Source organism: Argiope bruennichi, chromosome 7, assembly GCF_947563725.1.
Source record: "Argiope bruennichi chromosome 7, qqArgBrue1.1, whole genome shotgun sequence".
NCBI classification, from domain to species: domain Eukaryota; kingdom Metazoa; phylum Arthropoda; class Arachnida; order Araneae; family Araneidae; genus Argiope; species Argiope bruennichi.
In genome coordinates, this window is record NC_079157.1 from 73,459,876 (window position 1) to 73,604,054 (window position 144,179).

The 144,179-nt window shown below is 28.9% G+C and overlaps 1 protein-coding gene, 1 long non-coding RNA gene and 4 other non-coding genes across 7 annotated transcripts in view; 3 read left to right on the top strand and 3 right to left on the bottom strand.

Annotated features, from left to right (window-relative positions):
• The first annotated feature begins 19,918 nt into the window (after positions 1-19,918).
• Positions 19,919-19,990, top strand: Trnae-uuc (transfer RNA glutamic acid (anticodon UUC)). Its single transcript has one exon. It is a non-coding gene; the product is annotated as a tRNA-Glu (tRNA).
• Positions 19,991-19,996: 6 nt separating this feature from the next.
• Positions 19,997-20,068, top strand: Trnaq-uug (transfer RNA glutamine (anticodon UUG)). Its single transcript has one exon. It is a non-coding gene; the product is annotated as a tRNA-Gln (tRNA).
• A 25,748-nt stretch (positions 20,069-45,816) lies between these two features.
• On the top strand, positions 45,817-96,912 carry LOC129976296 (uncharacterized). 2 transcript variants are annotated; one of them, XM_056089789.1, is made up of 16 exons: positions 45,817-46,021; positions 49,950-50,083; positions 52,494-52,606; positions 58,097-58,196; positions 64,474-64,537; positions 68,123-68,152; positions 68,778-68,856; positions 73,043-73,099; positions 79,224-79,295; positions 80,618-80,689; positions 85,400-85,477; positions 88,590-88,643; positions 90,597-90,656; positions 91,442-91,489; positions 95,168-95,225; positions 96,388-96,912. In XM_056089789.1, exons 1-15 carry the CDS (start codon positions 45,971-45,973, stop codon positions 95,215-95,217), a joined length of 1,062 nt encoding a protein of 353 aa, XP_055945764.1. In that variant the 5' UTR covers positions 45,817-45,970; the 3' UTR covers positions 95,218-95,225; positions 96,388-96,912. The 2 variants fall into 2 exon arrangements, with proteins under 2 accessions (XP_055945764.1, XP_055945765.1); XM_056089790.1 differs by lacking the exon at positions 68,123-68,152 and having other exon boundaries at positions 45,819-46,021.
• Positions 96,913-107,078: 10,166 nt separating this feature from the next.
• Positions 107,079-107,150, bottom strand: Trnaq-cug (transfer RNA glutamine (anticodon CUG)). Its single transcript has one exon. It is a non-coding gene; the product is annotated as a tRNA-Gln (tRNA).
• A 4-nt stretch (positions 107,151-107,154) lies between these two features.
• On the bottom strand, positions 107,155-107,226 carry Trnae-uuc (transfer RNA glutamic acid (anticodon UUC)). The gene has a single exon. It is a non-coding gene; the product is annotated as a tRNA-Glu (tRNA).
• A 32,799-nt stretch (positions 107,227-140,025) lies between these two features.
• The window catches only part of LOC129975024 (uncharacterized), an 8,886-nt gene continuing 4,732 nt past the window's right edge, over positions 140,026-144,179 (bottom strand). The window contains exon 3 of the long non-coding RNA XR_008785004.1: positions 140,026-140,139. This is a non-coding gene — a long non-coding RNA (uncharacterized LOC129975024). The remainder of the gene's footprint in view (positions 140,140-144,179) is intronic.

The following is a 144,179-nucleotide window of genomic DNA, read 5'->3' on the forward strand; positions in this document are numbered from 1 at the left end:
TATACGATAAAATTGAAATGAGAGCCTCTTCTGTCTGTATAAATTTTATGCTTGGTAGAAAAATTCTAATATTAGAAGCCATATCAACGTAGTAAGTCGATTTCATCAATTTATCACTGCATCAAGCGAAACCATATTCCGTTTCATTGTTCCGTAGCAATACAGCAAACCTTCACCCTAATAAAAAGCACCTGTTCTTCCAAAGTTGTGGGTGGTTCCATGATGAGGAAAGGGGGGAGGGGAGTGAAAGGAGTGGCTGTTTTGCAGCGTTAAAGGTGAGATGGATATTTGCCTTTGACTTATCCGTAGCGAATTTCGTAGGCAGGAAGCGATGCAGGTGTTGATATTCAAGGAAAATTAGTCCTGCCTTTGAATAGGTTTCTGGCCCTATGCCGCACATTATTAAAAATGATTTCTAATTCTGATTTGATTTGTAAGCTGTTTTTCGGGTGTTGTCAGATCTGGTTGTTGTTGTTATTATTATTTTTTTTTTCCCTTCCCAATGAAATGTTCCATTATTAAAAGATGTAGCTTCAGGCCTTGTATCTGAAGATATTTTACCTCACAAGAATGTCCTAGAAATGGAAATGAAAGAAAATCTAGTAATCGTCAAAATATTAAATTCCCATAGAACATATATATATATATATATATATATATATATATATATATATATATATATATATATATATATATATATATATATATATATATATATATATATATATATATATATATATATATATATATATATATATACAGGGTGTTTATAAAGTCCCGGACCCATTTTGATGTTTAATAACTCATAAAATAATAAAGATAGATTTAAATTAATAACATAAATGGTTAAATAGACTCAAAAAGTTTCATGACACTTGTCAATGAACTTCCACGTGTGCCCCCTTCGTCGCACGGAGAATATCAAGTCGATAGTCAATTTCACGCCAGGTAGCGACAAGCATGTCGGCATCCACAGAGCCATTTGCGCACTTTATGGCGATTAACAATGCCAGAAACATGAAAGGATGCTTCATCGGAGAACATTATGCTCTTCAGAAAATCAGCAGCATCTTCTATCCTCCTTAGCGTATCTGTTGCAAAGGCCATCCTCCTAGGTCTATCGTTCGGTTCCAAAACTTGAACAATTTGAACTTTGTGTGCATGCAGTCTTAATTTTTTCTTAATAACCTTGTACACCGTCGAAATTGGCATATCCAATTCTGTTGCCGCTGATCTCACAGATATTCTAGGATTGTGTAAAAATGTCTCTCTGACACGCTCAACATCAAAATCACTTGTGCAAGGACGTCTGGAATGTTTCTTATCTTCGACAATATTTAGAAAAGTACAGATATTTAGACTGGAAAATGAAATTATCTGAAATTAACCACACGCGCAGACGATATTTACAAAAGTAAAAATATTCAAACCTGAAAAGGAAAATATATGAGTTATTCCATCAATAAATGTCATAAGTGTGTTTATATCTTTATTATTTTATGAGTTATTAAACATCAAAATGGGTCCGGGACTTTATAAACACCCTGTATATTAAAATTATTAATTAAAGTTATTATTAACTATCAATTAAATATTTTTCAAAATATGTAATATTATTCAGTGTATAAAACATTACTTGTAAAAGAACGTTTTCAAATTTTTATATTCTCTCATACAAAATAAAAATATGCCAACCTTCAAAATATTGAATTCTAAAAGGAACTTCTGAAAACATGAATTTATGAATTGAAAGGACATAATCATTCTTTAAATACTTTTCAGAATAAGTGGCAGTTTTCTATATAAAAATATTACACCGAAAAAATGTTTCAAGATTTTTATTTTCTCACATACAAAAAGAAAGTATGGTGATCATCATCCCAATATTAAATTCCAAAAGATCATTCTGCAGTTGAAAATATTAATTGAAGAAATTAATTATTTCTAAATTACTTTTCAGAATACTTAATGTGTATTACTCAAAACTGGTTTTCTGATGTACTTTTTAAAAATGTTTTCAATTCGAAAGCGAGTTTATTGATAAAATAGCGGCATTTAGGATTCGAGATTTAATTCTTCCAGAGCGTATGTAGGCTATACATCTTAAAGAAGATGCCTTTTCTAATATATTCAAATATTGATAGGTAGGGGAAGTCTAAAGAGTAGGATGCTGATTCATATGTTGTTTGTGATCAAAGTTCACAATATCGGGATTATTTCCAACATAGTTTTATGTAGATTCAAAACGAGACATTTGTCTATCAAATCAAATCTTTTATTGGACCCTGTTCTCAAATCAGGAAGTCCTGCTATTCCTGAAATGCTCTTCCGTTAATGCTTTTCGATTTCTTCTTCTTCTTCGACCCAAAGAAATTCTCGTAGCGACGTTTTAAACTTCATATCCTCCAAAGAAATCTTCATATAGGTAAATAATAAATAAATGCATTAATAAAGATAAAAATAATTAATTTTCTGTTATGATTTTTTTTTTGAAGAATTCCGATGAAGCGTTTCAAATAAAGAAAAACCTGTTTATTTCTACTTATTAACATTTCAAACAGGAACATGCTGCGAAAACTTCATGTATCCAGAAGTTTTTTTAAACGATATGAAATGAGATCGCGATTTACGGTGAAAATTCTCTAACCTCCAAAACATTCAAAGGAAAATAATAAATTAAAATCATTCATTTCTGAAATTCGTAAATTAATATTGAGTGATGTTTAAAGTCACAGTAGGGAAATACTTTTATCCCCTCCAGTATCTATCAAAATCATATGAATTTTCCAAATGCACTGTTGACAATGATAATAATAACCTGCAGGAGTGGTCTTTTCAAAACGTTCTAGCATACACTCTAATAAACTGATCATGAGAGAGAATGCTTTACATGGCATTGGCGTACAATAGTTACAAAATATTAACTTTTGGCGAGAAATTAGCATTTTTACTGAATCTATTGTATCATCCCTGGCGGTTAATTCCTGGCATACGGTTAATAGTATCCAAAAATCGAATTAGTGTTTTAGACACTTTTTTCTGAACCGATTGAAACAAAAATTTGATACAAAACAGCACTTGTGGTTGCAAATTTCCATACCAGATTTGATATAATTGTCATTGCGTTTTTGATTTATCGCACTTACATGTCTCTGAATGTGAAGACCGACAGATTATCACACCGTACTTGGATTTGGTTCTAGATTTGGCAGATGTCTACACTATAGATGTCTACACTATATCTAGCTCTTTTAACCCTTTCTAGGGCCGTGGGAAGTATGCTTCCCACCAAATTTATCAATTTTTGTATGAAATTATGCAGGTTGGCATAAGTTCTGACACATTTTTTTTAGTAAGTCAGAAACTCAGATGCTTCAGTTCTTTATCTCAGACAAAATGATGTGTCTTGATTTGTTACTTAATTATTAATGAATCAAATTAAATTTATCTAATAAGCTAAATGAATCCCTTTTCTTATTCTAATTTCAAGCCTAAAAATATTTTAACATATTATGACTAGAAAAAAATGGCCCTTTAAAGGGTTAATTCTGTAATCGCGGAGCTATATTTGAACAGCCGGGCTTACTATGAACAGATTTTATACAACATTTTATAGAAATCTGCGAATTTTGTGTGAAGATCGTATACCGCATTTCAACCGTCTAACTCAAAGTGTTTTTTAGTTACTTTTGTCACAGACAGACAGACGGACATTTTCCAAAAATGTGTTTTTCGAATTCCGGGAGGTTTGAAGCGCGGAGATTCATCAAAATCTTGAGTTCGAATTTTTGGACAATTTCTATACTTTCTTTATACAACGCATACGAGAAAACAAAAGTTGATATTTAAAATAATGGTTAATGGCAATGATAAAAAATATATATATAAATTGCAATTAATAATACAATAATTAATACTATATAATCAACATAATTTTTTAAAAATTGTATTATGTGGAAATAAAAGATGAAAAGGCCGGCGTCCTGGCGTAGGGGTAGCGCATCTTCCCTGTGATCTGGGCGTCCTGGGTTCGAATCCTGGTTCGGGCATGGCTGTTCTTCATCTATGTTCTATCTGTGAGGTATGTGAATGTGCCCCCCTGTAAAAAGGAGTTGTGCAAGCGAATGTGTGTGTTTCATCTTCATATGAGCTAGATGTCAGACTTCTGCCCTCGGGTGTTCAGGGGTCTTTACCTTCAGAAGCTACTGCCCCCCCCCCCCCTTTCCGCGGTAACGCGGACACGTCATCATCATCGTCAAAAGATGGAAAGGTGAATTCTGAATTTTTTTCTTTTAGAAATAATATGTATACTATTTTTTTATACGTATGGATGAATAACTGAATCATCATTGAGTAACAACGACAATTATAAATTTAAAAATTCATAAAAGAAAATTTGAATTCTCAAGAAAAACTAATAACTTTAAAAGATAGGTCATTCTGAAGTTTGCTTAAATAAAATGTATTCAAAGTTTAATGCTATCAAAATCTGCGTATACATTTTTTTAATATAAAGGCTATCATTATTTGGAAACTTGTGGCTATTGAAAATGACATTAACTGTTAACAGACCATCTCCGCAATTAAGAATTTAAGCTTGTAAAAGTAAAGAAATCTATGATATCTCTTATCCAGAATGCTAGTAAATGTTTTCTTGTTTAATACGACGGTACCAGGGAGACCAAGCTTAACTCTTCAGTTGTTTTTTTCTGGAAAATCGTGTTTTTTTGGAAAGAATATATAGACTCGCATCACATACTGATTACATATGAATATTGTGCAATCTTACCTACGCATGAACTAGCCATTTAAATAAAAAGTCACAAATGCACTACTTAGTTTAACTTGTTATTCGAAACAATCTGCTATATGACAGTATTCATTTTACAATTTATCTGTCGTTACTTATGTTTTTGAACTTACACTCTGTTTTACAATGATGAAATCAAGTTCGAGAGGACTCTATATGACATTGTCAATCTACGAGTACATAGAAAAAAGGCACTAATAGTTAGTTATAATAAAATGGTTTTTTTATTCGTGTACATGTAAAATCCCGTTTTTTCAGAAAAGATACCTAGATATACAACTTAACTTAAAAAGAAAAAAATATTAAATATAAATACATAAGTAAAAAATAAAGAAAAAGAAAAAAACGTGACTCGAGCAGAGGACCTGCAATGCACGACTACTATATTGCACTACTTACACTTCAAAGTGGTTGAACAAACTTATTCTAATAGTTAGTAATAAAAAAACTTTTTTTTGAGTAAAATCTTGTATTTTCAGGAAAGGCATCTATATAGATAAACTTTAAAAGCAAAACCTCATCTAAATATAAAATTTGATCGAAATTGTTAGAACCATTTGCGAGATACACGAAATAAATATATTTACAATAACTGCTCGTTTAAAGGAAAGGAAAATGTTAAGTAAAAATATTATATTTTTCAACAACTGCAAAAAAAATATCGATAAAAATATCTTGTTCTTTCAACGCACGGAAAGAAAAATTTGTTGGAAACTACCATCTTCGAGAAACTTCCTTTCACCAATAAATAACAGACTTAAGAAAACAGCAATCAGAAAATGCGTTATTCTCTGTTCTCTGAAATGCTGTTCCAAGGCTTTAACCCTGACAGCAACAGATACCAAACCAGAGTTGAGGAAAAAATAAGTCTGGAGGAATGGGTGGTCTGAAACATCGACCAACCTCCGCACAGACGCCAGATAAGGCTGGCTCAAGATAAAACTAAAACCTTGAGCCTGAACCATCAGGCCAAGTATTCAAATACTTGTACATCGATAAACCCAGCAGATATTAAGACCAAGATCCTGAAAGGATGGGTGGTCTACGTGGATAGTCAGAGCACCCATCGAATGTCTGATGGAGGCTTATGAACCTGCATATGGATGGCGATGTTTGACTCTAAAGATCGTGGCATAACAGGCGACATGAAGTATGAATTTATTAACCGAAGGTTACCACACTATAAAAGTGAGGAATAATATGTTGTGCAAGGGGATTCGATAGTAAGGTGGGCCTTATGCTTTTTAACACGACCTACAGGTCGACCACCTGCATAGTGTCAGCCCATAAAAAACGTTCATCAAAATATCGAGGACTTCCTTTTATCGACGTGTTTTGGCCAATGGGCCTCCACTTTACTTATATTGAACTAAACGAGAAACGTTTTTCCCTTTAATCGCTAAACAGATTTGCGGGGGTGGATGTCGAGATGAAACGTTGACTTCTTGACGAAGTTTGAACCGAAGTTTTTTCTCTTTTTCTTGAAAAATTTTATCTCAAAAGATTTTATATTTTGGAATTCATTTAGAGAAGCTAGAAAAAGTAGAAGAAACATTAATTTTGGGAGTTTTATAGATATCATAAAAACACGAATACAATATCTTGTTGGTCATTATTTTCAATTTAGAATGTAGTTTTAAACTTTAAAACGAGTCTTTAGAATAAGATTGTTTATAATAATTATTGAGAAAAACTTTTGTGAGATAAGATTACTAATTATAACTTTGATTCTAATAGCATCATCGTAGCTTTACGTTGTAATAATATAAACCAAGAATTCCGTAAATTGTGATAGTATTTGAACTCAAAAGTTTTTTTTTTAACAGTGTGATTATACTTATATCGAGGGACCAAATGCTCTGGATTATTTACTCGTGGTGGCTTCTAAAAGTCCCTGACTTACCCCGATTTTGTATAAAATGTTTTTACCATTTATGAATAAACTGTCTGCATTAAAAAAATTAAAAATCTGATTAAGATTTTAAGATTAACTTTTTAAGACGAGGCTTCGTAAAAATCTCCTACTCAATTTTTATTAAATGCAAATATAAACATAATAAAATAAACATTGTGAAGGATTCAACCTGATGAGAAAGTAATAAAAGTAATAGTAAAATGCATTTTTGATATTTCTCTATTAAATATTGATATTTACTTATTTTTCTTTGGATTGATTTTTTATTTTTTTGTTTTGGAAGAAGTAAAGTTGATTAGTGATGACAATAGATGGCATATTTGGCATGTTCTGTTGGAAGGAGGCAGAGCATAATGTTTTAGATCACGATTATCGTACGTGTCTAAATAAATGCAAACGCTTCCTAAATCATGGATTGATTATTTTCATAGATCATGGATTGATTGTTTTCATAGATCATGGATCGCTTCCTAGAACATGGATTGATTTTGTTTTTCGCTTCAACATATTTCGCTTTAAAAAGTGAATCTAACGCACTCCGTGGTATATCACCTAAGACTGGCATCTGGTGTTCTATACCTTGATTCCCATCGGTATCTAAAATTCTGGATTAAAATACAGAAAATCTACTCCCTCTATCATTATTATGTATATTTATATTTATTACCATGAGTATCACCCCGTGTTATTTGTGAATCTGTTTAACTTGCTTCAGGATTGCGGAGATAGAATTTTTATAATCGATTTTTGACACTTCTAAATGAACAAGAATTTCTGAATTTTTGCACATTTTTGTTTTTCAGTGAAAAATATAATATTTTTAATATTTTCAGAATTTTATTATCCATGAATCGTTTCATTTGAATTAAATTTTGATATTATATGGTTGGTGCCATCTGGTAGAGAATTTGAGAAATATTTTCATAAAAATCTATAAAAATAAATCATAATACCTATAAATATATACAAAAACTAAAAAAAAATCATAAAATATAAAAATTTAATCACGATTTTATTTGAGAAACTAAAAAGCAGAATCTTAAAAAAAAAAAAAAAAAAAAAAAAAAAAAAAATCAAAAGTATGGATATTAGTGGAAATTTGCGAAATCGTGAGTCTATGTAAATTGTCTCCTAAAACAATTAAGTCGTAATGAAAATTGTGTAAAAAAATTTTAGACATTTATTCAAATTACGCTAGCAGCCTCTTAATATGCATAGCTTGGGACCACAAAATACCCAAATCCACCACTATTTGTAGGTCACATGCTTAGATAAATAGACTAAAAAAAATTCCAATGAAAATGGCACAATGATATCATTTTATCGGTCTGGAGGAATAATCAATAGGTCAGCATTTTATCGCGATATGATTCATCTTCAGAAAATTCACACTCACGAAAGCTGTAGTCGAAGGTACCTTGACTCCTTAATAAATATCGTTTGTGATATTCTTCTCGTGAGTTCGCTCACAAAAGCAGCTTGGATAACACGAATAGTTAGCTGTTGGTTTTTATTGACGGCAGGTCAAGAAGAATACAAACCCTGGTTAATTACTATGCAAATTTCGAATGTTGAGTTTTAAACTTTGGAACGGGTTCTTGGGTTCGGTTGGGTTTTCGAAGACAATTACGACAAGAAAGCAACATACAGACCGTGAAAAATCGTACGGTTGCAAGAGTTAATGCTTCTTTTATAATTGAAATCGTAACCTTTTGTGTTCTTTGAAAGATAAAAGTATTAAAACTATTTCTTTTCTTTGGTCATGCATTATTCATTATTAAGGAACAATGACTTTGACTATTTATAATTAAACATTGCGGTTTAGAATTTCGTTTGAAACAACGTAGAATTATATATTCCCACCTGGATGCGTGATTTTAATGTGCAACGAATTAGTACACAAGAATTTAGTAATTCGTTATGCATTAAAATATTTTCTACTTAAAAACTTTTTAGATTTGAAAAAATGTAAACCAGAGTGAATTGTGTCTCTGAAAATTTTCACGTACTTTCTAACAAAAGTATTACTGCTTAACTCATAAACATGTGAATCTTAAGCAAGGCCCTAAACATAACGTGTGCTCAGATTTTTATTTTCAGAGTCCTTCAAATAGAGTTTTGTGTTTAGTAATATCTTGAAAAAAAGAAATTGCGCGATTCAATTATTATGTAGTTGAATGTATGTATTGCCTCTCATCGGAGATAAATTTTAGTAGCATAATAATGTTTTCAAGATGGATATTATTCATAAATTGTGATAGAAAATTTTTGGACGCAAAAGCACTCTAATCTATTTGATAGTTGTACTTACAACAACCGAATAAGACTTTTAGACTTATACGACTTATAAACTTATTAGACGATACAACTTAGTTACTTTTAGATAGTAGAAGATCAATAAGAGAGTGTTTTTCAACAAAATTTTCAAATAATTAAAATTGCATGCTACTTTAACGTTTTCTCTCAATAATTTCAGACCATATTATCTCTCAAAAATATTTTCATTTTAATTTTTATTCAATTTAATTTTTTTTAATTAAAATTTTAGCGATACTAATTTTATTTTTGAGTAATTTTTCTTTAATTTCATAATTTTTTAAAAATCAGTTTTAAACACAATTTTTATGTGTAGTGATCTACTACTAGTTAATTGTAAATGCATTGATCTATTAGTTTACTCAATAAGATGAACTTCCTGGTTAAAAGACACATGAGGGCTATTTTTGGAAGAACTTCACAAGTTTGAACCATGGTCATATGACAGTAACGATAAGTTAGGAAACCTCATCGGACCCTTCAAAATTTTTACTTTCTTTTCAGAAATATGCCTTACTGAAGGACAAGAATTTACCTACCATTGGCTTAAGCTCGGATTAAACCCTGGCAACGAAGGGCCTTTAAGGCAATGAATGTTTTAGGAGCTCCATAAGTTTCGAAATAGAGCTATTTTTGAATCGGTTTTAATTTAATATCTATATAAATATTTTTAAATAAATACCCAAAATAGTAAAGCATATAATAGTAGGTCGCATCAAGAGAATTGATTTCCCATATCTCTCTCCCTTACGAAAATTTCAGTTTATAAGAATTTTTAAACTTTTTAACTAAATGGGGAAAATTTCAGAACTTTTTTTCAAATCAACCTAAATATCCTAATACAAAATTTGACATGCTATTGGCTAGCAAATCAAACGACAAAATACAAATTTTGGCCACATTGCTTTATTAGAGAAAAAGAAAACACTCTTAATGCCGCTCTGATATTAAATCGCTGATTATAATCTGAATATATTCGAGTAAATTTTTCTAAATAACAATAATAATAATAAAAATCATGAAGTTAATGCAAAAAAAAAAAAAAAAAAAAAAAGGTTGTTCAGAACTCTTAATATTTTAAGCCTCCTAGGCAGTTATCAGCTTAATAAGCCATCCCTGCATAGAATTAACAGTAAGTTTCACCAAAAATCCACTTTAAGACAATAATTTTGCTCTTCACGATTCATCAAGAACATGTTTCTCTAAATTTTGCACTCCAGGGACGGATAAGTAGAATGGAGGGAGGGTGAAGAAAACCGCACTGCTAAAAATGGTTACATTTGCATTTTCAAATATCTTCAAGTCTAACTTCCATAGCAATTTAAATCGCTCGAGCCATGCGCTTCTTCCTGATTGGCAGGGGAGCCCTTTGGGTCAAATTCTTCCGAGGCAGGTGATGGGGGGAGGGCTGCAAGAAAATCAGGAATTCCATAAAACAGCCACGCGCTGCGATCACGCGCTCGGCTATAAATCATCGGAGAAATTGCGAGAATTGAATGGGTATAGAGATGAGCAACGACTGGCGAGAGAGTGAGAAAAAATAAAAGAACAAAAGATTCTTTCAGGGAAAGAAGAAAGAAAAAAAATGCTGCTAAAAGGCGAGGCACCACAATTAGGTGCTAAACCGTCAGGTGCAGGGGTCAACAAGCACCCTTCGTCCCACTCCTCCCCTGCCCGCACGTGCTTACACCCCCGCCGATGTGGCATGCCTCACGGGAAGTGGATTCTGTTTGCACGTTTTAGTGAAGGGGCGAGCTCGAGCAATGAGGAAAAATTAAAGAACATACTCATTTTGAGATAATGTAATGTAGAATATGGTTTTTTTAATATTGTTATTGTAATCAACTTAACTGTTGGTTACTGTGTCCTTTGTTTTTTGGAAGTGTTTTTTACCCAAATCTTATTTCAAAATGATCTGATGTTATATCTGGTTTCATCAATGATAATTCAGGTTAAAAATGCAGGATAAATCTAATTCCTTTTTAAGTTAAACCAGATGTATCGGGTTTGGTTTGGTGTGGTTATATTAACGTCCCGTTTGAAGCAACACTAGGGCTATTTTGGGACGGACCTCGTCATTTTGAACCGCTGTCAGATGACGAGGACGACACCTGAGCTGGCACCCCCCTCTCCACACCACACCACACCAGCGGGAGGACGTTTGGTCATGACGGATTTAACGTGCAACAGACCCCCTTACACGACGTTTTTTTGGTGGAATCGGGTCACGAACCTGAAAGATGTATCCGGATAATTTATTTAATTGCCACAAAAGTGTTATTGAGAGGCGGGAGGAAATAAAATTTGCACAGTTGATGCATTACATTATTGAAAGTTTGTTAAATGTTAATAATAATTGAGAATGAAAATTTAAATCCTGATATGGCAGTAGATCTTTTTTAATTCGATGATTAAAACAAATTGCACTAAACCTCATATAATTAAATGAAGGATTTACTTTAGCACAAACGAATATTGATTCATCATAATGGTGGTTTCTATATGAACTGACTATTTGGATTAAATCTGATCTATTTTGAATTAAATTAATAACTATACGGGAACTGTTCTCTTCCCGATCTCTGAAGGACCATAAAAAAGACAAAAGGAGATAATGAAAACAAAGTGTGTTTACTACCAAAAATCTTGTACAATCATGATTACTTTTCGACGAATTAGGCGTCAAAATTCAGGGGTTTGCTATTTCGATGGACAGTTTTCTGAAGAATGTAGTAGTCAGTGATATGAAGTGGGTCTTCACATTCCTTTGAAATTCTTAATTAGTCTAGGAGCTCTGGCTTCTTGATCAGTTCTTCTATTTGGAGAAGTGATGAAAATCATTCAGCTCTAAGCCACATTCTAGATTAAGAAGGGTGACAAGGATTTAGGTTTGTCACAAAATAAGATCTTGCTCAATGAGATAATCAAGTCATTCGAGGCAAACGGAAGGTGTTATAACAATGAGCTGGCAAAAACTTCTGACTTTGGATGGTGAAGTATTTAGATATTCCTACTCTATATTGTTACGAAATTTCCGGGTTCGTTTGGATAGTGAGGGTTATATGGTGTGAAGAACGCTCAATCACCAGGCGCCAGTAGAAAATGAAACAACGACGTTTATTTACACGAAGACACACAGGACAGCACAAAGACGACAACTATATACAGCACAAAAGACGATTATCTTCAGCCGAGACGTGCAGCATATAACAGCATACACATCAGCTCTACTCCGTCGCTGCTCCGCTATTCCCTGGAAGACGAGTTCTTCACCGTCGCTTCCGACTACTCTTCGACTCCACTGGCTCGCGACTCAATTCACTGTCAGCTGCAGCTCCTTTTATAGGTCTTAGGAGGCGGGGATAGAAGCCCCTCAACCAATCGGGAACGTTCGAGGCGTATCTCCGTTCCTACTGGACGGGTCGGGAAAAATCTCGATGTTTCGGGTATAGTCTATTTTGGCGCCAAAGTCGCCAAATTCGTCGCCAAGTCGTCAAAGGGTCGCCAAGTTTATCGCCAAGCTCTGGGACCTCCTATGGAACCAACTATGCTGGGAAGCAGCATCACAGGTTCGTAACAATATTTTTCTTTTAAAGGGAAATTCAAAGAATTTCCAGACTTATGCGAAGCTTCAAAGGAACCTTAAAGTTCATCTCACATGGTTGTATGACTTTTCCTTACAGGACATTTCCGTAATGGTCATAAAACTATCAATCAATGGTCTTTTTTACAAGCCGGTTGTGTTATTAAATAAGAATCAGTTCTAGAAGAGGTTGCAGCATTTTAAATGTTATCTAAAAGTTTCAGATTTGGCGAAATTTAATATGATGTTTAATATAATTTTGGATACATAATGGTATGTTTTTAATACATTTTAATGCGTTTTAATGTAATTTAAATACTTTCCACTTTGTCTTCTATGAAAAATGAATTGCTTTTCAACGAATTTATTCAAAAATGTATGATAAAAATCAAGGATGAATGATATTTCTGCTCATATGAATGTATCTGATTCGAAACAGTAACCATTTCTTCTATATTTTAGATAGTGAATGTATTACTTGATATAAATATTAATATTATTGGTCAATTTTCAGGTAAAAAAAACATATAAATTAAAGAAAGTTTCCAACATAATTGAAAAGGAAGAAAGGCTGGCTGAGAAATCAGGAAACTTTGATTGGGTCAATGAGATTTTTAGATAAGTATAATATACATTAAAGTCAGCTTCAAAAATTATTGGAAAAGAGGAAAGGCTTGTTGAGAAATAATTTTAGTTGATGCAGTGATGTATTCTGATACATAAAATTGATACACTGTAAATAATTGAAAAGGAAGAAAGGCTGGCTGAGAAATCAGGAAACTTTGATTGGGTCAATGAGATTTTTAGATAAGTATAATATACATTAAAGTCAGCTTCAAAAATCATTGGAAAAGAGGAAAGGCTTGTTGAGAAATAATTTTAATTGATGCAGTGATGTATTCTGATACATAAAATTGATACACTGTAAATAATTGAAAAGGAAGAAAGGCTTGCTGAGAAATCAGGAAACTTTGATTGAGTCAATGAGATTTTTAAATACGTAAAATACACTTTATTGAAAATAATTATTGATACAATTATTGAAAAAGAAAGAGGAGGGTCTTGTTTAGAAACAGTTTTAACTAACGCAGCGAGATTTTTCGGGTAGGTAAAACTAAATAATGGAAAAGGAAGAAAGACTAGTTGAGAAATCAGGGGACTTTTATTGAGGCAATGAGATATTTAAGTAAGTAAAATAAACTTTAAAGATAGCTTCAGAAATTATTGAAAAGGAGAAAGGGCTTGTTGGGAAATAATTTTAACTGAGACAGTAAGATTTTCATGTAAGTAAAACTAGTACACGGTAAAGAGAGCTTCAAATGTAATTAAAAAGAAAGAAAGGTTTTCCGAGTAATTGAAACAATGAGATTTTTTGGCAAGTAAAGCTAGTAGTACAAATTAAAGAGCCTCAAAAATAATTTAAAAGTAAAAAAAGCTTATTGATATAAGTTGTGTAATGGATCTCAACTTTGTCCTTTTTAGTCTCTAAATTTTGTCACCCCACGTGCAAACACTGTAAGCTAATTTTAACAACAACTAATGGTACCGGCAAATAGCTTCAAGAATGTTCGGCTAACTTTCCCGAGAACACATATGTCACCTCCATGATCTCCACCATCGCCAAACATACTTCTTACACTGTAACCGCCCTAACATACAGAGAAAGAGAGAGAGAGAGCAGACAAAAAAATTCTCAGCAATTGAACTGCCCGTAAGAACACTGCCTTAGCCAAACAAAGCCAAGACAAATAGCCTTATAACAAGAACAGCAACGACAACAGAAAGAAGAAAGCACAGAAATGAACAAGGCAATTGGATTGTAAATATCCCTCTTTTTTTTTTCTTTTTTTTTTTTTTTGCCCTGGCAGTTCTTTACGGCTAATAGAAGGCAAAGAAGGCCCATTAGAAGGCTCTTTGAAGACAATGACTGGGTATTAACCTATTATTAGGATTCATTTTTAAAAAATTTCAGGGATGCCCTGTTGAATGAAGAAATTATAAAGCGTCGGTGTGTGTGTGTTTAAAGAGGTGGGGCCCCATAGAGGGCAGTTCTGATGCTCACTTGATGAATGAGGTTGCCATTTGGAACAGAGCATGCATGTAATAGGTTGGTTTTGCATGGCCATGCATTAAACATTGGTATGCAGAATTTTCCTGTTAAAATTGACTCACTATATCATTAATTTATGCTTGTTAGATTTTCATTGTTGTTTTTTTATATCAAGAATTAGCATATTTTAAATCAAACTGATTTTAAATAAATAAGGATTGGTTTCATGCAGAATGCAAGAAAAACAAAATTTTTTATTATTTTTTTTTATTTTAGATTTTCAATTTAAATAAATGCACTTCTTTTTAGTTAAATTTTTATTTCTATTTACTTATTCTGACAAGGATTTTAATATTTTCATGCAAAGATTTCAGAGAAATGATGACAAATTGTTATTTACTCCAATAGAAGGTCACAGAAATAACCTTAAACTAAAAAGTGAGATATGAATACCAATATTTTTTGGATAATAGCTTTGCTATAATAACTGTGATTAAAAATGCTAAACTCGAGAAAAAGTTCGTTCAGATTTAATGGATTTGTGAAAAGAAAATTATCCATATCTTCATCACTCAGTGTCTTTTCCAGTTCCACACATTTTTATTTAAATTGATTTGCATCATATTGTTAAAGACGGAATTTTGTAATCCAGTTCCACTCACTTTTTAACGTGCTGGAATTACGAAGTTCTGGATAATTTAACACCATACTATTAAACCTTTGCATTCCTAGACTGATTTAGTTCAGATACCTCAGAATACTGGAAAACCCGAGTTTTCCTTTCCGAGATAAGAAAAATTTCCCACCTCTTGAAAATCGCAGTGACATCCCGTGTTCTATTCCAAGTAGCACAGCTTTGAAACGCCTTCTGCCCTCGGGTGCTCAGGGGTCTTACCCTCAGAAGCTACCGCACCCCCTTTCCGTGGTAACGCTGACACGACATCATCATCATCACAGCTTTGAAACGATATTGTGGGATATTATATTATATGTTTGAATATTTAACAATATTATACGATATTGTGAATATTTTTCAATATTATACTATACTGTACAACATACGTGTTTACTAAAATAAAGGAGTTGTTATATAAAAGAAGTGTCCGCTTAGCCGCTAAACAAATGTATGTGTGGCGGATTGCGATGAGCGAGGATAGAACCTGGGACCTTGTGGTTCGCAGCCCAGTAACATGCCCGCGATACAAAAGCAATTGCTCGTGCAGCGTAGCTGTTAACTGGCTTATAAGCTTTCACCACATATACTTGGACATATTTGAGTGATCTTAAGAATCTTCCTTGCCATTTAAATCGGGCCGCGGTAGCCTGTTGGTAAGGTCTCGGCTTCGGAACCGGAGGGTTTCATGTTCGAGACCAGATTCCACCGAAGAACCGTCGTGTAAGGGGGTCTGTTGCACGTTAAATCCGTCCTGACCAAACGTCCTCCCGCTGGTGTGGAGAGAGGGGTGCCAGCTCAGGTGTCGTCCTCGTCATCTGACCGAGGTTTAAAATGACGAGGTCCGTCCCAAAATAGCCCTAGTGTTGCTTCAAACGGGACGTTAATATAACTAAACTTGTCATTTAAATCCATTTGGGACGGATGCAAGTTTTCCAAAATAAACATCTGATGAAGATTGTTAATGCATCCCTGGTATATCAGAAGGAAAATCACGATAACCTTCAAATGAACCTGTTTTGAAATTTGTTAAAAAACATCAGTTAAATTCTACGAAAAATTATCTCAGAATCGTAACGAATTACTTCAAATGTCAGGATATAATCTGGCTGTGATCGGATCTAGCAAAAAAAAAAAAAAACTTAGAGTTTCAATTGACAAATTTTACGTTAATTTTCCATCTGTAACAAGACTGAGAAAAACTCTTAACTCTTAAAAAAACTCTTAAAATTATTCCTGTTTCGACCTTAGATAGCTACGATGAGCTACACGCACAAAATTTCTGGATTTTTTCAAAATTAACTAATTAAAATAGTTAATTCAGTCCCCATAGTAAAAGGCACGTGCATCGTAAGTTCATTAAAGCTCTCTTTCTTTCATAAATAATCAAAACATTACTTTATATTAATAATTATATAACAAAAATTTAATTAAAAAATTTTACCAAATTTCGTGACGTTAGAGCTTTATGCGCTTATCTAAACTAATCTCTATTAATTTTAATCTTCGTCTAAACTTACAATTATAATTTACTATTCCAAATTATGATGTTGAGATGCTCGTGACCACTTTGTCTCATCACGGAACTCCGAAACCTCACACCGCTATCGAACAAAGCAAGCGCCACGAGTTTTCAATCAATCACAACGAAAGGGAGAGGAATGTGGCAATGATATTCAGCACGACTCGTGTCAACACTTCCTAAAAGAGGTGTTGTTCAAGCAGACTCCATAACTTTGTAGAACGGATGTTTGCGATCTTTTCATATTGATAGAGTTAATATAGTTTCCATTTTCTCATTTTCACTCTCGTTATGCCTCACAAGGGACGGACAGTGTAAATAACATAAGAGATATGCAGCTATTGAATATCAAAAATCTGAATGAAAGTCACTGGAAGAAGAAGAGAGCGCAATCAATTCGGATATGAAAAGTTGGCTCTTAAATAGTGAGAGGTTATAGACCGTTGAGTTAATCGCTTTCTTAAACATGATCCTTTTTCGAGAGATAAGAAACTGCCCACACTTTTGTGTACTCAAGAAACATCAAGAAATGGCAGGGGGGCGAATCGGAGGGTGAGGAGGCCTGTCGTAGGTAGAAAAGACAAACCAGGCCGTCACTATTTGTTAGCCCTTAAAACTTTCCAAATAATTCCCCACCTTTCCTTACTTTAGCGGCGGCGGCTTTGATCTTACAGGACTTACCTTCGCTTTCTATTGACAAGAGCGAAGGTGTGTAAATCCACATTCGAAGTCTTGGAATTGAGTGAAATTATTTTCGTGTTTGATTGGCATCGACGTTATTTACAATTCGACGTCTGGGTTGATAAGTTCTGGAATTAACAGCAAGAAATGAAAATTACAAATATTTATATGTACTTTTTTTTTCTCCTTATAATCATTATGTATGTATTGCAGATTTTTATTATTATTATTATTATTTTGCGGTTAAGCGATCACAAAATTCAGTGAAATAATCTTCTTGCATGAAGACGATATTATTTCAATCCGCCGTTTCGATTGATATAATCCTAGAAGTAATCACAAGAAGTGAAGAGTCCAGACATTGATTGGTTTCGTTCTTATTCTTCTATAAAAAATATGCAATTCAGATCAGTATCAGTATGTCAGGTAATTGAACATACCACTAATTCTCAAAATCTGAGATTGATATCTTTTTTCTTTCTTTTTTTCCCCCATCTTCTTATTTATACGCAATTAAATTTGAATATTAACAATATATTAGTCCCAACAGGATACACACATACACAATCAAACAAACAAACATTTGTTATATTTACTATCACCAATGGAATTCGCCTACCTTGGAGACAAGATATTTTTATAAAACATTAATTTTTTGATACGCTTTTCAAATTTATCTTTCCTACTTTTTGATAAAATTATTATTTAAGAAATTAAATTCAAAATTTGTGTAATAATTATACTGTATCAACTTGAAATTCTTTATTTAAAAATTAGATGGATATAATTACACTCTTCTAAAAAGTTATGTAACAAAAATTTATTTTTGTATTCTAAATAGTATTCCAACTTCTGTTCATTTTTGTATAAAATGATTTCCTTTCATTACAACCTTTGCCTGAATTGTTCGATTGATTTGGAGGCGTATTATGGAAATTCGAATTTCCGTTGATGAAAGGAAAACTGTTACTTCATTTTTTTTTAAAAAACGAAAATTTGATAAAGTATTATTGATAGTGTTTAGTAATAAAATTATAAATAAAAGAAATAAAATAATTTTATACTCTTTTAATCAGTCAAAATTTACATAATTTCCGGAATTTACCACCTTTTATGAAATGAAGCACTGATCGTTACCATAAAGAAATCAACTAACGATCACGTGATACATAGCAAATGTATCAGTTCAATTTAATTTTAAAATCTTTTATTTATTGTTTATGTCACTGCGTCACAGCATAGTTATTTAGTGGTGGATTTAGTTATTTTGTGGGCTTAAGTGTTGCTTATCAAGAGACCCTTCATTTGATAAAATGATCAATTTAGTTTCCCATTTTTAGTATATTAATCACTTATTTTAGATTCATATATATTTTTTTATTAATATTATGGTTAGGTATTTTATTTTATTTATTTATTATGACTTCAGATTGCCTTGCATACACGTCAGTGCATAATATTCTTGACGCAGAAGCTTCGAGCTAATAAATATTCTAATAACTAAGTGAATGCAATGAAAATTAATGAACCCAATATTATCATAATATTTTACCATTTACAGAATTCATGTTTTTTACAAATTATTTATTTGGCAACTAAAAAAGGGTTTTTGATCAAATTGTTTGTGGCCTTAGTAATCTGCCTACTTGAAAATTCGCCACTGCAACTTACAACAAAGATAAGTGATATTTTCATTCATTTTTGTCACTTTTGACGACTCGTAAGTCTATCTTATTAAATCATATGGTTAAACAAACGGGTAACATAATGCAAAAATAAACATAACAATGTTATTCTTATGTTTTTTTAAACAATAATAAACGTGCAGTGCTGGAGTAAAACAAGTCACCGAAATATTATAAACGCCGAAAAAAAAAAGGTTTGCTTTCTTGAGGAATTTATCTCTTTCAACAATTTTAAAATACGCTACGCTTAAAATACAATTTTAATATACTAATTTAAATTAAAGAATTTCAGGAGTAAAACAAGACACTTTTTTTCATCATGGTATGCTCAGTCATTGACAATTAATTCTATTTTTATCCTCATATCAGTGACATTTTTAATAATTTGTCGTAATTTTTATTTGTTATTACACGTACATTGTCACATCCCACTTTGCAATGACTGTAAACCAATCGTTTATGTATTTCCTTTCCTTTTCTTTTTTTTTTATCTGCATTTCAAAAAAGAAAGAGAGGAACTGAGATACAAGATATGATTAGGGGAAAAAAAAAAAAAGATCACCTTTCTGATAAGTGGATTTAGGTTTAAATGACAACGTGTGAATGCAAGGAAAACAACAAAATAGGTCAACAGAAAGAAGAGCGATCTTTGTTTCATCCTTACGATTGCCAGCTCTTTCGACTCCCATGTGGTCTAGTGGTTAGGATTCCTGGCTTTCACCCAGGCGGCCCGGGTTCGATTCCCGGCATGGGAAGTGTGAGGTTCCATGGTGTAATGGTTAGCACTCTGGACTTTGAATCCAGCGATCCGAGTTCAAATCTCGGTGGAACCTTGTTTTTAATTTGAAAATATTTTATGAGAAATTTTTAAATATAGTTTTATATTCAAATTCTCTGGGAGTGTAATCTGAAGTCTCTTTATAAATGAATAATAATAATAAATATAATCGGAAGGGAGTTATAATATTTTTTTTTACTAATGCAAATGCAAAAAGAATCATAAACTCAATTAAGGAAAAATTTTGATATATCATTTTTAGGATGAAAGTAACTAATGCATTTGTTACATATAACAACGTTTAGGATGAAAATAATAATATTGTTCTTTTCTTTTATTTTATTTGAGGAGGAATATATAGCATTACAAAATTTTGTGTGATTCAGCAATGATTTCTTCCTGATTTCATTTGTAAAATTGTATATGTGTATATATATTTTTTCTGAACTACAACACAAGATCTCAAGGTCATGGAAGTGGCTTGAGTGGGCAATAAGCTGGAAAGTGGGGAGTGACCTTATTAATTAATAGCGTCTACTCACTTTGTCTTTAGCATTACGGCCTCCTGGGGCTTACTCATGGAATTTAAGAACATTCGCTTAAATTATAGAATTATAAAAAGATCAAATTAATTAAATTTTGATCATTTTTATTGTTTATTTATTTATTTTGTGAACCACAATACAGATAAAAGCGTGTTTTTAGACATTAAATTTAACATTTATACTTATATTTCCAATAAAATTATCTGTCTTTCGAAGAAAATTTATTTTTTTCCCAAAATCAACAACAACAAAAAATCTAAAGATTTAACCACTGCCAAACGATTCAAAGCTTTCAAATTGCTTTTCGCCTCACACAGCGTGAAATTCTTCCAAAAATACGCACCTAAAAACGAAAAAAAAAAAATAAATAAATAAAATGAACTGAGGAAATGTCTCTTACAATGACCACCTGCGGTACAAGAACAGCAAATAACAAAACCAGACAATAGGAAAAACAAACTATTTTCCGAGTAAATAGCACGGCGTTGATAGTGAAAGGGGGGGGGGAGAAGGATAAGATGAGTGTTTTGTGGATAGAGGGGAAAGAAAGTTTCTTGCCTTTAATTTCGGAGAAGAAAGTTTCCGCCAGAAGTGGTTATTTTCAGCCCAGGCGAATGAGTTAACTTTAAAAATCAACCCCATAAAAAACAATTCGTTTTGCAAGGAGCGGCTTTGGAGTGCACGAAGATAGAAGTGGATGGAAGTGGTTATGACTTCCGGTCGCCAAATGTTGGCGGAATTTCAGATGTTTTCAAAAATAATTGATTTTAAGAGGAGGTTTAATATAGCCAAGAGATACAGCATTTTTTTTAAAGCAACTTAAAATTTATGCTTAATTATGCTAATTTTCCAATTAATTATGCTTTAAATTTTTTCCAATTATAATCCAACAACAATATAATTATTTGTTATTTATTTTGAAATTCATCTAGGATTAAAAAATAGGAATTAACTTTCACATGAAGAAAAGAAAATAAATTTTAAATTTAATTACATACAACGAAATAAACTATATAGTAATTTAAAAGAATACGCACTAAAAAATTCACTTTATTTAAAAATCTATAAAGAAAAATTAGATTAAAAACTGAATAAAGCAAGCGAAAATAACAATTTTCAAGCTAAAAATGGTAGTAAACATTTCTTTTTTAATTAATAAGGTAATTTTAATAAGAATTACACATACTGAAAATTTTAAAATGACTAATTTAAATAAATAAGAATGCAATTTTAATAAACTAATAGTGGCAACAAAACTTAAAAATAAATAGTTCTATTCACATCTAACTTTTTCAATTTTTTTTTTTTTTTTTTTTTAAACAGGAGAAACTTTTCACTACTTTTTTGTTTATACATATGTATTGTACAACAGTTAAATGTTATAGTTTCCCACTAATTGCACAGTTAAAAAACAAACTGTGCAAATAGTGAGAAAATCTAAATATGGAAGTATTTGACTAGTGAAAAATATCCAGGTGTAGAAACAACTTTTAATGTGACTTCGAATGTTGCCAAAATAAAATAAAATTTCCCAAAATATTTTAGCATGACGCAAATAGGAAATTCAAGGAACCAGAGAAAATAATTCGATTATTGACGAATTGAAATTAAAACTATTAGGAGTGGTCTGTACGAAACTTTCTGGCATACTCCTTAATAAAGATGTTATCCTTTTCGCCCCACATAAAATTGTGCACCTTGAGTAAGATGCTTTTCATAACATTAGCGAATAATAATTACGAAATATAGATCTTTGGCGTATTACTGAATCTAACGAGCGGATATTATTTTGGACGCCTTTTTCCCAACCTATTGAAACCAAAATGTGACATGGAAATATAGACTTATATTTTCAAAATGAATTTATTTTTAACCTAAGAATGTGCTTCTATAAACTGTGTTCCGGCATATAATCTTAGTCGATGGTTCGTTACATCATTTTTACTTCTGTGGCAATTGCCTGCTGAAATGTACAGAACATCGTTGGCGCTTCTGTGAATAAAATCATCTCGATGTGCTTGGCACGTCTTTCCACTATAAACATTTACGTTATTTCGTTTTCACGCGGACGAAAGAACAGATCGTTGGACGATCAATCCTTTGACAAATGCTGTTGAAAATTTGATAAACATCTATATTTTAGATGCTAAACTGGTGTTCTAAATTTGCTCTTTATATTTTATAATTACCGAGTTCCCTTGTATTCGAATAACCAGACAGACCTCCTGTGAATGGATTTCATTCAAAATTTGATAAATATTTACAAATTTGGTATAGTGTCCATATACCAAATCAAAGTGTTTTTTCAAACTCATGGAGATCTGAAATGTGAAGATTCTACACAATGTTGAGTTCGAATTTTTTTACCATTACCAATACCTTTTTTATACTTTGCATACTTCTTCTTGCGTACAACCGACCACCCCGCCACCACTGAAAGTAGCAGTATCGACAGGATTATATTTTGCAAACTAGAAAATAAAAAACTCCCAATTAGTTAAATCCCATTCTATAAAAAATAATGTTCACTGAAAATTATATTTCAAAAATGGAATTGTTTTCACAGATCTTATTGAACTGTGAAGAGCTTCCCATTCATTTGAAACAAGACGGTTTTAGCACTTGGATTTATGCTGCTTTGCGCCAATATTAAATATATTTTGTGTGCGTATGATTTATTGCTGCTATATAATTAAGGGTAAAATTTAAGAATACAATAAAGACCAACTAATCCAGCCTCAAACATTTCCCCGCTATAATAGATCATACTGGAGATCCGATTTTTTTTCCTTTCTTTTTTCTTTTCTTTCTTTTTTTTTTTTTTTTCTTTTTCACATTTTTTTATTCTATCCAGTAATAAATTTCTGACTTGACAGCTGCCTAGAATGGTTAGGCAGGGAGAGGGCCATAAGTGGACCGATTTAAAAGCTTTATTTTCCTAGTTGCCAAATAAATAAATTTGTAAAATATACAAAAATTATTCAATTATGAAATATTGAAATAATATTGACATTTTATCAAATATAGTTGGTCAAGTTCCCTATTGGTTTTATTATGTTCACTTTGGTATTAAAATACTTATATACCCCAATTATCGACTTCAATAATTGCCTGCAAATGTGAATGTCGAGCAATCTGGAATCCTAATAGATAAATAAAAACAAATAAATTTTCAGAAAATTAATAAAATATGAAAAGATTAATCTAAAATAAACCATTAACATATTAAAAATGAGTTGAAATTAAAAATGAGGAAATTAAATTGATCATCTTATTGAAAAATGGGGCTTCAACCTTCTGACAGCTCTTGGATCAGATCTAACGTTCTTGCAATGTTTCTGTTTAAGTTCTATGAAATGATTGACCATTCTATTATCAAAGTCCTGACTATCTAAATGAGTATCACCAGTAATAGATCTTACATCAAACAAAGAAATAATGTGTACTGCCTAAGACCACAAAGTACCTAAATCCGCCACTGATTCCACCCTAGCATCTAATAACTTGCCAAACATTTCAACTCCAGCTGCTGTAACTCAGTCCTTGCCCTCAAACAATTTTTGACCCCTACATTTCTCTATAGTCTTCGAGAATTTCCCAAAACAAGCATCCTTGGGTTAATCTCCAGAGGCATTTCGGAAATCCCGCAAATCCCTCTTCTTGGCATTTCCTGCAACCGTTTCCTGTTTGGGAAGAAACAAATGCCACAACATGAGATACAGGAAATACTTCAGAGAGAGAGTTTAAACCACAAAACACCGGGCGTTTAATGACATTTCCGCGTATAGCTGAGAGTTTCATTAAAAAGTCTGAAACCAAAGATGGTTGTAGTTCATAAATTATTTATATACAAAAATAAACTATTTAGTACGTCCTTCAAGAGACAATTGAAATCAATGTTGCTCCAAAATGCTTTCTTGTGCTTTAGACTTCAATATAACCTTATTTGGACTACTTCTTAATATGATTTCACAATCAATTTAAAGCTTATTGTGTTAGATAATATTAATACATTTTTTAATTCTGAAACAACCCCTACGTTTAAATGTTTGAATAACATTTAACGAAATATTTTTTTCTTTCGATGGTTTTTTTACATAATGACAAATGACTTCAAGTTTATAAGATATGAAAATTTAGAGAGTGGAATACCAGTTCATAAAATTGCGGCTCAATGACTGGTAAGTTTGTGAATCAGGTATCCATTATCAAGCTTTATTGAGTGCTAATTAATATATCGATATTGCTGGTATTAAAACGCTCCCTTGTGTAATATTTTTAAAATATAAAAAACATTTTGTATAAATATTATAACACACAAAATTCTTTTATTATATCACATATCTTGAGGAACTGCCTTGGTCACTCGCTTGAAAATGAAGGATATATCAATTCTTTCTTTCAGCTCTTTTAATAAGAACTCTTAGCCATTAATTTTTTTTTCCTTAGGTTCTTTTTTTCCCCTTCTTTTTCTCTCTCTCTCTCTCTCCTAGTTGAATAATTAATTTAAAGCCATAAAAAATACCAAAAGATATAAAACACAAATTTCAATAATAATAATAAATAAATTAATAAAATAGATCAATGTTACTATTACTATATTTCAAAATCGTTTGAGTTTTTTTTTAATGAATTAATAAAAATTCACCAATAAAAAAAAAGCATAGAAATGTATATATTGTTAGTATCGCTGAAAATATAAAATTTTGAATTGTATAATGGCATTAAAATATTTTTTTGTTAAAATAATTTGCTCCAAAGTTATTGCAGAAAAACGGTAAAATTTCAGTTAATTTCTAATTAATTCATTATGTAACTAATTTTTTATAAAAATCGACAATATTCTTTTTCTTGCCCTAAACAATAAATGTGCAAAGTCTGGTTGAAACCGGGCCAATCATTTAGAAGATGTGAAACAAATATACAAGCATACATATAGTATACACGTAGTAACAATGATTTTTAATTACATTAAATCATCTTGATATACCCTATTTAAAATAATTTCATTTTTAACTATTTTACTATAAAAATTATTATTATATACAAAATCTTTCAATCATCTAAACGTTTTTTAGTTAAAATGAGAATATCATTGAAAGCAGACGATTTTTAAAAACCGCCGCATCTACAGATTTCTTTATTTCAAACTTCTCAATCATCAATTCAATTATTTATTAAATTTTGGAAAAAAAATAAAATTTTAGGGAGAAATAAATTTTAAAATGATTTTTACATGGAAATGAAATTGAAAAGTTGCAGTTTTGAATTTTAAAATGGTACAAAAGTATTTTTGTGGAATAATTGGCGTAGAAGTTATCGTGAAAAGAGGCACCTTTTCGGTTGAGTTTAATTAATTGAATATTTAATTAACTTTTATATTTTGAAAAGTTGACAAATGTCAATTTCTCTTTCTTAAATAATACGTGCGCAAATTTCGGTTGATTTAGGTTTAATTGTTAAGGAAGAATTTCTGGAGCATGCATATATATAAACTAAACTACAATCACTTTTCTTAATATTAAAATTGATTGGCTTCGAGTGATTTCAAAGCAAGACACTTTTTTTACGAAATCTGATTAATGAATTTCATATTCAAGCTTGGAGTAAATAAAAATCTTTTCTCGAATAATGTAACACATTAAAGCGTATAATGACTCACAATATGTTATTAAAATGCAATTATTTCTCTAGTTTTTAAATCTAGATATATAGGCATTACTGAATGGTCATTCAAAAATAATATTTGTGAATTAAAAAAAATAAGAACATAGTTTTTATTTTAATTGAATTAATATAGCTTTCATGCAAATTTTAGGTTTGAAAGAATGATAATAATTTTTTTTATAAAGAATACATACTGAAATTATATTGATGCAAAAATTATATCAAATCTTGTGTGATGATTTTCAGATATTTTTCGATGAAATAAAAGAACCTTATATAGAAAGCATCTCATACATGGACCGACAAACTCAGAAAGTAGTTACCAGGCAGGAAGAAAAAAAAAATTACAATGAAACGTGGTTAGCAAATCATGTTGAGAACGCGAAAATTGCATGCAGGCTCCAAGTTCAGAAGGCATGGTCAACATGCTTAATGCATACATGTGGGCAATGGATTATCTTCATGCCAGTGTACTGTGCAAATCTTTACAAATGTCTAGAGTCAACATGTGGGCTAGAATATTTGGTGATTATCTCTTAAGTCGTCCTTGCTGCCCTAAAGCCGGCATAAAGTCACGCATCTTGTGTTTTTGCAATATATCTTCCAAAAATTTCGCTAATGTATTGGCCGCAGTACATGAGGCATGGGGTTCATTCATTACGATGCCCGTGAAAATTCATGAATGGTTGGTACACACAATTTTATGGGTGTAAACATAATATGCGTGCTCAGTCCTGCAATCAATGCTTATTTGTCTCGTTTTTCTATGTCTAATGTAATTTCCGATGTTATAACGATATGTTTGTGTAATGCATAGTGTATAATGTATAACTGTAAAGAATAAATCTTGTTTAATAATAGTTTTTATGATGAAATAAAAATAATTAAGATTTGTACCAAAAATCTCAATTTACTTTTCTTGTCAAAATGTCTGGTTTCAATAACAGGGTCAGTATACAACCAATCCCCGAAAATCTAATGTTAAAAATCATGCAGTTCAATTGATGTCCTAATTTTTATGTAAAGCAGTCGATAAAAGTATTTTGTATCTTAAAATATTTTACACAAAAGTTGTTTTCATATTAAAACTATTATGCATCAAAGAAATTTAATCGCGAACAAAGAAGGGAATATCAATAATTAGTCTATAAAGTTGGCAGAGAGTGAGAAGATTTTCGGAAATACCTGCAAGAAAAGTACTAAATCGCCAAAGCTAACACACCTTCTATAACCAGAACATAAGCCTCAATCAGCGCCCCGTTGTTGGTCAAGCAAAACACAAATTGAAGCTGTCCGTTTCTAGAAATGATGGACGCTAACAAGCTGGCCCTAGTGGAGAAACTCATAAAAAACCCTTCCTGCACACCCCCGAGATAAAGGGGGAGTGAGAGTGAAAATAACAGGTGGTGTGTTGAGACAACCTGAGGTGGTAAAGTTCAGTCTGCGTCAATGCATTCATCGCCTGTAACGAACATAGGCGCCTGGAGTACTTCTCAAGGCCCCCTCCCTAAGGTCTGGAACCTTAAAAATCCAGCCCCCTTCCTTTTTTTCATGGGGTTGAGTGCTAACGAGGTTGGAGATTGATGGACGGTTACTCTTGTCCATTTCTCAACTAGCCTGTCAACGGATTTGCCATCCAAAGTGGTGGTTCCGAGGTGTCTTTTCTTGGGAATGTTGGCAGTTTTGCTGCGAAAACCATCTGCCGAGGATTTGTGGGCAGTTAAAGATAATAGTTCATACTCTGACTCTCCCTGTTTCTCTTCCAGGGGTTGTTAAGTGTCATCTTCAAATCACGACTCCTCCTCACCTCAATATGTACACAACGGGAGTGGGAACTGCAGGTTTGGAATTATATATAACGTAACGCCATCCATGGTTTGACAGAGAAAATGTTCAAGCCTAAAAGTAACCAAACAACGTTAAGATTACTCAGACGAGAATTAAATCTGAATTATGATAGAGCAAAAATGTAGTCAAACGAACAAGTGAATAAGGTACAAAACAGAGAAATGGCGAATAAACAGTGGTGTAGCTACTGGGGGAGATGCAAGGGGGGGGGGGAGGAGTACACTTATTCCAAGTACCAGTTTCAAAGGGCGCCATGTATATAAACCATTAATACGATTTTGCCAGTTGTGGAAATTAAATACGTTGAGGGAACGAAAAAATGATATTATGTTTCAGTCGCCATTTACATTTACTAAAAAAGGGAAAAAATCATATTTTGGCCCGATGACGATTTACTTTCACCAAGTCACTGCATGTAAAGATGATTCAGACATCCACATTTTGATACTTTAAATTAACGTGCTGGTTGTTTATAAAAATAATCCAGAAAATTGCAATATTACTTTATATAAAAGATAAAAGAAAATTGCTAGGGATATAAATATGTGAATAACTTAAAATTTGAGATTAGAATGTTCTAATTTGAATATCATTATAATGAAATAAGTTACTGGAATTATATTGGTTTTCTTTCGTTTGTGAATAAAGGGATTGTTTTTTTTTTTCCCCTTTCCTTATTATTATTTTTAAAAACAGCATTCCACTTTCTGTAAGTTTCAATAATTATGAAATTATCCAAGTTAAGAATAATATATATGAGAAAAAGAAGACGGAATATGACTTTTTTTATGCAACGAATTATTTCATGCCTTAATCAAAAGCACTCCTAACAAGGACCAATTACATAACCTTAAACTTGTGTCTTTTATGACGAGTGGTAAAGACACAGGAAATTAAATAAATCTAAAAGATGAAATAGATTAGAGTTGATGCTCCTTCAAAGTTCATTTAAAAAAAGACTATTGACAAAGGTGATCATCAAAGTCAACCAGTTAAAATTTATTTAAAAGCTATTCTAGTTTTGATTAGAATTAAAAATTAACATAAAGACTACTTTGGTTCTGATGCTCCGATTTGAAATATGTGAATGGACATCTTCAAATATGTTTGATTAAATTGCCTATAATCACAAAAATGACTTCCAAAATTAAATGAATAAACGGTTTGGAAATTTATGGCTGTTCATTAAATTATCAGATGAAATATGCTTGCGCATGATGATTTCTTTATAAAATTATTAGAAATTCACAATTGTCCATTAAAATGCCAGATTAAATATTTTTATATAATTTATTTTTATTATCATATTTAAAACTTATTCAAAGAATAAATATCAACTTATTCAAAGAATAAATTTTTTTTGTAATTCTATGGTGCTTATGTATCTGCAATGCCATGCTATTCCATGGCCGAATGATACCTCATTTCAAATAACATTCAAGTCTCTGTTTAACGAAGTTTCGTCGTTCCACTTATAAATTTCATTTAAAGAAAATTCGTTTTACGGAAAGTTTAAATCGAGTTACAAAAACGACAATAAAGGAAAGATTGAAACTTACTTATCCTAAGCTGTAAATAATCTTTAATCGTGCTTTGAACAAGTAATGAAACATACACACACACACACACACACACACACACACACACACACACACACACACACACACACACACACACACATTTGCAAAAACTTTTCCCAATTTTTGAAAATATTGAAACACACCTTAATATGTACAATTTTCTTGAAACTTCAACTTCTTTCACACTGTATCAAATACTGTTAAAATTTTTTATTGTAAAGGTTTTTCAATCTTTCTTCGTTATCATCTTCATCGCTCACTTTAGTATTTTCTTTGACATTTTGTAACACTTTGCAATATGTCATGCTTTGTAGGTTATTCAGCAGGCAAAGTATCTACATTAACGTTAATGTTTATAACACTTTACAAATGCTACGCTTCTTAGGATATTCAGCTGTCAGAATATCTTCATTAACGTGGAGAAAATTAGACAGTTTCAATCCTTTTTTTCACAGATCTCATGTATTTTTAAGACTGTTCTTTCCCCATAGCAGCAGATTTTATGGATTCCTATGTATTTTGTGTATGTAAGGAGAGGGGGGCGAGACTTAAACAGGTGAGAATTCGTGAAACGTTGAAAAAAAAAAAAAAAAGGCTGAAAAACATTGTTACATAGAAACTATTTATCTCTTGTAATGTGAAGATTAAATGGCACGTTCGAAGTTAAAATATTGCAGGAAATTTCGTTAGAAGATTTTTGAATAAAGATTCTGCTGTATATATACAATTTATAATGATTAAGACAGTTATTATCTTTAAAAATGGATAAACAAAAAAATAAGTATGAGATTTTCCCTTGTCACATAGCTTTACAGAAGAAAAAAAAAATGTATATTTTATGACCTAAATAACTTGAAAAATGATCCACTGATACATGACTATCCATTACATACACTAAGCAAATGATTTATTAAATCTCACTTCCTTCTTCAAACAAACTCGAAACTAATACTTATTTATAAGAACTAAAATGACATTCTGTAATTGGAGAAAATATTATCGACCAGTGGAAGAATATAAATATATGCTTTATATTCAGTAAACACATATCTCATTTCAACAACAATTTAGAAAACCCTAGGAAAAAACCATTCATTGACATCACTTAAGATATTTCGGCAAACATCGTAAAAATATATTCAAGAAAACTATTTTTTTCCCCTCCAAAACAAATCCAGTAATTGGAATCCTAATATAATGATCTCTTAAGTGGAGGGAGATAAAATTCTGTCAAAAGTGATAAAACAGACACTTTTGGTGAACTGTCTTATGTAAATAATGGTCCATTTATTAGAGGATCTATTTACCGAAGATGGAAAAAGTATCTTAATCTGCTTTTTTACCTGGAGGCCACAAAAACCTGATGATTTCCAATTTTCGGTCATAAAAATATCTGGAGCTCAATTCGGTTCCATTTTATCTCTCAAGTGTTTTTACCTAACGACTTTTTTTCTTCCTCAGTATCGTTTGAGAATTAAAGGCAGAAAAAGATACTAAATATCTAAATGGCTGTGGGAATTAGAAAAGTAAGTAGATTTGGTTTTACAGAGCGTAAGATAAAACACCTGCCGTGATTTAGAGCAAACGATATTTGAAGAGAGATCGGTTTTGCCGTAAGGCGAAAACTGCATTAATGCTTTTCCATTTAAAGTATCTGCATCATTATTACTTATCAGATACGGACAAATTATTACATGAATTGAACTTTTGAGAATTGTCACGTGTAATATAGCGTATGTCGAGTTGCATCGAATCACCGTATTTCTGAACTTGATGCTTTTTCATTTAAAGTAATACGATTGCATCATCATATTCAGATATCAGATATGTATGAATTATTACATTAATTGAACAACTTTTGTGAATTGTCACGTGAAACATAATGCAAGTTGCGTTGTATCGAATCACCGTATTTCTGAACTAAAATAAAGCAATTCGCAAGTATTATATCATATTTCGGTCCAAAAATGAAGCGATATCCATAAACATTGAGTCATCAAAAAAATGCCAAAGATAATTAAAAGAGAGTTACTAACTTCTAGTCTGAAATATCGTAGCACGATAATATTTTAGGCTTGATTCTTAAGTCTAACTTAGTTTTGAAAGCTTATTCTTAATCTTAAAAATGATGATAATATTTTAGGCTTGATTCTTAGGTCTATACTATTTTTGAAAGCTTATTCTTAATCTTAAAAATGATGATGAATGCACAAAAATGCAAAGTAATAGCCACAGAGAAAGAGATCTCCTTCTCTGTGGTTAATAGCTTTGAAACGCAAGAGCTATATAATATGTAACAATGAAAGTTACTGAAGTAAATTATTTCTAAACTTTTATGATAAACTTTTAAAACTTTTATGATAATAATGTAATAATTTTGATGATAAATTATAAATTTTGATGATAATTATAAATTTCGCCGGTCGCATTTCATTAAAATTTTACATAAAATACATAAAAGAAAATGTTGTATATAAATAATTTCGTCTTAATCGCCTTGTGATTGGTGGATAGCATGTCACCTGGTCTATGATACTTGAGATTTGGTTTTTCCAATATTGTTTGAAATCATTAATGAAAATTTGTATTATGACGTAGCAAGTATTTATATTGAACTCGACGTTGTAATGGTGGCAAAAAAGGAAAAATAAAACTTTAATTAACATAAACAACAGCAAATAAGTTTAAAACAATATTATTTATTAATTTTACTTTTAGACGCACCTTTTGTGGCAACACTAATGAATAGCTGTCCCGTTCGTTAATTTTTTCGAATAACTGAAATTTTTCGTCTCTCGGTTGGCAATCTTCTGAATACCTAAGCAATACACTTATTAACGTGCATTGTCTTTATTAAAAGTAATAGTGGGGCTTCCAGCAATATCAAATTTAAAAAATACAGAAAGTTTTTATTTAATTCGTTTATTTATTTAATTAATTAATTTTTTTTACATTTCTTGTCTTTTTTTACATTTTTTTTACATCTTCTTCATTCCAGCCCAAAAAGTGAAAAATTATGATGCGATTTCTTCTAAATTTTAACTGACACCATTTTTTTTTTAAATTTGGAATTGACATTTTTTTGTTCATGATATTTAAAAAAAAACATTTGCTTCCATTTACTTTTGTTATCTGCAGTGCGGGAACCGGTTCTTCAGGGAAACTGAGGATATGAATGATTTCAGAACAACACTGGGGTTGGCGAGCGAAAGCGAGCAGGGAACGTAGCCCCTTAGTTTTAAATAAAAATATTTGCAAAGTTTGTTAAAATTAGTTATTAAGTTATTAACTATTAAGCAATTATGTTTCTAGGAATTAAAGTTATTAAAAAAACACTGAAAAAGTTATTTTTTTAAGCTTTAAATTAGAGCAAAAATGGTTTTATTTTATTTAATGCATTTATTTGTATATTCTATAATATGGTCCGAGAATATAAAGGAAAACATTTAAGATTTCGATTAATTTTTGATTAATAATCTGTGAAAATCTTTTCTTGGTGAGCATTAAGGAAAAGGTAAGTACTTGCTCAATTCACTAGCTCTGAAAGTGGGTTTATATTAAGCCAGTAATAAAATTCCACTCAGATAGCGGATGCACATATAGGAGATTCCGCATATGCTGAATGAGTGGACAATAGCTAGTACTCGTTTGATGAGGCTGATTTGGGGTTGCTACACAGTTTCTGCGCATGTATAATCTTATTAAAATTTTATAACAGACTTAATATAAACCCACCTTAAGACCAAGAAGAATTTTTACTCATGCTTTACTGTCGCATAATTTAATATGCGGATATTATACCAGCCTGTGAACATTATGATGTTAACAGAATATGTCATTGATTAAATAGTAGAGTCATTAGACATTTCGTTTTATTGTTACCTCATTTTTATAATTTAAGAATTCAATTAATTAATTAATAATTCGTGAATGATTTATTATAATTTGGGCATCTGGGATTTTTTATTCGTTTTATACTTGGGAATCCTTTTCATAGCAGGAAAAAGTTTCACGAGCCGCATTTCATTAAAAAAAATGTTTTGTCACAGTTTAAGAATTAATGAAACTTAAAATAATAAACTAAAAGTATCAATTTAATATGTTTTTCGGTGAATTTTATTCAAATAACTGAAAACAAGAATATTTTCAGGCTTATTTTTGCTTACAAATATTAAAGTTAAAACAAAATATTTCGAAAATTTCCGAGTCTTAGAATTATTTTTTGAAACTCCACTAGTAGTCGAGACCCATTATTTAAAAAGCCATTTCATTAAAAAAATATATTGATTAAATCGAATTTCAAGATGTCAATTTCAATCATAATTTGATTATAAAATTCGTTGTTACCAGAAGAAATCGATACGTTTTCATTAATAAGGAACCAGTAATAGCGCAACAACATTTTAGTAACATTTAGTAACACCAATATTCGGCGTAAATGGTAGCAATATTTTAGCTTGGCGACGACAGAAAAGTGTGAATAAAGCCATGACGTAGCAATGAGAAAGAGGAGTGTGTAAAAGCACAGATTTATTTTACATTTTTAAATCAAACTTGACGAAAAGAAAATAATGTACCTTACTAAACCACAATAATATTGCCACTCTTCTCTTTTGCTAATTGTAATAATTAATTTTGTGTATCCATTGAAGTTACATTTTATGCGCATATGAAAAAAGTGAAATGACCCTATATTTTTCAAATTCTGAGTCTACATGCATCCAGTGATTTCTGCTAATAACGGTAATTTCATACAGGGATTAAACTAAATTTTTTTTCACTTTCTCGTATAAAAATTATTACAATCGTTAAAAAATTAAACCTACATATTTTGATCGAATTGACTGATTCTTTTCTGTGAAATAAAATAAATTATCTAATTTAAATCAAATGAATAATCATTTTAGGGAAAAGTAGGAAGTAGTCAAGAAAAAAATGAATGCGCTTCAAATAATTGCGATACGAATGTACTCATTGATTTTTACTCACGCAATTCCATGAACATCGGTTAAGACACATTGCGCCATCTATGGGAGATTTCGTAAACTACTATAAGAAATATTGTAATTAAAATTGAAAAAGTAACGAATCTTTATTTTTGATACAAATTAATTGAAAATTGCAAGTGTGAATTCTTTTAATGATATTTGAAGTAAAAAACAAATCATTTTAATTTAAAAAATATATTTATATTTTTAACTCTTAATCTAAACATTAAAATAATTATTAAATAATAAACAAGTATTTATTTAAGTTGATGCTCAAGTAAAAGAACATAAAAAATGTAAAAGTTTTTAGATTTATTTAAATTTTTAAGCTATGTTAATTATGCTGATTAAGAATTAAGAATTGAATCCTAATTTAGTATGCCGTGTCCGTCGCAAATATGGTAACCTGAAAAATTAAGCAGAATAGTTCTACTAGTAACCTAGTACTGATTTGTTTAAAATTTTTATTCACTTGTTGAGTTGTAGATTTACAACGCCAATTTTGTAAGAAATAAAAATTAAAAATAATCGGTAAATAAAATCAGTAATTTCGTTTTATAATTGAAAATATTTTACTGCTAAAAAACATTCTAGTGTTATTTTTAAAGTGAATTACAAACAGATAATATTAATATATTGCAATTCTTATTGAATTAACTTATTCTAATAAAAATCATCCAATCACGAATTTTGATAGAACAGAAAATAAAAAAAAACTAGAAACATCTGCTGGAACTTTTTAAAATCGTTTGCCTTTATTTCAGTTTTTCATTTTAATATTACCTTGTCATTTTAACGGAATTCTTTGCGATTTATTGTTCTTTTCGTGGATTTCCTGTGATAATTCGATAAATCTGTGATTGTTCAAGAATCTAATGTTTGATAATTGAGATAGTCAGAAAAAATATTATGATCACAAATATTATCGGAGATATTGTACTGGAGAATTCAATGTCTACATTTCAGATTGTATATGGCACAGCAAAATAACATTGCATCACTGAAAAGTTCGACTCTTTTTTTATACAAATTCCTAAACTGTTCACTGCTCAAATGAAGAATTAATTGAACCAAGTAAGGAATTCCTTAACATTTTTTCTAAGAAAAGCATCAGCCTCTGAAAGTGAAGGAACAGATGCTTTCTCTTTTTCCTTGTACTGTTTCTGTTATCCTCAGATTCTTTAAATTCAATGTGCTACCGAAGTTACTAGGCTCCCGCTCCTGCCGCCGCGTGCTCAAGTTTTATTATCTAAAGTACACACCATATTGCAAAAGTTCTTTATTTTACTATTCAAAGGAGATTCAGCAATATTCCCATTAAAGTCAAAAAAGAATTCTTGTATAAAACAATCGTAATCAATAAAGCTCATTTTTACTTATAATTAAGAAGAATGTGTGTGTGTGTGTGTGTGTGTGTGTGTGTGTGTGTGTGTGTGTGTGTGTGTGTGTGTGTGTGTGTGTTTGGCGCTCCACATGTCAGACCTTTTGACCTAGAGCTATCAGACTTAGCTCATATATACTTTGGAGAATGAACATGTGCACCTCGAATTTTAAATTAGCGATTTTTAAAAATTTTAATTTAAAATTAAGACTTTTTTTTGGCATTTGTCCAACATAACTTCTGAAAATAACCCAATGCAGAAATACTTCTCTATATTTAGTCAATTTTTAAAAATTATTTTAATCATATTTTACAATAAAAATAAGACAATACATGGAATTTTGAAAGAATATTAACATATTAGCTGTCACGATCTCATTTGGAAATTTTCTAATTTTACGTACACCACTCAGCGCCAGACAGTCTAGTTTCATTCTATTTATATCAGTCATTATTGTGTAAAAAATGAAAGTGTGTATTCTGTGCTTCGTTTCTTTACAATAAACGAACAAATTTGAAATTCATTTGTAAGTTGAAAGGAACATAACTTTTATAATTGAAGCATAATATTATGGGTTAGTTATTATATTATAATGAAATACCGTACATAAATATGTAATTTAAAAGTTATAGTAACGATCTGTTACTTACCTAATCTTTTATTTTGATTTATTACTTAATCTAAATTTTTTTTAATTTATTTTTTTTAAAACCATTTTATAAAGATACCTTTTTTTAAAAAAATATATATTTCAAATATTTCAGATATTTTCAAAGCGAAACATATTTTGAATGTAATTATACTGCAACTTTTTCAGCATCTATATATAAATTCTCCGGTAAAAATTTAAAGCAATAGAATTGGCCGCTAGTGGGTTAATTATGGGCATTCTATAAACGTATCATGAATGATAATGCAAAAAAAGAAATTTGAAAATATATCAAAATTATTGACAAAAATGGCTATTTCAGTTGCTAAGATTTTTCTTTTTTTTTTTAATCCGAATTTCTATTGGTATTAATACAAAAAAATATGAAACATGCAAAATGGTAAAATTCAGCCTCTGTCCTTAACACAAATCATTATACGCAAGGCTGATTTTAGAAAAGCAAGCTATATATTTATTTAATTCTGAGAAAAACCGGCACACGATTTAAATTTATATTTAAAATACAATTAAGCATGAAGAAAAATGCGAAATTTTATGGTTTGGTTTAGGTTTAGAAATAAGTTATATAGGTAAAAGACTAGAAATAACAGAATGTATCCATTTTTTATTAATTTTAAGGAAATTGAAAGAAAATAAAGGAAAAATGCATAATAAAATGAATATATTAGTGTGAAGCTTCTAAAAAGTATGAATTTTATATCAATTAAAATTTGAAGACTAAAAATATTTTGCTGAAGGAGATATTGAGACCAACTTACATAAAATGCATAGTTGAAAATTTTAGCATCATTAATCCAGCTACCCCTATAGTTATGCCTCTAGCCAAAAGCATCATTTTTTCTTTGCCTCCGGTCATCACACTACCATTACATTTTTTTAATCATAATATAAAAGTATAAATTAGAACTTGACACATTTTTTGTTAGCTATATAAGGTCAACAAGACATAAACTTATTTTGTGTAATACTTTGAAAAATTGTTGGTCATGTTTAAACTATCCATATAAAGATATACAATATGGGAAATGCGTTCACACCCGATGATCACGAAATGTGTCAGGAGCTAATCCTTTGCTCTCGATGAAAATTGGTTTGGACTGTATACAATTTTCCCAAACCGTAGGTTGATTCCAACAAAAGATGGAATTCCTCAGAAAATGAAATATTACCTAGTCTGACCTATCCCGATCTCTCTTCCTTTTCAAATACGTAACAAAGTAATCTCGAATTCCATTTCTGGCCCTTACAAATATATCGCCTGACATTACAAAAAAATAAATCAACAAATAAATAAATCACAGATACAAAGACACCAAAAAGATGGGAGTATTTCTAAAAACTTATCTGTCGGCGCGTGGCATGATATGGTGTGGGACGAGAGGGACAGGAATTTGTTATTAAGTGTAATTTCAAGACGGCTCTGTTCGAACTACTTTTCGATGTATAATGCAAAATCCTCCCACTCAAGGTCAAAGGGGTTCTCTTTGGGGTGCCTTGACTCCACCAAACAGCTGTCGCGTGGAACAGCGGGTGCCTCAGGGCTTGAAGAATGACCACGATTTAGAAGATGAATTAGATGCTTTTTTTTTTTTTTTAACAGAAAAGAATTAATCTCCAGGTGGGGTTGTTTAGATGCTTTATACAAAAGCAACACTTTTTTTGATTCTGTAAGTTTGTAAAAACGACTAAATGTTTCAGCGCAGACATCATAAGTTATGTGATGTAAGGGCGTATGCGTTTTGAAGTACCTCATATTTACACAATAAAGGAATTTAAACGTTCTGTTATATTAACAGGAAAATAAATCTGTTTTATTTGTTATTAATTATAAAAGAGAGTACACTTCGGAATTTCTAAATTAACTTGCCGCTTTTAACGTTTTTTTGTTCTTCCAAAATATAAAATTACCTGACTGTTTAATTATTAATATGGAAAATATTTGTTTAATATTTCACCTAATTATTCGATAAAACTAAACAATTTGAAGCTATAACTATAGATGCTATAATTCAAAAAGGCATTGAATTAAATTAATTAAATATTTAATGGGATTTTGCAATTAGAAGTTTAGCTTTTTAACAAATGTTTGTTTCAAATGATTAGGAAAAACACATCTAAAGTACAGATTCGATTTATGGATGTTATTAACCTCATGCCAGGGCTTAATCGCCTAGGACAACACGACAGAAACAGCAAAAATACTAAATTCAAGCCAAAGATTAATATTTCTTACCATTGTACGTGTACTATTGTATATTATATACGTTGTATACTATTGTACAATTGTATACGTTGTATACTATTGTACGCCAATGCTATGCAAGACGTTCTCTCGCCTTTATTAGAGAGTATGCATGAAAGTTTTGGTGAAATCACTCCAGCAGGTTCAATTCCCGTGAGTTGCGAATTATTGATTTTTAAAGTTGATTCAGAAACTTAGCAATTATTAAGATCCAGTTTACGAATTACTTTTTTTTCCCTGTAAAATTTTTGGATCTTTTTTATCTAGAATATTCCCAAATCATGCTTATAAAATATTTCTAAGTTCTAGTGCGTTATTTATTCAACAAAGGCAAAACTGAAAGAAATTTAGCATTCATTTTTACAGAGAAAACAAGTAAGTTAACTGTTCGCTCGAAGTAATTACATAACACTGAAACCTCTTTCAAATATTGAAGGACTGTATTTACGATTCTGCCTGGTTTCGCTAGTCTAATTTTATTTCATTTCCTTTTTCCATGTGTTTTAATCTTTTACTTATTAATTCTGAATTCATTTCCTGACAATAAAAAAAAAAACGCAAAAATTGTCTGTAACTTATTCTGAAAATGAGTAGGAAGAGTTTTTTAAAAGTATGTTAGAATACCCACAAGAGAAATGGAAATATGATTAAAAAAAAAAAAAAAAACTCTCAAGAGACTGCTTCAGTCAGGTGTGCGCGATATTTTGGGAAAAATATTTGAAGAAACGAAAAGGATGATAGAGGAAAAAAGAAATAAAAATAAAGGAAAACATGGCGGAGAGGGTGACAGAAACCAATTGTACAAAGATTCGATTCTAATACAAGGTAAATTATCAATAATTCATTTCATGTAATATAATTTATATATTGACATTAACCACTATACTATCTGGAATTCAAAAATTACTTATTATATTGTTGATATTTTTAAATATTTTTTTTTAAATTTGTATTCCAGTTGCAGGCGCAGTTTTACATTTGGATCGAGTGCAAAGTGAACTTAACGAAATAAAATTCGAATACTTTTATAAAGTTGTTTTTATTGTAAATTTTGTGATTGTGATCTCCACTAACTCGGAAAAGATAAGATTATAAGGAATTGTAGGCATTTTTAACTAAATTTTAAAGATTTTAAAAGAAAACGTGAACAATTTCTACGTATTTTAAAACTTAAAGTATGGTGAAAATGCGCTAAATTAAAATGTTGGAGAATTTAGTAGAAATTGTGATGCGGGCTAATCTGAAATGGACGATAAGTATTATTTTAACTTTAAAAAAAAATGTCCCATCCTACTACTTCGCTTGTCTAATGAGAAGGATTCTAGTAATTTCGTTACAGCAATAGAAAGGGGCATTATTCGTTTTTGAATTAAACTAAAGAAGCATAATAGTATACGCAATACGTGCAACGATTATAACAAAACGAATTCAACAATGGTAAATATGAGTGACGAGGCTATGATAATTGGCGCCCGAGCCGTATTTCTTTTCGCTTCTTAATTCTATTTGGCCTGAAAAAGACAAAGAAAATTATATTTGATCTTCGATATGTCCCTAGGAAATTGCATTTGATATCTTTTACTTGTCCCTCTCTATGTCAACAATCAAACCAAAAAGTTGTAACTGTACTTTGTTTATCTGAAATAACCATTCATATTGCCAGACAATGACTTGAGAAGGTAACTATTAAGGACAGTGGAACTATTTAGTCTCAGAATCGCTTTGATTTTCATAATGAGATTCCATTATGAAAATTATAATGAACGATTCCATTATGAGATTCATTAGGATTTTCCTAATTATTCATAATGAGCTGGAAGCATGAAAGGGTAACAGTTAATAAAACAAATGTTTATACTATGAAACAGATGAGTAAACAATCAAATGCAGAATCGACATTTTCTTGCAAGACTTATTACTTCGAAGTTATAATTGCGAATTTGGAATTTTTACTGCTTTATGTGGCAAAGTACATAAGATATTGAAACCATAAGGGGGGGGGGAATGACCCTGAAATTTCGAAAACACTTATGTTTTAGATTTCCTCCAGTTCAAAATGTTTTTAGAAATATGTCTGTGAATGAGATATTTTAACGGATCGAGGTAGACGAATGAAATTTAGTTGTTTTTACACCAGAATTGTAAGAAATTTCTGGTGAAATTCTCTCCCCACATAGAGGTGAACATAAAATATTGACTGCCCTGTGACTCGCAAGGATTCGCACTAAATGTATCGAACAATCAATCTTATTAGATGACCACTTCTTTATTAAAGATAGCAAAGAAAAAACATCTAATTAGATGATGCTCTGAATATCAGGCGTGAGATATGACAACAAGCTTTTAAATTGAATGAGAGAAGTCTGACTTTTTTAATTTATTGTTAAGACTATAAATGAGTATCAAGATTTATTCTAAAATCATTATCAAACTAGAAGCGTATATTCGATTGTAAAAGAGTGCGCAGTTCAGAAATGGGTCATGTTAGGTGCTTGAATTTTACTACATAAACTTTGCATCAAATTGTAAATCAGTGTCTTATAGTTCGGACATTTGTCTTGTGAACACAGGTTTGACTCCCATTTTTCCAAACATAAATAATTTCCTTACAGCCTAAATCTCATTCATGTAATCTTAAATCAATATTCAAAGCAGTTTTAATGAGGATTGAAGTTACGAGTTTATCAGGTTTCAGAGTTTAAATACCAGTGTCTTTGCACTTTGCTTAATTCCAAGGCTGTTTGAGAGTTAATTCTTTCATGCTGCCTTGTGTAATCTACATAATATTTTAATTAAATAGATTTACAAGAATAAATACTTCTACAAATTGCACACTCGATTCTTTCTTATTTAATACGAAGCCAAACACAAAACACTTTTTATTGTTGAATAAATAAGAAAAATAAAGAGAAAATATTGCTGTCGGATACTAAAAATCCTCTTACCAAGCTTGAAGGCAAAGGTAGATTCCTTCTCATATAAGTTAATATTTTCAAATTCCTTCCAACTGTAGGCAAAAACAATGAACTATTGCGTATTGAAGCAAACGCAGGTAATGATTTTATTAAGATAAAATTATCCGATTTAGATGCAAGCGGCTTTATGCTTCTGGTTTGATCTGTATAGCCTTAATAAAAAGTAGAAATAGTCATCGCATCGATTTAAATATTTTGTCTGCAATATCAAAGATGAAGTACAAATATTAAATTTATGATGATCCCTTAAGCTATATGATAAGATGATAGATATAGATGATATTTTAAGATGTTTGTAGCTGAAAGATTTCAAAATAGCAGAAAAATTTGCGATTCATTTGCATAAAGTGAAGTAATTCAAGTAATATGATGAGATTAAGAATCACATAATGGTGAAAAATTATCCAACTTGCAGTGCTAGAGTAAGAGAACTCCTTTCAGTTTTTTCTTTCACAAAATTGGTGTAATTTTTGGTAAATCAGTGTCATAACTTAAAGCAGAATTGTACAGATTCTGTTTCTGTCTGATTTGTTCGTATGCGAATATATCAGATAATCATAATCATTAGTACTTCTTTTGCAATATTTTAATTATAATCAATAGTATTTTGTTGAAAAGACGTGCCACGCACATCGAGATGCTTTAGCCACAGAATCGTCAAAGACGTGCTACACAGTCACAGAAGTGAAAATGATGTTCACCACCTCTCGAGTGGGATTGTTTGCCAGAACACAATTTACAAGAGTACAGTCTTAAGTCGAAAATTAATTATTCTTGAAGACATAAATCTTTTTCCAATCTCTATAAGCTATCGGATACTTTGTATGTCTTCGCTGCGATTTACTGTGGACTGTTTTGGCACGCGCACTTGTGAATTTCTTGCCTCTGCAAATGGTTAATTCAGTAAATAATCTAAATTATATGGGATTTCAGTCCGTAAAGTACCACCAAAGCATTTGATAGCGCTAAAGGGTAACTAGGATTGAAAATGTTAAGTTAAATTGTTTTTTAGTAATAAAAAAAGTGAAACTGAAAGGAAAGTTTACTGGTAGCATGAAGAATGGAATTTCAACTGGGTTGACAAGAGACAAAAATGAGATATTTCTCTTTCGCATAATATTTATGGCCTAATTTAGACGAAGATATATTTAATTTCTGATACGAACTCCACTTTTCATTTTTAGCTAAGACCAATAATATTTGATGAAGACTGTAAACTAAAATTCACTTCGTTATTAACTATTAGTACAAGTTATTGTACAATATCATTTCATATTCCAAATGTTGCACAATATCTTGAAGATGTTAGATATGATAATTAATTTTATGCAGATAGAATTGAATATTCCGCGACTAATCATCCATAAATCGTCAGCGTAAATAACACCAATGAAATAGTTTCATGCAAATACCATAAATTAAAAACATAATGGGGAAGGTAAAATTTCTTTGTGGGAGACCTGTTCACTGTCTATATAATTGGTTTAAGAAAGCTGTCAAAGTTGATCCATTGTATGAAAATATTCGTTTCGTTTATTAATGAAATGATTTTTTTTGTGTGTTGGAGCAGTATGGCCAAAATTGGCTTTTGTGCCATAAAATACAATATAACACAACCAGCCAAACCAATCAATTAATTGAAATGATTTTGTAGATAAAGGTTTCAGAATCATGTAAGATTTTCTAGATAAAACCATTATACAGAATCTTATGTAAAAACGTCCAAAAATACAGAAAAAATGTGGTCTTTTAATCTTTAATACTCCTTTGCCATCCAAACAACTGATCAGATGCTTATAATGATTTGATGGTTGCATTCGCTGATATTAACTTTTTCTACTCAGTTATTTCTTATAACTAACGTAATTACTCTGTTTAGAAATCGAGATTAGTAATGATAATCTCAGTAAAAGCCTGTTTATATTGTTTGAATAAAAAACATGTATCATACGTATTAAACATGTAAATGAATGTTCCAGTAGAATGCTAAAGATAATTTGTAGTAAAACTTCCAAGAGAAAAAATGCAAGAGTAGTGACGTGACTATGTCATGTTTAATCGACGCTGCCAAGCAAATGTTTAATGAAAATGATATTAGAAGAAAATGACAAGTAAATGGCATATCGTTAAAATTTGAAATGAAGTTTTATTAACATTAAAATGTGAAAAATGTACTTTTGACTCGGCACCTTGCATGTATTGATGTCGCAGGCCTGATCACTGTTATCGTCTTTAAAAGGGAAGAGTTCCAAATGATAGCTATTTAAATGAAATCAATGGTAAATTAACTCGATAATGGACTAAAAAATTCACATGCACCAGATACTGACAAAAGGGGTGATAAGAGGAAATTTCATTATAAGTTTTGCCATTTTTCGTGATGAGGTTTCTTTTGGTAGTTGACAAATATTAGAATATTTTTTTCAAAATATGCAAATTTTTTACTATGCTGAGTCCCAAGAAATTACTTAGAAGGCACACAAAAATTTCTTTTGCACCAGAAGTACAAATTTCAGAATTATAAATAGCGGAAGTTAATCACTTGGTGATAAAAAATCTTTGGAAAGAAAATCAATTTTTAACGAGAAACAAGTCAAAGCAACTGGGTTTGAGAGGTTCTTTATTGGTATAAAAATCAGTAACAGCGTGATTAAAAATTGCTGAAAATTAAGTGATACTTGTGATTAAGGAAAAAATGAGAAGAAAGCTCGTGAATAAATTTAGATAATATTAACTTAAATATCTAAAAAATATTTCCAGCAGATTCATTCCATTCACAGGTTAAATTCCATTAATTGTTGAGAATTGAAAGCTCTCAAACACAGCAGAAAAGGAGAAGTCTGTGAATGGGTTGAAAAGTGAACGAACCGGTTATTCTTAGAATTATTGTATCATTGAATTGCATATCACTGAAATTTGTCGGAGCGGTGACTTCACTGGAAAGTGTGAAGTCGCCATTCCACTTCGTGAGAGTGACCTTGACTTTCCGATATTCGCGTTTGATGATGCACTATACCATACAAATCATTTTTAATTGCTTGTGACATGGCATTGCATATAGTCTGTTTACTACTGGCGCCATCTATCGGTAAAATATAGAAACAAAGTAAACATTTTAAAGAAATTACATATATATTTAATTCAAATTTTTCAGAAAATGGTTTACTCCGATAAAGAAATTAAATAGTTTTGAAAAAAAATCAAATTTAAGAAGTTAGATAAAACAAATAAATTAATTCAATCACACGTTACTTGGTAGAACGTTGGATTCGCGTCCCTTAGATTGCGAGTTCGAACCCCGCCGGCCGAAGATTCCCCGCGTATTTGGTGGCTGACGCACGTATAAATCTGTCGTGGTCACAAAGTCCTCCATGTCGAGAGTAATACCACTGGGGGTACTGGATCAGGGGTGATCGTTTTCTGATTCAGGTCTAAATTACGATCTGTGGATGAGTGAATGAAATGCGTGAATGAAGTCCACCCCGTAAAAACAGGTTGTGACGTGTGTGTAGCTAAAGTTCTCTTGGCCCTAGATGGCGCTACCATAGAAAGAAGAGGCGCTCCCCCTCAGGCTTAAACAGGCTGTCTTCGAACAGCGGGCTTGTCCATGGCAAGTGCCATAAGAAACAACAACAACAAATTAGTAAATTAAGTATTAATTACAATGAATACATTTTATTTTTAATACTAAGTAATAATTTTTAATTAATATTATTATTGAAATAACAGATATTTGGAACAAATATTTAAAAATAACAATAGCAAAATTATTTGTTATTCAAGAAAGTGTGGATTATGCATCTCTACATTTTTTCTATTAAAATCACGAACCTATGAACGAACGACATTTTCAGAAAATAGCGGCCTCATTCAGTTCGGTCACTTCGATGATTCGTTCTTTTCGACCCGTACCAGCTACTGGTGTTCACTCCGGTTAACGAGTCTCGTACTTGTAATTAAAAGGCCCCTGTGAGACAAATTTTAAATGATTTGTTTCAAAAAAATTTTCTGTCATTTAATTGTAAAATAGCCGTGCTGTTTATAAATTCCTCTTGGCATAATGCTTGAAAGCATGGATACTTCAAATACCAAAGACGAATCATCTTGTAAAGTAAATATCTCTTTCCTACTTGCTAATGGAGTAGAATAGTAATATATTTATCGGACCATGATGCGCAATTTAATGCTTATTTAATTTTTGCTTTCTCGTATACATAGTATAGAGAGCCTCCCTACATAATACGGACGTTTTAGACTTCCCTGAATTCAATAAACACATTTGTGAAAATGTTTATCTCTGATAAAGATAATTTAAAAATGGTTTGAGCTAGACGGTTGACATTTGGTGTACGGTCTTTACACTTAATTTGATGATTTTTATCAAATTCTGAGTAAAGTCCCTATGTCCTGCTGTTTGAATATAAGTTAACACGGTAACTACAAAATTATAAATAAGATCCGGTAAACAGATGTAACATCTATAGTATAAATACATGTCAAATTTTGAGCCAGATCCTCCTACGAGTTGACAGTCTAATGGTCTGAACGGAACATTCTCAGAAACAAGTAAATGCGATAATTTAAAAATATATCAAATTTGGTATGAGACTATGCGACTACAAGTGCAGTTTTGCGTCAAATTTTTATTTCCAAAAAACATGTCTAAAACGCCAATTTGATTGTTGGACATTATTAATGTATGCCAAGGATTAATCATTAAACAGCTTGCTAAGGATAGCACGATAGTTTCGGTAGAAATGATATATTCATGCCAAAAGTTAATATTTCATAACTATTGTACGCCAGTTCCATGTAAGGTATTCTTTGGCATAACAAATTTATTAGAGAGATGTAAGAAAGTTTTGGGGAGACCACTGCCATTGGTTTATTGATGTTCCTGTTTAATTTTACCAAGTTTTTTGTAATTAAAAGTCTGTTACTTTGTGAAGTGATAAATTATTTCAAACTTAATTTTTTTTTTTTTTTTGTCACCTGGATTTCTATAACATTGTTATCTCTAGAGAATACTAAAACCAGAAAATTATTTTTGCACTGAAATGAGAAAATATCAAAAAAGTTTAATAAAATGTAAATTAAAAAGTATTTTTTTTAGTTTGAAGTTATTTGAAAAACTTAATAATGATTTTTTTAATTCAAGTTGAAAATCTACAGAAATTACAAAACCTATTATTTTTACATTTCTAAGAATATTAAAATATTCTATATTTTAAAATTATGAATTTTTTTTTCAAGGCTGTCTCACTATTTGTTCTTTTTAAAACATTTCATCTTTTTGCAACTATAGATACTTCACAATTACTGTTGGGATATTCTATAGTCAGTGCTAATCTTTGATTTAATAATACAAGAGGGTTTTATGATAATACATTTACAAAGAGTTCATTGTCTTTCTAATACAAGACAGTTGCAAAGCTTGAGTTGTAAAGTATAAATGTAGGTTATATATCAGTCCTAGTCTTGATAAATACTTTTGATAATTTTCTATTAGTTCAATACTATTCAATAGTTCAATTCTATTAGTTCAATTTTCAATTAGTTCCTACCATATATTAAGTACACATTAATAGCATCATAAAATGTATAATTTCTCATCAATTTCTTGGTCTAATGATGCAGTTGAGCATGTTGATCAACTTAGTTAACAGAAAATATTCTTTGCCGAAATTATGCTTGGTGTTAACTTCTAATTAACTTATGTGAAAGTCTTTTTTTTGCAGGTAATGTCTTGAATTTTTATTTAACAAAAGAAAAAATCTTATTAATCTTTGTAGAACCTAGAGTAAAATTATACTTTCCTATTTTTTTTTTCTGCATTTTCTTGACTGTCATACCTTGAAATCAAGATCTAGGACTATATGGGATTTTGTCCATTGTTTTTACTTGAAAAAGCTTTAACTTCCTGTTTGCAAATTTAATTGCTATAATATGTCTATTTTCAAAACATTGTAATGTTCTACATTTCTTAGAAAACCATTATAAAATTTTTAAGACTTTTTAATTTAAATTATTACATTCAGAAATATTACAGAAAATTTTATGTTCTTTGAATTTATTAAGTTTCATTCAAAAAATAAAAATACAGGTATTTAAAGAAAAGGATACTTATTATCATTTTCAAGTTGTATAATAGTTTGCTAAAGAAAAAGAAAAAAAAATGAAATACTGCTAATTTGGAGATTGGCAATCAAAGGCTGGTGATCTTTCCATAATTTGGCTGCATCCTATGTAAACTGCAGTTTGGATTTTTTTGCATAATCTAGAAATTGCCAAATAAACCTGGGACAGTTTAAATAAACAAATTGAAGAAAATATTTGAAAACTTTATCCTTTTATTTCTGAAATTTGAGTTCTTATTATTTCATACTAGAATTAATTTGATTTTTGGTTTTAAAGATTAGAAAATGTGGTACAATTCAGTTTTAATGGTGACTAAAAAACTCCAAGAAAATTTTTTGCCGAATTATAAAAATATACTTAGGTGCATAAATATTTATCAAGTGCATAAATCGTGTGCTATATGGTTTGATGATTGAAATCACCAGATTGTCAAAAAATTTTCTTGGCTTTTTTTGGTCGCTGTTACAACCATCAAGTACTGAAAATGTTAATTTATGATCTAGTTATTTTTATTTACATATATATTTTTTATACTCAAGCCTCATTGGGATATCCCATTATATATGAAAGAACAACCTTAAAATTTTATAATTGATCGTTATATTCTTAATGGCCGAAATAATGCATGAGGATATACTGAAACGAAAACATTTTATATTAATATTAACATTACTAATGTATTTTCATTTCATTATAATAGTTATTTTTTAAACTTTTTGAATGTTTAAAAATATTTTTGTTATTTTTGAATATTTAAATGTTTTTTTTTAAATCTCATTTGTGCTAAATATATGAAAAGTAATTTATTTGTAAGCAAAGCATAACTTGACTGTGCATAGACATTTTTTTATATTTGTTTTAAGTTTGTTAAGGTGGCATTTTTCTGATATTTCTCTTCCTTCTTTATTTTCTAGAACTTTAATACTTTGTATAATTGTATGTTCTCAATGACAACAAAATATTTTCAAAATTTAAATATGTTGATCAATCAATTATAATTCTATATAGGAAACCACCCTTGGAAGTGAATTTGAGAAATAATTGATTGTAAGATTCTTAATAGTTAAAGTAAAAATTATAAAATTTATCTAAGTTTAGAATGTCAAAAATGTCTATTTATTTTTACAGCCCTTAGGTTTACTTCACAGTTTTCAGATTACATTTCCAAGGTTTTATAGGTTACATAGGTTACTTTGGCAATTTTCAGATGAAATCAAAATTGCTGGATCCATTATATGTTTATAGGCTATCGAAATGTTGGAATTTTCCAGGTTTACATGGCAATTTTCAGAATGTGATATCAAGATAATGGTTTTACTAAAGAATTTTCATATTGCACTTAAATGTCAATTCCATGTTGGTGCCAGTTTACATTTTATCTGAATATTTACCTAGGGTTGTAAAAATAAAAAAAAAGTGCAGAAAATAATGAAAACAAGAGTTTTAAAAATACACTACTGTTTACTGTACAGAAATAAAAATGTAGGTATTTAAAAATAAAAAATTTAGACTTTAAAACAAAATTATAATAATCATAAAGTCATGAAGGCATTAAATAAATTAATCTACACTGTTTATAACACACACACACACACAAATCCAATATTGTTTAAAATTAATATAACATGACTGTGATGAAAATTCAAAATTTGCTTGGCTCCCTTATAATTTTGTGATTTTTATTTTAATATATATGTTAATAAACAAAAATATTTAATTCTTTTAGATTAGTCAAAGCATTTTTTAATTTTTTTTAAATTTAAAAGTAAATATTTAGATTGAGAATTAAAGAGTTGGATATTTGGTGTATTGGTTCCAAGATTAAAAAATGAATTTGTTCAACTTTTAAAATAATTGTATATATATATATTCTTTTTTTTTAACAAATATATACTTTTCAGGTTACAGATATTTCTATAGAAGAATTTTGGAGAACTGAGATTCTAGGCTCTAATAAATCGGTGAATGATGCAGACTTAATTGCAAATTCAAATCAAAATCTTTGTTACTTAACAGTTCATAGAGAATTCACGAGGTATGTTTTTATTATCCCCTTTTATATTTTAACATAAATTTTATTGTAAATAGTAGCTTTGTTTTTTATTATTATTATTCTGTTTGATTTTAATTTTTAAAAAAAATTTGATTATCCAGTTCTGTTAGTCTTGTATTGATATTGATTTTTTTTTCTTCTTTTTTTTGTATAATATAAATATAAATTAAGTTAGCCTATTCAGAGTATTCTATGTATGGAACTAATAGCATGACATCAAAATTAGTGCATTTATTCAAATTATACGTTAAAGGATTTCTCATTCAAGAAGATTTTCTAAAATCATACAACAGCAAGTCTTTTTTGCTTGGAAGATTAAATTAATTTCGTAAAAATAACTCAAAATGATAAATTTTCTATATTTTTTTTAATTTTAAGGTGACCTATTACTATCTAAATAATTTTTTAAAAATTTAATGTTTGGAATTATATGTCTACAATTTTTTCCCCTGGTAGCTATTAATATATTACATAGAGTAAGTAATATATTAATAGGTTGACTAGTATATATTAATAGGTTAATAAATATGGGTTTTCTCCTGCTGATAATATTTATAATTTTTACTTTTTTTTTATTGTGAAAACATAAGAAAATTTTGGAAAATTATTAATTTTGACTTTGAACCCTTGAAAAAATATTACTGCTGATCTGAGAGCTAATTGCATAGCAAGTTCCATAAAGCATATATTTTAGGACATTGCAAAAAATTTCGCACCTCTCCCTCATTAAATTTTTTTTTTTTTTAAAACCCTTCAGTTTTGTTTTTTTTAAATTTTATATAACAAAAAATACAAAGAGAAAAATGAATTAAAAGTTTTTGTTCATCAATACCATAATATAAAATCCATCCAATTTACCTGTAACTTTTATAAATGTTGATTAACCAACTCTAAATTATTTAAAATAAAAAAAATTGCTAAAATTTATTGGAATAAAACATTATGCTTATATAATAAATAATATATAATATTAAAAACTAATGTACATGGTACGGAAATCAGTATTATTGCATATTGTTGAATGGCAACAGATAAGTGTAAACAAATTACCATATAAAAATTTCAGATTGCTTCATTGTACATTTTTACAGTTGCATTTAATTCAATGTGTCACTAAATAATGAAACTGTGAAATAAGGTAAAACCCTATAGTCTGTGTAATTTCTGTAGGCATTTCAAGGATACTCGTTTTCCCTACTCTTCACTCTTTCCCCTCCGTTACTATGGCTTCAACAAAGCTTTTTTTTTTTTTTTTTTTTTTCTCCACGCCAGTATGTTTTGGGAATACCTTAACAGCTCTGTAAAAAAAAAAAAAAAAAAAAGACACTGTTATCTGTCTCAGCGTTGCGAGGCAGATAACCAGTAACAAGGTAAAAAATATGACCTTGAACTGCCTACGGAAAATGCACAGACTATAATATAAAGAAAACCTATGAATGATCAGTATTTCACAAATCGAATTATAGCAGCTTAATACATATCTTAGAGTCAATTAAATACATATTTTTGCTACAAATATAGATTAACATATATAAAACAAGAAACATATTTATTTTAATTATATTAAAAGCTTTAGTGTGCCAAAAATTGTAATTGAATAAAAAAAAAAATTTAAAAATTAACTGTCATTTTTATAAAAAAAATCACTTGTAAACATAACTGACTTATTTCATTTCAATTTAGCTATGTATTTGGGAGAGGTGAAAAAAAAAATCATAATTCATTTTTTATCAGCTCTGTTCTGGCAGACTATCTGAAAACTGAGCATGATAACATTGCTTACTTGCCTGTCATGCCTCAAAATTTTTTCAGTCACTTAATCAGTACAGATACCGTACAAATTAATACAAATTTTATATGCGCAGTTAGATAGAATGGTAACATTGTTTGTCATAACATTTGTCTACCTAAAAAATATATGTATACATTATAGCACAGATTGATGCTGCCACAGGCTATGAGAAAACAGTGAAAAAATTGAATCTTTAAGTGTTCAGTGTGACAAATGTGAAAAATGTATTAATAATCACATTGTCTCTAGAATCATTTTCAAGTTTTAAAAATGTTTAATTTATATCATTATAACTTGATTTATTCTTCAGCAGAAATGGAAAATTTTTGAAAAAATAATTGATTTCTCTCCTTGTCAGCTCATTTGCAGGAATGCTAAATATTAATCTAAATGCAACATTTTTTATTGATATAAAAATAATTAATTATATTTTATGGATGTATTCTGTATGTCGAATGCTATGGATATCAAATGCTGAATGCTAGAAACAATTTTTGTTTTAAAATTATTTTAATTTTAACAATCTTTGAAACTGGCATACAATATCTTATATGAAAAAAAAAGTATAATTATTCTGTGTTACAAGGATATATTTTATAGATTTTCAGATTATATTAATCGACCATTATATAGCCTTGATTTTGGAGATCTTTTAACACCAACGTTTCGGACCTTATACTTGCTCTTGCTAAGTAATAAGGGAAAGTCGGAAGGTAAGGTTTTTGTGATAAATCTTAACATGTATATACAGAATGTTCCATGTTTTATTTTAAATAATTACTTTCTTAAGTTTTAAAAAGAAAATTTTCATAATGGCATGATTTTAATTAAGGAGATACTTGTTAAATTAATGGGTAATTTTTTTCATTAATTATGCTAAACATTTTAATATACAGAATTCCCATTGTGTTTGTGAACCAGTAACTAATTTCTAAAATAGATTCATACTTCCTGTCAGAAAAAGGCTCTAAATCATCTAAAGAATTATATTTTATCTTTTTGAGTCAATAAATGTACTTCTGCAAAAACTGTTAAATTTGACTTTTTAAACTATCCTCTGGTCCTATTAGCTGTAATTAGTAAAATATTTTTTTGCATACTGAAATTTTAAAAAAAAGAGAGAGAGAAAGAAATTTTCTTGACAAGCGTGAAGGCATAGGTAGATTTCTTATCATCCAAGTTAATATTTTCAAATTCCTTCTAGTTGTAGGCAAAAACGGTGAAATATTGTATATTGAAGCAATTGCAGATAATGATTTTATTGATATAGCATAATATTTTTATTGCAAAATATATTATGAAAATATGCTTTGTCTCATTTAAATGAATAATTGTGCTCAAAATATCCAAAAAGCACATGGAGGTTCTAAAATTTTCTAAAGCTGACCATTTTTACATAATGTTGCCAATAAATATTTTTTTTATTTAGTTTTCTTCAAACTATTAAATTATAGTCCACATGCATTTAAACAATTGCAAATTAAAGGAAGGAAAGTAAGCATTTTTTAAAAATTTAAATGTGGCAATACAGGTTATGTTAAAAATAGTTACAGAATGAAAGGCATTTTCAACTCTAACTTGTAAGCAATTACAGCCACTGGAAAAACTTTTGTACTAAAAGTTGCTCATCTTAATGAGAATTAATGTGCCTAATTTGATTTATTTTTATATCTTCAGTTGTAAAAAATTGTGGAAAAATGTAAATCTCCGCCCTTTTCTTTGAGCTAAATGTTCCATTTACAAATTTATCCAAGATTTTTAGTTTCTTTAAAACATATCCTAGGAAGTTTAAAATCTAATCAAAATTATTGTAGTTATCATGTTTACCAGAGAACATGAGTTAAATGTTTATATATATATATATACACTGTCTTCCTATATATTATATGTGGCATAATTTTGATAGATTCGGACCAAAGGGAAACATTTTTTTTTTTTTTTTAATTTCATTTTATGTTACTATAAGAGGTATAATTTTTACACAAAGACTTAGATGGGATGTATATATTTGCACCAAAAGACAAGAGTGAAAGTGTTGGAATTTTTCTCTTTAGTTCTTTTACTATGAGATTCCAATATGTTTTTGTTTTTTTACACATGTTGACTTAGGAAAGGGAATCTTGGGTATCTTTTAAACAGTTGTGTAGGCACCAGGGATTTTTACCTCTTCACTTATGCCATAGGAAACAAAGAGTGTGTGTTGGCAATAATTAAATTAAAATGTGGGATTTCAATCAGGAAATAAGGGAATTTTAGAATAAAGTTACTTGGACTAATTTAAGATTAAAAAGAAAATTATTTAGGATTTAAATAAAGCGATATCATTTCATATATATATAATAAACTTTTGAAAAGAGGGTGGTTTTGGGTTCCTGGGGCCATTATTGGTAAAGATCTGCTGGAATTTTCCTTAAATCATGTCATTCTAAATACCGCTACAACTGAAACTGATTAAAAAACAAAACTTGAATATTACTGTTAAGTGAATGCCTGAAGGAAGATCTACTAATCAATATGTGGCATTAATCTATGTTTAAATGTGAGTATTTTCAAAATTCTCTTTAAACTTGGCTAATTGAATTGGAGGATTGCTTAAAAATTTAAACTTAACTCTTAATTTAATTTAAAATTAATTTAAACTTAAAAAATTAAAAAAATTAAATTGGTAGTATTTTTTATTGACTAATAACAAATAAATGATTCTTTATATCATTCAGAAGATTGTATCTTTTTCTACCTGTAATTATCTCTAAGTGCTTATAAATTAAATATTTGGACATAATCTAAGAGCAGTTAACTTGAGACTATGTTAAAAGTTACAAAGTAAATCAATCCATCCTGTAAAATAATCTTTAAAAAATGATCCTATCATATTTTGAAAATAAGTGATGTATTTAAACTAGATTTAAAATGTATTTAAAATTAGATTAAAATACTGATACTCAATTTTCTCTGTAATAATTTTTTAAAAAAATTATTTCAAAGTGAAAATATTTTAATTTTATAAAGATCTTCCTTCCCCTTATGCCATTCAGTGTTTGGAAATGATTCATTACTTTGAAACATAAGATTTGGATGATTCATCTCACACTGCTAATGTTTACAGTTTATTTCAAACATGTAGTCTTGACTTCTCATTTTAATTTTTCTTTATTATTTTTTTTACTAACTGCCTGAATATCACTACTTTTGAAATTATTTATTGATCTGTTTTTTTCTTTTCCTGTTTTGGTATGGACTGCACAGCAAAGTAAAGCTAAAGTAAATGATATGAAAAGTGTTGTATGAAATGTTTGCAAGAATGTGAAAGTAATCAAATCAAAATAGTGTGAAATAAATAAAATTCCAGTAGTTGCATTACTAGCATTTCACCAATTTTAGATAAATTTTTTAAACTAAAAAAAATGCCAAAATCGTGTTAATGCATTAAATTTGAGACATAGGATTTATTTTGCTTAAGATTTGGTTGCTTTTAAATGCATGATTTTTTTTAACTCTTCAAAACAAAACAAAAAAATTTACTCATTTGCAAAATTTAAAATGATATTTTAATTTCCTCAATTTAATAATCCTGAAAATTTTTGTTATATTTTGACAAGTTTAAAAAAAACTTTTTTGCATGATTTTCTACAAGATATAATATTGTTGCCCTGAAGTTCAAACTGTTTTCACTGCTTTGACAACTCTCTAATCATATATTTTTCTTCTATTTTTGAAGTTAAAAAATAAAGATTTTGTTTAAGATCTGTATAGTTTATGAGATAGGTAAATAAAAGTGAATATACAATATCACAAAATTTAAAATATACATGAGCTACATTTGCATTTTTAATAGTGTCATGATGGCATGGGACAAGTCTCCATGAGAAAACTTCATGTACACAACGAGCAGAGCATATGTAAGACAAAGTAGCACATCTTAAATGTCTAGCAATTTCACAGTATCATGGGTATGAAGTTAAATTTAAATTATATGATTGAAATTAAAGATAATCCTTATCCATGACAAACCAACTAATTGCCAGAGATGACTAATTATATAATATAAATGTAAAGTATTTTATGTACGCTTGAGTTTACTTTAAAAAAAAATCCTAACTATGCTTCCAGAAATAAAATTTACTGTATGCTTAGTTTGGGTTTGTCTTGATATTTATTTTAATTAAAATATGTAATATACACAGTTTAAACTTTACAATTATTCAAAGTTATTTTAATTGAAATATTTTATCTATCTATTAACTCAGAAAAACGGTAGAAAAAAAAAAGGCTGATGAGATCAATTTACAATTGATATTGTGCAAATACAGATATATTAAAATTTAAAGAATACACACACTTTAAATGAATTTTTTTCAATAAAAATTATGCATATTATAAAGCAAAACATTCTTTACTTTGAAAATATACTGGTCTACATATGTTTGCATGTACAAAGGTAATTATTTACATTTTTGGCTAAGATTCTTAAAAGTACTGAACTTTTGCAGCAATTTCTTGCTAATGCACCCTAATGAACCTTGATTAGACCTTATAAAATCATGATGCAATTAAAAATATAAATTTGCTGTAAAATTTAAATATTTTTCAAGCTTCCATATTTTTAATTGATAGTTAAGCTAAATATGCACTTAAATGCAATGCAAGGGGGGGGAAGTAATATAGCCAGCTACTGTCCATTATGCTTTGAAAGCAGAGATCAGGTAATATAATTAGTATATTTACATTTAAAATAATAATAATAAATTTGCTGCTTATCATTGAAAAACATATAGCAGAGTAAAATTCCATCAGTCATAGAAAAATAAACTAGATTGTTCTTTGGTGAAATATTCCATTATAGCGTTTTCGATTTTATCAAATTACCTGTCTTAATTAGCCTGATTATTAAGTAGATGTCCTGTGTAATTATGTTTTAATTGCAATAATTTTGATCTTGATTTTTTAAATTTAATTTTATACATTGCTGATAATTCTAAGTAATTTTGAAGTTTTGATAACTCTTTAGTTTGAAATATTTGGAATAAAATTTTAAATACTTTTCTTGTTTGTTGGTTGCTATTGTACTCAGCACAGCTTAAGATAAAAGTATTTCCTTGATTTTTTTACTAATGGAATGCTAACTGTTTAACTGTGACAAAATTTCATTTAAGTTTTGCTTATATGTCAGCATTTGTGAATAAAATTTAAAGTACTTATAAATTAACAAATATTTATTGTAAAGTTTCAAATTCTCGCATATCAAATCGGTTGTTGAAAATTATTTGATATAAACATGGTGCACAAGAGTTAAACATACATTTAATATTAGCATTTGCTAAGATCTCGATGTATCTGTAAAAAAATATTTTTAACTATAAATAGCATATATGTATAGTATTTTTAATATAAAAAATTCTACTTACATAAAATATAATGTGCAACTTTTTTCTTAATAAAATTTTTTTTAAAAAAAAAGAGCAATCAAAGAAATTTAATAGTTTGTGATTTCTTAAATTCTCCATCTGAAATTTTTAAAAATTGCAGAAGATTTTTATGATAGGTTATTAAAAAAAAAATTTACACAAATATTCTATAATTTTTTTTAAGCTGTGTGCATCAATTTAAATATGTGTTTATAAAATTGAATACAAAGGGTATCATTTTCAACAATTAATAACTAAAACTTGATCAACAACTGAAAGCAAGTTATCAGGTTTGAATCAATTTTCTAATAACAGAAAATTTTCAAACACTTCATGTTAAAGAAATATTTTTCAATATTAGTAAGTTACAATAAATTTTATTTAAATAAATATTTCTTTCAAATGTTTTGGCTATTTAAATTCTCTTTAATAAACAGCTTTTGGTTGTTTCTGTGTTTGCTTCATGTAAGAAATCAGTTTTTAAGTAATAAATATTTAATTGCCATGTAGTCTTCACTAACATCTTTGATATACTTCATAATATTTGTTTGTGAGCAAAATTTGGGGGAAAATTCTGTAAAGGGGGGTAAATTAGTGCTTTAATTTTATTTCTGTTGATTTACTGTTTAAATGTTTAAGCATTGTAATTTTTTAAGCATTTTCCAAACATTTGGAATATATATATATATATACTTGTAAAGCACAAGTATTAACTAATTTGTTTGAAATTTAATGTTTTTAACTTTTTAAAATTTTACTTATATTGCATGGTTTATACAACTTTTCTTTCACCTGTAGCTCTGAAATTTTATGCAAGATTCTATTATCTGTTCCCTACCATCTTTGAAGATTTATTACAGTGTGAAACATGTGAAGATGCACAGAATCTTTTACAAAGGTATTTATATATATGCACATATATATGATATGAGAAAAAACAAAATCTTTATTCTACAAAAAGAAAAAAATTGGAGCAAAGCAAGCCTTAAGTTATAGGACTGGGCTTCATGTGTGGTTTTTGTTTAGGATTATTTTTGATTGAGAAAATATATATAGTCTATCAGATTCTTCTATATCAGCTAATAAAATTAAAGGGATGTTGATTCATAATATTCTATTTAAAGTTTATAATTAGAATTTTAACTAAATTATGTTTTATCTTTAATACTTTTCCTATTTTATGCACATATGTGGGAGTGTATAATATTTTCTCATCTGGAATGGAATCATGAACAGAATTTTAAGAAACTTAAATAAAGAGAATTAAGAATGAAGTATTATTCATTCAATAATTATTTATGTCATGAAGGTTTTTGTATTTGAAGTACCTATTTGCTGATTAGAATTATAATGTTGAAAGATAAATTATTTAGAATAAATTAATTGTTTGAAAGGTAACTTTGATATGATTTCGTAGATTTCAACCTATTTTTAATAATTCATATGATAAATATCAGAATGGATCTTGTTTTAAGATATAATACAGGTCAAAAAGTATCAAGTTTATGTTTTTTGAACATATTTTCTTTCAGTGTTGTTAAATTATTGTAAAACTCTCAGTAGAATTCAAGTCATGATTACACGTTTTTTGAAGTACCATAAACCTAATTAAAAATAGCCACAATAATGATTGTTTTAAAAAATGGGAAATTTTATCACATTTGGTGTGATGTCTTTTTTATTTACCAGTTTTACGACATTTCAGTATAAATGTTTGGTTAATTAAACTTTATCTGTTCTTGTTGATAATTGTTTTTTGCTATATCATCCATAATTTGATCATTCAGCAATAGGAAGACATAGTTAATGGATGTGCTGAAAATTAAACTTTTCTCAAACTTAGGAAACAATTCAATCAGTATATCAATTAGTAGGATAACAAAATTTTTGAAGAGATGTGTTGATCATGAACAATTGCTGAGCATTGTGTCTCATCTTTTTGACAAGGAACTATTGCACATCTTTCTCATGTCAATCTCCGCCTAACAGCTGTAGATATTACAAGTTGACTTTGTGGTCCCTAAAATTCAAAACCTTCTGTTTGTATTATTGGTTGTATGCTTCAAATAGCATACTGAATGAAACATACCCATCAAGAAACCAATGATCTTAACAAAAAATAGCCGGGTTCATGTGAAATGGGTGAAAGTGCACGAAGACTGGTCTAACTAGGGGAGGGCACGGGGTTGAAATCTGTGATCGGGATGAGATTTAGTATTATGATAGTATACATTTAGAATGCTCATTCATGAAAATATCAAAACGCAATGACCAGACAATTTCGAGAAAAAGGTCCTCAAACTTTTGGTAAAGCTTATATACTGATAACTTGATTCCCGTCCCGATGATTCTGATGGCATGGTTGTCTAGGTAACTGTCTCGTATGCGGAAGGTCAGGGTTCGAACCAAGCTAGGAGTGTTTTCTTTTTTAATAACTTTTATTCAATTAAAAATTTACAAATACTCTTAATTAATAAGTTTTAAATTTTTTTCATCCAAAATAAATATTTATTAACAAAATACAAAAAATAAAATTTTAAAAGAAAAAAATTATTAATACAGATGGATTTTTTTTCAAAAGTAAAATGATTTAAATTTAATTAACTATTTACAGATAGTTTTAATTAATATGCTACTTATTTTTATGCAAGAATAAATGTTTGTTCTTTTAATACTTAAATTGTAATTTAATATTTAAAAAACAGTAATAAATATAACATAAATGGTGATAATTATTAATTACAAATACTCGCATCGTAAAAAAATTATTCAATATTTCTAAAAAATTATCCTATATACATTTACTTTAAATTATATATAAGAACCAGAATGGTAACTATAGTAAAAACATTGGAAACAAAATATATTTTGACATCTTGCACAACTGATAAATGATGATTGTCCATAAGAGCAAGGTTTCTTTAAGAGATCTATGGGAAAACAAACTTCATTTGCATTTAAAAATATCTCTCTTTCATCAGAACATTGGGCAGCGTACCATGCATACCTTATCATCTTATTAAAAATTGGTGATGACAATTGATGGTGTACAATTGATAGAATTTTTACTATCTTCCCAAGAGTTTATTTCTTGATCATGTTCGATTAAATAAGAATTTTGTATACGCTTAATACGCTTTGAACCATCTGCCTACGCATTCAATAAATTAACACCTGCTCTCTACTATTTCTTTTGATTACTGCAGTTGGGGATATTTACTTACATATTTAACAAATATCAGCTGCTCCCTTGAATTTTTTATATTAATGCAGCTTCATTGAGTTAGAATTGATAATTTATTATTATTAAAATCAAAGAATTTGAAAATGATGCAAGCAAGTTAAATTATCTGTAGCTGTTAATGTTATGTTTTTAATTACTTTTCCTTTAAACATTAAATTATAATCTAAATATTAAAATAATAAACATTTATCCTTGCATAAAAATAAGTAGCATATTAATTAAAACTATCTGTAAACTGTTGATTAAATTTAAATAATTTTATTTTGTTTAAAAAATGCATCTGTATTTATAATTCTTTTCTTTTAAAATTTTAATTTTATTATTATGTATTTTGATAATAAATATTTATTTTTATTAAAAAAAAATTAAAAACATATTAATTTGAGAGTATTTGTAAATTTTTAATTTTAATAAAAGTTATCAAAAAAGAAAAAATCCTAGCCAGGTTTCCTTCCTGACCTTCCACATATGAGACAGTTACCTAGACAACCATACTATCCAGATCGTCGGGACGGAGTCAAGTTATCAGTATATAAGCTTTACCAAAAGTTTGAGGACCATTTTCCTGAAATTGACTGGCCATTGCGTTTTGATATTTTCATGAATGAACATTCTAAATGTATACTATCATTATACTAAATCTCATCCCGATCTCAGATTTCAACCCCATACCCTCCCCTTGTAAGAAAAAGTGAGAAGTTGTTCTTTTTGAGTGATTGAAAACAAATGTGTTTTGTTTGGTATGGGTGGGTTACAATGGACTCTTCATCCCAAAAGCATTCATTTCTGTTCCATCAAGCATAAAGTGTGGAAATGTCATGGTTTGAGGGGTATATCTGAGATCCCTGAGGTGAATTCCAGGAATCATGGATAAGTTTCAGTATGAAGACATCCTTGAGAACACCATGTGTCCATATGCATGCAATTCTAAAAGAGAATTGTGTGCATATGGACACATGATGTTCTCAAAGTTGTCTTCATACTGAAACTTTTCCATGGTCATAGTTTCATTTTTGTATAGGATAATGATCCGAACACATTCAGAACTGGTTCTTCTGCCATCAATTAACCTTTCCCAGTTCTTAACATTATTGAAGGGGTATGAATCAAGCTGAACCATTCTCTTGTAGGAAGAAATGCAAGGAATCTAATAAAATGAGCTCCTAACTTGAAGAAGGAAATCTCTCTCTCTGTCAGCCAAACTCTTCTTGACTCTATGCCAAAGGTTTTTGTCAGCCATGTATTAATAAGTAATTGTTAATCGATCCTGTCAATTTTGTATATTTTCAACAAAACTCCAATTTGTTAAATTTTGCAAATTTTGAATTTAATAGTTAAATCTTGAATTTCAATTAATATTTTGCTGTTTGAATCATCATTGGTTTATACACCAAACAAACACCTAAAAGTACACATTGTGTGACAATTTGAGACTAAAAGAATTGTAGGTGTTAAAGCCAAAAAATATGAACTTGATTCTTTTTTTGACTGGTATTGTGCTCTTAATTTTTATTAAGTTTGATTTTATAAGAATATATTACAGATGAAAATTTTAGACCAAGGCTTAAATTATGGAATCAAATTGCAAATAGTTTCGTGTGAATAAATTTGGTGGTTGTGAAAAATTAAAAATTTAATTTTTGTTTGTTTCTAAATTAATTATGAAAAGTATCTTGTAATAAAGCATTTTATTCAAAATTACTAAATCACTTTTAAACTAAATTCTTGAGTTATCATTAATATTTCTTTTGTCTATTTTCTTACACATTTTTGTATTTCAAAATATAGAAAGATTTTCTATTCATAAGTCTTCTCTTCCAGTCAGAACTGAAATTCAACATTTAAACTGTGCTTTAGTAAATAATCTATTATGTTAAAATCGAAAGTTATAGAGCTTTCTTAACTGGAAATTGAAATAAGCCTGCAGATCAAATCAAATCCAGTAACATATAATTGGCACAGTTGAGAAAATGTTCTAATATTCAAGGGAAATGTTCTAATATTTTATTTTTAGTACTTTAAATATTTTCATCAAAATATTCTAATTTATTTTACAGTTTGCTGTATTTAAGGAGGGCAGTTTTAGGCATGTAGTGCTTGTTATCATATGATTCAATTTTTTTCCTCTATCAATCAAAACTATTAGATATTTTTCTAATCAAACAACTCTTCTGTTCTGAATTCTTTAGTTTTGGACTTTGCTCCCTTTAGTAATAATTGTTAAATTGGCCTGTAGGATGTAATGATTGTTGAAAAATTATTCTGTAAATGGTTGCCATTTTCTTTGCAATTGCATGCATGCATGCAGTGCATGGTAATTGTTGTAGAGAACATTAAATATTTAGGAGTTCATTTAAACCCGTGTTTTTGCATGAAATAATTTCTGTAGCACAAATATGTTTATATGTAGGAAAATGAAAAAAATGAACATTAATTTAATGAGTTTAATGAGTTTATAAAATTCTTAAGAATAGCATGTATTTATTTATTCATTTTTTATTTTTATTAGTGCAAAAGAATTGGATAAATGTTAAAACTTTCATGAGCAAACGAAGTTCATGATATGGTAAACTATAGTTTAAAAATTCCTATTTTGCATGTTTTTAATTTTTATCATAGCATTGGTCAACAGTAATGCAAATTTTTAATTTTAATTTAAATAAGAAATGGATATAAATATATTTATATTTTCATTCACCAATATTGTTCTATCTTTGTTAGATATTGGGCTTTTTTTATCAGCATGTGGACATTGTAATTTTTGTTTTAGAAAATATTCTGGTTGTACAAAAATTATCGAACTTTAAATTTCTGAAATTTTTTTTACTTTAATTACTAAAATATAGTGATTTATTTTCTTTGGACTAAAAACAAACAAACAAAGGTTGAAAAAATGTTGACATCCAAAGTTTATATTTAAAAATTCTTCTGAATGTAATTTTATTGAAATTTTGAAACTATATATTTATTTGATTTAAATAGTTAATCTTCTGTGAAATTTGAGATATTGAAACTCTCAAAAATACTAATTTATAGTTATTGAGATCCTATTATATTCTTCAGTTGATTATTTTTTTAAGCTAAAGTCAAATATCAAAAACATTAAAAATATCAAACTCAAATAACTTATTATCAAAACTGTATTTGAATTTTTTTTTTTAAATGCAAAATATTTTGTTTCATTAAATTCTTATGCTTAAAATATTTTGTTGTAATTTTTATTCTTGTAGTTTATTTATGATAGAAACTAGTGAACTAAAACCAATAATTGAAATTAGCTAGAATCTTTGTATCCAATTTCACTTAATTATATATACTACTAAGAATATAATCAGACAGGACATTAATACAGGTCAATTATTGCTCAGTTTATTCAGTTTATAGTTCTTGTTATATTTGGCAGTTTTGATAAGTACATCATTAATTTGATCTTTTAAAGATGTAATTCATGCTAAGAAATTAATTCACTGTAGCCTAGATAAATATTTAGCTATTCAAAAGTTTCAACTATTGTTATAAAAATAATTTTTTATTTGTTTTTTACTAAGAATATTTGATTTTAATTTGAATTTCTGTAAATTTAATTAATTTTTTTCATTAAACAAAATGAATATAGATGAAATTATTCTAAAGATGGGCATTTTCTTACAAAATTGTATTATGTAATTGTTTTCTAGAATATATCTATTTTTTATTTTTACATTAATATTTTTGAATTCAATCAAATGCAAAACATTTGGTAATGTATATAAAAATTGTTTACTCTTATGAATTTTGAAGTGCAGGAAATTTTAAATTCTCATTTCAGTTTGTTTATTGTTTAAGAGTAAAAGCGAATTCTTTATTTTTATTATTCTGTGACATAATTTTATGAGAATTAATTGTTTTGTGCACCATTTTTAAAATTTGTTAAATTTTCCAATTCTTTTAGTCAACCCAGAATCACAGTAGAACTGTCAAAAAGAGCCTACAGGTGTTTATTGAATTGGATCAAGGTAATATGCTAATTTCACTTTTTCAAAATTGATATTTGTTTTCCAGTAGGAATTATTGAAAATATAATATTTTTCATCATAAATTATTATTTCTTGAACTTTATATAGATCTAATAACTCGCAATTCTGAAAATTTTTCATTATTTTAATTTTATTTTAAACCCATACTTTGAAATAAATGGATAGATCTTTGTAATCAGCAGAATATTTCACTTGCACAACTTAAAATTGTAATTAAATTTTTAATTTTCTGATTGATATTGAACAGTAAAAATTGAAAAAGAGGTTTAAACTGTTTGGAAGTTTAAGCCCAAATCATTTCTATATTAGAAATAACTTGGTTTATTATTTATTGCCTATTTATACTAAAGTTCTTTTTAAAAGCTTCAAAACAATTTTTTTGAAACTTATTAAAATTTGGAGCTTACTTTAATAAACATTCAGTTATATTGGTTGCAATTAATGCTCTCTGTTTGATTATTGTTATTAAAATACTAGAAAACATATAACATTTTGAATTTATTTGTTTAGTTATATAAAAGAAGAAAAAAAACTCTAAACAAAGTTCATGAGCAAATTTTATGTCATTTATCCATTCTATTTACGACAACAGTAGATTTTATGAATTGAAATAAGTAGTTGATTTTAAAAGGGATAGCATATTATGAAGTACACTTTTTCAATTTTTATCATGCATATTTTATTGCAAGTGTTTTTTTTTATGATTAAGTCATTGTATTTCTAATTTTTATAGATAATTTACTCTTAAAGCAGCTTTTATTCAAACATTATATTATTTACATTTTTTTAAGAGAAGAAACTTTTTATCCATTGTTATTTTTAAAAATTTATATGAAAAATTGTTTTCTAATTAAGTTAATTTTATATCTTATTTATTATATGGTTTTCTTAGAAATTCAATTTTAAATAACTTAGAATTTATTAAATTATGTAATTACTTTAAATTTTACCAAATTTTTGAATCAGACAACTATTTGAAAATAAAGGTAAGTTTGTTTAATATTAAATTCTGCCATATATATTTTGAATCCTCTTGTTTTAAATATGTTTTGTACTTATATAATTGCTGGAAAGCATTTTTTTTTTTTTTTTGTTACAGTAAAGTGCGAAATTTTTAGCATTGTTTTGTATATATTTTAATTTTTTTATAATGTGTTGGATATTATTTAAGATCTATATTATGAGATTTCAAAAATATTATTTTAGATCAAATAGTTACTTTATTATCTAAGATTTTTATCATGTAATTTGAAAACATGAATTAATCATACACATTTATTGTATCTTCCGTTTTAGTGAAATAAGTGGATATTTATAAATATTCACTTATAATTTAGTGAATATTTAAAAAAGAAAAGAACCATTTGATAATAGGATAGCTTAAAAAAAATTTTAATTTTAAAAATCAGTAAATTAAAATAAAATTAAGTTGTGTTTTCTACTACTTTACCAAGCCTTTTCAATGTGATAATCTTGCATTAATTATATATTTAAAAAAAAATTCAGAATTAGAGCAGAGTTATGTTTTTATAAATTGATTGTATTTATTGCCTAGTTGTTTTGAAATCTGTCTTATTTATGGAATTTTGTAATTTTAAAGACATTGCTAAACATTATGTTAATAAACACAATATTTAATTGTAGCCGGTGTCATGGCATAGGAGTAGCGCATCTTCGCGATCTGAGCGTCCTGTTTTGGGCGTCCTGTGTGTGAATGTGTCCCCCTGTAAAAAGGGGTTGTACAAGCAAATGTGACGCATGAAGTAGCTAAGTCGTATTCTTGGTCCTAGTTGGCATTACTGAAAGAACAAGAAACATTCTCTCAAATCGCTCACAGATAACTGTCAGCTGCTTGTAAAGTGCTATAAGTCACAACACACACAACATTTAATTGTATGCTGCTATTTATGTAATTAATAAATAAATTTTAGCATTTGTAAAAATAAATATTACAAGATTTTAATCTGTAAAACAATCCATAAATATAGAAATTTAACAGGCAGAATTTATCCATTGATAATTATAATGAAATTGAATTTTTAAGAATTTAACCTTTTTCCTTTGGTGTGCATTACATTGAAATCACTTTATAAATCTCAGAAAAATGCTGGTAGCTTGACTTTTGAATTAATATAGAAATTTAGTAAAGAACAACAATTTATATCCATTAAAAATGTCAAGTAGCTGTTTCAGATGTAAAGGGTAAAAACCTTTCTGCATTTGAATATTAATTTTAACATTTTACATATTTTCTCTTTCTCTAAAACTCACGAAAATAAAAAATTCTGAATGGCATGTTATTTCCATTTTTGCTTAGATACTTTCAATATTTGTGATTTTTTTTTTATTCAAATAGAGATAAAAGGAAAGATTAATATCAGAATTTTCATTTTTAAAAATAAATTTTATGCTGTTTAAAGTTATTTTGTTTCTTAATAACAAATATAACAAAAGGCCTACTAAAGTAAGCATATACTTAACAAATAGTGGAAAGAAATATTCAAGGAGAGAAGAGATAGTTTCTACAGTCCTCGAAAACAGGTGAAATACATATCTAATATTTTTTTAGAGAAGAGAAGACCAATTTTTGATTTATTTTTGCTTTGCTTGCATGAAATCAATATATGTAATAGACTTTTAGTGGCTAACAGTAAGAGTATTTGCAATGCAATCTCAAAATCCAGTTTAAATTATAAGTATTGTTTGTTTTATTAACTGGAAGATGCCTGTAACAGGTATGCTTTGTGCTCTTTGCTCAAACATCTAGAAGTAATAAGCAAGAAAATGATGCATTTGAACATCAGTGTCAAATTATTTATATAAAATTATCATTTGTCTTGTTATGTTTTTACTTAAAGTCTTTGAAAATTCTAGAAAAAGACCTTGAAGTTTTTTTTTAAGAGTGGGAATCCTGATAAACTAAATGTTATTTACTGTACATAATTATTGCATACTACTCAGATTTTTAAGTATTTCTACTTTTTAGTTGGGTTTGGGTGTTTTATAGACCTTAGTAATATATATTAGACGACTGCTCTTTTAGTAACTGGTCAGTTTAATTTCTCATTTCAACACATTCTTAATGTAATCATCATATTAATGATTTGTTTTAGTACTTTTTTTTTTAATTTCAAATCTTTGTGAAAGTATTTTCATAAGTAAAATATTGGGGAAAGAAAAGCTTAATTTGCCAAGAATTTAATTACTTTAACCACAATTATTAATTTCCTTGTTTATAAATAATTTAATTATTATGATAGATTATAAGGAAATAAGCTTCAAACAAATATACCATTAAAATTACTTTACAAAACCTGCTGAGGAATATAATAAATTAAACGAATAATTACTATTCCAATATATTATAAATAATCAATTATAGTGTAATTTATTTAATAATAATTTTTAATGTTGCAGTGTAATCACACATTGCTGTTCCTTATTTCATAATTCATAGAATTTATATATATATATATATATATATATATATATATATATATATATATATATATATTAATTTACATGTTTCTAATAATATATTTTTTTTAATTGACCTGTCTACAGCGTTTCAGTCCAGCGGGATCATCTAGTCAGGTATCTGCTGTTGAATAAATACTGAATAATAAATACTGAAACTAATTTAATTAACATTAAAAATAACTACTGATTGTTCGGTTCAAGACCTTTTAGGAGTATTAAAAAATATATAAATAAAAGATTTTCATTATCCTGAAGCTGATTATTTGCCAATATATCTTATCCATATCAGTATGAATTATTTTATATATTTTTTTCTTTATTTGGGTGTTTCTGTAATAATAGTATCTTAAAAGACCTGATTACTAAATTCATTCTAGGATGAAATATACTATAAATATTACATTTTTTAAATTTAAAATCAATGTTGCTGATCTGTAAAATTTAATGATAGTATATTTTTCTTTCATTTTATGACTTAGTTATTATATATAAATCAATACATAGTTTCTTCTGTTATCGAAAAAACTGAGTTTATAAAATTTTGAAATAAAATAAATATCAATTTTTTTTGCTACTCTTGAACATTTTATAAAATCAAGTATTTTCCATTTATTATTACATTTTCAATTCAAATAATTATTTTTTGATTAAGCTTTTTATTTTTCACATATCAGATAATTTTATTCTACTGTGTTTTTCAAAATTATGTTCAGTGAATTTTTATTTAAACTATTTGCAGGGCAATTTCACAGAAAAGTCAGAAATGATTAATATCCTGAGAGTTCTTCATGAAAATTTCCATTTTGATATACAAAATGGTAAGAAGTTTGAATCTAATTTTATATATATATGGGGTTACCAGCTATCAGGAGAACAGGAAAAACACAGGGAATTTAAAAATTATTCCCCCCCCCCTAAAAAAAACTGGAAAAGTGCAGAGAAATTTGAAATTTTTTTTATAAAAACAGGGAAATACAGGGAATTCTAAGTTTTTTTTTTTTTTTTCACATCTAAAATATGCTGATCTCTAAAGACTGCAAGAATAAAGTCATGGATTCCAAAAATGAAACAGTACCATTCGCGATTGTATAATGCGGAAACTCATTCCTTTTTTTCTGTATAGATCATTTCAGTTTCAATTTGAGAGACAGTTCTTTTCCCATGAGATTTCCGAATTGCAGCTAATAAGCATGTGCAGGGCAACATTCAGTTTCTGCAACTGTGTGAAAGAATAGAATACATTTCTCTGTCGGGATTAGCAACATTCAATTTCCAGAAGCAGTGCAGTGGTAATTAGTTTACCATACTTGACTTTATTGAATGACTTGTTTATTATTTGAGAAATTGTGAGCTGGTTCAAAGTAGATTAGAGAATATTTTTAAATAAATGAACTCTATTTCATATTACAAAATCCGTATGTAATAGGAAATGGATGGATTAAAAAAAATGAATCCTGATTTTGCTGAATGGGTTCATAAAGTTCTACAAAATCAATCTGTTGCGTTCTGCTTGCTTTATAAGAAAATTATATGGGAAAACAGACACTTGTTAATCATGCCAAAAGAGGAAAACATACAAATATTCGTGCTGCATGTCAGTTCAAAAGAGTCAACATTGATGCTGGACTTGGTATCTAAAAGGAAAGACCCATTAAATCCGAAAATGTCTGATTTAATATCCGAAAATACATCGATTTCGAACTTTTTAGTTCAAGAACAATCCTTTAAAGCTGCATTTTTATGGGCATTAAAACTTGTTGCATCACATTTGTCCTTTAATTTATTCAATGATATCGGAAATATTTTCACATATCTTTATTGAAAGTGAAATAACTAAAAAAATGTACGTTAGACCACACAAAAATGTCATACCTTATTTGTTAATGATTAGCCCCATGAAACTGATAGCTGAAAAATCTGCTGAAATTGATGCTCAAATTCATGAACTGGCAAAAATAAATGAATGAAAAAATAATCTTGCTTTGTAATGTTTTTTGTTAAGTAATCAATATATTGTTTGTATCAAGATAACAAAAATGTTTTGTTTTATTTTAACTAAGTCCTTAATTTTGTGTGACACAGTTAAAAAGCATGAAAGGTAATATATCACCCCCTCCCTTAATATATAAGTTTTGTCTTCCTAAATTCTAGATCATAAATTAATATAAATTGTTTTTTTCCCCCTCTGTATATAAATATTGAGCTTCTTTTAATATGCTATTATTTCAAATAATGTTTAAATCATTGCTTCTTTTCCATATTTTTTCCACTCCTTAAAATTATATTCCTCATGAGTGCTATTCGTGCAGATTTGAGTGGCAACCCTGATGTAAAACTCAATTGCAATATAATTATACCTCACTTAACGAATGGCTTTTTTCTCCCCATGTCTTAGGGCTAGAAAAATGTTTTGTGGAAGTATTTTGATTATATTTTAAAGTTCATTAGTTTTCAGATTTAAATCTACCCAGAAGGCTGTTTTATTTTGAAACAAGAAAATATAATTTAAGAAGTTTAAAGCTCAAATGAGTTATTTCACTAATTAATTTTTTCTATCGGTATTTTTCCTCCTTATATGTGTGTATATGTAAAAATAAAGAAATAATAATAATAAAGTTTTACTTTCAAACACCAAAATAATACACTAAAAACCTGTCTGTAACAATAATCTTACCTTTAATTGTCTTTTATTTTGGTCCTGGTGGAATTCCTATTTATTTGATGTATTTTTAACTTGCATACAGAAACAATCACTTTTTTAGATGCACATCTCTGTAACACTCTAAACAGAAATCTGTTAGAGTGTTAAAGAGATGTGCAACTAAAAAAAAGAACTGTTTTTAAATGCAGATTTCTGAACAGGAGTCTGTTGCAGGTGTGGGTGGGTGGGGTGTTAGCAATTGAAATAAATGCACATATTTTCTTCCTTTGTCTCAAAATGGCAATTATTGAAGCTGCTAATTTCTGGTCGTCCTTTGAATCAACCACTTGTTTCTTGAAATTCGTTTTTGATGTTCTAAAGTCTTGATTCTTCAGTGGCGCTGTGTAATACATCCTCATATGTAGAAAAGCTCAGAAAACAATTTCAGAAATTAATCAAAGTTTAAAGCAAGTGTGATGCTTCTAAAAGTATTGGATTCCTTAATTGATGATAGCTGTTGGTTTCAAGAAGAAGGCAAGAAGGTTCTGAAGTTGCCATTAGGAAAAAAAATAACATGTATAGCAAATGAAAATGATTTAAAGTTGCAATAAATGAAGATGTTGAATTTTTAACCCTAAAAGGGTTCTACAATATGAAAGAGCAAAAATTTCCTATTAATGGAACCAATGATTTCTGAAAAAGTAAAAATATTGTATTTTCAATGATATTAAAGTTCAACGATGATTTCAAAGATTGCAGTGATTGGCTTTCCTCTTTCATCTCTTTTTCATGCATGCTTATAAAAATAACTAAAATACTTGCAATGAAGTTCTTAAAGCTTCAATAATTTACAATTTATAAAATGCAATTTCATATCAACAAATATATTTCAGATGAATCAATGTATGCAATAAAATTAGTTATTTAAGTATGTACACATGCACTAATGTATTGCATGCACAAAAATTCAAATTATCTATAATGATACTGTCTATAATATTTTTCTAGATCCATTCAGTATCTATGTAAATAGGTCTTACTATGTGAGGAAAAATCTCAAGAATTCATTCTTTGTTTTGCAACAGCAGCAACAATTATACGTAAAAAAAAGTTATTTTGGATATTTTTTAATTTTTTTTTTTTTGAGAAATTCTATCCATGTTAATCATAAATATTTTTCTGCATTTTACACTTTTATAAATATTTTCAACCATATTTTGCAAACACGATTTTCACTTATGGAGAAAACCAGATGTGATAATATTCCAAAATTTAAAAAAATTCTTGTAATATTTTCTAATTTAAAATCTGAAACTTGTGTATTCAAAGCAATGCTAAGATTAATATCAAAAATTGATCAATAAGCTATATTTAGGATAATAAAATTAATTATACTTATTATTAAAGTATTTGACTAGGTTCCAAAATGAATTTAAAAAAAAAATGAGTATAAAAAGTTTTTATACTGTCGGATAAGTGAAATTGCCTCAAAAGGTTATAATTAGAAGAAAATATTTATATATTACCATAAGTTTTTGAAGGGTGAAAAAAACTAATTAAAAAAACTTAAGAAAAATTTTTAATGTTAGGAAAAAACCACATAAGTTAAAAACATAATGGAAATATTTAATTTTTTACATTATGTTTTTTAAACTACCCTGGATGCAATAGATCACAAGATAAAAATTTTAAAGATATATTATGAACATTTGAAATTGTTAATGATTTTTTTTTTCCCAAAAATTTGATTATGTTTATGAAAATGTCTAAAACATGATTTTAAAAAAATTATCTTAAAATTCATGATCTAATACACTTGCAGAGGTATTTGATATATAAATACAAAATTTCATGAAATGCTATTGAACTGTATACAAGATCAATTTTCTGTGAACCAATCATAGTGAAATATTCATTCTTCAGAAAATCTGTTTAAAAATTATGCTTGCACATTAGTTTATCTAAATACACTAGAAATAAATGCAGTTTCCAGCTTTTTCAACAAAATTGCATTAAACAAGTAAACTGTGGCTGTATGGATAGAGTTAATATGAAAATTGCAAATATTTTTGGAGAATTTTACATAAAAAAATATTTTCTGTTGAAAATATCACTATTTCCATTTTTATTTTTATATGGTGTTTATTACTGAAATAGCTCTATCTACAGTTTTATCTTACATACTTTAAAAATATTGTTTTAAAATTTATACATTGTTTGAGTTTCATGTTTAAACATTAAAAAAAAAATGAATTTTTCAGGGAAAAAACGTAAAACCTAGTTGGATAGGCTCAGTTTTAATATATGTTGTTATTGTTTTTTGTTCATCAGCTGCAATACTATAGAATTCTTTATAATTTCAGATAAAGAGTCATTTTTTATTGACGAAAAACATATAATGGAGGAAATACAAAGTTGGGGTATGTATTTTTTCAATATATATGTATATGTATTTTAATGTGTATGGTTATATTTTTTGCTTTTAGTTAATATCAAAATGTAAGCATAAAATTTTTGGTTATCTGAATTTATTCAAAAGAAGAAAAAAAAGTTATATCTTTTAAAATATAGGATATTTCTGAAACAAAAATAAGAAAATTAATCGCATATTGTTAAACATTTTATTTTAAATATTTCACAAATTTTAAAAGAAAGACCACTTTATCTTAAAATAAATTGAACTGACAAAGGTCTTAAAGCAATTTATTTGCTAATATTTTAGGGATTCCAGTCTAAAAACTGGCATATTTAGGCATTTCAAATCCTAGGCAATGTAAGATAAGTTCCTCTTTTTTTCATAAACTGGTCAATTTAATCAATATGTTAATGAATCATTTGGATTTTTATTTCATTTTTTATTTTTGTAACTTTTTAAATCTATATTTGTTTTAATATAGTGGAACATATAGAAATTTGATCAATAATACTAGATAAAATGTTATTATTCTAATATTTTATAATATATAGAATTCGTGTTTTTTACAAATTTATTTATTTGGCATTTAGTCTTATAATATTTTTTAAATGAACTACATTCAACTCTTGGCAAGTTGCCTATTTGAATATCTGCTACTGAATGGAAAAAAATAAATGTCAGATTTTTTTAAAGGAATTTTTAAAAAATCATATTTATTCTGTGATTGCCATTTTGTAAATAAGATATCAGTAAGAAGATACTTAATTTTCTTTTAGTAAAAGTAAAATAAAATTCAAAAAGTATGTACTCTATCTTTTCTTTGACATTTTTAAAACTGTCTGTACATGCAAGAGGGAAATTTTGATCTTATTACTAAAATTGCAGTTTTGTGTCAAATGTTGGTTTCATTCAATTAAAAAAAAATCAAAAATACGTACTTGGTTTTCTCCTCCTCCAGGAATCGCATTATGATTTATTTGGATCACTTTATGATCCTAGCTCACTTTCCTTGATTGCCATATAGTTTTTTAATTATAAGAAATTATAAATACATTCAAACTAAAAGTAAATTTTTTAAAAAAAATTTCCACTGTATGAATTTGTAACATTATTTTTTCTAAATTAAATAATCTGTTATTAAACTAAAATATCTCTTTTTAAAATTAAAATTTTCTGGTAGTGGATGTAAATGTTGTAATATGTAATGTTTATGTTTGAATGTAAAAATATATAATTTGGAGATGTCTAAAAATAAAATTTGAATTTACTTTTTTTTCTGATGTACTAAAATGCATTTCATCAAGATTGGTTGACATAATAATAACATTGAAATAATTTCCAAAGACTTTCCAACTTTTATCAGTGACATAACTAGGGTGGGACAGGCAAGACAACTGCTCTGTTTGCCATTAGGAGGGAGTGTAAAATAATGGAATAATTTAGTCGAATTTATTAAAAAGATTTTTTTCTTTTATAACCAAAAACTAAATTAAAACTTCTTAAAAACAAAAATGAAGACTTTTATCTTATTTTTATATTTCTATATATTCAATTATCTGTATTAATTCCCCAAATCAAACCACTAATTCAATTCCTTACACAAACATTCTTTCTGACATAGACAAGCAAGTCATGAAAATTTAGTTTTGAATATTTTTTGATTAATTAGCCGAGGCAAATATATCTATAATAGAAAAGAATCTTGCATATAGTATTTGACAAACTCGGATTTCATGTAAGTAAGCTCTGGTCGCATTTTAATTCTCAAAATAAAGCTGAGTCACTTAGTATTTTCAGATTCAGTTAGGATTCCTAGTGGATTATTTAAAATTGCTATTAATGGAATGTGAAGGACCATGAAACTTCATTAATAATAGAAATGCCAAGCATAAGAACTAAAAAAAAACTTATATAATGGAAGGCATGGATAGAGTAACCAGTATTTAATTGTATATTTTTGCTTTTAGGCAGTTATGAATTTATTTCATTGTAAATTCATCTTATAAAAATCAAAAATATCCTTGAAATCCCCCCCCCCAATAATATTAGTGTAGCACTGGCAAATGAGTCTTTTAAAAGCAGCTTTGAGATGCCTTAATTTTAAACAATATATACTTTAAATATTTGGAAACTTGTTTTTCATGGAAATTTGAGAAAATAGCAGCATATATACGGCAATCATTAAAATATATTTAAAAATAGAGAATACAGATTGAAATTTTTATTTTTATAAAAGATGAATTAAATTTCAATGTTTTTTTTTTAATTCAAGGAAGTTACTTTGAACTAAAATGAAGATAGTGAGTTAATGAACTGCATTGAAAAAAAGAAACATAACTAAGAATTTATACAAAGTTTTTTAAATGAAAATATTTGAAATTTTTATGAAATTTAAATTTTTCTGGAGTTAAATATTATTCAATTGTTGTGGAATTTTATGATTAATTATTCAGTATCAAATACAGTGCATGCATGATTAAAAATACTTAGGTTTAGAAGTTATGAAAAATTCCTAAATAATTTATATATACTTAATATATATGACATGAAAAATCAAATCATAAAATAAAAATAACCTTTTTTTTTAGAATCAAAATGAAAGAGAGAGTGAATTTAATATTCCTAAGATACTAAATCACTTACTACCTTTTTATTACTTATGAGGGAAGTAAAATTATTGATTTAAAATGTCATCTGAAATACAATATTCTTCAACTGCAAAAAAAAAAAAAAGAAGAAAAGAAAAGAAAAAGCTATTTAAAGGTATGGTGGAATGAGGAAATACTACTGACTTCAATTTCAACAAACAATTAGTCGTACTAGAAATTTGTTTAATTGCTTGTTAAAATTGGGAACAACTTGCATTATTAAATATATCATTGAAACATGCACTTATAAATTACAATTTGTTGTAATGTTTTTATGAATTTTAAGGGGATTGAATTGGTAACTATCTTTTGTGTGAAGTAATATTTTCACAAGTTATCACTAAAAACCATCAAAATTTTGGTTCATTTTCCTTTAATTGAAACTAATTCAAATGTCAAAGAATTGCTCTTAAATGCACATTTCCATCTTTCAAAGTATATATATATACAGTGGATAAAAAAAGTATTGGCAATTGCCTATAAATGATCTTATTTGCTACCAAAGTATGTTTACAAATTTTATTTTAACAAAGCAATTACAGAAGGAGAAAGGACAAACAAATATAACAAAATTTTCATTTAAATATTTTTTTAGTCAAAATCTACGAGAAAATCCAAAATTTACATGATAAAAAAAGTATTGGCAAAATTATGAAATTGACAAAATTATGAGCGAAAACAAAATCAGTATATGTTTAGTACTTTGTATGCATATCTTCTGCATCTATAACAGCTTGTAATCTATTTCTCATAGAGGAAGCTAAGGGCTTTGTTGTACTGTTGGGAATTTTGTGCCACTCTTGCAAAAGTAAATGTTTGAGGTCGTCTTTTCTTGAAATTTTATGTTTCCTGATTTCTAGATCCAGCAGGTGCCATAAATTTTCAATTGGATTGATGTCAGACTTGGATTGAGGTGGGGTTTTTAACTGGCGAGGAGCATTGTAGAGTGGTCATTCACGGGTGAGATTCGCTGTATGCTTGGGGTCATTGTCTTGTTGAAAAACGAATGATGCTCCCAAGCCAAGATTTTGGGCACTGATTTTTAAGTTACGGTGCAAAATGTCAATGTATGTATGTGCTGTCGTAATACCATTGATAAAATACAGGTTGCCAACTCCATTAGCTGCCATACAGCCCCAAACTAAGACGCTGCCTCCACCATGTTTTACAGTAGCAGTTAAATGTTACTTTTCCAATTCAGTATTTGGCCTCCTCCACACATATCGTCGTCCATCACTGCTGAAAATGTTAAACTTTGATTCGTCGAAAAAAATAGCTGTGTTCCAAAACTCTTTGGACAAATCAACGTGGGATTTTGCGAAATCTAACCTCTTTCTCCTATTTGTTTGCGAGATGAATGGTTTCTTTCTAGCTGCCCTTCCATAATAACGTCCCTCATGTAAAACATTCCTTACAGTCTGTACATTGAAAGTCTTTTGCGAAGTAAAAGCAACATCTCTAGCTATCTGGGGTGCACTTATTTTAGGGTTTTTCTTAACCTTGTTAATAATGGCACGTTTTTCTCTTGTAGAAAATATTCGAGGTCGTCCACTTCTAGTCTTATTTTCCGTTGATCCTGTTTCCTTGAACTTTTTTACAACACTTCTGACAGTAAATAAACTTATATTCAACTGCACTCCTATAGCACGATAAGTTAAACCTTCATTTCTGAGCCTAATAATCATGTTTTTAACACTGACGTGCAACTCCTTCGATTTCGAAGTCATTTTACTGCAGTAATCACAAAATAATGCATAGACACTTTTGGAGTAGTTTTGCAGACTTTATACCGGTAGAGTTTCTTATCAGTCGAAACACGTGACTTCAATGTAACAAAATTTGCATAGCAGTTAAAACTTTGCCACTATTTTTTTGACATGCAAATTTTCGATTTTGAAAGAAAAAAATCGTAGAAAATGCAAACTAAAATAAAAGTTTTACTATTTTTATATATCTAAGATGTTGTGTATTTAATTACGACAGCTAAAATTGCTAAATTAATTACGACAGCTAATATTTTATTTATTTGTCTATATGAATAAATTAAGGCAATTGCCAATACTTTTTTTACCCGCTGTATATATAATATGTCTAGTTTGATGATTTTAATTGTAACAGTTTATCCTCAAGAGAAACATTTTTGCCTTTAGTATTAGTAAGCTTAATTGTAAACAAGTACTAAATACAGATACAGATGATTCTTTCATCCGAAAGACTTCATAATGACACATAACATAAAATCTTTTAAAAATTTGTTTCAAAAATTTTTAATGACACTTACATTTCTTACTTAGAGAATGTTTGATATATTAATAATTTAAACCACTAAAAAAATTTAGACGAGAAATTTGAAAATTTTGGTATATTAGAATAATATAAAATCTGTATGCTAGGCCAAAATAAGCTTGTTGAGAGCCCCTTGCACTGATGTTCTTGGTACTGAAATAATCATATAGAATAAACATTTTGATTTGTCAATCATTCTGTTTTAAAATATAATTTTAAACACTTTTATGCATTTTCACTATATTTTTGTTGAAAATTGCTTTGATAATTTCTGTATTACTTTTTTTTTTGAAAATATTTATATTAATCTGTTTGAATAATTAAGATGTATTAATCAAGTTCTAGGTCATATTAGATCAAAAATATTTTATATATAATTTTTTAAGCGTAATATTTCCTAGAATAACATTTTGGGGAGAGGGGAGATAAGACATTTTTTGACATGTAGTACAAAATTTTTGTGGAGCTTTATTTTGGTATATGCCAAAATAAAGCTTTTGGTATTTGGTTTATTTTGGTATATAGATACTATTTTATGTCAATTGATTATTTAGATGTTTAAGGTTTTGTCTAATGAATAATGCTAAAAAAATACTCTATATTGTTACTCAAAGTATAAAAAGAATTGTATATAAAATTTGTATTTAATTGAAATCAGCTTCTTGGTTACCCATCTATTACCAACAGATGCTTAGTTGCTAATGCCATTTTGCTTTGTGGTACTTGCTACTTGGAATCCATGTGAAAAATCACCCAATGGATTTCAACGTAATGGAAATTTCAAATCTTTTTTTGTGTGTATGTGTGTGTGTGTGTGTGTGTGCAGTGATACACTATTGTAAAACAGTTACATAAATTCAATCACTTAGATATTGTTGACTAATATTCTTAATTCTAGAAATATGTAAAAATTTTGAAATGATTATAAACTTAATTCTTTTAAGACTGATATTTTAGTGATTGCATTGATTTAATAAATTTTATGAAAAGTTTATAGTTACAAATAGAATATTTTTATTCATTTCTTATTAAAACAGAGAATTTTAAATACTATAGGACCCTTTTTTAACTATCAAAATAAAGATTTAGTAATTAAAATTGAGGTTTTATATAATAAGATTAAATAATACTACAAATTTAGTAGACATTTCTATAATTTAGCTTTTGTAACAAATCATATTTGCTTAATTTCAGTTCCGATTAAGCCTAAGAAGAATTCTGAACATCAAACTAAAGACGCAGCTAAAGCGTCATCAGAAAATAAGGGTAAGTACCTTATTTATGTTATTTTTTTGTTATCAAATTAGCATTTTTGGACTTATCGCTTTATTCATAATAGAGGGAGAATTATTAATTATAGGTTGTTTTCTGTATTAATTGATAAGTTATATAGTTTTTGCTACTTGATATCAAATTAGCAACTTTTCTTCAAAAATTATAGCCAGTTTTGATAATGATTTTTTACTTTAGAAACTAAATTTTTGAGTATATTGCTTTAAATTTTTACTTCATTTGTTTTATGTGTGTAAAAATAAAATTTTATAACTGATTTTTTTTTAAACCTTTTTACTGATATGCTGCTGTTATAGAATTTTATATAATCTGTGTTCTTATTACTTATATATCTTCATAATTTAAGTATCAGTTAACTAATTATTTTATTCCTAAGTTTGGTACCACCTGGTATTAAATTTGAAAGGAATATTGATTTCAGATTTTTAAAAATTTATAACATAGGATTTTATTAATTTAAAAAAAAAATCATGAATCTTCTATTCTGCTTTTGCTATTTTGTATAATAGTTGTTTTTTTTTTTTTTTTGTAAAGTTTCTAGTATTATTGATTATTGTTAATATTTTATTGCTTAATTTGGATATTACATTTCTAGAAACTTCAACTTTTCATTGAGATGGAAGATACATTATGTTTCCTTTAATATTTTCTTCATAACTGACTAATATATCTTTTTTTAACTTTTTGCATCTCATTTTCTTCAGCATAACTTGGGAACTTACACATTGACATCAAATCCAACTATTTGAAATTTTTATCATACCACAATTTGTATGGTGAATTTCCTTTACTAGAGCTACTTCCAATTTAGTTTAAAACAAATATTGCAATATTGGCTGTTTCAGTCCAAAGTTCTTTCCTCACTTTCTTGTGATAAAGCATGCTTTTTGCTAATTCTTCCACTATCCATTACCATTTCTATCACTCTTTCAATTCTCCCATTTTATTGAGGATCATAAGAGGATAATTTTTTATGCCTAATTCCCTTTTCTTTTAAAAAGTCTACAACTTCTTCCAAACTTTGATCAATTCTCAAAATTTATATTTATTTATTTTTTGCCTGTAATATTCTTCGCTTGCTTCAAAAATTCTATTTTTAATTTTTTACAGACTTGTTTTAAAAAAAGAAAATGACCTGTGATGATTTGTTATCAGCTTTACATAGAGAATAGAAAGTACCTTTTTTTTTTTCATTTTTTTGATCATTAATATTAAGATTTTAATATAATACGCCAAACTAGGTAAACTGTTTATAATTTGTCCTCTTCTAACAAATTATATTTGCTTAATTTCAGTTCAAGTTGATGAGACTCAAGCAGACCAAAAGAAATCTGAGCCCAAAGCTGGTAACACATCAGTAATTGATAGTAAGCATTTTATTTGCTATCTTTTTTACTTTTTCATTTTCGAAATATAAAAGAAGTATTGTAACCATCAAAAAATTTAAGCTTGAGATTTGTTGCAGCTCAGTGATTCAAATCCCTCTAAGTTCAACAAACACGCTTTGGGCATTATGTCTGTCTGACTGTGAACACAATAATTCAAATGATTTGAGCAAGATGGATAGAATGTGATATTTTCACTTACGACGAAATTGATAGACTTCTATCAAATTGGAAATAAAATGCATTCGAAGGAAGTCTGCCTCTCTAGTTGACCAAATACAAGTTTGCATTATAACTACAAATTGAAGCGAGCTAATTGTGTAAAATTTGACACACAGATTCAGTATCTAAACTGTAGAAATGTATGAAATTTGGAACTAGATCCATCAAGGAGTTGTTTGTCTGTACTTTGGTATGAGTTATTGCATGTTAATACATATGATAGAATATGAATTTAAAGTAAAATGGGAAATGAAATCAAAGTAAGAGAAATGCTTTCCATAGCCTTAATATTTTATTTATAATCACTGCATTTAAATGTGGATGATAATTTCTGTTTTTTTAATGAACTAGACCTTTTACTTATTTGGCACACATAATGTCTCTTATAGAATACAAGAAATTATTGAAAAATGGGAATGTTATGTCCTAATAAGTACTTTATTGGGTTGTAACTATTTGATTTTAAAAATATACAGATCAAATTATTTCTCTTTGTAATAAATACATAATGAACTCCTTATTCTGTAACAAGAAAAGGGCTGTTTACATTTATTTAAATTTGTTGATGTTAATTTATGTGCTCAATATTTCTTAAAATTGTTCATAAAATTATCTGCCATAATTGTAATTATTATAAAATGTATGTAATCATAAATTGTATTAAAATATTCAGGTATCAAAACATTATTATATATTTAGTATTAATTTTTAAATGGAAAATATATCTTGTGTTTATTTCCAACCTATGCGAGGAAGAATTTCCAATAATTTTAATAACTCGCAAAGTATTATTACTATTTAAATTTAGCATTATTTTTTAAGTATAAAATTTTGCAGATTTTGCTTTGTATTTAATTAAAGGCAAAAGCATATCAAATAATATTTTAAAACAATTTTAATTCACTTAAAAATTAAAATGAATAAATTTTTTGAAAAATAAAATTTTGTAAGAATTTTTTTTTGATAAACAAAGATTATTTATATTAAAAAAAATTACCCATCATTTTGAATGAAATACATTTTTAGATTAATATTGTTTTTTCATAAACACTTGATACTTACAAAGAATTCAAAAGTTTATGAATGACCTTTTTGTTATGTAAATGGTAAATAAAAAGTTTGAAAAGTTTGTCCTCAATTATATGAACTATCTCGACGTAAAGATAATTCAGTGTAAGCATATTAAAGTGTTATTTTTATATTGTTTTGAAAAGGAATTGAACATTTTTAAGAACGAATGCAGAAATTGCATATTACACAATAATTACTCATTCTAATATAAATTTTGATAATTAAACTGGATTCTTCATAAAGACATCCTATGGAATAATTACTCTCATAATTATATAAATAATTATTCCTGTAATTATATTGATTACATTTATTCCTATAGTTGTATCTGCTTTCAAATTTCTACTCGTATCAGAAGCAGCAAAATATGGGATGAATAAAGACCAAGAAAATGCAACAATAATGAAAATTAAAGATATGTAGAATAAATGAATGAACGTTTGAAAAGGTCTATAAATTGCACTCCACTTTGATAATAAGCATAAATCTTGTACAAGTATCTTCATAGTATCTTCATAGTATATAATATAATGAATTGTATAATATACCAAGATGCTAAAAAACAAGAAAAGAGAACTTATTTACATTTATCAGTATATAAAATGCCCTGCATTTTTATTGCTTGTAAATTAAAGTGGTGTATTATTTCTTGTCTATTTATGAGTAGTAAACCATGTTGATAAGAATAGTATATTTTGATAACAAATAGCAAGAATAAAGTAGAAAAACAATTTTTTTCTCTCTATTGGTAAGATATTAATTTTAACACTAAAATTAATATTTATTTCAAACAATAAAAACATACTCAATTTTATTTCTTCTGCTTGTGCGATGAAACTTTCTATTTTGATGCATACAGTGAAATGGCAATTCATTTTTAGAGACTATTTAAACAAAACTTTGAATGCTCATGGATATTTCATAGCAGAGAGGAACTAAACTTCTCCCTGAAATTTTTTCTGTAAACATTTAACTATGCATAAAATAGCTATCGATTTTATCATGTAGATTGAAATTTTAAAAATATTTTTAAAGTATCACAAAAATAAAAGTTCGGTTACTGATCTCCAGAGAATATATAAACCTTACATATGCAAGTATGGATTTTAAAAATACTTTTAAAGTATAAGAAAAATAAAAATTACCATTACTGACGGACAGAGAATATATAAACCTTACAAATGCAAATAATGAAACAGCTCCTTCAGAAAATGTCAAATATCTCTTGATGTAATCATAGTATATTAACCAAACTTTATACTCTGGATACTTTTTCCATGCAGAATCTATTCATGACATTAAAAAAGAGTACTGCTAAGAAAATTTTATTCATAAAATTTTAAGTATGTACACAATTTTCTACGAAAATGGTATGCACATAATTTGTTAGTATACATTACTAGTTTTAGAAAAGTTTTTTTTAACTTTCCATGTGTGATGATTGAAAGCAGAAAGCAGACATTGATGAAAAATGTCAGGGAAATTTCTTAAAAGTATCTGAAAAAGTCAGTGAAATTTAAACAGCAAAACGGCTGGCTACCCTGTAGTAGCTTTTATCCTTTTATGAATCACTTCACTACAATTGCTTTGTAAGCAAATTAAATTAAATAATTGAATCAAGTATTAATAATAAATTATTAGTGAAATTTTCAGCAGTATTTTTTGCTTTGTTCAAATGGTAATGTATGTTATTTCCTGAATACCCAAGAATTCTTCAGGGTCTTTATGTTTATTCTTTGGCCTTTTAAAACATATTTTACTAGAGCAATAGTTTAGTGTGCAAGCTTCCTATGCCATCTAAACTAATTATCTAATCTTTCTCTATATGTTCCAAGAAGAGCATTTTCATAAATTTTTAACATTAATTTGTATAACTTTCTCTCTCTCCTCCTAAGAAATTTAGTTTCCTTGTTCATAATTCTACAAATATTTCTATGCAACTTGTCTGTGTTATTGAGCTAACAGAAATGAGATTAATTACTCTAATATTAAATCTTTAAAATATAACACTTTCTTCAACTTATGGGAATGCCAATTATTTTCATCAAATGTCCAATTTAAATATTACCATTGCCAACAACATTTTTTGAAATCCCATTAGCAATTTTGATTTTTATAAGATTTTTCTTTTATTTATAATTATAAATCCTTGCTTTGTCGCATGTTACTTGCTGACTTGTTCCAGAATGTAAGTACCAACTGCCTTTACTTTCACTGTTCAACAATTAGGCAACATTGATGAAAACTGAATCTGTGTCCTTTCCTTTTGGTTGATTTGTTCTATGTTTTATGGTGCATTCTTTGTCTTTGCACAGTTAAAACACAGCTTTAAAACAGAATCATTCAAGTAACAGTTTTTAGCTAAATACCCATTTTTTCACAAATATTACAGCTTGCATATGTATTGCTCATATATTCATTCAGTGGAAAGTTCTTGCTTATGAAGGCATTTTCACTCTAAATCTTTTTTTAAATCTCTAAATTTTTCTTTTTTAATCTATAATCTATGTAATTAATACTTTGTTTATCAGGAAGTGCAGATTCCTAAGTATTGATAAAATATTGATGTAGGCAAATCCATCTTAACTTTAGTGATGAACATTTAGTTGGATACCTTTACCTAAGTTGCATTCTAATTTCTTCTAAGATAAAAATATATTCAGATTCCTCCCCCCCCCCCTCCCTTAACAATTGGCATTTAAAAAAAAAAATCTTTTTTGTAATATAAGCATGCTCACTTCAGATTTGTGCTCATTTGCAGAACATAATTTATCCCATATTATTTTAACAGTACATAGGCAAGTATATATATATATATAATATAATATAATAAGCCAATTTTCTCTCTTCCGTCTCTTAATAATTTTTATTCAATTAGCTGTTTTACATCGTCTTCAGAGTTGTCATTTATTGTTGGAACAGAATATTCTGAAATAGTTCTTTGCTCTATAAAAGGAATTTTGCTTGGAGTTTTCATAGATTCCAGTTCTTAGGTTTCATACACAATAATCCAGTACTATTTAATGACTCCATCTCACTTTTGCTTCAAGCCTAACTAATTTTCTATTATAAGGGATATATGGTACCTGGGTCCATAACATATTACCTTTTGATCAATTTATTTAAAAATCGTATTTATATGCTATCTGACATGAAAATAATTACTTTCTTAGAGCCAAATTTAACAAACTTGAAAATGCATTTTCTGTAAACTACAAATTGATTTAAGTGTTACAATGAATTTATAATATTCACATAATTTCTTAATAAAACAAAGTTCTAAAAGTTATAAGATCATTTTTTTGATCATTTATATTAAGATTTTAATATAATATCCCAAACTAGGTAAATTCTTTATAATTTGTCCTCTTTTAACAAATTATATTTGCTTGATTTCAGTTCAAGTTGATGAGACTCAAGGAGACCGAAAGGAATTTGAGTCTGACGGTTTCCCTTCTATTGAATCATTAATTAAGAGTAAGCATTTTTATTTGCTACTTTTTTTTACTTTTTCATTTTCGAAATATAAAAAGTATTGTAACCATCAAAAAATTTAAGCTTGAGATTTGTTGCATCTCGGTGATTCAAATCCCTCTAAGGTCAACAAACACAATTTGGGCATTATGTCTGTCTGTCTGTGGACACAATAATTCAAATGATTTGAGCAAGATGGATAGAATATGGTATTTTCACTTATGACGAAATTTATTGATTTCTGTAAAATTGGGAATAATGCATTCGAAGGAAGTCTGCCTCTCTAGTTGACCAAATAGAAGTTTGCATTATAACTACAAATTGAAGAGAGCTAATTGTGTAAAATTTGACACACAGATTCAGCATCTAAACTGTAGAAATGTATGAAATTTGGAACTAGATCCATCAAGGAGTTGCTTGTATGTACTTTGGTATGAGTTATTGTGTGTTAATACATATGATAGAATATGAATTTAAAGTGAAATGGGAAATGAAATCAAAGTAAGAGAAATGCTTTCCATAGCCATAATATTTTATTTATAATCGCTGCATTTAAATGTGGATGATAATTTCTGTTTTTTTAATGAACTAGACCTTTTACTTATTGGCACACATAATGTCTATATAGAATACAAGAAATTATTGAAAAATGGGAATGTTATGTCCTAATAAGTACTTTATTGGGTTGTAACTATTTGATTTTAAAAATATACAGATCAAATTATTTCTCTTTGTAATAAATACATAATGAACTTCTTATTCTGTAACAAGAAAAGGGCTGTTTACATTTATTTAAATTTGTTGATGTTAATTTATGTGCTCAATATTTCTTAAAATTGTTCATAAAATTATCTGCCATAATTGTAATTATTATAAAATGTATGTAATCATAAATTGTATTAAAATATTCAGGTATCAAAACATTATTATATATTTAGTATTAATTTTTAAATGGAAAATATATCTTGAGTTTATTTCCATCGTATGCGAGGAAGAATTTCCGATTATTTTAATGACTGGCAAAGTATTATTACTATTTAAATGTAGCATTATTTTTTTAGTATAAAATTATACAGATTTTGCTTTGTATTTAAATAAAGGCAAAGTGTATCAAATAATATTTTAAAACAATTTTAATTCACTTAAAAATTGAAAGGAATAAATTTTTTTAAAAATAAAATTTTGTAAGATTTTTTTTTTTTGATAAACAACGATTATTTATATTAAAAAAATTACCCAAAATTTTGAATGAAATTCATTTTTAGATTAGTACTTTTTGTCATAAAGACTTGATACTTACAAAGAATTCAAAAGTTTATGAATGACCTTTTTGTTATGTAAATGGTAAATAAAATGTTTGAAAAATTTGTCCTCAATTATATGAACAATCTCGACGTAAAAATAATTCAGTTTAAGCATATTAAAGTGTTATTCTTATATTCTTTTGAAAAGGAATTAAACATTTTTAAGAACGAATGCAGAAATTGCATATTACACAATAATTACTCATTCTAATATAAATTTTGATAATTAAACTGGATTCTTCATAAAGACATCCTATGTAATAATTACTCTCATAATTATATAAATAATTATTCCTGTAATTATATTGATTACATTTATTCCTATAGTTGTATCTGCTTTCAAATTTCTACTTGTATCAGAAGCAGCAAAATATGGGATGAATAAAGACCAAGAAAATGCAACAATAATGAAAATTAAGGATATATAGAATAAATGAATGAACGTTTAAAATGGTCTACAATTTGCACTCCACTTTGATAATAAGCATACATCTTGTACAAGTAAATTCATATAATGATTTGTATAATATACGAAGATGCTAAAAAACAAGAAAAGAGAACTTATTTACATTTTTCAGTATATAAAATGCCCTGCATTTTTATTGCTTATAAAATAAAGTGGTGTATCATTTCTTGTCTATGTATGAGTAGTAAACCATGTTGACAAGAATAGTATATATTGATAACGAATTGTAAGAATAAAGCACAAAAACAGATTTTTTTCTCTTCATTGGCAGGATATTAATTTTAACTCGAAAATTAATATTTATTTTAAACAATAAAAATATACTCAATTTTATTTCTTCTGCTTGTGCGATGAAACTTTCTATTTTGATGTATATAGTGAAATGGCAATTCAGGCTTAGAGACTATTTAAACAAAACTTTGAATGCTCTTGAATATTTCATAGCTGAAACTTGAAACTACTCCTTGAAATTTTTTCTATAAATATTTTATCATGCTTAAAATAGTTATCGATTTTATCATGTAGATTGAAACTTTAAAAATATTTTTAAAGTATCACAAAAATAAAAAAAAAGTTCGGTTACTAATCTCCATAGAATTTATAAACCTTGCATATGCAAATATGGATTTTAAAAATAATTTTAAAGTATAAGAAAAATTAAAATTACCATTACTGACATCCAGAGAATATATAATCCTTACAAATGCAAATAAGGAAACAGCTCCTTCAGAAAATGTCAAATATCTCCTAATGTAATTATAGTATATTAACCAAACTTTATACTCTGGATATTTTTTCCATGCAAAATCTATTCATAACATTCAAAAAGAGTACTGCTAAGAAAATTTTATTCATAAAATTTTGAGTATGTACACAATTTTCTACGAAAATTGTATGCACATAATTTGTTAGTATACATTACTAGCTTTAGAATTTTTACTTTTTATGTCTGATGATTGAGAGCAGAAAGCAGGCGTTGATGAAAAATGTCAGGGAAATTTCTTAAAGCATCTGGAGAAGTCAGGAAAATTCAAACAGCTAAAATGCTGGTTACCTTGTAGAAGCTTTTATCCTTATATGCATCACTTCACTACAATTGCTTTGTAAGCAAATTAAATTAAATAATTGAATCAAGTATTAATAATAAATTATTAGTTAAATTTTTTCATTGTATTTAATTATTAAGAATAGATAATGAGTTGTATGCTAATATTTTTTTTAAATAACTCAAATAAACTAACTTTCAATTTGTTTTTTTCATTCAATTTACAATTTTGAATTAAAATGAATTTTTAACTTTATTTTGTTCATTTTATATATTCTTGTCATTTTTATTTTTTTGTAGGCGGTATAATCCCCATGCCAGTAGACAGCTCATTGTTTGTATTGAAAGATAAAGGTAATAATATTGTATTAAAAGGCATGCTTTTTGTCTTTTTTCTATGGTCTTTTCTTTATAATTCTTATGATATATGCTTTACAAAGTGGATAAATTATAACATTTTAATTAATTTGAAACAAACACAATTTATATTTCTTATCACAAATTATTTCTCAAACACAGATGTTATCTGTAAACACATCTGTATTTATTTCTGCTAATGAATTCAAGATATCCAACCTTTCTTCTTTTGGCAATTGTTCTTTAAAGATAACATTTTGAATCTTATGCTTCAAACAGTAGTGATCTCTGCAGCTGTTCATGCATTGTTGAAGATTTTAAGTAGAAACTATGGCCCTTTTTCAATTTACATTCATTAAATATTTTGTAATTATTAAAAAAATATATAGATAATTTACACTGCTGACTTCCAAAGTTTCAAAATTTTCTTATAGACTTTATAGCTATTCTACTGAATATTCTTTTTGAGAATAAGTAGGAATTAGTAAGCTAACAAGGCTACTAAATTTTTCTTTGATTTTTTAGATGTGCTAGTCTTTGCATGAGAAAGAAATAAAGAACAATTGAAAATTAATCAGCAAACCCAATGGAATTTGGAAATTCAAAACACGCTGCATGATATTAAACCTATGACAAAAAAATTCAGCCTCTTTAAATAACCATAAAAATTGCACTGTTTTAATCTGCCTGTAAATTATATACACTAGACTTGTATTCAAACTTAATTTAGAATGTTAATCAAAAGTTAAACAAATGCTTGTGCATCTTCATTGTAATTGTATAATTTTATTCTAATTAAATACCATTGTTTTAATACTTTTACCACTTCCAATGGCAATCTATTACATTAGCTATGTTGTCAGAAAAAAAGATTTTATTCCCATTATTTGAGTTAACTTTTAAAAATTCATCTTTTTTGCTATTCATTTTATCATGATTACTTTAACCCACTGACCAGTGACTATCCAATACTGGTCTAACTTCAGAGGAAGATCTTGAATAAGGTCTCTCTAAAACAATGATTCTTGAATGTAGGAAGAGAGCGATTATTTTTTTGTGTCCCAGCTGTTATTGACAAAATTTGGATGATTTTCTAAGTTCCAGCTAGTTGAAGGGTTAAATGGTTTTATATGTAAACTGTTTTAAATGTCCCAAGATTTCTGTGACATTTTCTTTTCTAAAGAAGTATTAGAAAATCCTAAATAATTATTTGATTCAATATAACTTGCATAAAGACTCTAAGGTATGTTGCAAAACTCGTAAGAAATCAAAGTAAGCATATTATATATGTAATTGATATAAGGTACTTATAAACTGATACAGTGTTGATATTGAGACAAGGTACTAATAAATTGATACAGTGTTGATATTGAGACAAGGTACTAATAAACTGATAGCAGTGTTGATATTGAGACAAGGTACTAATAAACTGATAGCAGTGTTGATATTGAGACAAGGTACTAATAAACTGATACAATGGTGATATTGAGACAAGGTACTGATTAACTGATATAGGGTTGATATTGACACGAAATACTGATAAAAAAATATTTTTCAAAATATTGACAGTATTTTTACTTAAAATACTAATTCAGTTTAGAAGTTTATATGGTAATTATTTCTTAAATAGATATAAGTTGTAGTCTTCTTGTAAGTTTTTCTTTATAATATCTGTTGTATTTGTTTATGACCAATTTAAGTTAGATAAGTGTAGAATTTTTATTTCTACATTTAGAAGATGTTATGGCAAAACAAAAAGTGGGAAATCTGAAAATAAGTAAATAGATTTGATTTCTTTATTCTTATAATGAATTTAGGCAGAGCAGTATGTCAGAAATTCATTATTATTATTTATTTATTTATTATTATTTTTATTTTTTTGATCTAATATGTTCCAAAAATAAAATATAGTTTGTTAATAACAATTGCGATTTCATTTTTTTTTTTTAGCTAGAATATATTTGGAAAAAGTGAAGAACTCTGGATTAAGTATGGAGAAAATGATAGATGGTAATATCTCCTTAAATATTTTTAATGCAATACTGTGTGCATATATATATTTTATTAATGTAATATCTAATTTAGAAAAAATTTGTTTAATCATTTGCTTACTTTAAAGATTAATATACAGATAATGTCAAAAATATTAGCCAGACTTCTATTGGAAAATATGTCATAGATGAATAATATAATTTCAAATTGAAAATAAAACTTTTGTACCATATACATATGTGATATCCACTTTAAAAGAATAAATGGAGTAAAAAATAATAAACGTACAATGAATCTCTCATAATGGGTCAATTATACTCCTGATATGATGTGTTTTGTTTCCTTCATTTTATGATAGTGATTGAAAATTGCATGTTCTATCCCAAAATATGCATGCAGCTTTAAAATGGGCATTAATTTGATAGCTATTTAATGCAATATCTGCAGAGACAGGATTTAACCCATCTGACATATTGAAAAGTATATATAATTTAACCCTTTGATAATCAATTTTAAGATTTTGTTCTCTTCATTTGCATAGAAAATGAAAAGAATAAATACTAAATTAGACAAATTTGTTCGAATTTTTTCTTCCAAATGATTTGTAAGCCAGAGATTGGGACATGCCAGTTAAAAACCTCAAAGTATCTTTTAACAAAGAAGTATTTAAACTAGTTTTCAAAGGTTATTGAAATGTATTTGTTCTGTTGTCAAGGTGTTTATTAAAGACTCAAAAATGTTCATTTTTGAAATATTTGTTACATAATTATACTTTTATTAAAATGGTGTTTTGTTTTATATAGCTGTGCTATCTCCACCAAGTGATGAGGATTGGGATGATTATGATGATGGTGAGCTGATCTTATTTCAATTTCTTTGTATTATAAATGGAAGATAAGATATATAGATTGTTAAACTATTTTCAAATGTGAGAGCATTATGCATTTTAAGCCAAGAAATTGACTAAATTATCAATTTTTTTGATTACAGGAAATGGCAATTAATGAATTTGTCTTTTATTTTTTTCAGTCTAATCACAATGAAAATATGGATTATTTAATTAAGTTATTACTTTATTAATGTTCTTTTTATTTTATTAATTTAATATAGCTGGTTCACCAAAAATATTGGCTATATTTAATTTCATTTAAGTAGTTTCTACAACTACATGCTCATGTTTTCACCAAAACATATGATATTAAAGCCATGTTATTTTAATTGTTTTAGTTAAGTTCTGTTTATCGTATATATGAATGGTGACATTCGCATATCATCATTATCATATTTAAAGCATAAATGTCTAATTTATCTATCTTCTAAATTTTGCAATAATGTAATCAGAAAGCTTAGTAGAAAGATTAATTAGATATTTGTAAATCTTGTAAACTACATGGATATTAAAATTTCCATTAATGGAAGAAAATCATGTTAAATAATTGATGAAACAATGAAAACAGATTGAATTTCAAGGCAACAATGCTATCTGTTGTCGAAAAATAAGCATATATGTTTTTAAAAAATTTCCACAATTCATGGGTGTTAAATTGGCATCATTAAAAAGTCAATTTTTTTAAAAAAAAATTTGATGCAGTATAAAATTCAGCTTAATTTAAAATCCTAATTTTATAAAAGTACTCAAAGGTATACATTTCTGCATTCCATGTATCAAATTTGAAAGCTGTAGATCAAATAGTCTGGTATGTAAAAAGCACACATGCACTCACAAACAGGGAGCATTTATCTCTAAGCAGTGATGATTTGTTCAAATTATCAACATTATGAGAGACAAAATATGAGAATTAAATCTCAATTTACTTCAGATAGCTCACAATATCATTTGTTAACAATATTACTCAAGACTTACAGAAACAAATATCAAACTTGGACTGCAGTTAGCAGAAACGAATACAGATTCCAGCCTACAATGGTGCAAATTGATTTCAAGCAACTATTATTTTCACTTTCGTGAGAATGTTTGTTAGTGCATATTGCCATGCAAATGGCTTCAAATAAGAAATCTGAATCCCAGCATTCGAATGTGACTAAAAGTTAAGAGGTCAAACTCATTGGTGAAAATGATCAGTGGACGGTTTTTTAAATTGACACTGAAGCAGAAATATCAATTATTCCACTATTGCAATAAAAAAAAGTACTGTATCTAAACTTGTTGTTTGCAGCCAACTATACAATAACCAAAATATATGGTCAAAAATGATTGGAAATGAATTTGGAGCTATGCAAGTCTTCCAACTACTCCTTTTATATTGCAGATCTCAGTGAACTTACTGTTGGAATAGGCTTTCTTTCACATTTTAGTTTATTAGTTAACAGTAAAAATAGAAAATCGATATAATCTCATTGACGATTAAAGGTGTTTTGTATAACAATAGTGTCATTCTTAACTTCATTGCTAACACTTTTCAAAACCTATAAGGAGCATTTTAAATGAACTTACATCCGAACTTACTTAAACCCTACTTAGAAAATGATAATTAAAGAACATAATAGGCAGGATTACATCAAAACTAAAGAAAGCCTTGAATTCATGAAAATTAGAAGAGACGAGAGCTTCTCTTGTAGGAATAAAGAAAAACAGCACCCCCTCCCTATAATTTAGACCAAAGATTTGCAGAATGGTTTTACTGATATTAAAAGCTCATTATGCATTGTAACAATGTATATTCACTCTAATAAGATGGTGCAAGTCACTAAAAACAAATGGATCTAACTCCTCTGGGATGCCATGATCAATCAACTATATAATAATGAAAAAAAAAAAAATTGCTAAGTTTTTTTTTTTTCTTCTTAAAAACTGCAGGGCTTATGATCAAGAATTACTTGCAATCTATCTAATGATAAACCATTTTGGGCATATTCCTTAAGCACGATCATTTACTAGCTTCACTGATCATAAACTTATCACCTTTGCTTTCTAACAGAGTTTAGATAAAGCTTTTCTAAGACAAATTTGGCAGTTGAACTATACTGCTGAATTTACTGCAGACAAATGGTATATTTCTGGTAAAGAAAACATTGTAGCATCGCTACTCGGCTCCAATTGATTATACAGATATTGCAGATTGTCAGAGGAGGAAACAGAGATCTCAGGATTCTTAAATCGAATTCCCAAAATCACAACCATGAGGAAAACGATTTTCCTTTTGCTAAAGTAGAAATAAAGAGAGTTTTAGAACAATAACAATGGATTTTCGTTTTTTAAAAGGAACTAATTATCATTTGTTTTACACCTTCTTTCTCTTTAATAAAATTAAAAAATTTGTTCTTTATAGTATAATAGTACATTTGACCTTATTTAACAAAATTCGTCCTTGTGTGACAGCAGATGAAGGTCCTGGTAGTTGAAATTTTGTCCTATCTATATTTTTGATTAACTATTTTAAGTTTCAAACATGGAAATTTATCTGTGAAATTAAGTATTGTATATTTTCATGTAATTATAAATGCAGATACAGTCAAACCTCATTTAACGAGCAGAGCAAAATGGAAAGAAGAAAAAAAAAAGCATTCACTTAATGAGCGATGTTTAACAGAATGAGTGGTGAGGTAGCATCATGACATCAAATGCTGGATTGGCCTGTCAGCCTTTGTTGATGAGCACTTTAGTGTTTAAAGAGAGATGTTATTGTAGGTTTAAAGAGAAACTTTATACCTACATGGAAGAAGTTTTATTTGAATAGCATTGTCGAACATGATTCCGATCTATTTTAGCAAGTATCTGTAGAGCCTTAATCAACGAGATTTTATCTTAGATGAAGATTCTGAGGTTAAACATGAATAGCAACGATATTGATGAGTTGTTGAAGAACATAGCCTGAACTATCAAAGATTTATGGAGCTGCATTCTGTGTCACAGCAAAAAACTATGGAGGAAATTTGGTCAGAAGAAGAAGAAATAATGGACACAACAGAGTAACAGATTCCCAGCGAATTAAGGAGATCCTGAGCTAGTGGGAATTTATTACATTGTATTTTAAGAAGCACCAATGTATTAAGCTATATACGATATGCACTACTAATTCACTTAATGATAATGCTGTCTTATTTTTGTCAAATTTTGAGACATAGCCAAAGATAGCATCTTTAGATAATTTTCTTGTAAGAAAAGCATACATTATAAATAGTAAAATACATTATTATAAATTTGTTTACATTTGCCCACTCAGATTGTTATGCATTTTCCTATTTCTCATGTATTTCTAAATATAAAATTGTTTCACTTAACAAGAGTTTAACATTATGAGTAATGTTCAGGAACAAATCATACTCAATAAGTGAAGTTCCACTGTATTATAGCGTAACTATAAATATATGTATTGGAATGTAACTGTAAATTTATTAATAAATGTGTAATTATTAATAAATGTGCACATATATAAATATATTGCTTTTCATATTAAATTGAAAATGTGAAATTAATATTAAATATATTTAAAATGTATTATAACTATTTTATTTTTGTTAGAGAATGAAATCAATTCACACATATTTTCACATTTTGTAAATTACAGAAATGGATTGTTCTGAAGGAGGATCTGTATTTTCCAGGATGCACCAATAAAAATAGTGGTAATAGAAATTCTCTCTGTATATTTCATTGGCATTTTTAACTTAAAATATAGACATTTATTTGTGAAATGATACTGTGTTATTCAATATATATATTGTGTTATTCAAAATGTGCATTCATTAATATGTATATATTGTATAAATGTAAATGTATCTAACATTTGTGTTTTTCCTATTCCTTTAAATTAGAAATTGAGGAAATTTTGAATCTCTGAAATTGATTAATATAGAAATAGGAGAATGGTTTTATGAGTATTTTTTTTTTATTTAAGTAATTAAATTACATGATGTAAAAAAGAGAGAGTGAGAACCTGAGTAGAAACAATAATAATAATAATATGAACTTAATAGGAATGGGGCCACGGTGGCCTGGTAGCAAGGTCTTGGCTTCAGAACCCGGAGGGTTTCAGGTTCGTGACCCGATTCCACCGAAGAACCGTTGTGTAAGGGGGTCAATAAATTACTGGATAAAATCACTATCTGTTATTAAAAGAAATTTTCTTCGTACTCAAATTTGTAGGCATATATTTAGACAGTGTAAAGGCTCTAGAAATCTCTAACTCAGACTACAATACATCTCTGGTTTATTCTTTGCAAAAATCAAAGAATAACTACAACAGTTTTATTGTGTTGAATCCTATGTTACGTTGGTGTTAAAGGCGATTTTTTTTTCTTTGAAATATTCTTTTTTGTTCTGGTTGAAACAGAATTCTTCTTCACAGCATTGCATTCATTTACCATGGGATAGACAGATCCTCAACACATTTCATTCTGGTAAACACAGACCACAAACTTTATTAATTTTTATGATCTATTTTGACATTGTGAGAGCTTGATGTCATATTGACTCCAAATTCATTTTGCTCAATTTCTTCATTGTTTGAGCATTGTTCAGTTTGTACTGTATGCTGCCTTTTGTTCCCATCCATACTTTAATTTAATATACCATTATTTTTATGTTTAACAATATGTTTGTTTTAAATATTTTTTTTTTCTGGACAATTATGCCAAGAGTACCAAAAGTCCTTGACGAGTTCGAAATCAGATATGAAACTAATCTTTTAATTAATATATGAGAATGCAAATTGTACTGAAGTCTTCTTCACAGTGTAAAATTGTTTCTCTTCTGATAACACTGTTTGTCTTCTAATTTTGCTCATAGATATCAATATTAAGCTGAAAAAGACCATGTAAAGGAAGTGAAGCAAAGAGATGGGAACAGCGAGAAAGACGGAAGATGCCAGTGAGCATTATCTTGATAGGAGCTCCAAATTGGAATTTTGAATTTTCATCTTAAGTCTTCATTGTATGTATGTTAAAGTGTCTATTTACTTGAGTATATGTACTTTCGTTATTATGTAAAATGTAATCATATGTGTCAAAGTTAATATTGGTTATCGCTTGTTTGTATATTTATACATTATTTACATATGAGGTTTGAAGCATCTTATATAAGAATTGTACAAATATTGCATGCTATTTAATCTCGTCAACAATCTATGTTAACGATGTATAGATTGAATTAGAATATTCTTAAGACACACACATTGAAATTTGATTGTGGATTATGCAAGATGTAATAAATGTTTACCAACTCCTTTTGATGTAATAAATGTTTACCAACTCCTTTTGATGTAATAAATGTTTACCAACTCCTTTTGATGTAATAAATTCTCTGTACTTCTTACCTTGATTTTTTTATGCTATTTTTAAATTATAACATAATTGTTTTGCAAATTCTTAGTTTATTTTTTATTTTTGAAAGCAGACATAAAACTTCCCTCGTAGTGTGTATAACATAAACTATGTTTTTTTACACAGAGGAATAGATTCTAAATTTAATTTAAAATGTATCAAAGACTTTAGGTACATTTTATATAAATTACACAGTTATATCTGTGTAGTTTCAAATTTCATCCTTAAAAATATTTGTTTGTCAATAAAGTATCTAATGATTAATTAATCTCTTTAGTTAAGAAAATCATTGAAGACAATACATGGGAAACCTTTGGGGAGGGTGCTGTAATTTCCTTTGATACTTTTGTTATAATTATATGCTGATATATTCAAACACTGTCTGCATTATGTATTTATATCACAAGAAATGGCTTTCACTGTTTAAATTGTATTTTTATTTTATTCCAATTTTGTTCTAAAATGCATCAATCTAATATTCCTTCTAATAATATTTTCTTTCAAATCTAACAAGTTTCACAATAAAAAACAAAAATAAGGTTTATGATTTTGATATTAGTTTCTATTTAATGCATTGAATAAATCTTAAAGATAATGGTATTAAAGTTGTCTCTCTTTACAGTATATGATTCATTAGCTTACACCCACGGAATTTTTTTTTTCACAATTTTTACACAATTTTTTTAGTTTGTTGTGCTTTTGTATTGTATATTTTAAAGATAAAAATTCTGATTACAAATTCTTATTCATGCATTTAGAATGTTAGTATGTAAAAAGTTCAAATAATTTATGTAGTGATTTATTTATAATATTTTATTATATTTGCTTTAAACAGTTTTAACAAGACATATTTTTCTTACTTTTTATGAAATAATTTTCATTTAATTCCGCTTTTTTAGGTAATTAATATATACTTCAGAGATTTATTTAAGAATGACATACAGTATACTCCCGAGTATCTGGTACCCGACTATCCGTCTTCCGTACTATTCAGCCTAGTTTTCATACATCATAATTAATTGAAGAAGGCAAGGTATTGATAGCGAGCATCGGCTACAATCCTCCTACATGTCGTGTACAAAATACAAGTTGTGACAGAAAAAGAACAGCATTTTGCTTGTTGTTCATTGTTTCGTTGGTGTGTAACAGACCTCAATTGTTGCTGCTGTTCCTGATTATAACTGCACAGTACGTACAAGATTCATAAATTGTTCTTGGGGTATGTTTAATATTTTTTTAAGTATACACAGAGAAGTGTACAGAATTCATATTAAAATTTAAAAAGTTTATATCCTTTAACTTACTTTTTCTCTAATAATTCTTGTAATGCTGTATATAAACATAAATAAACTACCAGTACAGAGCCTTCTATTTTAACTCAACACATTACTGGCAGTTGCTTCCATGTTTTACAGGTCCGTGGTCGCTTTCACATTCTATTTGAATTTCAGATGAATGGAGGATTTAGTACTCAGTAAGAAGTGAGAAAATACATATTATAACAGTGAGTTTTGGTACAAAAACTTTGCCTTCTGGTATTGATTGGCAAGGAAATGAGTTCATAGAACTCCAGCTTTTTTGTTATTTGATCTGTCCTTCTACCACATTAGGCCAGATACTTGGGAGTATATTGTATATAGTTTATTACCTTAAAAATGCAGCTTTTGATTTTTGTTTCTTCTCACATTTGTATCCAGTTAGCTGATTTTTAAGCATTTCTAATATATTTATATCTTTTATATAATTTAGCTAAAGATAACAGATTTGCATTTACAGAACGTTCTTGAGTACCCAGTTAGCGACTATTCGGCTCCCATACTATCCAGCCTAGTTTATCGTAATTAAGTTAATGTTACAGAATTTATATTAAAATGTAAACAGTTTATATCCGTTATAATGTTAACAGATTATAACTTTACAGAATAAAAATCTCGAGTTGTTTCATAGCAAATTTGGTTACATTTAGTGCCAATTTCATCAGAGTCAGAAACAATGACTGCTTGTCACACTAAAGCATAACAGTAGCTCCTCGATTGGTGATAGCATCAAGGCTTTTATAAACTCTCGTCAGATTCTGGAATTTTCTAGAAAAGAGTAGAAATTTCGTAATGCTAAATCACTAAGCATACTGTCAAAATGCTTTCAATTTATATAATTCATAACAATATGCATTTATTTTGCATCAGTAAAATCTTTATTATATTGCTTCAAATTTTTCCAGTTGTCTAAATAAAACTTGCTGAAACTAAAAATATTTAGAAAATTATTTTTGAAACTCAAATATTGAAAGAAACTAGAGCAAAAATGATTAGGTTCCAAACAAAAGAAAACAACTCTCCTACTCTGTTTTCTTGTAAATTATAACTTGGTGAGCAATAATTTAAATTCTTAAAAATCATTCATTAAACATCTATTGACACATTTTTTTTTTTTTTTTTTAGATTATGCTTTTGCAATTTCTTTTATGAATCTAGTAATAATGTGACAAGTCATTGAAAACATCAGCATGAATAAAAATGTTTACTTATGTCCAAATAACCTTAAAGATTTAAAGATTCGATCATCAAGATGGTTGCATTATGCATAATAGAACTTGGTGTTATCCTAAGGTCTCCAAGTAAGCCAGGGACTGCTAAAATTTGTAAGTACCTATTGTTCGTTTCGGTATTCTGAGACGACCACTTTTCGACGATTCTATCTCACTAAGGGATGACGCGTGGAAGGATGTGTGCATTTCCGGATTTTACTTTATTGTTAAATGTAAACGTCTTCCTCTCTCCTCTCAACCCTATCTTACAGAATTAAACCTAACCTAACGCATGCGCAAAAACGCGGAAGGTTTTAGAATTTGGTGGCAAACAAAAATGGCTGTTTATAAAAATAAAAATCACTAATTGCAGTAGTATCAAACTGCCAATTAAAATTTCCATTACATCTGGAATAAACCTTTAACGTATATTGTAGTGCAGTGCCAACGGTAAATTTCAGCAATGCAGCCTTGTTCAAATAAAAAAAAAAATTCCCTTCATTTTTTTAAAAATGAAATAAAAAGAGCAAAATGAAGCGGAGTAGAAATAAGCTCCAACGGACGGAAACAGAGGGATAATTAAATAAGTAAATAATTTCAAATAGAGAAATTCAGGAAATTTATTATATAAAAAATATTTAAAAAACGATGTCATTAAATTAGAAATATCTTTTAAGCCAAAGATTAAAAAGAATTGATACTGAAGGGAATAAATTTTGCAAAATCATTTCCATAAATCATTGATTTCCGTTTTTTGTAGCGCGAGTTTTTTTTTTTTTTTTTCTCTAGAATCAATCTTATTATTTAGGTCCGACAGAAAAACATCGGGTTCTCAAATGACTCATATTTAGCAATCACCAGTAATTAGAAAAGCACTGGTTTTTGGCCATCTCAAAATCAACTATCTCGAAGCTAGATGTTTCTTTTCCCCCGAAAATCCGGTTTAAATTGGTTTAGAATGATCACGTGATTTCGCAGTCGTCTTTAGAAAAGTGACGGCTTTTTTCATCTGAAAATCTCTGAATCTTTCATCTAAAATCGTTCAGACTTCAAATCTTTTTTTTTTTTTTTCCAGCTAGAAAAATTGCAAATTAAAAAAATTATATATATTCAGAAATCGGGTCACAATTTTTTCGACTCTGCTCTTTAATGGGCAGACAGGAGAATCGGGTACATGGCGGACATTTGAGCCAAGTTGTAACTTTTTTGGTGATAAATCGTCAATGTGACAACTTTCTTTATCATTTTCTAATAACTCTAAAAGCGAAAAATTGATACCTGAGAAGCGATAAATCGACAATTTTCTGCCTGTGCATTTTGTGAGTTCAAAAATCCCAAACCAAATCATCATTTCTCACATGATGAAAAAAAAGAGAGAGAGAGAGAATTTTTTTTTAGAAAAAAGACTTTATTTAAAATTAAACTAAAAGTTTAAAAAAATCATAGAGATATTTTTGTCTTTGCAATAACTTGCGAAAATATTCCCGATTTAAAATAATTTTTATATCATGCTGAAATTTAAAAAGCTTTTATTGATACCAGCTTAGTTACTGCGAAATTCTTTGGTCTATATTTAATTAAATTTTTTTAAATATATGTTACAACAATATTTACATTGTTGTGAAGGAAATCCAAATCGTTTTCATTATCGCTACTTTATTCTGGCGTTTTTCTCCTATTGTCGATGATGAAGTTATGAAAATTCAACCTATTTTTCCATATTAAATTAATTTATATTTAAAGATGCTTTTAATAAAAATTTTTTAATAATATGACAATTCTAGTTGACGTTTAACTTCAGTAGCAAGCAGTGATGAATTAAAAAAAAAAAAAAATTCGCATTTTTAAACGTTTTTATGTTGTTTTTTTTCTTTTTGTTTGGCGTTTTGCTTTTTTTATTGGTCCATTGATTTAAAAAAATGAAATTCCTATTGAATAATCTTCTGTTCTATTGCGTAAATCATGAAACATATTCTGTAATACTTCCAAAACTTCAATATTGGATGAATCTTCTTTTTATCCTTATATTTTTTACGAACGTATTTCGATTCAGAAAACATGTTACTGGACTGGTTAGTTAAAATTCTCAATCTCTTCCATTTCAAAACTAACCTCGAAATTTTAGTGAAATAAATAGAAAAGTTAAAGAAGTATAACGCAATAAAACTCATAAATCTTCTAAAATAGTATAAGTTATCCTATTTTAGTTATTCTAATCTTAATAGTTATATGACTATTAAAATTTGAAATTTAAAAATGCTTTGCTGTAATAGCTATTAAGACCAGGTTACCTAAGAAAGATTCAATTAAGATTTGATGTAATCTATAATTATGGAGAACCAGCTGGTCGCCGAAGACAACTTTTTAGAATAAAAGAAGTTGAATGATTCGTTCTATTAAAGTAAACACATGCAAGCTTAGGGAGAATATGTTATCAAAAGCCTTTCAGTTTTTACTTAAATTTCTTTTATTTTTATTGTCTACCAGCTGTTATCCGGCGCGTTCCTGTCGCAGAATAAATAATTTTGGAAGTATCATTTGAAATAGCTGTCTTGTTTAGACAGCTATTTCAAATGATACTTCCAAAAGAAAATAAATAGCATTCTTTCTATCATTAGAAATGATAGAAAGAATGCTATTTATTTTCTTGTTGATAATGAATACATTTATTGAAAGGAGAAGTATAAATAATATTTATTCTATTTTTTTTTAACTTTATTATTTAAGTGCTTTAGGGTAGACAATATATTTTGTTTTTCCCGTTTCCAGCAAAAACAAATGAATTTCTTGGCTGTCTGACTTGTGAACATACAACTGGCCATGTGAAAAACATGGACTTTCTAGGTTCAATCCTTGCTTGAAGTGATTGGCCTTGCGTCTTGTTGATGATCATCGAGAATGCAAGTCCAATGAGAAACTGCAGTCGTTTGATATCAAAAGGCATGTCAGTGGGAAAGTGTGTCGTGGAATGAGCACATCTCCATTCTACTTTCCATTGAGAATAGTTGCCTCGATTCTTCCTGCATGTTGGTCTTGATTCTGATGCGCGTGATCGGTTAATACGAAAACGTTGTCTTTCTATTCTTCCCCGGGGGCTGTGGTGGCCTGTTGGTAAGGTCTCGGCTTGTTAACCGGAGGATTGGGGGTCTGTTGCACGATAAATCCGTCAGGGCCAATCGTCCTCCCGTTGGTGGTGTGGTGTGGAGAGGGGGGTGCCAGCTCAGGTGTCTTCCTCGTCATCTGACCGTGGTTCAAAATGACGAGGTCCGTCCCAAAATAGCCCTAATGTTGCTTTAAAAACGGGACGTTAATATAACTAAACTAAACTATTCTTTCCGCATGTTGATCTTGAGATTCTGAAACACGTGAATTTGCAATTCTTAAAGATCTGCTTCATTGTTCACTTGTTGTTCCTCGTTTATTTGAGAATCTTGAATTCGCTCTTGCTACGTTGGCAGATCTAATAAGTGGCGAACATTTGGGAGACATTTTTTGACGAAACAATCAACACGATTTACGCTTATATAACCGAAATATCGTTTGTCGATTCAATGAATAAACAGAAAAATTGCTGTTTGCACTGGAAAATTTACCTTGATATAACTTACTTTGATATAATTATATATATATAACTTACCTTGATGTATCGATAATAATAATACTTTTTGGTATGTGTGAAATAAACTCTGAATAATATGTGCAGTTCGAGGCAGTCAAAATATTTGGCCCGTTGAATGACAATGTCTTGAGTAGACGTCTATTCGTTAACGAAAAGAGAAAAAAATTAGCGCTTGCACTAAATATTTTCGATGATAATAATTTTATTTTGTTTGATATATGTGCGATTGACATATGCCGTCAATTGTTGATTTTTAAATAATATTGAATAATAGAAACGTATGAAACAATTTTTTTGTAAATTTTAATGCATTCAAAATAAGTGCTAATAATCGTATGCTAATGTTCGTATTTTATGTACGGCAGCTCATAAATACGGTAACCCATAAATACGAACAAACAAAAATTCATTTCCATTTATTAGATACTAGCCGCCTTTGGCGACCAGCCGGTTCGCCAATCTTAATGCTCGTTAAAATTTTAATAATTAAATATTTTATGTAATTCCTACTTTAATAGCTTCTTCATCAAATATTTTAAAGCTTCAAATTTTGATAGTCATGTAATTCACTCATAATATTATAAAGGCCTTCAGTCATAACGTAATATTATCTCTCTCATTTTCTGTTAGCTCCCGTAGAATTTATGCTTTAAATTAAAGTGGAAAGAATTAATCTGCAATTAATATCATACTATATTTTACTGAAACAAAGCATTTTTTTATAATATTATTACTGATAATAGAGTCCCTGAGCGTTTAAACTTTATGGGCACTAAAGAATATCTTTCTTAATTTATATAATATCTCAAGAATTTGTCAACAAAAATTTCTCAGATTCATCATGAACAGATCGATTCATTAACAATGTTTAATTTTAAATGCATCAAACACTAAGAAAATAAAATGAATCGTTTAAAATAATCGGTCGAAAACAGGTTTAAAAAAAACTACTTAAAAAACGATGTACTTAAAACTATAAGCATATACAAAAAATATATAACTAACATAAATACATTTTACTTACAAAAGCATGCAACTAACCTAAAAATAATTTAAATCGTCCGTTGGTTGTCATGCCAACAATCAGAACAATGCGCATGCGTGGATTTTCTTCGCCAGTTACGTTAACGCAAATGCGTAAATTTTTCTACGCCAGTTGGGGTAACGCGATGCAGATTAGACATTTTTAATTTCCTTTATTCTGTGTTATTTTAATTCAAAAGTACTTCAGAATGAATCTGAAACATGGATTAATTAACAATGTTTAATTTTAAATGCATAAAACATTAAGAAAATAAACAGAATCGTTTGAAATAATCCGTCGAAAAATTTTAACCCTAGCCTCATGACTGTTGGGAGAAAAAAACAACTGATGCCTTACTTATTTGGCGGTGGGGAAAATGGAAGATTTTTTTGGCGGGAAAGTTAGTTTTTAATTAATAATTAAAATTCTAATTAAAATTTCAAAAAAAGGGACCCCAGGTGCACATTCCCGACCTCTAAGGTATACATGTACCAAATTTGATAGCTGTATGTCAAATGACCTGGCCTGTAGAGCGCCAACACACACACACATTGAGCTTTATTATAAGTATAGATGGTAAATGTACTATGTCTATAATCTTCGCGCATTGCAAGTAATACGTTCGCAACGTGTTATTACAATCGTATGAACGGTACGGCAACCCATAAAATACGATCATTTTTATTATATGTTACATTTCGTGCTTTATATTTATTTTTCAGTGATGGCGTTAATTTTTCCTCCAGTCCATGTACCTCAACTTTGTCATGACAAGCCGTGACTTACAAGGCCTTAGATAAACAAAAAATGTTCTTCATATTTTGAGCAAAAATATTTTTCAATCTATTCACTGGTAAACAGAAAACAATTTAGAAGGAGTCTTGTCATATTTTTAATTTTTGTTTAATTTTAAATTTCTATATTTTATAATTGGAATACTTAAAATATCGTCCTGCTTGAAATTAGAAAGGGGAAAAAAATAAGAAAAAGAAAAAAAAAATGTTTTTCAATAAATAAATAAATAATGGACAAAAGAAAAAAAAAATCATGAATTTTAAATCTCAGTTATCGTTTCTTTATTTTAATTTTGACTTAAATTATTATTAAGTCTAAAAATAACCAATTTTAAAGAATATTTAAATATTTTTTGCTCTAAAACTGAACATAAGCAGTTCCGTTAAATTACTTAAAATATAAATATATTTCCTAAAAAAAAGTTTGAAAGAAAGGAACAATTTTGGTTTGTGTATTGGATTTTTTTTTTTTTTTTTTTTTTTTTTGTACGTCCCTGTAATACAGATTTAAACAAATCGATTCTTGGATGATGATAATAGTGTTTACTATCGATTGTAAACAATTCTTCACAGTTATAAATATATTAATAATAATTCCAATAGTACTTCTTCATCAATATTAATAATTGTACCAATTTTTTTTTATTTTATTTTCTTATTTTAATTTTTTTTGTGTGTCATTTGTTAAATTGTGTTCTGAAATGCATACTAGCAAAATATCAAGTTTTTATGCTGTTCTATTGTTTCATACTTTTATTTTGAGCTTATTTTTGTTTGCATAAATGAAATTTTGTAATCGATATTTTTTTAGCTGTCTTCTGGACATATTAGACTTTTGAAATATCATACAGTTTTGTGCTTTCACTAACAATATATTAATATTTTAAATAATGCATCAATTTTAACTAAATTTTGGTTCCATATCAGAAGCGCCATCTGGTAGTAAATGAGGAAAAAAATGATTATATTAAAAATAAAAAATAATGACTATAAAATTTTTTAAACACGCTTTAATTAGTGTACTAATTACTAAAAAATAGTTTAGACTAGAAAAAAGTAATAATAATAGTAGAAAGAGTTTTTTTTAATCAAAATTCCTGAAGTCAGTGTAAAAGAAAAAGGGAAAAAAAATTTACTAAAATCAAAATAAAAACGTAACAGCTCGATATGCTGAAAACAATGCTGTAAAGAAATTAATCGATAATGTATACCTTAAGAAAAAAATTCCTAAACAATAAGAAGTTATTTTATATTTAAAAGGTTAAAGTATTTCTATAGTAAGTAAATGTTTGAAATATTTCTATCAGCACCTTTTGACATCCCCATTTTTTATTAAATTTTTTTTTAGAATTTTATCATTAAAAATTCCTTTTCTTTGAACTATGCGGTATTTGCAAAGCATAATAATATTTGACTCTTGCTCCTTAAAACTGAAGCAATTAACAATTCCATTTTTAAAAAAATAAAATTTCATACTAAAAATCGTGATTTTTAAAAATTTATTCGCAATATTTTTTTATAACAAAAATAAATTTAGTGAATTATGAAACTTTAAAAAAGTTTGCATACATTGAAACTTTGCGAACCCTCCAAATCGAAATGGGCGAAGTATACCGCCCCAGGTAATAGTGTAGAGATATTTTAGTCGCCTTGCATGATGACGTCACGTATCGAGTTCTGGCATTACCATGGCAACGGTAAAATTTTGTTTCTGACTTCAGTTCCCCTGCCCGTCTCTTAATAGCTCAGGGTTATTGCAGACGGCGCCGAAGCAGATGTCGGCTTGTTTATCAATTAAAAACAAACAAAAGGAACAACAAATTAAAGTTTTGCAGACACGTGCAGATATTTATTTACTTTTTAATATATTGACGGGAGATTTGATTTGAAATGAGGTGAAGAGGAGGGAAGGATAGTGTTTTCAATTGCCGATGTGAAATGGAATGCGAGGATATTCTAAATGCAGAATAATTTGCATGGTTTTATTTGATTTAGCATAAAAGAATTTTATCCGCACATGCAAGTAAGGATTAATTTGCTCACTGATAAAAAGAGATAAATTAATTAGTAAATCCTTAATGATAATGCTTTCTATATTTCCCCATTGAGGATTATTATTTTACAGAGTTAAGGTTCATGCTATTTAGTAAAAATAATATTTAAAAAAAAAAAAGGCATGTAAGAATTAAAATAAAGGTTCCACCGAGATTTGAACTCGGATCGCTGGATTCAGAGTCCAGAGTGCTAACCATTACACCATGGAACCTCTCTTCCCATGCCGGGAATCGAACCCGGGCCGCCTGGGTGAAAGCCAGGAATCCTAACCACTAGACCACATGGGAGGTGCTGGTAAAATGCCACTTTCCTGTTCTGCAGGAGTTTTGAAATTCCATTTTCCTCTGAAAGATTATAAGATATTTTCAGAAACGGAAAGTTAATTAAAAAAAAAAAATCCTCGCTCCTTATTCTTTTGAAAAGATGCTCATTTTATGATAGTTATTCAACAATTTTAATGGGATATTTGAAAGCAAAAATCAGTTCCTTATTTACTATTAGTTGCAGTATTAATTAGCGGGCTTTCAAAAACTTTTTTTTTTTTTCATTTATTCTCTAATAAATATACTACTTGTTATATTTATTAGAGAATATATTTCGTACATTAGTTAGAGAATAATATTTGGTATATAAATATATGTTATTAATATACGAAAAAACATAAAAATTTGCGATTTTATATGTTTTCTTTTTTTTGTAATTAATTTCCGGGATGAGATTAATTAATTAAGTACTAGAAAACAGAATGGGCATTTTTGGCGACTTTTTTCAGACCGATTGATACCAAAATTCTATCCATGATGCATTTGTAGTCCAAAAATCATATATCAAATTGCATATATTTAAGTTTCACATGATTGTTAATAAAGTGTTGACTTAGAGACATCAATTGCTTTACGCATTAGGTTCATCCGACTAGGGGATACCACAGAAATGAAAATGAGGAGCTTCCGGTATGGTTGTTGATTCTCGCCACCTTGGTGGGTACAGAAATGGCTTGAGTTGGTTTCCTCCTATCGATGACGGGACGTACTTCCCAAAGGAAGTATTGTACCGTGACTGGTAATGGCCCTTAGGACTCAACCACAGTTCCTGCCAGTATTGCTGTCTCAGCGGTCCGGTCATTCAGTTTTTTTCCGTGTGCCTCCTGGCTGGTTGGAGTAGTCAATTTATGATTACGGATTTGGTTCCAAATTTTATAAGTATTTGCATTTAGATGTTGAAAGTATGTATCATATTTTATCAATCTAGTTCTCTTAGTTTCGTATTGATCATGTTAGCTAATAATCGCATAGCCGAAAAGAACCAACTGGATTTCTTTCAAAATTTGATAGAAGTTTACGAATTTGATGTAAAAATAACATACCAAATTTCAAAGTATTTTTGAGTTATGATGTTCAGATATAATTTCAAAAATGTGCTTTTCTAACTTAGGAAGTTCTGAAACGGGGAGATTATTCTAAATTTTTTTATAAGTGTTTTTGGCTTTAACCCATAGTTAAAACCATGCTTAGGAAATATACCTTTAAATGCAAGTAATAGTGTTAGTTTTACAGTTAAGTAGGGCGCCACAATAATAAGGCTTTTATCTATTAAGCCTATCGTTTATTTTTAGATCGTCAACACCTTAAAGTGAATTTTGAAATGCAATGTGTGTTTAATTCTAACTGCAAATACATTATTAAGCATATTGTTGAATTATTGAACTTAAAAATATTGCCAAAATCATTTTTTTAAATATGATTCAAACCTTTCATTGTTTTTAAAAAAATCCTAAACGGAGGAAAATCTATGCGCTTCTTTGATTTTATTTTGAAATATTTTATTAAAATACTCTCCGAATGTATATATACACTGAAATAAGTATTTTGTTTACTTATTGTCGATTGGATTGCACTATACTGTGCTTCATGGAATGCAGCTATTTTGGTATTCCAACGTTCGAAGAATTTAAAAAAAAAATCCAATTATATTCAATACTTCAAATCCTTTTTTTGAGAAACGTTTCTAATTCTTTCATTATTTCATATTGTTACGAAATTTCCGAGGGTTCGTTTGGATAGTGGCGGTTATATGGTGTGAAGAACGCTCAATCAAAAGACGGTAGTAGAAAATAAAACAACGACGTTTATTTACACGAAGACACACAGGACAGCACAAAGACGACACTATATACAGCACAGAAGACGATTATCTTCAGCCGAGACGTGCAGCATACAACAGTATACACAGCAGCTCTACTCCGTCGCTGCTCCGCTAGTCACTGGAAGACGAGTTCTTCACCGTCGCTTCCGACTACTCTTCGACTCCACTGGTTCTCAACCCAGTTCACCACTGGTTCACCCTACTCTGCTCTGCTCTGCCGCTTCCGACTTCTTCTAGAAGCCTCTCAGGCAATCAGGAACGTTCGAGGCGTAACTCCGTTCCTACTGGACGGTTAGGGAAAATTCTCCATGTTTCGGGTATAATCTATTTTGGCGCCAAAGTCGCCAAATTCGTCACCAAGCTCTGGGACCTCCTATGGAACCCACTATGCTGGGAAGCCGCATCACAGATTCGTAACAATATCATTTATTGAAATCCTTTTGTCAACCTCAACATCTGTCTCTTTATTCTATGGCATAATGCATTCTGTATGGGTTGCATATTCTAGGATAGAAAATCTAAGCCTCTCCCCCTCTGTTTTAATGTTCTAGCTATCAGGTTCTATTTTGGTGCATTTAAATTTGTAACAGCATCTCCAAGTTCATTCTCTTTGAAAAGCCTGCATACTTGCAACATGCCTCTATATGTGCTCCAAGCAGTGGGATACATTTCCTATGAAATAAAAAGAAATTCATAGATTCAACAAATTTTACTTATTATATTTCCAATGCTTCTTATGAGACTATTGATGAAAACGCCACGATATTTTTTATTTTACCAATTTTTATATATAAACTTGTTTACATCATTATATTCAAATTTTAAAATCTACATTTGTAAAAAAAAAAAAAAAAAAAAAAAAAAAAAAACTTGTTTTATCTCTACTTTCAATAAGTATACACTTTTTGTATTTTGAGTTCACTGACGATTCATTTCATGACAATAGCAAGATTTCAGTTATAAACCGTTCTCATTTTATTGGACTTCTACTGTATCTATTACACTTTTGAGAATCATAACATATTTATTTTAAGGCAATATATTACTCTACGTGTCATTTCTATTTTTTTTTTAACTGTATATGAATTAATGTTCACGAGGCTTATACATTTTAAAGGCACTTATTTACTTTTCAAAATAAAATAATGTCCGTTTTAATATTTTAGAAAGCATTACGTTAATATTATTAAGCATGGATATTGATTGTGAGCTTCATTACTTTAAAAATACATAATTATATTTCATATGGATTTATTAAATATCTATTTCAAAAAGAATTCTTAATATGAATTAAATGGTTTTATTTTACACTGCTTTTTTTTTTTGTAAATTATTGTATTGCATTAATTATGTCTTTAAAAAAAAGCGATATAAAACGTTAAAAAAAAAGCCATATAAACGTAACTAAATATAACAAATCGTTACAAATAGCAACAATTCAGTAATTCAATCTGCTACTTTCGATTTCCGCTAAACATTTTTTCCGTGAGAAAAGCTGTTTGTTTTCCTTTTTACAAAAACAAAGAAATCATCCGCAAGTAAAATAAATAACTGAAACTTTATCGTTTGACTTCGAAATGACGAAGTTCCAGTCTCCATGACGTCAAAAGGCTTTCAATGACGTCACGCAGCTTCCTTGCGTCTGGTAAAGGGTTATTTTATTCCGGAACAGATTAATGCTTGAGGATTATTTGAGGAAAGGGATTTCGCAGTTTTATTGATAATGTAGTAAACTATTTAATCGGATCCAAAATTCCCCGCATTTAAGTTTAAAAAAAAGTTTGAATGGAAAATAAATAAAATACGTTTCATTGAAAACAACTGAATTCCATTTAAAAAACATGAGTTTTTAAATTTTTACATTAATGTAAAGTATTCTCAATAATTCAACACTTTGTTAATTCGGCCTTCCAAAAAATAATATTAATCACCTTTCTGCAGTGTAAACAATAGACTGCTACTCAGATTTTGAATTTTATTTTTTAATATTTGCTATGTACAATGCAATTTTTTTGTATAATTTTTATGTATTTTGTACTGTAAATATAGGCTTTGTGTATAAAGTACACAAAGTAAAAGTATCGCAATCCTTTAAAAAGAAAAAAAAAAAAAAAAAAAACATCGACCTCTAGATATTGCCGAATTTTCAAATTCCAAACTTTCCGAGTTCGAAAAACTTTTTTCTCAGGAAGTTTGTTTGTTTTGTGAACACAACTCAAAAACACATTGAGCTGAATTGGTGAAATTTAGTATATGGCTAGAAAACCAAATTTGTAGATTTCTATCAAATGTTGAACGAAATCTATAAGCAAATATGTTATATATCTGCCTGTTACGGTAACTTCAAAAATGCAAAAATCTGGATGGATACAATTTGGTACTCAGTTTTAATCTAAAGCGTAGATCTATCAAATTGTTGAACCAAATTGTAATATTGTACCAAATTTTTAAAATTGTAGCTCTGTGGTTAGTTTTGGTTCCAATGGGTAAAAAAAAAAGTCATTTAAAATGCATGCTTGGTTTTCTTCACTCTACTACGAAGTACTAAACGTTCATATCGAGGATTCTGCTAATAATAATAAACTGAACACTCGTAGCATTCACGACATTATACAGAGAACACCATCTCTTTTGAGTTAGAATAATATGTAATATGAGTAAATTCTTTAAAGTTTGGTTATCGGTGCTGATTTCTTTCTTTCCTTTTTTTATGATATTAGAAATTTACTGCTTCGATTGCTTGTTGAACTTTATAGCTTAATTCATTTTGTTAAATGATCTTGCATCTGTGATATTATTTTTCTTTTATTTTATCGGTTTACGTTTTAATTAAGATTATTTGAATTTAGGCTCATATTTGCTTAAACCTTGTTGTATATATTTCATTAAAATGCTGCTTTTAAAATTATTTATTAATTTCCTCCTTCCGACTTCAAAAATATTTTTGTGTTTTTATGACCCAATATTTTGGGAAATTATTGTCCAATATTCTTATCGGACGTCATAACTTACTTCATTTTTGCTGAATAATTTTGTGCTTATGAAATGTTACAATTTTCTTTCTTTATGAGTCTGTGCTTTGATTTAGGTTATTTTAATTTATATTTTCTTTAAAATCTTGGTTGTATTATTCTTAATCAATATGATTTTCTTAATTAAAATGCTGTTTTTAAGTATCTTTATCTATCTTTCAAAAATCTATCACTTATGCTATAACATTAGCCTACGGGGGGTAACTCGTAATTAATGATGAGAAGCTTCCGGCATGGTGGTTGGTTCTCGCCAGCCTTGTGGGTGGCCATACGAAAGCCTGGGGTTTGCTATCTCCTATCGATGACGGGACGTACTTTCTTCCGGAAGGGTTATACCGTGGCCGGTGATGGACTCAATCACAGTTCCCGCTAGAGTTGCTGTCGTGGCGGTCCGGGCATTCAAGTTTTTCCGTGTGCATCCGGGCGGGGTGGAGTGGCCAATCTATGATTATTATATAATATTTTGAAAAATGTGTCGACAAGGCCAGAGCTATTGATTTCAGTATTCATACAACAGCTATTAGTATATAGCTTCTTCTTTTTTTCCCAGGAGTCTTAATGCGCAGAGAATCAATATCTGAAGTTTGTAACAATATTATTGTTTCTACGCATAAATCGTTGCAAAAGCATTTTCGAAACATCTTAAGGGTTTCTCTATAAAATATTATAGGTCTTTCTTTATCAAAATTATCTCAAATTACTCACATTAAAATAATAGGTATTATCATATACATAACATCTCATGTATCGTAAAGCTGAAAAGGGGAATTAATTATTACTCAATAATATGATAATGCAAGTATGATAAAAATAAAAAGTATTATATTAAATGTTGCTAGCTTGTACCAATAAAATCAATGCAAACGATTATGGATTTTTTTTAAAAATCTTTTCGCCTTCTGTTAATGAACCGTATCGTAATAAATTTTTTCACCTGCTCTTAAATTTAATATTTTTTTAGAGGCGTTCATTCATGTGTGAAAGGAAAACGCTCTGAAAAATTGAATGAATCTTTTAATAATTCAGAAACTTATTGGAAACGAAATGAAAATTGGGATATGAAAAGGCTGCAACTTCTCTGTTAATAATTCAAATGAATGTGTATGTGCGCGTGTCTGTGCGTTGGTGTTCTGCACGCCAGACCGTTTGACCTATCTAAAACTTGGTGAACTTGGGACATATATATTTTGAAGTGTAGAAATATGTACCTTGGAGAGATTTTTTAAAAATTTAATTGATTAAAAATTGGCGTTTTTCTGCGATATCTTCCAAAAATATTAAAAACAAAAATAATTTTTAGATCTTCTTAAAATTCAAAAAATTTCTTTTCAATGATTTAATATTTTTGCAATATAATTTTTCATTGCATTTTAAATGAATTTTCTGAAACTATTTTAATCGTATTTTACAACAATATAATTGATTTAATGGAAAATTAATTAGTTTGAATTTCATCAATACAATAAAAACATCATGAATGATTATTTTCAAATTTAATAATTTAAAAAAATAGAGAAAAATAGTACAAATGAAATTGGTATTATTAAAAAGATAAAATTTTAATTATTATTCCTTGTTTCTTCCTTCATAAAAATTGGGAGCCTTGCGTAAGACCAGTAATGTTACTAGTACTTAGATCTTTAATTTCAGATATTCTCACTCAAACGTTTTGCGCTTTGTAATAAAGTGAAGAAAATTGCATATGCATTTTGAGTGCCCCTTCTTTTTAACCTTTCGAAATTAAAATTGGATGCGTAGTTACAATTTCAGTATTAAGGTCACATATTAAATTTCCTTTATCGAAGTTTTTGCGATTTGAATTATCGTTTTTACAGATCAAGAGCAGGTCGACCGTTTTAAAAATTTGATTCCAAAATTTATTATGAATCTATACTTTAGATATTAAAACTGTGTACCAAATTTTATACATCCAGTTCTTTCTATTTTCTAATTGTCGTTTCCATTATAGAAGGTCAGACAGACAAACTTCCTATAAATGAATTCCATTCAAAATTCTATATAAATTAAAAAAATTTGGTTTAAAGAACACGTATAAAAATTTTCTCACTTTAAGTGCTTGAGTTCATACGCAGACATAATTCCAAGATTTGTTTTTCATATTTAAGGCGGTATGAAACGTGGAGATTCATTAGAATCTCAAAGACGTATTTTTCGACAATTAATATGCATTCTTTCTGTATGTTTTGTATAAAAGAAAGTAAAAAATATAAAATAAAAGTGTTTTGCTGTCACAAATTTAATCGGAGGTGGTACTATTTTCATCTTCTTTGTGCTGGCCCCTGATTAGAGAATTCGCAGATCTATTAATTACTAAAAATCATTTTGTATTATCAAGCTTTTCTATACAATACTAGAGGGTCGTTGCTCCCTGCTCCCTTCATCTCACCAATTTTGATGTTTTTTGATACTGTATGCGATATTCGACAGTTTCAGTTAGCAAGTTTTTAAAATCCATTGGTTCAATCCATTCATTCAATGCTGGAAGCTTAACCTTTACTTAAAATATACATTTTCCCGATCGGCCTACTTCCGATTCAAAACTCAAAACCTCGCAGTGAGAACATTCTTTGCTTATATCTCCAATATCTAAATATTAAATCAATTTTTCTGATTTTGCCGCCAACTTAGCTGTTCCATCATCAATTTTTCTTTTCAAATTGCTAAATTTTGGCTCGATCTTCTTTTGCATTTTTTTTCTCATCTGATATTACTGGACGTCCCATTATTATTTAAGAAATAATGCAGGATTAACATTTGTGGGTGAATATAGTTTAACCTCCTTCGTCGCCAAATTGGCGATAATGCGCCAAAGCTGGCAACCCCCGTTTTCTATAGTCTAGGACTCCTCCGAAAAACATGGCGCAAGCTCGTGATTGGCGGTTTTTGAAAATTGTGCCATGCAGGGGGTTAAACTACGATCGCACCAACAAACTGGAAAACTATTCATTTGTGTTGCAGAATAGGTGTTTTAAAAATAGAACTAACAAGCAAAATTGTTTTAAATTCATTTGCTGCTGATTTGGTGTTAATTGAAGCTTTTTTACACCGTCAAGTGCAATATAAATACTTATTATGAGATAATAATAATTTTCATTAAATATTTCAAACATTACTGGTAAAAACTAATCTCAAATGCCATGGCTCAGGTGACTCGCTACCTACCAATCACAAAGCAATTGAAACGCTATATATATATATATATATATATATATATATATATATAATATAAGTAGAAATGTTTTGCGGTTTATGGAATTTTACTTTAAAATTTCAACATTTTTAATTTTGTATATATTTTAGTGCTTTATAACCTTTGTTTTCTTCATATTTTCCCTTTTTTTTATTGAAATAATATTTGTATGAGTATATTTTAAATATTTTCAACTTCCTTCGGCTCGGGCTTCTGAACAGGTAGTCTCGTGTCAATGAAAACATGGCATTATTTTAATTTATTTAAAATCTTCTAAACCATTAGGATCTATAGATCATTTAAAAGCAATTTTTTGCTTTGATATATAATTTTAGTTCCGAGGAAGTGCCAGTTGTTAAATCAGTCTTCATTAAATTTTGGACGACATATTTAATTTAAAACTTATGATTATTTTCATTGCTATTACTTTATAACATGTTGAAAAAATCACGAAAAGATACATATGGAGGAAAACAATTTATTATTGATTAAGCTTTAACATTGTATTGTAGATACCCAATAGATGGCAGCACGAGTAATTTTAGCCTGCTATGCATTGAATATTGAGTGGAAAACTTACAAATAATTAAAATCCATTAAAAAAAATAAAAGTACAAAGAATTGAATTTATAAGCTGCAGTCTGCGTAGATATTTATGGGAAATTGCAATGTATTACTCTTATATTTTATGAATTGTTATAGAAAGCATTTTATAAATCTACAAATTACTGTTCAAATATCTCTAAACTTAATTATATAAGAAGGGGGGGGGGCGATGTGAAAAAATAAAAATCATATATTTTTCCAAAATACTTACATTTTTCAAATATCTTTTTTTTTTTTTTTTTTTTGGCCGAAAAGAATATTTTTCAGATCAAAGATTCTATTTCCTTTCGTTCTAATGTCTCTTAATGAAGGATGCAATCTCTAAGTAAAAAGGGCAGTTTCTGAAAACTGGTCATTCAAAATCCTTCCATATCACGCCATTGGCGTGATGTGATTCCTTTGTTTAGATCATCCATTTAAGCTAATCAATCACGAATTCCATAATCAATTTCACTTCAACCCACTTGAGGAACTACTACTTGAGTGCCCCATAAGCCTCAACTCCACCATGGATAAAAGCCACTTCTTTCCCTTTATTTCACGTCGTATTCTGATCCTTGTTCACACTGATGATGCATTTTGGTGAGAAATAGTCTTAAATGACATCATGAACAAAAATATATCCCTAGAAGTGTTTAATTTTAAATTAATCCCTAGAAGTGTAAGTTAATATCCCTAGAAGTGTTAAAAATATATCCCTAGAAGTGTTAATAAATAAGGAATTAGTATTTCCAGTTACTAATTAGTTTCCAGTTACTAATTTTCCAGTAATCTTCTTGCTTCTATATATTTCTGCCTTATTAATACACTGAAAATCAAATCTAAATTATTTTGTAAAACTCCACTAGGAAGCTGTCCAAGGATTACAAGAAAATGATCTCATGGGCTTTATTGTTTTGGAAAAATCAGATCCGGGGAGTGCACGGTGGAAATTAGTCAAACAGGCTCCGTAAGAGATAATGAAGATTTATTCTTCACAAATACGCAGCAACAAAACACAACTGAAGAATATACAAGAAAATCACAGTAGCCTGTAACCAGTACATCGTTATCAAACACCGCAAGAGCACAAAGTGCCCAGCTCAGCACTCGAAAATTAAATTTTGCTGTACTGCGCACTTGAACTCAATTCAATTGACTACCTTCTCTCTCGAATCGACTCGGCTTTTTATACCGTCTGTGACAAGGCATCGAATGTTCTAGAAGGAGCTTGAAATTCAAATCCTAATGGAGTTATTGCCAAGATTCTAGAATATTCCATGTCTTCATTTTTATAACCAAAATTCCCAAATTCGTCCCCAAGTCGCCAAAGTCGGAGGTCATTAACCCGCATTTAGTTGGGCTCCCTGTAAAACTCTTCCTTATCAGGGAACTAATCACTCAGGAAAGCAACATTATAAATTCGTAACTGTACTGGTTTGAAGACGACACCTAAGATAGTTCTGCACTCCATTCTGCAGATTTCCTCACATTACGAATACGATCATAACTGATATTACTCTCACCAGAAATAATATGAATTTGGCCTTTGGTTATTCCTTTTGTACACAGCTAATCCTAAATTGAATATATATCTAAATATAAATCAATGAAGATTACTACATCAGAAAAATATGCTAACATGACTTCTTAACAGAAAATTATAAAGCATTTGAGTTAATTGGGGAATATTTAACATTCGTTTCGGAAGCTAATTGGGTTCCCTGCAAATAAAAGAAGCTTATTTTGAATGTCTTAAAATGTTTGTTTGTGTGCCTTTTATACAAATCTACAGTTTTTTTGTCTGATCCTTTTGAAATTTTGCAAAAGTACTCTTCTTAGACGAAATGAGGGTTAATGTCGACTTTTCAAAGGCTGATTAAGATTGTTAATTAAAAACTATGCTTTTAATGCTTTACAGCTATATCTTCCGAAAATATAATCTCACAAAAATGATCTTTACTCTATCTTAAATCTCCAAAAAAATACCTTTTTAATGATATCAATTTCATTTCCGAACAATTTTTTTCTCTAATTTCAATAAGATTTTTATAATCGTAATGCTCAATCCGTAGCAATGGTTCAATAAATTCAAACTAATTTCATTGTTCCGTCAAACAATTCAACCGCCAAAGTTAAAATTAAGATTTAAAAAAATCCTTCTTTTAGATATTAATTCTGATACAGGATTTTCACTTCCGTTTTTATTTTGTACTAGCCGCCTTTGGCGACCAGCCGGTTCGCCAATCTTAATGTTCGTTAAAATTTTTATAATTAAATATTTTATGCAATTCCAACTTTAATAGATTCTTCAGCAAAATATTTTAAAACTTCAAATTTTGATAGTCATATAATTCACTCATAATATTATAAAGGCCTTCAGTCATAACGTGATATGTATCTCTCTCATTTTCTGTTACCCCTCGTAGAATTTATGCTTTAAATTAAAGTGTAAATGATTCATCTGCAATTAATATAATAATATTTTTTACTGAAACAAAGCATTTTTTTTAATAATATGATTACTGATAATAGAGTCACTGAGCGTTTAAACTTTATGGGCACTAAAGAATATCTTTCTTAATTTATGTAATATCTCAAGAATTTGTCAACAAAATTTTCTCAGATTCATCATGAACGGATCGATTCATTAACAATGTTTCATTTTAAATGCATCAAACACTAAGAAAATAAAATGAATCGTTTAAAATAATCTGTCGAAAACAGGTTTAAAAAAACTACTTAAAAAACGATGTACTTAAAACTATAAGCATATACAAAAAATATATAACTAACATAAATACAATTTACTTACAAAAGCATACAACTAACCTAAAAGTAATTTAAATCGTCCGTTGATAATGGTTGCCATGCCAACAATCAGAACACAGTGCGCATGCGTGAATTTTCTTCGCCTTTTACGGTAACGCAAATGCGTGAATTTTTTCTACGCCAGTTGGGGTAACGCCATGCAGATTATACATTTTTAATTTCCTTTATTCTGTGTTATTTTAATTCAAAAGTACTTCAGAATGAATCTGAAACATGGATTAATTAACAATGTTTAATTTTAAATGCATAAAACATTAAGAAAATAAACAGAATCATTTGAAATAATCGGTCAAAAAATGTTAACCCTAGCCTCATTACTGTTGGGGAAAAAACTGAAGCCTTACTCATTTAGCGGTGGGGAAAATGGAAGATTGTTTTGGCGGGAAAGTTAGTTTTTAATTAATAATTAAAATTCTAATTAAAATTTCAAAAAAAGGGACCCCAGGTGCACATTCCCGACCTCTAAGGTATACATGTACCAAATTTGATAGCTTTATGTCAAATGACCTGGCCTGTAGAGCGCCAACACACACACACACACACACACACACACACACACACACACACACACACACACACACACACACACACACACACACACACACACACACACACACACACACACACACACATTGAGCTTTGTTATAAGTATAGATTATATATATTTTTTAATTTGCTTGTGCGGTAATTTATATAAACTGATTCTGTTAATTTCGTATTTTTGTCTTAACAAATAAAAATGTGAAATTTTAAATAAATGTATTCCATTTTAATAATTTAACAGCCAGGAAAGATAATATTCCGAATGAGCAATTGGCCGTCAACATCGGCTAGTATTCTGTAAAAACCGATATAAAATTTATTTCGATTGCCGTATAGTATATTTACCATCATCTATTGTACAGTAAAACCGAGTAGCTATACAATTTACTGACTGCAATAAAATCTGTCCTTTAAACCTCAGTATTCTTTGTCAAAAGAAAAAAAAATTAAAATCTTACAATTAGTTCTGACTTACATGTGAATTAAATTCCTGGGTTGGTTATTCTATAACCACCAAGACATAGCTATTTCTCTAAAATGAACTTTGATTTTAATAATTCAGTGTGTTTTGAATTGTATATAAAATCCACTATAATCCAATAATTTAGATTTGATATTTTTCTTATATTCTGTGATATATTTCACGCTGAATAAAATAGTTATGCAATGATAAAAAAAAAATGGAATCTATAATACTGAGCAGGGTAGAGCATTTTGTTTTTACTTGGCAAATAGGAAAATAAATTTTTCTAATCGACTTGCCTATGGCTCCAACCTCTACCTAGTGGTCTTAGGTAGCTCCCTAGTTAGAAATCCACCATTGCTGAGAGCTACCAAATTTCACAAGTATTGTTTTTGGGAGTAATGAATGCTCATAAAGAAATATATATATATATATATATATATTTATATATTTAACAATTTGAACTAAAAGATTATTGAAATAAAGCTAGTTTTCTTTCACAAACTCCAGAGCATATCACTGCAATAAAGCTATTTTTTATCCTACATTAAAAGACTAAGTTTTGAGTGATATCAATATTATCTCCTAATAATTTTTAAACTCCTAATAAATTGATAAATATTTGTGTTTTAATTGCTTCATTTATATCTAAGAGCGTTGTGTCGATATTAAATACAATTTTTATGTGCTTGTTATCATTGCTATGCATTTAAAATAAAAATATACAAAATCAGGCTTAAAACATTACCTTGTTTCAATATTCCAATTTGGGATTGGACTTTTTGTTTAAAAAAAATTTCCGTTTATTTAAGACAGTAAAAAATGAAGAACCAATAACATCAACATAAAATACTAGCCGCCTTTGGCGACCAGCCGGTTCGCCAATCTTAGTGTTCGTTAAAATTTTAATAATTAAATATTTTATGCAATTCCAACTTCTTCAGCAAAATATTTTATTCTTCAGCAAAATATTTTAAAACTTCAAATTTTGATAGTCATATAATTCACTCATAATATTATAAAGGCCTTCAGTCATAACGTGATATGTATCTCTCTAATTTTCTGTTACCCCTCGTAGAATTTATGCTTTAAATTAAAGTGTAAAGGATTAATCTGCAATTAATATAACAATATTTTTTACTGAAACAAAGCATTTTTTTAATAATATGATTACTGATAATAGAGTCACTGAGCGTTTAAACTTTATGGGCACTAAAGAATATCTTTCTTAATTTATGTAATATCTCAAGCATTTGTCAACAAAATTTTCTCAGATTCATCATGAATGGATCGATTCATTAACAATGTTTCATTTTAAATGCATCAAACACTCAGAAAATAAAATGAATCGTTTAAAATAATCTGTCGAAAACAGGTTTAAAAAAACTACTTAAAAAACGATGTACTTAAAACTATAAGCATATATAAAAATATATATATAACTAACATAAATACAATTTAATTACAAAAGCATGCAACTAACCTAAAAATAATTTAAATCATTGAAAACAGGTTAAAAAAAACTACTTAAAAAACGACGTACTTAAAACTATAAGCATATATAAAAAATATATATATAACTAACATAAATACAATTTAATTACAAAAGCATGCAACTAACCTAAAAATAATTTAAATCATTGTAAACAGGTTAAAAAAAACTACTTAAAAAACGATGTACTTAAAACTATAAGCATATACAAAAAATATATAACATAAATACAATTTACTTACAAAAGCATACAACTAACCTAAAAGTAATTTAAATCGTCCGTTGATAATGGTTGCCATGCCAACGATCAGAACACAGTGCGCATGCGTGAATTTTCTTCGCCTTTTACGTAACGCAAATGCGTGAATTTTTCTACGCCAGTTGGGGTAACGCTATGAAGATTAGACATTTTTAATTTCCTTTATTCTGTGCTATTTTAATTCAAAAGTACTTCAGAATGAATCTGAAACATGGATTAATTAACAATGTTTAATTTTAAATGCATAAAACATTAAGAAAATAAACAGAATCGTTTGAAATAATCCGCCGAAAAATCTTAACCCTAGCCTCATTACTGTTGGGAGAAAAAAAGAACTAAAGCCTAAATCATTTGGCGTTGGGGAAAATTGAAGATTTTTTTGGCGGAAAAGTTGGCGGTGGGAAAATGGAAGATTTTTTTGGCGGGAAAGTTAGTTTTTAATTAATAATTGACTACCCCTAACATTTAGGGGGATGAAAAATAGATGTTGGCCGATTCTCATAGATACCGGATAAGCACAAAAAATTTCATCAAAATCGGTCAAGCCGTTTCGGAGGAGTATGGCAACGAAAACTGTGACACGAGAATTTTATATATTAGATACATCAAAGCGTTCTGCTTCTTTAAATTCCAAAACTATTTAAGAATGCTTTGTATAACATTTCTTAACTGTATAATATTATGAACAAGCCACCAAGCAAGCCGCTACATTTTCTACTTGTAGAAATAAAAGTTAATTAAAGGAATAAAATTGTTCATTTATTTGATGATGATGAAAACATTTGAAAACTATTCAAATTTTTGTTAACAATTTTAGAACCGGATTAGAGCCCTGTATTTCTCTAATTGCAAATCTGTGCAGTAATTACTCTTTGTTCATATATCTCTTAAAAACTAACTTTATAATTGCACATAATGTTTTCATTGTACTAACATTTTGCAATAAAATTTAATTCAAATATTCACCAATAGATGGCAGCTATGCATCGCATCCGTGATCGACCGTAAGAGGATACAAATGACGCAATACCATTTAAAAAGGAATAACTAATGATGAATTCGTCCGGATTCGTTTGGCTGCCTTTTCTTTTGCCTACTGCTAATCTGTTTTTTATTGTTAAGGTTCAAGGTTGCGTATTGATCATGGTATTTCCTTCCTAATAAAAGATTATCACTATGCAAAACAATAGTGAAGCAGTTTCATTACCATATGTTTAAGATATTTAAGCCCTGCGGGTAAAAATCATATTGCGTGATTTTTAATTTCTATTGGGGGTGGATGTATGTTTTCTTTTATAATAGATATTAACTAGAATTTTTTTACATTTTACATCTAAATAGATTTTTTTTGAACTTATAACTCAGATTTCGCAAGAGGTTTAGTTGTGGAACTGTAAATTTTATTTTGGATTAAATTTGTTATTTTATTCTAGAATGCATGACTTTATATATTTTTTACAAAAGAAATATATATGTCTTAAATATATATATATGTCTTATATATATATATAATTAAAAAAAATGTTCAATTATTTTTTTTTGTGAAATTTAAAAATTAAAAATCAGCCAAATGGCTATATTATGTCTTAAATTATATCCCATTGACACAAATTACATTATAATAATTCTACAATAAAAATAAAAGTAACTTTTTATCAATATATTTTTTACTAATCAAAAATATTTTTTGCATTGTATTTTTAATGATACAACAACCATCTTAGTATTTTCCCAAATTTCCAGTTTAAATCTAATTCTGCCATATATCGGTCTTTTCTACAAATGTTTATCAAAAAGCATTTAAAAAAGAATTTCGAAATACTCATTATTGCCTTTCAGAATAGTCACGTGAAAATTATAAATGGAATTAAAAACGTATTGCCAAATAGCCACACGATACTCTATAGGGTTAAGCCACGATTAAATGGTAAAGGCAACATTTGAATTTATATAATACACCACTTATAAGTTATTTATTTAGAAATCAAAAATTTGTCTGATACATTCCCACAGTCATTCTAATCAATTTCATTCTAACAATTCTTTTAAGAATCTGAAATATGAAAATGAGAATGGATACAGCACTTTTAAAATGCGATTTCAAGACTACACCTGAGAAGAACTTCAATTTCCCAAACATTTACATCATACCCATGTGGGATGTTTGATGACAATATAGTTAATGCTTATCAAGCCGACATACAGTTCTCTTTTGCGAATGTATGGAATGTATCACAGAGTAGAGTGGTGGGAAAAAAAAATATTTTTCAGGTTATGAAATTCTCCTAATGTTAAAAAGTGTTTGTTCTATTTGCAAGCAAATAGACCGAAAAATATGGGGGGGGGGGGGGATTATATCTTATGTTTTTGTTTGTTTGTTTGTTTGTTTTTCTTTTGTAAATGTTAGTTTTTTAAATAAATAAATAAAAAAAATTAAAAAAAACTACCTCAGTAGGAATTTTTTTACCGAAATTTTCTCACATACTCTCCATCTATCCCCCCCCCTCTCCATTGAATGATAGACCTTTGGTAAGGCCACAAACACTTTGGATGGCATCAGCGACTAATAGTCTTTAGTGCGAACCTAACATTTTTACTGAATTTTACGTGCAAATGTATGTTTTGAAGCATTTTAGTCAATCGATATGAACCAAAATTCTACTCGGAGCGATCTACTCTTACTTAAATCGACACGTGTAAAGAAATTCCTACCAGAATCTCATGGTATGTAATCATAGAGGAAATTATTTCGGTAGCTCTTTTCTCTTTTCGCTCTTGTGTTGTGATGTAGATTGGAGTATCTAGTCGCTCCTTGCTTGTACATAAATGATACTTGCAGGGATGGAATAAAATTGTGTTTGTAAAATTCAAAGTGTCTTATATATATCCAAAGTTGGAAAGCTTCAAAAAAAAATATATTTCTTCAGTTCTGATATAGCTTTGACCGAATTTGATTTTGATTTTTAATCTCTCCGTGCCATACCCTCGCTATAAAAAGACGCTTCATGTTACAGAAAAAATGTGCGGATGAAGTAATAGAGAGAATACATTAAAACAATTTTATTTTACTTAATGCCAAAATTGATATAAATCTGAAAAAAAAGAAGCATTTTTGATTAAACAAGTATAGTTTCAATATTTAAATTGGTTTGGGAGGATGTAAGTGAAACTCGAATTGCAACCATTTCTTCGTGATGAGGTCTGAGTAATTTTGTAATTTTGAAACCGGCATAGAGTTGCAAAATGTGGTATTATTATCAAAATAGAAATAATTACTCAATTATAACAACAAATTATTCGAAAAGATGGCATTTTATTATTTTAAATATCATAATGCATCTATTTGTAACAATGTTAAAATCTCCATTTGTCACTTAAATTTTAAAATTTTAGGATTTTTTTTCTGCGAATTTAAAATGCAATCTATGATTTAAATTATATTAAATTCTGATTAAATAATGATTTTAATTATATGTAATTTCAAGCTCTAAGAAACCAAAAATTACAGCATGGATAATTCAACCCAATGGGCAATTTTTTAAAACCTTGAGATCCTTTACGCGAATGAAAGATTCAAAGTATACTTTGTTTTCCCTATTTTCCCACTGATTAGAATGCAGCAGCAAAACTATTGAGTCCTCTGAGTTCGATACTCAGAAAAAATCGATTTTTCTCTCAACCCTAATTTACAATTTTCAAACCTGGAAGAGGAAATTCTATCATGAGCTCATTTTAGATACCCTCTACCATCTCCTTTTCCGTCAGTTAATCTGTGTCATGTTATTACTTTCACCGACGAACTTTAGTAAGCTTTTTTTTTGGGGGGGGGGGGGGGAAGGAAATAGAAAATTAAATAAGGAAAAAGTCTAATTAGGGAAAAAAATTCAGTTTAGTTAACACTGGCCTACAGATTTCAACAGTTTATTTGCTTCAGTAGGGCGCTTTTTAATGATTTTGATGTGTTGAGTTCAAAATATCGGTGAACCTTTAGAAGTGGTCTCCCTGAACTTTCCGGTCCCAAAATAGCCCTAATTTTGCTTTCAAACGGGGCGTTAATATAACTAAATCAAACCAAACGCTGAACTTTTCTCACATACTCTGTAATAAAGATGTTATCCCCTTCCTCATCTCCGCATAAAATTGTGAGGTTCGGACAAGGCAGTAAATGCCACGAACACTTAGACATTTATTTCCACTTATGAGAGTCATGTGCTTCATAGTGTAGTGAAGATTTCCAGCATTTGCACTTTAATTGCATGACTTTGGCGAAAAATAGTTACGAAAGATCGTTCTTTGGCATGAAGTTGGCATTTTTCTGAACCTTAAAAGGGATTATTGTCGATTATTCACTACAGGTACAAGAAAATTGATTGTATATTGATAATTGAATATGTATTTTCGACATCTCTTTTCCCGCCGATTGGAACTGAAATTTGGTATAGAATTACAGTTGTAATCACAAGATCATATACCAACCTTCTTTTAACCCTTTGCATTCGGAAAAGCAATTCGGTGCAAAATTATTCACCTAAAACAAAGATTTGTTTATTGCTCCGAAAAATAAATATATTGTTACGAAATTTCCTGGGGTTCGTTTAGATAGTGGATGTTATATGGTGTGCAGAACATTCAATCACCAGGCTGCAGTAGAAAATAAAAACAACGACGTTTATTTACACGAAGACACACAGGACAGCAACTATATACAGCACAGAAGACGATTATCTTCAGCCGAGATGTGCAGCATACAACAGTATACACAGCAGCTCTACTCCGTCGCTGCTTCGCTAGTCCCTGGAAGACGATTTCTTCACCGTCGCTTCCGACTACTCTTCGACTCCACTGGTCCACGACCACTGCTCTGCTCTGCCGCTTCCGACTTCTCCTCAATTCACCGTCCCGGTTCACGACTGCCAGGCAGCTGCGGCTGCTTCCTTTTATAGGTCTCAGGAGGCGGGGCTAGACGCCTCTCAACTAATCAGGAACGTTCGAGGCGTATCTCGGTTCCTACTGGACGGATCGGGAAAATTCTCGATGTTTCGGGTATAATCTATTTTGGCGCCAAAGTCGCCAAATGGTCACCAAGTTTGTCGCCAAGCTCTGGGACCTCCCATGGAACCAACTATGCTGGAAAGCCGCATCGCAGATTCGTAACAATATATACAATTGTTTTAAATTGAATTCTCCTAATTCTGTTTAATTAATTTGCATCTTCTTACTACTCTGCAGGTATTTTTAACGATCAAAACTGAAACATAAATAATTAAATAAAGTGTCAAAATGATGCACTGTCTTGAATGATGAGTGAGAGGCACCATCCGAGAACAAAGGGTTAATTCATTACGTTTCAGAGCTATTACTTTTACATGCGTGAGAAAGAATAGACTGACAGATGGCTCATCCCTTGAGGAATTTTTGTTCCAGAATTTATATGGATTTATATTTTGGATGATAAATTTGTGTACGAAATTGTATCCATCTAATTCTTTTTGTTTCGTAATTTTATTCATTTGTATTCGGATAACTGGACAGATAGGCTTCTTCTGACTGTCTTTTTACCTTTCAAAATTTCGATAGAATATAACACATTTTGTGCCAAGTCCATGTACCAAATTATCATACATTTATCTCAAAGCATTTGTGAATTATAATGTTCACAGAAAAACAGACAGACAGACATAATCTCAAAGATTCTTTTTTCGGACATTGTTAGGTCTGAAATGTGGAGATTCGCCAAAATATCGAGTACGGATTTTTTGACCGTACTTTCTTTCATATAGGAAGAAGAAAGAACTTAGATTAATACCTGTTTACTAAATATATTAACTATTTATTGACATGAAATAACAAGGAATTATACAGATTACTTGTTTTAAACACAATTTAATGATGAAAATATAATTTCGTAATGTAATCTTGACATTAGTTGTATATACGATGTTTCTTTGCTGCCTTCTTTTTATGAATTTACAAATATTTCCCAGCATTCCAGAAGTAGTATTCTAGCATTGGTGGATTCCATTTGCCTTTGGTAAGACTTCTTTTTCTATGCTCATTGGGTACATAACTTTTTTTTGCCAAGCAGTATTAATAAGATGGTGTTTTTTTAACCCTTTAAAGGGCCAATTTTTTCTGGTCATATTGTTAAAATATTTTTAGGCTTGAAATTAGAATAAGAAAAGGGGTTCATTTAGCTTATTAGATCAATTTAATTTGATTAATTAATTAATTTGGTTAATTAATAATTAAGTAACAAATCGAGACACATCATTTTGTCTGAGATAAAGAACTGAAGCATCTATGTTTCTGACTTACTAAAACAACTTGTCATAACTATGCCAACCTACATAATTTCATACAAAGATGGATAAATTTGGTGGGAAGCATACTTCCCACGGCCTTAGAAAGGGTTAAAATACAGAATTTTATGGGATACTTCTTTCCTTTCTACCACTAAGAATCGCTGCATGATTTTATAAAATATCTAGGGGGATGTTTTATATTTATCGGCAAGCTTACAATTATACTCCATAAACAGTTCAATAATATATTTTGTTTTTTCGAAGCAAAAGTGAATTCTCCACAAATGTCACTGCGGCTGCTAACATTAAGTTTCTTTCTTAAGGCATTGTTTTCTAAACGTACTCACTTACTGATAAACTTGGAAAAACTGTATGAATAAATCCTCCAAATATTTATAGTTACAAAATCGTTCAGTTCACTTCCAACAATTTTAAAAAGTTTGGCAACGAATGACTTAGCTTTATTCCAGGTAGGAAAAAAGCAAAATAGAAGCGTGTACAAAAACAGAACTTTGTTGCAGTCAATAGCATTTACGCAAACAAATTGTTATTAAACAACAGCAACAACACAATAAGGCTTAGAGTGGAGCTAGAGATCTAGCTCTGTGATTAATACTCCAAGGAAAGAATTCGCTCCTTAAATGAGAGTGTCTGTGATATTCGAGCGGCAGTAAACTCCGTTAAGCTCCCTGTAGTTGGCTAAGAATATGCGGGAATAGTCTCCTTAACAGGGAGCATAATTTTGTGAATTCGATTCTTGACTCCTAATAAAGATATCGCCATAATTCTTGTATTTTATAGAGCTTTCCTTTTTTTTTTTTTTCCCCAGCTAAAATTATCGCTACGGTGCCAAATGATCTCTAAGTTTGTTACCAAACGACAGATAATACTGATCCAACATCCTATTGGCTAACTGGATCAGACTAATTGCGCAGGGAAACAATATTATAGATTTGTATCACTATAATGTCAGATTTCACGAAGAGAATTGATTAGCATATAGTGATGACATCTTTTATTTGTATAAAAACAAGTTTTAAAATGAATCCGTTGGTTTCTTCTTTAAAAAAACCGATTGGAAGATTTTTTCTTGATTGAAATAGTGTCTTCAGAGTGGGAAATGAAAACAAAGTTCATTAAGTGCCATGCACATTATATATATATATATATATATATATATATATATATATATATATATATATAAAATTTTGGGACTTCCTTTGTTTAAAATAGTGTTTCAAGAAAATGCTACTAAATGTGGTTGACTGTGCCGAAAGACTATATAAAATTGTAGATATCATATTTTTTTCAGTAATATATTTTTTGGCACAAACTTATATTAATTATAAATCTTCATGTTATTTAGAGTATTATTCCAACTGGAATTCTATATCTAACTTTTTTTAAAAATAGTTATGATATAGTTTGGATACGATTGGAATGAACATCCTGTGAATTAATAAATAAGAGAATTAGTTTGGATATGATTGGAATGAACATCTTGTATATTAATAAATAAGAGAATTAGTTTGGATATGATTGGAATGAACATCCTGTATATTAATAAATAAGAGAATTAGTTTGGATACGATTGGAATGAACATCCTGTGAATTAATAAATAAGAGAATTAGTTTGGATACGATTGGAATGAACATCCTGTATATTAATAAATAAGAGAATTAGTTTGGATACGATTGGAATGAACATCCTGTATATTAATAAATAAGAGAATTAGTTTGGATACGATTGGAATGAACATCCTGTGAATTAATAAATAAGAGAATTAGTTTGGATACGATTGGAATGAACATCCTGTGAATTAATAAATAAGAGAATTAGTTTGGATATGATTGGAATGAACATCCTGTATATTAATAAATAAGAGAATTAGTTTGAATATGATTGGAATGAAAATCCTGTATATTAATAAATAGGAAAATTTACAATAATATTAATATTACTTCTGTAAAGTAAGGATATTTCACATAGAATCAATCTCACCGGTTTCAATGAATTTAGTAACAGAGTTGAATTATCTGGAAATGTTCCTGTTGGTTAGAATTGTAACTAGTCTTTATTTTAAAATGTGATTCTGTGTGGGTATCAATAATTTACTCCCTTAACATACATTTAATAAAAATTATTACAGAAATTATTAATGATAGGAAATGATAAGTTATGCTGCCTCATTGATACCCGCTGAATACATCTGATTCGTAGAAACATCTAAAGAATTGATTTATGTAGTAATATCGTGTATTTCGATGGTTGCTTCAAAAATATAACATGTGGAACTGGCACGAAATTTAACGAGATCTTTATAAACAAATCAACATCATTTAAATTATGACTTTTAAAAAATCTATCAAATTATCATGTTATAGGCTCTTATTTATCTTCGCCTTTTTTTTTTTTAACTTTACGAAAATTGGCATTTTATAATCAATTTTTGGCTCCTTTCTCGGTATATCGCAGTGGTGATATATTTCTGATGATCATAGAGTATTTTATATTTTCTATTCTTAATTATCAACCAATGGTATTATTTTAATTAAATTTTGATTTCATGTGAGCAGCACCATATGTTAAGAAAGTAGAGGAACAAATTAATAAAATTCTATAATATTATAATTATGTAATAAAAATAATTTTTAAGAACACATTTTTACTAGTATACTAAAAAAAATCGAATATTTTAAATTTTAATTGTGGACAATTTTTCACTCTTTATTTTTTAAAGTTATTATCAAAGGTTTTATGGATTTATGAAATCAATTTGATCTCAAATTAACTATCAGATGGATGAACTTGTATGGAGGCTACTAAAATTTAATTAATAGATTTACTAATAATCATACTCTTGAAATGTTAAATAGAATATTATCATCGAGATCATACAAGTGTAAAATTTTAAAACTCTAACGAAATTAGGAAGAAATATGTAAAGATTTTAGAATTCAATCTTTACAAATATTAAACAAGTTAAAAGTATGTAAAAATTAATTCTGAAGTTTATTAAAAATAAATTCAAGAAAAATAAGAGCTTTTTTAAAAACAAGCTTTTAATAATACACTAAAAAGTAGAAATTAATTTATTTATCAAAAATAGGGAGATCAATCTTACAATTGTGAAGTATTAGAAACATTTATAAAAAGGTTCAATCCATAGTGAAAATCATGAGAAAAATTCCTGATGGTCCACTAAAAATTAAATTTGGTAACTCTGTTGATCAACCGATTTTTGGCGAAAATATCGAAATTTTTTTATAAATATTCTTAATTTTTGTACAGTTTCTTTATAAAACTTTTTGAATTTTGTTTTTACGATTATCCTTTGGGAAATTACAAGGTCTTATTTATATTTTCATAATTTACCTTTTAATACTATTTTGCATATTCAAAAAATATTATTTCTAATTGTAAATTTTAAAAAAAAATGCATAAAAACCACAAACTATCTTCTGCAATTCTTAACCTACAGAATAAGCAATTTGTCGATTTAAAAAGATATTTAGTTGCTTTAATGCTTCATGAAGTGGAAAAAAGGAAAATTATACGCTATTCACTGGTTGAACGTTAGTATTTAAAGATTAAACAGAACTAGTTTTTTTCTGTGTTTTTTTTACGTCAAAAGCTTATTTTTTTTTTTTTTACGTCAAAAGCTTTTTTTTTTTTTTTTTTTAACTTCAGACGATTTTTTAAGTTGTTTACAAGATTTTGAATAAATCATTGATAAATTTCTAAATTAGTAGATTTCTGCTTTATGCCACCTTTTATTAAAAAAACTTCCAATTTTTGAAACATTTTAAAGTTTTAATTGATTTTTTTTTTGTTTGTTTCATAGAGATTCGTTCAATCTATATTACAGAATCTTTAAATTTTTAATTTTTGCATAACATTTTTCAAAACAATTTATTCCGAATATAGTGTATGACGTATAAAAAAAGTATTACAAAAATGATTATAAAATAGTAATTCACTTAAAATCGTTATCAGCGTCTCAAGCTTTTGTGATTTTTTTAGACCCCCATTACTTCCCCCTTTTTTTTCTTTTTTTTTTTTTTGAATATAATAATTTTGTGTTTCTAAAAACTTCTTCACTTTCAAAGTTTTCCTTAATTTTTTTATATTTATTTTCAATTTTACTTCAAAAGCTTATTTTAGTTTAATGACCCTTTATTCGTTTTAGTGAATTCTGCGTTTCAAAAACCAACCAGTAAGTAACAAAACGATTTCTTTAGACTAATCTAAACAGAAATAGTATTGCACAGCAAGACCGCAATCGGAAAAGAAAGTGCACTTTTTTCCTGCTTGAATCTGCGTAACAGGCGAAGCATTTTGCAATCTATTAGCTGAACAGAAAGCTTATCTTCAAGTGACGAATTCTAGGAAAACGGGCGACAGTCTCCCTTCCTATTTTTCTCGAAACTTTCATTCAAAATGGACGATTTATTTATTTTTTTAATGGAAGCATTTGCTCCAAGGTCGTGAAACAAAATAAAAAGAAAAAAGCATTAAAGCGTACGTTTAATATTGTGTTTCCAATTCAAATGTCACGTTTCTACGTTTCACAGTAATAAAAATGCTTGCTTGTGCTTGAATATGATCCACTCGCATTTTTAACTGTAAGAAAAAAGCAAATATTTTCATTTTTTCATTCCGAAATGTAGAATGTATTGTAATTATCAAAAAATTCTATTTCGAGATTTTGATGTTTTAACGCAGCTGAGTCTGAAAAATATCATTTTTGAAATTATATGTTTGTCTCTCTATCTGTAAATATAGTAGCTGAATCAGCGGGTCTCCCAAAACTTTCTTACATATTCTCTAATAAAAGAGTTATCCTCACAAAAAATTGTGATTCTTGCATAAGGCAGAAGTCGCTTTGCGTGATATTAGCGTATAATAGTTAAGAAATATTAACCTTTGGTGTGAATTTAGTATTTGTGTTGAATCTATGGTGTGATATTTGGCGAGTTTTTTTGGCGATTAATACTTGGCATGTGGTTATTAATATTAATTTTTGTTTTTGCGTTTTTCCCTAACCGATTGAAACCAAAATTTGACACAAAAACTACATTTGCAGTCTCAAAAATCAAATATCATGATTTCCATTTTAATTTCAAAAAACTAAATTTCATATATTTAAGTCATAGTGTTTACATGCTCCTGGAAGTACGAACTGACAGATGGTCAACTGCTTGTTGTATTTGACTTTAAATACAACAAGTTTTTGTCCTTATAATAGAATAAGATGATCCTAAAGCAAAATTTTATGAGAAGCTAATCAACGCATTTAGTGATATCTTAATAACATATTCTGACATGATACACTTGCAAAGAGTTTCTAGGCAAAGAAAGATAATAATAATTTCTATTAAAGATTCTTGGTCTTTAAGAAGTAAAATAAAATGCCATCAAAAACATAACTTGTAAAAAAACCAAGTCTCGCAACTCATTTCTTCTATCGTAAAAAGTTGTGAGATCCATGTAATACCAAGTCGGTCAATTTATTCAGTCTCTACTTAAGGGTCCTTCTGTCTTAAGTTATTACGTAATTAGCTAACCTAACAACATCTTATGGTGACCATATCAATATTAAAAATCTTTTATGGTTTAAATAAATAGATTGACTTGGCCATCGCATGAAAACACAATGTATCTTTACATTAAATTAGATTACATTAACATATTATATTAAATTAGATTGTTTAGTGCGATTGCCAAGTCAATCTATTTATTTAAACCATAAGAGATTTTTAATATTGATATGGTCACCATAAGATGTTGTTAGGTTAGCTAATTACGTAATAACTTAAGACAGAAGGACCCTTAAGTAGAGACTGAATAAATTGACCGACTTGGTATTACATGGATCTCACAACTTTTTACGATAGAAGAAATGAGTTGCGAGACTTGGTTTTTTTACAAGTTATGTTTTTGATGGCATCTGATTTCTTTTTATAGATAGTCCTTTTCTTATTTTTGTATGTAGTCTTCCTCTTTTTCTTTTCCAAGTACTACTTCTTGAGCTTCAGCTACAGTTTTTCTCATCGACACTTCGTCTATGATAAATAACACTAATTCTTTCAAATCTGATCTCAGAATTTGGAGCACTTCATCAGAAAATGGCTTGTACTTCGGTGTTTCCTTGTGTTCTACAGGCAGCTGCAATAGTCTATGTATAGTCAATCTATTAACATTGAATGCAGCTATTCCTGTTGAAGCACTAACTGCCACTTTTTTGTTTAAGTACGTCTTAACCCAAACTTTCGGAGTTTTTATTAAATAGCACTTTCCAGTGTCACCAGTTCCACTCACAAAACAGCGTAAAACGTCAGCGTTATTATCAGTTGTGTCCATTTTATTTGTGATCACATCGAAGACTCTTTTTTGATCGGCATTAAGTTTTGCGATCATACTTTGAAGATCAGTTTGCTCTTCTACCAGATTGATTCTCCGAAAGTCAACCATTGCATTTGCAGCTTCCACAGCTTCCAATTGAATTATTTCAAATTAGATATTGTTACAAACCTATAATTTTGTTTCCAGCGCGAATAGTGTCATCATAAGAAAGATCGTTTTACAGTAATCTGTATTGAATGCTGTCGGATGCCGAGCCAGTGATCCCAGAGCTTCGTGATAAACTTGGCGACCATTTGGCGACTTGGCGACGAATTTGCCGACAAAATGGATTATGCTCGAAACTTCGAGAAATTTATCGATCCGTCCATTATTACACACATATTTTAGTTTTTCCTTGATTTATACACTAAACGCTAATTACATGCTAAATTTGAAGCTTCTATGTCTGCTACAAGTGCCTTAGAATTTTGATGATCGGTCAGTCAGTCAGTCAGTCGGTCAATCAATCAGTCAGTCAGTCAGTGACAAAATTCACAAACTTTGACTAGTTATAATTCTGAAACTACTGGTTCAAATTTAATGAAATTTGAAATATACCGTGTTTATTTCATGCCTGCTTGGTTACTGAAAATTCACATTCACAACGAAGTTATAGGGGGTTGAAAATGGCCTGAACTGCTTCGAGAAAAGGATGCTACGGCCGTGCCGCTTGTTTTTGCTTGACTTGGCGGGGGCACTGGCGTGCCCCCAGATAATAGCAAGTAGAGCTCTAAGGGCTAATTTATCTTCCTATTGTAATGATGTTATGGAGCAACCACATTAAATTTAGGCTCCATTTTTTTTTTCGAGAACATCATACTGTTTTATGTATGGTAGCCTGAATCTCTATACTATGAATGAAGGACTTTTGCCGACCCTTGGTTCACCGGCTTTAATGTTTGCTAAAAAGAGGTGATAAATTATTTTGGTTAATTTGATTTTAATGGTTTTCTCAGTTAAATATTTTGAAATTTTAATAAGCGTATAGCATATTATTTTATTTTAAAAGCCTTACGTCGTTCTGTTTATTATGGTATGTATTTCTTTCATTGTTTGACTATATTTATAAATCCAATTATGTGACGGAAAGAACAACAGTGTTTAAAAATAGACGCATTAAACATTTTTCACCATTGCTTGGTTCTGAAGTTAAGCCTTAATGTAAGTACATCAAAATTTCAAAAATTATTTTAAAACATATCTTTTGCTGAAACCTATTTAATATGGAAAATAAACCGAATCTTCAAATCTTGATAGTCAGTGAAAAATGCCTGAATTAAATATTAGTTGCAATAATGGAAACGATGCGAGTCTCCCTTCAATAGCGAAATATATTGTAGTAAAATCTGCTTAACCCTTTTTAGGGCCGTTTGAAGTATGCTTCCCACTAAATTTATCAATCTTTGTATGAATTTATGTAGGTTGGCATCAGTTCTGACAAATTTTTTTTGAAAGACAGAAACTTAGAAACTTTAGTTCTTTATCTCAGACAAAATGATGTGTCTTGATTTGTTACTTAATTATTAATTAACCTAATTAATTAATCAAATAAAATTTATCTAATAAGCTAAATAAATCCTTTTTCTTATTCTAATTTCAAGCCTAAAAATATTTTAACATAATATGACTAGAAAAAATGACCCTTTAAAGGGTTAAAGCGGGTATTTTTTTTCTTTGTATTTTAAGATGTAAGGAGCTTTCGTTCTGCTGAATATTTTCTAAAGTTTACAGGCCGAAAATTTGACTTGATTTTTAATTAATTAAAATTTTTAAAAATCGTATCGAGATTCGCATATATATTTTGGGGCTGTAGGCTGTACCTATGCTTAATTTGGCAGCTATAACTCAAATAGCTTAGCTTGTAGAAAGCCACACTCGAACACTTTTATTACTAATGGAAATTTGGCGATTTTTTTTTTTTTGTTTACATTTTTAAAATACAACAATCAGTTTGTGAGAAATTTTACATAAAACAAGCAAATTGCTTTGATGAAACATTGAAATAAGCTTAAGGAGAGTCAATTTACCCACTCTAAAGATGGAATGCTATTCCCTGATAGATAATTGCGATAATTGAAGAATTTACAATATGATTTTGAAATCTAAGTCATCACTCTATTGGAGTGCCATGGAGTAATTTCGAGTTTCTGGTTTAAAAGAGCATTTACACTGTGCCTATACTGCCACTAATTATTATTATGAATGCGTAGAAGAAAAAAAAAAGAATTAAACAGTGGTATGTAGCTATTTTGTGCTGACTTGTACTTGCCTTATCCGTCCGAACAATATTCTCTTTCTAACAATACGTGTTATTAATGTGACAACATTGGCTTAGTAACGATAATGTGCGTAATGTGTGAATAGTTGCCAGCACATCTTGTTCTCCTAAGTGTCTTTAAATCTTAAGGAAAAGAAGAATAGGCTTAGTTGCACATGTCATCCATACAGCAATTCAATGTATAAGTACGGTGTCCCCAACTATAGTTCAAGGAGGTTCATTTTTCATTTGGAGATAGAGTGATACAAAATTTAAAAATTCTAATGTCAAATAATATTTAAAATTACGATATCTGTAGAGAACACTATTGATTAAGTGTTGAGTTAACTTAATTTAAACTCCACGCTTGTCTAAAAATTTTAGTTTCTTTTGAGAAAAATAGAGGGCAGCACCAAAATTTTCAACGAGAAGAGCTACAATGAACAGAAGGGAATGCCCAATTTTTCTCATGCAGTTGATGCCAAAGCATTGCCCTTTCATTTAGAATTACAGCTTTTAATGCTTTATGAGGGATTTAATTTGACTCAAGACGCTAAGTACCACGAAATTTTCTCTCGTTGAAAAGAGGGTGAAGACCTGAGTGTAAAAAAATTGTAGCTTTTCGAATTTGGAGGGCGTGGGGTAAAAGGTGGTTCAAAATTCCAAATTATTGAAAAACTGCGAAAAAATTGTGAAAGCTAATTTTTCTGCTCTAATATTTGGTGAACTGAAAATAGGGGTAAAACTACATTTAAAATTCACTTCTCTAGCTCTATCCTCCTTCTCTCAAAACAGTAAGTTAGAATAGTACTGATTCGAATTATTATTATTATTTTGTGCTCAGTGATTAAAAATTGGATGTCTAGCAATATGAAAACTGGACAATTTTTACCACCTAACATGCTAATTCCTAAAGAAAACAAATTTTCTTGGAAGGATGGACCGATATTCAATGTTCAAATTGCAATCAAGAATATTCGTTTGATACAAAGTTTTACTTATCTTGACCTCATTTAGATTGAAATATATTTTCATCAATGAATCAGGTCCTTAAAATTTTTCATTTCAGCTTTACTAATAAAAGAAAAACGAAGTAAATCAACAAGTAATAAAATGAAATTTAACTAATTACGTATACATTAGAGGTTTCAAAACAATTTTGCAGTTTCTTTGACTGTGAATATGTGGGCAAAGTTTAAACGGTTCCAATTTTTCCTGAATTAGAATTACACATGTGCGGGCTTAAATAAAAGTAACTTTTCAGATAACAGTTTCAAAATCTGAAACAATGTCAAAAGTGTCGCAAGAATGTAAAAAAAAAAAAAAAAAAAAAAAAAAAAAAATCGAAGCTGATTAACATTTTAATCCTTTAAAGGGCCATTTTTTTTCTAGTCATATTATGTTAAAATATTTTTAGGCTTGAAATTAGAATAAGAAGAGGGATTCATTTAGCTTATTAAATAAATTTAATTTGATTCATTAATTAATTTGGTTCATTAAAAATTAATTAACAAATCAAGGCACATCATTTTGTCTGAGATAAAGAATTGAAGCATCTAAGTTTCTGACTTACTAAAAAAATGTGTCAGAACTTATGCCAACCTACATAATTTCATACAAAGATTGATAAATTTGGTTCGAAGCATACTTCCCACGGCCCTAGAAAAGGTTAATCATGCTGAAGACCAATCAATATTTTAAATAAAGAATTGGTCTGAATTTTTTTTTGATAGCCATTAAAGTATCAAATATGCAAAGCAATCCGTTTCACATGCAGCAGATTCACTTCCATATGTTTAATTTTTAATATTATGAATTTTTTTTTGTAAATGTTCGTATCGTCTATTAACTATATTTTAATTTAAAAAGAAACCTCAAAAAGTGGGGAGCACGTCAAAATGTTCGATTTTTTTTTCTCATCAAGAATTTCCAGCTTTCTTTCTGCAGAACTCTCACCTTCGATTGATTTAGAATAAAAAATATTTAACAACGGATAAATCTAACAGAGCATGCAAAACTTTGTCAATTTAACACTGGATTTCATTATTCAAATATTTCAGTACTAAATCTTGCCTAATAAAGTATATATTTTCTTTAAATATTGATTGCAAAGTATTCAAGTTTTCCAAAATGCCAAAACTTCACTCTGGATATAATCCAAACCCCCATTATTTTATTTGTAAATCACTAACTTACCAGGAGACAATCTGCATAGTGAATAAATATTACAATTTCGTAACAAAATTTATTTCCAGCCGGTATGTTTGAGATGAATATAGTTTTCATGTCTTATTTAAAGAAAGAATTTACTCGTATTCTTCAATATTTGAAGAAATTTGAACAATTTATAAGATTAAAGATATCACTTGTTGACAGCCATGTATCCTCGCTATCTGTGGTAAAGCGAGGATAACTGTATCCCAAAGTATACGATTACTTGGCTTCCAGTCGTCATTAGTGGTTTAAAAAATACAAATGGCATCGAAATTATAGCATTCCTTGATTCAAGACATTTTACTTTCAAAAATGATAAAGGAGCACTAATGTCTATGGCAATCCCCGAGATTGAGGCATCAATCCCCTCCAATTTGTATCGCGATTGCTCCATTACTGTACACATATACAAAACTATCCTATCGTAATATTAGAATTCTATGAAATTTAATCTCTAGTGTAAGTGAACTAATTAATAAAAGAGTAATATTTTAAGTAATTTTTTTTATATTCACAATAAGCAATTTAATTTTTAATTAGAATGAGAATATCACATAAAGCCATTTTTTAAAATCCCAATCTAATTGTTGTCCTATCTGGGAACAAATGTATACAATAACTACAAAAACTTAGATAAATAATATTTAGTATGCTAATTTAACATCTCAAATAGATTATTAAAATTTTTTGGGGAGCAAAATCGGAGGGTTGATCGTCTGTCAATCGGTATTTTCACATTTATATAAATGTAGCGACTCAAAAGTGCGATGACTTAAATCAATGAAATTGGGCACACGATCTTGTGACAACAATGGTTTTTCCAAGTCAAACTTCGGTTTCAATCAGTTTGGAAAAAGGCATTCAAAATACAAATCTGATTTTCTAGTACTTGTGTATTATCTGCATGCAAGAGATTAATTGCCTAAGTTTGCGTGATAGACTCGATAAAAATCTAGATTCTCACCAATGATCTATATTTTGCAACTATCGTTTGACAAATTTATGCAAAGCATTCGTAGCTTTATTCAAGTTCCGTAATTTTATGCAGGAGGGTTGAATTTAGTTTACATTAACATGCCTAAAAAGAACCCTAGTGCAGTTTTTAAAAAACGGGGGGAAAGATGCCTTTATTCGGAAGTATACGAGAAAGTTTTAGGGAGACCACTATCGCTGGCTTATACATATAATATTTCCAACAAGTGAAAACTCATCTTTACCAGATTATATGCAAAAAAAAAAAAAAAAGTATAGACATCTTTGGTGAAGTGATATCAAAAATATGCAGACTAGTAAAACAAAGTGCATCATTTAAGAAAATTATGTTTATTGCAAACTAAATCATTAACCTTACAATAAAATGCTAAATTATGTGCTATGTTATAAGTTCAACATTAGAAACTATGATGAGATGCTCATGGTTACATCTATGATGATCTGGTAGAGGGCAATTTCGATTGTCCTGAAAGAAAAAAAAAATTGGTTTAGTTAATGAGTTTTTTTAAATAATTTCAACGACATCAAATACTGTTTACGCATATAATCAACTGTGCAAGAATGAAGAGTCGTTCTCATGGAGTTTATTTCTTTGAAAACCTCCAACGACGTGTTATAGGCAGTTACATCAATATCATTAAACAGTCGTAGCGGAAATAAAAAAGATGTATGCGCGTGAAATCATGTTTATTGCAAGTCGTTTATTGTTGTCGAAGTTCTGTTATAAATTACATCGCGCCACTATAGAATTAAAGTCATTGCACGGTTAGAAGCAGGTTACGATTGAAATATTCAATATTTAAGCTGTGGAATTCCTTTGAAAGTATCCGAATTTAAATAGTTTTTCTTATTCACGAAATATAAACAAATAATAAAAAGGATCACATGTATGTTTTGCACTGTTCGAAAACATAAATCTACTTTTTTATATGCATTTTAGTTCAGTCAAATTAACGTCCCGTTTTAAAGCAATATTAAGGTTATTTGGTACAAACCTATTTTTAACCGCTATCAGATGACGAAAATGAAATTTAAGTTGCTTCCTCCGCTCCAAATCAGCTGAAGGACATTTGATTAACGGATTTAACATGTGCTAGATGCACTTACACGGCACATGTTAAATCCGATACACGATGGAATCGAGTTTGAAACTTGATCTGTCCAAACCGAAGATAGGACCTTCTCACTAAGCTACAGCTGCTCCAATACGCACTTTGGAGCTATTTTTAGAATTGAAATTATTTTTCATCGATAACTTCTGGAAAAGAAAAAAAAAAAAAAGATTGTTTTTCCTTAAAATTTAAAAATTACCTTTAACGATTCCGATTTAATTATTTTTTCTAATTTTCATAAAATTAGAAGAGATTGTACATATAATTTATACCATTACTTTTTATTGTTGAAACAAAATTCTAGTCGTCTTCATTGTTTATATGAATATTTAATTAAATATTTCTCTTGTATTATTGAAAGTTGAATACCTTAAAGAATTTTGTTTGCTTATAAATTTCACAGGAAAATAAATTCTGAAGTAACAAAATATATTAAGAAATATACCCATAAGCTGAAAGATTATGGTTACTTATTTTGCATTCTGAGCTGGTTTTAATTCGGGTAAAGTGCTGCTAGATGCAAGATGGATTAGATCCAAATGTTTTTCATTAGCAATACTCATGTAGTGATTGAATAGGATTAGCTCTAAGCTACTAAAAAACAAATCGATAGTACATAATTTGTGGTTTAAAATTACTTTATTATGGGGTTCTTGATTTAAAAAAATTATGCATAAGATATTTGATTGAAATTAAACAAAATAAGCATATCCAGCGAACATTCCTGGTCGTTAGAAGCAACTAAGAGATAACTGCCTTGCCCTTTAAGGTTTGATTGACATTGTCCGATTCATGTTCTGTACATAAAAATAGGTAGTTACAATATATATGGTTTAATAAAGGAGTGTAACGTAGTCGATTAATTTCAAAATCTTGCAACTGACATTCATTTAAATCGATTTACAATAATGTAAAGATGCTGGATTCATTAAATAAAATTCAATGAGATTTAGGCTATCTTATCATTTATTGGATATGCGTTTCAAATTCAAGTCTGTAATTCAAGAATTGGTACTCTAACCTAATCGTGTATGGATATTCTTAAAAATAATAAGCGAAATCAGCCAATACAATTTTAGCTTGTTTACACGAGAAAGATTCTTTTTTCAAAAAGTCAGTTTAACATGGGACAATTTAAGGGAATATTTCCATCAGAAATGAAAGTTCAATACTTTCAAGTTTATAATAGTCACGAGCTAGAAAACCGATACCCATAACATTTTTAAAATATTAAAAGAATCATCAAATTAAGGCTTAATTAGAAGATTTATGAATTTAAAATATCAGCTACTGTTGATGTGTATAAAAGCATTGTTAAAAATGCCATACACAGTTCAATAATTGGAAGGCAGAGGAATTTAGATTAAAGCCTTGCTTTGAAGCTACATGTACTGTGGCTTAATTTGTGCCAAATCTAGTTTAACGCGGTTAAATGGCGATAACAAATAGAGCCCTTCCCGAATTTTCGCGTCAGAATAATGGGAGAATATTTGCCCCTCATGGATTTAATGTGCATCTGTCCACCCACCCACATCGCGGATCTGTGTTGAGTTAGATCTCGAGTATGCATTAGCTGCAAAGTCAAAAATGCCACCAAGTCATCGCAAAGCATTGGAGATTTATGCAATTGTATTTCGCTGTCGTATAACGCAACACTTTGTTTTGACAACAACTTTGGGGCGGCGGTGGCCTGGTGGTAAGATCTCGGCTCATCAGCCATAGGGTTTCAGGTTCGAGACCCAATTCCACCGAAGAACCGTCGCTTAAAGGGGTCTATTGCACGTTAAATCCATCATGGCCAAACGTCCTCCCGCTGGTGCGGCGTGGTGTGGAGAGGGGATGCCAGCTCAGGTGTCGTCCTCGTCATCTGACCTCGGTTCAAAATAACCCTAGTGTTGCTTAAAACGGAACGTTAATATAACTAAACTAAACTCGTCAAAGACTTTAGAGTTTTGAACAATGATCAGATGAAAATTGCGTTTCAGCCGTCATTTTAACCCTTTGCACTCCTATAGCTCCTCTCAGACCCCATTCAAGAGGGTGTATCATTTTCAGGTTTTATGTATTTATCTAAAATTTGGATTGCCAGTAATACCTACAGGATGGTAAAAAGGTGTAAATTAATTTTTTGGAAGAATTCCACTTAAAACAATTATATATCGTTTCGAAAAATAATTATAAACAAGTCTTTATATTAGGTGAATAATTATGCATCGAATTACTTTTCGGACTACAAAGGGTTAAACTTCTTTATTCTCATACCAAGATCACGAAGACAACTTCACCTTGCACCTTTATATATAAAGAGGAATCTGACTTTCGAAATTGGGAGTCCTTCGATCACTAACACTCATAATAATCACCAATACATGGCGGCCTTTCCTTTTGAAAAGGAGGCGATACTAGATAATTAAACAATTTTAGTGTGTTTCGGTTTGACGAAACTACATAATTTCTTTAATATTATAGATTCAATAAAAGTTTTATTTCAGCTTATACAAGTAAAAAGGTAATGCATTTTTATTATAGTTATCTAAAATCCAGATTTCTCCTCTTTTTATTTAACTCGTATATGTTCTGTTCACCAACTTTCATAACCCTTTCGCGGCGAACAGTGCCTTTAGGCGCTTACTTATAGATGCTCTCTCAGAGCGAACAGCACCTGTAGGCCCTCAGACAGTTGCTCTTCCGAATGACCAGCATCTTTTGGCGCCGTTCGTTTTCGACATATCCTCCTACCCTGTAGTAGGTTTCTAAAATGTTTTTACAGTAATTGTTTTATTTCATTCCAATGAGTTGCGTATTTCATTCCAATGAGTTGCGGTGTCGATTCACCTCCTCTGTATTACTTCTGGCTCAGCTCCCGTATACGGCCTCTGCCAAAGTGGCAAGAAATTTGGCGATAAACGGTAATTTCTGGCTGCCGTCATCGGCATACGTACTCTTTTTTATGGTAACCTTTAACCTTATCGCTTAACCTTTCACCTTAACCTCTAATTTTAAATTTCGTTAATTTCACACAGCTATTAACTTTTATAAACTATGCTTTTAAAATGAAAAAAAATATGAATTCTTTCATGAGAACATATTCAGCATAAAATTAAGAAATTATTTTAAAAAATCGGAGCAAAAAATAATTTCGTCATCATTTAATATTAATTTTGAGCAATTCATTATACTTAAAAGCAAGTGAGCATTTCATCAGGCTTCATTATACGTATAATTAAATGAATCGTTTCATTTAGATCTTTATCATAAATATTTCAATACCCCCCCTTGACTTACTCTCGTGTATTTTGTCAGCCCTAGGATTAAGCCTAACATGGCTTCAAAAATTAGAGTCAATAATCACAACATTTATCTGAATTATTTTTTTAATGGGGTGTTGGGGGGG

Coding starts and splice junctions, on each gene's coding strand:
- LOC129976296 (XM_056089789.1), top strand. CDS start 45,971: ATGCTTGAAAGCATGGATACTTCAAATACCAAAGACGAATCATCTTGT. Junction 58,197..64,473: donor GCACAGAATCTTTTACAAAG/GTATTTATATAT, acceptor CAATTCTTTTAG/TCAACCCAGAATCACAGTAG. Junction 85,478..88,589: donor TATTGAATCATTAATTAAGA/GTAAGCATTTTT, acceptor ATTTTTTTGTAG/GCGGTATAATCCCCATGCCA.